This window comes from Panicum virgatum, chromosome 9N (assembly GCF_016808335.1).
Source record: "Panicum virgatum strain AP13 chromosome 9N, P.virgatum_v5, whole genome shotgun sequence".
Taxonomy (NCBI): domain Eukaryota; kingdom Viridiplantae; phylum Streptophyta; class Magnoliopsida; order Poales; family Poaceae; genus Panicum; species Panicum virgatum.
In genome coordinates this window covers 7,651,842-7,788,719 of record NC_053153.1, presented here as the reverse complement: position 1 = coordinate 7,788,719, position 136,878 = coordinate 7,651,842, and the positions used below count along the sequence as shown (strand labels likewise).

The following is a 136,878-nucleotide window of genomic DNA, read 5'->3' as shown; positions in this document are numbered from 1 at the left end:
TATCCTTTATATATATCCTTTGGGTTGCATTTTGGTTAGTTGTGCTAGGTTGCAGCGCTATAACACACTCTGGTCCTTTTTAATTAATTTGAATAATGGTTTACTTGAACTTATTTCTGGGAGTGGCCCTCTGTGCTTCGTGCTTGGGTGGCTCACGTCTCATTAAAATATGGTTTTGTAGAAACATGGTTTAGGGGGCCAGCATGGTGCTTAGTGCTTGGTTGGCCACTCTCCATAAGGACCGGTTCATAGAGCGACAACCTGAGACAACAGCGCTACCACAAGGCTAGAATGGGATAGACTTGGCGTAATAATTAGATCTTTTTGGTTTGGAGTAACTTACCTGCGGGGCAGGGGCGGTAAGCTTCTATGGCCCTCGTGCTGAGTGGCCTCGTATGTGCTTCGTGTCTTGACGCCCACTAGACCTGCTCCATAGTCGCCGATCCACCCTCGCGGTTACTCCCTACCAACGAGATTCTTTGTAAAGGCCTCGTAGTGAGTCGCTAGTCATCTCACCTAAGGAAGTGTGATGAACCTCTAGCGTAGCTCACGACTTGTGGGTAAAGATGTGCAACATCTGCAGAGTGTAAAACTGGTATACTAGCCGTGCTCACGGTTATGAGTGGCCCAGATCCTCCTTTTGATTAGTGGGGTTGTCTCCTTCCGACGAGGGAGTTGTCTCTCGGGGTTACCTTGGTTTGGTTTGGTTTGGTTCTCAGTAGTATCATGATTAAATTTGACTAATTACTATGTAACCAGGTTAATGGTAATTCATCAACTCGTAGTAAATAGCTTTAATAAAATCTTGCCAACGCTTAAAAGCTAATGCAGTTGAGTCAGCCAACCTTAGAGCCTCATAGTTTGTGTTATACTTGTTGAGTACAAGTTGTGTACTCACTCTTGCCTCTTCTCTACTTTTTCCTCTTGGATACGCTACTGCTGCTCAGTTCCTGCCGACACGAGGGAGTTCGTCCAGCGCTACCAGGACTACGAGGACTTCTAGGCGTTCGTCTCCCAGTCGACGTCCCTGTGGCGCCCTGCTTCAGCTTCGGAGAGCTTTATTCGTATTTGTACTTCGCTTCCGCTGTATCAGACATTCTCGTTATTATTGTAATAAATAACATTCGTATTCACTTTATTATATCTTTTTACGTGATATGTGCTATGATATACTGTTCATTCTGTTGTATATACGTGTGACTTGATCCTGGCACGTATATGATTGCTCGGTTTATGTTCTTTTATAAACCGGGTGTTACATAGGTGTAGTTGGGCACCGCCATGAACTTGGCGTAAGCGGGGCGCCCGAGGAGGGCGTGGTACACTCCCTTCCAGTCTACCACCTCGAACGTGAGGGTCTCGGTGTGGAAGTTGGTCTTGTTGTCGAAAGTGACCAGCAAGTCGATGTTGCCGACCGGGTATGCCTTCATGCCCAGCAAGATGCCGTAGAAGGGGAAGGGGGAATCCCGCAGGCAGCCTCGCGGGTTCCCCATGGCTTCCAAGGTATCCAAGTAGAGGATGTTGAGGCTGCTGCCCCCGTCCATCAGCACCTTGGACAGACGCATGTTGCTGACGACGGGGTCGACGACGAGGGGATAGCTTCCAGGACGAGGGATGCTGGCCGGAAGGTCATCTTGATCGAAAATGATGGGCATGGACGCCCACTTCAACTTTCTAGGAATAGAACTTGCGGCAGCACATACCTTGCGGAGTCACACTTTTTGCAGCCGCCTAGAGCACTCGTCCTCCAGGCAGCCAATGATCACCAGGCACCGATCCACGTCCGGGAACTCTCCTTCCACCGGCTTATCCTTGTCCTGGCCGGCATCAGGCCACTTGTGGCGGTCGTCACCGTCGGTCTTGGCTGTCCTGCAGAGGAGGCGCTTCATCATATCACAGTCTTTGAACCTGTGGTTCACCGGATAGCAATGGTTGGTGCATGGCTTATCCAGGAGCTGGTAGAAGTGGTCGTTTCTCGGAGGACGCTTGTCCTGACGCTCGGTCACCGCGACCTCACCGGAGGCGGGAGGTCGGCGGTTCTTCTTGTTCTTCTTGTCCTCGCGGCTTGAGGAAGGCCTGTCGCGGTCGCGCCGCTTCTCTTTTGCCGAGCACTGGTCGCGCTCGAAGACGGCCCCGACCGCCTCCTCGCCGGAGGTGTGGTTGGTGGCAATCTCCAGGAGCTCGTGCATGGTACGCGGCTTCTACCACCCCAGTTTGTGGACCAGGGTCTTGCAGTGCGTCCCGCTGAGGAACGCACCAATGACGTCGGCATCGACGACGCCCTGCAGCGAGCTGCACTGCTTGGAGAAGCATCAGATGTAGTCGCGCAGGGACTCACCGGGCTCCTATTTGCAGTTCTTGAGGTCCCAAGAGTTGCCAGGGGGCACGTATGTGCCTTGAAAGTTGCCGATGAAGACCTTGCAGAGGTCTGCCCAACAGCCGATGGAGTCGGCGGGCAAGAAGTCCAGCCAGGCGCGGACGTTTTCTCCCAAGCATATAGGGAGGTACTGGATGATGAAGCGTTCGTCGGTCGCTCCTCCGGCTCGGCATGCAAGCCGGTAGTCCTCTAGCCACACGTCGGGGTTCGTATCCCTAGTGTACTTCGCGACGTTCGCCGGCGGTCGAAAGCGTTGGGGGAAAGGTGCCCCCCAGATTGCTCTGGAGAAGGCGTTTGGCCCGGTGGGATCCGGACTTGGACTCCGGTCATGATCCATGTTGGGGTCGCAGGGACGTCCTCCGCGGCGGAGCGGTGAGCGTTCCTGGTTGGGGGCATATGCCCGCACATCTTCTGCCCGAGTGGCCATGCGATCAACATCGGTGTGGTGCCTCGCTTGCTGTCGGCCTCGGATCACGCTGCGCGCATTGTAGTCTGAACCGACGCGGTCGTGGATCGGTGGCCTCGACGGGAGAGGAGCGGATGCCGCCGCTGGGGCTGGCGCGCCGCCCACATCGGGCTGCCGTGGAGGCGGGGTATATTGTTCTTGGGATGGTTCCCGCCCACCATGGCCTGCGCCGCCAACCGGGCATGAGGCAGCAGCCTGCCGGCGGTGGAACGAGGAGCTCTCCGCCTGTTGGACGGCGGCAAGTTCGACCAGATTCCTCACCTGACGGTGAAGGTCTCTTTGGGCCGGATCTTGCGGCTCTGGCAGTGTTTGCAGCAGGATCGCGGCTGTTACGATGCTCTGACCCGCACGGAACTCCTGCAGGAGCTGCATGCGAACGTTGTTGATGATGTCGTGGTTGACCGCACGTGCGCGCCGGCGTGCGGAACTTGTGGGGTTCACCCCCTTTGACCCGGAAGGGGCCCGTGGAGGCTGTTCCACGGGCGGAGGCGCCTGCTCACGATGATGAAGTTCGTCACCGTGGGCCAGCGCATTGGCGAGCGCGTGCTCGCGTTGGTCCGCTGGGGTGTGCGTCTGCTCGGATGGCACCACCTCCAGTGGCAGGTCGCCGTCGGCCATGGCGCACATGCGCGGTGGCACGGATGTCCCTTCCAGGTGGTTATCCCCTATGCTGGAGGAATCGCTCAGGGGATCCTCGTAGCACAGGAGGTCGTGGACGGAGTTAGGGTAGCTCTCCGTCATGCCCACAAATTGTGACACGGGCTGGAACCTTTGGGTGGCCTTGCGCGCCTCCCGAGCGTAGACGCTCGCGGCATTGCGAAGACCGAATGGGAGCCGCTCCGAGAACAAGCGAGGTGGGGTGAGCTGAGGTCCGCCCACGAGCTGCCGAGAGACGTTGGCCAAAGAGAAGAGGACCAAGTTGACGTCCTCGACGGCGGGATTGGAGGCCATCATGTGCGAGATGCGGCGGAGCACCGCACGGGTTGGCTGTGATGGCCTGTGCTTCTTGACGCGCCAACGAACTGATCTCCGACGCCTCAGGTTGCGAGGCTTGGGAGGAGGAGCTGGCTCCTCCGTGTCCGCCGGAGCGGATTCCTCCTCATGGAGGCGCAGTGCACCGAGCTGGTTGGTGATGAACTCCAGGCTTCCGAACTGGAAGGTCTGGGAAGGCGAGAACGGTGGAGGCGCCCACAATCCGTCGCGAGGGATCGCGGGGAACTCCAGCGAGCCGAAGCGGATCGTCTCGCCGTTGCCGGCCGCCGGAGCGGCGAATGGAGTGATCGAAACCATCCGATCGCCAAAGCAATGAACGCACAAAGCGCTCCCCACGAACGGCGCCAAAACTGTCGTTGCGGGAAATGGGCGACTACAAAATTACTCGATTGCTTGATTGTTGTGCGCTTGATCGGATATGGTCTAGCACGCAAAGACTCGAGGATTTAGACTGGTTCGGGCCTGAAATGCCCTACGTCCAGTATGGGGGTGGTGTTCTTGCTCTATTGCTCTCGAGCCCGGGTGCTCAAAGTTCATATGGGAGCTTACAAGCTGGACTAGTAGTGTCGAATCCGTGGGAGCCCAACCCTTTCCTACGTGGGGGGCCTTCCCTTTTATAGTCCAAGGTGGGGCCACATTTACAGTTATCTAGCGTTGTGCCTTTGAACCGTCGGGGCGCAAGTCGTCCTCGTCAGTCGTCGGGGCCCACTCAGTCAGTCGGGAGTGGGCGAGCTTGATCCTGGCGATCTTCTGGTGCAAGGAATGATCCCGGCGATCTCCTTGAGCGGTGTGTCCCCCTGGCGCTGTCCCATCTTGGCTCAGTCGGAGCGGCGCGACCACCCGGTCGGTCACTCGAGGGTCTCCTTCGGTCTTGTCTGCTGGAGCCTGGGTTTCTTACCTGCGAGGCTATCTCACGTAGCTCTGTCACCAGACGGCGTGCCTGGTGAGGGGTGTCTTACCGAGGCCTGGTCGGGAGCGTCCGGTCACGGTCGCTGGCGTAATGGAGTGGCGCGCAGAGGCGACCATCATTACGGCGAGAGGAGGCAGCGTCTGTGGATGCCCCCTCCAGTTGTGTCAAGGGGCCCGCACGAGCGGCACTGTCCCCTTGTTAGTGAGGCCTGCTGGCTTGGCCCTTGGCGCAAGATAAGGAGATCCGGCGCCTTGGGGCTTGCACGGAGGCTGTCTTGGCCGGCACGCCTGTCAGGGGACGCGGCGCCCTTGGAGCGCACGTCTCGGGCCACCAGTCTGGCCTTGACCCGGGCCGCTAGGTCGGGGGGCTGCCACGTGTCTGGGAGGTCGGGCTCCCAGACCCGTTCGCTTAGCAGCGAAGGCAGTCCCCCGCGTGATTTATCAGGCCGTCCCATCCTTGGCCCAATAAATCTGCTGGGCCTTGCGTCACGCAAGTCGGGCCCGCTAAGGACTCCTGGTTTATTCCCCCGTCAGCAAATCTTTCACACATAATACAACATACAAGGGCATCGTTATATGGAACTCCTGAGCCAAACTCCGGGCACTCTAAATTTAATTTGGTTATTTCTTCTTTGACCTTATAATTTGTTCTCAAGGTCACAACTTTATTTGGCTTATTAAGAGCCAGTGACATGGTCACCTGGCAATACATCGTGATAAAAATCAGGATTGGATCTACTACATATGTGCAAATATGTTGTTCTGTTGATCATGTTCTAGGCAAAGTGAATATCCACTGATTGAATGAATTGTGCAACGCCAGCCATGATTGTGAAACAACGATGCTTAGCCACCAAAATTATATAAGGGAGCGTTTCAAGTGGTTTTTTTTTTATTTTTTTACTTTCATTTTTTTACAAAAACCTATTTTCATTTTCGAAATTTAGTAGAATATACCCCGGCCGCCCAGCTGCCGGGCGGCCGGCACCTTGTCGCCCCGCTGCCGGGCGCAGGGGCTTATCTGTAAAAAATTTTATAAAAAAATTGTGTTCCGGTTCCTGAAGGACCGGTCGCCCGGCAGCGGGGTGGGCGCCCCCTCAAGCCGCGCGGCAGCTGGGCGGCCGGTACGTAGGTCCACCTCCGGAACGCGTCGTACGCATGCGGCGCCGCGCGGACTGCGGAGCCGCCGGCGTAGAACCACAGCGAGAGCGCCCTCACCCTGGAACCCGAGAGCGCGTTCCGGACGACCTGGGGCAGCAGGACCAGGCCCGCGTAGGCCGCGAGGTCGTCCACCAGCCGCGGCCTCGGCGGCGCCGAAAGACCGTGGTGGCCGTCGCTCGTGTGGACGATCCAGACCACGGCGGCGCCGAGGGCGTACAGCGGCAGGCATACCCAGAGCGTGCTCCTCTCGGCGTCGGCATCGGATGACGATGACGACGGCGACGAGCCCTCGCGCTTGCTTCCCGCTTGATCCGCCGACGACCGCCGCGACGACAGGGCGAGCTGGAGGAGGCGCAGCTGCAGGACGAGGGCCAGCATGGTGCTTGCCCGCAGCACGAGCGCGTTCAGCTCCAGCAGCCCGCCGCCGGTCAGCTTGACGAAGTACTGCCTGCGGCTGCGGCTGTCCCTGTTGTAGGTGTCCTCGAGGTTGAGCACGAGCGGGATCACGTAGCCAATCGCCAGGACGACGAGCGCGATGACCGACATGGCCGGCAGCGCCTCCGGGTGCTTCTTCACGTGGCGCAGCTGCAGGGCCGTGAACACGCAGGACAGCGCCATGGAGGCCACCTGCATGATGCTCTCCATGTCCATCCTGGACACCGACTCCGCCAACCGCTCCACGTACATCCCGTCGCCGGCGAACTCCAGCGCCTCGAAGAAGAGAGGGTCATTGCCCGGCTTTCTCAGGCTGCTAATCGTCCCCACGTCGCGCTCCCTCGCCACGGCGTCCATCGGAACGAACTGGACGGTGACGAGCACCTCGCAGTCCGACTCCGGCGACGAGACGTTGATCGCTTGGCAGGCCACCATGCACAGGGATCCTGCCCTGGTGTCGTAGACGCCTTCGGCCGAGATGCGCCGCGTCCCCGACCAAGAAGCCGCGCTCACGCCCCCACCGTGCCGTGTCGTTGGATGGGAAGGCGGCCGGTTGGTCGGCAGAGAACACCATGTACGCGCGCACGGCGCCGTCGACGGCGGCGCAGCTCATCTGGTTGATGTACATGCTCCGGTGGCGCAGCTGCAGCGGGAAGCCGCTCGCCCCGCGCCCACCAGGCTGCTTGTACCAGTCGCCCGGCTGCCGGGCGGCCTGGGGTGCCGGCCGCCCGGCTGCCGGGCGACCGGTCCCGGTCCCTGAAGGATCGGAACACAATTTTTTTACGAAAATTTTTACAGATAAGTCCCTGCCGCCCGACAGCGGGGCGACCAGGTGCCGGCCGCCCGGCAGCTGGGCGGCCGGGTATATTTCTATAAATTTCGAAAATGAAAATATATTTTTGTAAAAAATGAAAATAAAAAATAAAAAAATAAAAAAAACCGCAGCGTTTCAAAGTTTCGAACCGTGGGGATCCAGCGCCAACCACGCCAATTCATCGTCCCCGTTTCACTGAGACTGGCCCGGCCCAGTCGAGGGCCGTTGAAGGCTTTTGGAAGGTTACTGGGCCGTACTTCCTAATCGGCCCACTTAGCAGTAGTCACGCACGAAACTGACGCACGCGAAAGGACTGGACTGCCGGCGACCAGCGCGACGACCGACGCCGGAGGAGGAGAGAGCAGGAGCAAGCCAAGGATCCCAACCGAAGAAGAGGATGGTGGCGCCGACGGATCCGATGCTGTGGCACAAGGTGGCCGCCGTCTCCGGTAATCCGTCCTGCTCTTCTCCCTCTTCCCCCCCTCTCCTTTTCCTGTCTCCTTAGTCAGACCACCGGGATGAGCGATTGAGTTGAGCAGGGGTCGCTGCTCTTGGACTCGGCACCTACGGCGCGCACATGTTCCGCCCCAAGAACCCTGCGTACAAGGAGGTGAGAACGTGAGACGACGTTCTGCCGCATCCGCATTCCTTTCATCCTTTGCTCTTTCCGATTCGTGCCTCCTGACTTAACTGGTCCGCCTTTTGCAATTTGGGGGACGGATGATCTTGGCAGGTTTGGCACACCGCGTCCCTGTACCATCTCGTCCACACCGCCGCGCTGCTCGGGGCTCCCATCACAAAACATCCCACTGTTGTGAGTACCAGTGCCGTCCCTCCGCACTTAGCTGTTAACTCTACCCCTGGTTAATTCACATGGCATGTGCCATTCTTGCCGTGTTTGCAGTTCGGAGGGCTACTCACTGCTGGAATCGTGCTATTCTCTGGAACGTAAGCATATGTTCCTCCCTAACCAAATTGTAAATTGTCAGGAAAAGGCAATGGCATGGACAGGAATATGTTATTGGGTTATGTTTCATTATTTTGGAACTGCGAATTGTAAAATCATTATTGACAGAGGATGAATAATTTCATTTAGGTGCTACACCGTGGCTTATCTTGAAGACAGGAAGTTCTCTTCACCGGCACCACTGGGTGGCTTTGCATTCATCGCCGCTTGGGCCAGCCTTCTCTTCTGATGAAACTGTGCTTTAGCCAATAAAACAAAAAATCTTAAAGCTCTGTATTTGGTGCTTTATTAGGTTATGAAAACTGTACTTGTACATTGTACGGTATGCACCCTGGGTTAAATAATTCAATATGTGGTTTTGTGTTACTACCAAAGTGTGATAGGCTGCTTGTGATCTGTCTTCGACTGGTCGTGCCAATGAAATTGCATCTCCTGTTTCGTCAATTTAGCATGGCTTCATGGTTGTCTTCTTCTAAGCTTGGAGTCGCTTCAGCTTTGGCATTTCAACCTTTTTATTGGCTTCTCAACTATGATCACTTAGGCCTGCATGATTGTGGCTGGTCTTCTTGCTTCCATCCATAATGAGTCCTTTTTTTTCTATAGCTCACCAGTGGCTCCATAACTTTTTTTTTTCTAAAAAAATGTTTAACACTATTGACGGTAGAAGGATTACCATATTCTGGATGAATGTGTCATGTTAACATCTTCCTCACGTGTCACTGACCCCAACTCAATACTGTACAAAATAGTTAATGATTTGTGTTTGGAAATCTTCCAACTATTCACATTTACATAAATCCAGATACATGGTACTACATCAAAACAGGTTCATGTTAAAGTTCATGTGAAAAATTGGAACATCTGGAGTATAGAACAGCATGTCGGCAAAAGTGCATAACCATGTTTCCAAAACTCCAACCTTCTTGTTTAATGCAATGATATGCAGTTCTATCGTGTGCTTATTTTCTGAGTCCATGGAAGATAGCCCCTGGAATGCAGGAAACAGTTCCTTATCTTGTGATTTGTTTATCAGTATACTAGGCTGCTGACTCAAAATGACAAGAATTATGACCTGCAAGATGGGATTAAGTGGATGGTATAAGAGTAAGACTTGGAATGGTTCAGAATTTCGGAAGCCAGATTAGACATATACTTGGATCTAGATCGGTGACTACTGCAGCTGCATTGAAATAGCAATAGCAAGTACCACCATGTTTCTTGAACTTTTTCCAGTAGCTGTTGAAGGCATAGATGCATCGTGCATGGTCCCTGACAGTATTGGGAAGATGCCAAGATTTGTTTGGCTGAATCATGGTGCAATATGCACCACCAGGACTGCGTTCCCAGTCAAGAGCTTTCTTTAAGACATCATCTGTTGTTTTTTCATCTGCTATGCGCCATTTCTTCTCCCAATTTCAGTCATCTGGTTGCGTGGAAAGGCAAAATGGTTTCTCAAATGATTGCAACTATTTTCTCTACGAGGCTTTAATTTGTTTCAGTTATTCTATCCTTTCTTTCCCATGTTCATATGTGATTTGCATCTACTTGAGAATTAAGACAAAACATTGGTAACATATTTGTGATGCATCAGTGTGATGTTAGTGATTATACTGCTTCTACCATATGCTCTAATAACAAAGTTGGAGTTGGATATATCTTGTTAGCATACCATGAATATGGATAGGAAAGGGGATAGTCTACTGATGCTGAAATATTTAGGCTTGTTCTAGAATCTGGAATCAATGATTGTAACAACTTGATACTGTGATAGAAAAATCATGCTATGATACTTTGTGCAGCAGATCTCAATGCATGGTAGAGTAACCTCTCCGTTTTTTTTTGTGGGTACAGCTAGAATTTTGCATATCTTCTTAAACGCTTAAAATAAATCAGTATATATTGTTCCATATTTGCATGCATCTTCTATTACGTCATCTGGTATCAAAGTCGATAAACATGTTTTATGTTTATATATTTTATTTTAGCATTTACCATCAGCTTTTAACTTTGGCGGTTTTCATGGTTGCTCAGATTTAACTTATCACATTTTGCAGACTGATACTAAGTCTTGCAGTTGAGTTTTATGTTACTTTCAAATTTTCCGATAAAAAGCACAGCATAATTATAGAGTATTGGGAAAAGAGCAGATGATCCTTCTGGAAACAGAATCAAGCATTTATCCTCTTACCTTGCTGAGCTGATGCTGCAAGGAAGTGGAGGATCAAGTAAAGGAGTCGTTCATCCTTGCTGCAGCACGCTTCTTTAGATCCCAACTCTTCACTCTGCCTGCATTTGGTGGTAAGGAAGTATGCATTCTGGTTCCTTTCAACTATTATGTGCTAGCACTCAAATTCTTGTACAATATTGTATTTGGAACTGAATAACTCTACAAGTAGATTGCCCAACTTGTGTGATGTTCACATATTGGCCAATAACCATGTATAATAAAGGAAAACGACAGTTCCTTGCTTTCCTAAAAGTTAGGCCATCTATCCCTTACTTCATGTACAAATATGAGAATCTCTAGTCCGTTTGAATGAAACATGCGATGCTTGTGCAATGAAATACAAAGCTACTCTGGAAATCATAATTGCATTATATCATCACTTTTAGTAATAATTTAAATTCGACTGAATTTAAGATCTTTTTTGTTTTTTGAATGATACTAATGAAACCAAAAGGTTAAATAGCACAAAGTTAATTTGTTTGAGTAATGCGTGAGCTGATGTTGCGCCTAGGTAGTATGGGTCATACATATGGTGTGCATAAGGTCAGAGCATTTACAAAAAGGACAACTGGCAACATTCAGATCCTGGTATATAGTATTATATGAAAGAAATTAATAAATTCTGGGTCTGCTTAGAGCTGATGTTATTCCTTTCTTACGATTTTTGTATTCAGATTTAGATGATTGTATGGTAACTTTATTTGTCTCGCTTACCATTTTTCTCTCTCCATGTCAGCAAAGCAAGTTAAAGGTTGTTCCTTTCGTTATGATGCTCCCTTGACAAGTCAGGAATCTGATGCTCTCCACATGTTGTCTCTTTCCACCCCACCTTCAGTATTGGAATGTGTGACGTCTGACTGCAAAAAAGCATATTGTTCCATAACAATACACATCTGAATTCTCCTTGCATGGTAAAGACAGCCTTTGTCTTTGCTTCCTCACCCTTATTCATCTATCTATCCTCATTCCTCCACCATCTCCTCCTAAGCATGGGTGACAAGATGATCACGATAGTGTCACCTTCTGAGAGGGAGCATACCAGAGATATTCTAGATATTGATTTGCGTGCCTCCAAGGATGTGGAGAACATCGTGTTCTATCAGGTTCCAGCAAACTTGGGATCAGGCTCATAGTCACAGGATTCGGGGTCGATGCCTCGTCCCTCGACCCGGGAACGTCGTTCCGATTTGAGGGTCGGGGTCGAAGAGGGTCAGTGTCCCATTCAAGGTTGGATCGTGTCCCGGTTTGAAATGGGTCGCAGCCCCATTGCTACCAGATTTAATGGGATAAGGAGGTTAAGGACAGTGGATTGGTTAGACAATGAGCTGAGTACGTGTAGCATGGTCTAAATGTACTCTTTTATATGTTTCTTATATGCTTGTGCAGATTAGTTTCTTCATTAGTAGCACATATATAATTTTTGTCTTTATCGACCCGAAGATATCGACCCCGATGAATCAGGGTCGCGTCCCACATAATAATTTATCGTTCCATAGATGTATACCCCCTTCGTACCACAATTTTATTAAATGACGACCCTCGACCCTCTACCCCGTTCCTCGACCCGGTCGACCCAGGAACTTTGTGACTATGATCAGGCTTGTCCATGGAAAGTGAGAGATCACTAAGAGTTCATGTCTGCACAGACAACAGTGAGGTCAACTTCCTGCACACTTTTCTTCGTCACCTTGTGGAGTATAAAGACAAGTACAGAAATTTGATGGACCTCCTATTCCATGGTATAGAATGGCAGATTGAAGGTTTGCAACTTCTCTGTTCATTTTTAGGCCCTGGCTCGGGTGTGAAGCAGGTGGAATTCAAGAAGAATGTTTTCAGCAAAAATTCAGCATGTGCTATTGTTCCACTCTCTGAAATGCTTCACAAGAACAACAGCATCAAAGCAGTTGTTTTCTCTGAATGTAAAATTGGATCCACTGGAGCCATGTTACTTGCTTCAGCTTTGGCAAACAACAGAAGCATGGAAGAGTTCCAAATATGGGAGGACTCCATAGGCTCCAAGGGGGCTGAGGCACTCTCCATGATGATTGAAGTGAATTATATGCTGAGGAAGTTGATTATACTTGACAACAGCCCCATTACAGTGGCTCCGCTTATCTCTGCTGTGCTGGCACGCAACCGCAGAGTGGAGGTTCACATATGGGGATACAGTCATGGCACTAAAGGTGGCATGGAAAGCTGTAAAATTGTTGAGTTCCTGCCGGAGACTGGGTGCATGAGGATCTACAACAACATTAACTCCACAGGGTTGCAACGAATTGCTTGTGCTCTGGCATGGAATACTACAGTGACGACACTTGACATGTCTAGTATCCCGCTGAAGTCCAAATGGACCAAAGAGCTTAGAGCGGTCCTTGAACGGAACAGGAGCCTGAAAACTGTCAAGCTTAGCAAGTGTTCCCTTGGGAACAAAGCAGTGGTGTATATAGCTGCAGGGCTCTTCAAGAACAGCTATTTAGAGAGCTTGAGTTTGGATGGAAATAGATTTGGTGGACTAGGATTGGAGCATTTGCTATGCCCTCTTAGCACCTTTTCTCCACTTCAGAGGCAAGCCAATACCACATTGAAGGTTTTGAGTTTTGGAGGACAGCAAGCGAATATAGGCAGGTATGGTGTAACTGCAATCTTGCAGATGTTGGAGACAAACCAGAGCCTAATTCAGCTGGCAATATGCAATGATGCAAGCTTGAAGCCGAATGATATAGTCAAAATCTTTACTAGTTTAGAGAGGAATGCCACTCTTCGAAGCTTGTCTTTGAGAGGCTGCAAGGGAGTTGAAGGTGAGGTAATCCTGCAGACCATTATGGCAACTTTAGAGGTTAATCCTTGGATTGAAGAAATTGACCTGCACGGAACTCCTTTGCACGTTGCTGGTAAAACAGACAGAATCTATGAGAAGCTCTGTCAGAACGGGGATCATGTTCTGCCAAACGATTTTCTCGATTTGCCACTGAGTGCTCCTACTTGCTGTCGAGTTTTTCTATGTGGCCAGGAATCAGCAGGTACCATCAACATTGCCAATCTCTCATTATTGACTATAAGCAGAAATGAAGCAGCTAGATCGTTTAGTATTCTTTTAGCATTCCTTTTCTATTAATTTGGGGAATTGCTAATTAAATAATGTAAAATCTTATTTTTCCTAGTATCTAAATAACATTCACTTGTGTACGAGCCTGCTATCTTAACCTAGATTTTGTTAGCTGTTGACATGATGATATAATGTCTATAGCTCACACATAAAAAGAAAATGTGATATTTTCAATTTTTCATTGCAACTGTTAATCCAATTTGTGTGTCCATGCAGGTAAAAGCACGCTATATAACTCCATAAATGAGTGCATGAACCCATTAAAGTCGCCTCGTACGGATGTAATAAGTACTTTGAAGACTCCGGATGAGAAAATGGCATGCTCCAACGAGAATAAAACTAATGCTTTCTTTGATGGGAACACAAAATTGACAATGTGTAGTCTTGGTGGGAATGAGGAGAGTTTTGCCTTGAATGATTTTATGTTTTTGGTGCATGGCGGTCCATGTTTCTTCATGATTGTATCTAGCTTGGTCGTAAAGCCTGCTAATAGGCATCCCAAAAGCATAGATCAAATTGAATTGGAGCTGATATACTGGCTGAAGTTTTTGGTTTCATATGCTAAGAGAGTCTCACCGCTGTTTCTTCCCAATGTAACTATAGTTTTGACTCATTATGACAAGGTAGCTCATCTACCAGAAGGGCTAGAGCCAATTGCTGCACTTGTACAAAGGCTCAGAGAGGATTTCCATTCATATGCAGAGATTTACCCCACTGTTTTTGCTGTGGATGCAAGATCATTGGTTTCAGTAAGTAGACTCACTCATCACTTGTGGATGACAGCTAAGACAATTCTCCAGCAAGTACCTCGAGTTTATGAAGTATGCAATGATTTGGTTAGAATTTTGCATGATTGGAGGTTGAAGAATAATAAAGCTGTCATCAAATGGTCTGAGTTTCGTGACATATGTCAGCTCAATGTTCCAGTGCTAAGATTGAGATCAAGGCGTGATAATGTGGATAAAGTGGACACAAGAAGACGTGCTGTTGCGAAATCACTGCATAACTTGGGTGAAATCATATTTTTTGAGGAGCTTGGAGTGCTGATCATGGATTGCGACTGGTTCTGTCGAGATGTTCTTAACCAACTAGTTACATTGAAATCAATCAAGACAGAAAGAAGTGGATTTGTCCGCAAACAAGAGCTGGAGAGGATTCTAGAAGAGAAGCTGTCCAACCAGCTTCAAGGGTCAAACTGGAGAGCTGGTGCATCCTTCCAGGGCAGTGATGTCATAAATTTGCTGTTGAAACTCGAATTGTGTTATGAACAGGATCCTGGGAACCCAAACACGTTACTTCTAGTACCAGCTATTCTTGAGGGAAGCAAAGAAGGGACTCAGCAGTGGCACTTAAACATGCCAGAATGCAGATATGTAGGAAGGCGCCTTGAATGCAAAGATACGCACATGTTTTTGACAAGTGATTTCTTTCCAAGGCTTCAGGTAAAAATTATGTTTTTCTAACTTCTAGTATAGCTGTCTTTCGAGGAAAAAAAAACTTCTAGTATATCTGCCAAAAGTGGTATGCATGGTGTTCGGATATATGTACTGACCACCAGAATTAGTTTCTATATATGTTCTTATTCCTGAAAGAATGCCTTTTTTCCAGGTTCGTCTGCACAACAAAATCATGTGCCTGGGACAACAACAGGGTGCACTCTACGACTTGGAGAAAAACCTTATCTATACAGTGATCAATGGTGTCCATGTAAGAGTGGAGCTGGGAAAGAAAGACTCATCCATAGGTGTGCTTGCGTGCTCCTGCAAAAGTGTTACTGACATGATCAGGATATTCCACAAGTTAATAATCCCTACCATACTAAACTTGTCGTCCAGTTTGATGTTTGAGGAAAGCATTATCAGGCCGGACTGTGTGAAGTATCTCATACCACATAGGTTCCTCAAAACACAGCAGCTGCCTCTGAAAATAATAAAGCAAATTCTATTGTCGTTGCCAGCAGAAAGCATGTATGAATATGAGCAAACATGGAGTGCAATTGAAAGCAATAAAAGGATCATTTTACGATCAGGATCAGACCATGCCAGAGATATGCTATCAGATGATGACTTCCATGAAGTTCTTCACCGAAGGTACTATGATCTACAGCACCTCGCAGCTGAACTTGCTGTCACCCCAGACAATCAGCAGCAACCCGAAATCATCCCTGAAACAGATGTGGTTGATCCTTCCATATTAGGCATTGCAAAAGGTGTTGAAATGGTTCTCCAAAGACTGAAGAGAGTGGAACAAGGAATAAGGGACCTCAAGGAGGAAATCGCAAGCTTAAGGTATTACGAGTATCACCTTGTGACTGAACTCCACAGGAAAATGGACTACATGATGAATTACAATATCCAGTTGGAAGAAAGGAAAGTGCCTCAGATGTTCTATCTTGTAAGCCTGGACAACCAGTCCAAACAGCTGGTCACAAGAATACTGCCTGGGATGCGGTCCCTACGGGTGCACATGCTATGTGAGTTCCGAAGAGAAATGCATGTGGTGGAAGACCAGCTCGGTTGCGACCTGATTCAAGTGGACAACCAGACAGTGAAATCCTTGCTGCCTTACATGAGCAAGTTCATGAAGCTGCTAACCTTCGCTCTCAAGATTGGCGCACATTTCATTGTCGGGATGGGGGAGATGATACCTGACCTGAGCAGGGAAGTGGTGCACTTGCTAGACTCCTCAGTCATGTATGGCACGGCTGCATCGGCTGCGTCAGTGGGGGCTTTAGGTGCAGCAGCACTGTATGGAAGAGGGAGGAACAGCAGCAACCAAGGTGGCGCAAGCGACATGGGTGAGGATATGAAGACAGCCAGACAATGGCTTGTGGATTTCTTGAAAGGGCAGGGGATTTTGACAGGGATGGACATAGCACAGAGATTTGGCCTGTGGAGGGTTCGGTACAGAGATGATGGCCACATTGCATGGATCTGCAGGAAGCACATGGCCGCAAGGGAAGAGGAGATCTTCGAGCTGCCACTTTAAAGCATCCAGAGCCCCAGTGGTTTCCTTTTTTTTACAGAAGCAATGTAAGGACCTTGTGCTTTCACTTTCAGGTGTGTGCAATTCTGGGATGAACTAATGAATTGCGATACCGCGAAACCAGGTGTTCATAGAGCAACTTGTTCATGTCATTGGCAACTTTGTGATGAAGAAATTGTTACATTCACGGGTGACAAAACGCTGCATCGCTTAATCGATGCGTCTGAAATCCATGCTTCTGAAAAGCAGGTGCAGCGTTACGCCGCGCCCTGACATAGTGACATGATTACCACGGACGTACTACGGTCAGTTTAGAAAGAACGCAGCTAGAACACCGGGCAGCCCTTGACGGCGATGCCCGGCGCGGTGGGGCAGGAGGCGAGCGGGCAGTGATCCACCTCCGTGCCCCACCACTTGAGCTCGTGGTGCGCGTTCTGCAGCGCGAAGAAGATGAGCACCCCCATGAAGGCGGTGCCGGCGTCGAGCGCCGCCGAGAGCACGTAGTTGTACTTCTGCCACCACCCCTTGCGGTACCGGAAGACGAAGTAGTTGAAGATGGTGCCGGTCACGAGCCAGGTGGCGATGTTGGTGGGCGTCGCCGGCGGCATGCCGGCGAACCCGTACGAGATGACGGGGATGTTGACGAGCGCAATCCACTTCTTCTCCGGGAACGCCCTGCTCAGCAGCCACACCGGCACCGGGAGCACGGCGCCGGCGAGGAACAGCCACACCAGGTTGCGGTACAGCCCGTGCCGGCCGAAGAGCCGCCCCGGGCCGATGAGGCCCCAGATCACCGACGCGTCGAACGTGACGCGGTACTTGGGGCACGTCCAGGGGCTGTCCGGGTGCAGCGCCTCCACGTCGCAGATGTTCTCGATGTTGTCCAGCATCCACCACGCCACCGCCAGGTTCACCACGCCGGCGACCACCGTGCCGACCAGCTGCATACACAGATGTGCGGCGGCGCATTGCGATTGCAATTGCATGTTTAATACGTACAAATTATTATCAGGATCGTCGATCAGTTTCATTCATGGATAGGATAGATACCTGGGCGGTGTACATGCACCGTGGGGGGATCTTCATGTAGTGGCCGAGCTTGAGGTCGGCGAGGAACGAGAGCGCGTGCACGGTGCTGATCCGGCCGTAGATCTTGAAGAGCAGGTTGGCGATGGGCTTGCCGGGCAGCGCGTAGCCGATCATGAACTGCGCGATGATGTCGTACCCCGGTTGCTGTAAGGATTTCACGGCACATATATTGGTCGGACGGCGAGAGGGCAATAGATCTCAGAGGCCAGAGCTCAATGCAACCAAAGGTCAGCTGCGTGCCTGGTTGGTGGTGGCCTGGATGACGCCGATGGGGAGCGTGACGACGAAGGCGAGCGCGAAGGCGAAGAGCATCCCCCACCACGGCAGCTGCACCTCCTCCTTCCAGACCAAGGACATGAGCAGCGACACCACCACGCTGCCCAGCAGCAGCACGAGGAACCACCACTGCGGCACCTGCTTGTACCTCTGCATCAGCTTCGCGTGCACGTCCAGCTTCGCCGCGTTCATGGCCGACCTGCTCTGCTTCCACATGTCACTGCGCATCATCGGAACACCACAACAATTCAGCAGGGCCGAAACGAGAACTAGCTAGCAAGGTCATCAATGCAATGCGATGCAATGCACGGATGCATGGATGGACCTGCCGTGGAAGAGCAGGACGTGGACGATGGTGGCGGTGAAGCGCAGGAAGCCGGAGCCGATGGAGATGGCGAAGAGCGGGCTGAGGTAGAGCTTGCCGTAGCTGTCGTAGGCGGCGACGTTGAGGTCCAGGTCCTTGGTGAGCACTTTGGTGGTGTCGTACTTCTGCCCCGCCGCCGTGAACAGCTGGTTGGAGAAGATGGGGAACCTGCGGGCGTCGAACGTGTTGAACTGCCAGTAGCAGAGCGGCACGATGACGTAGATGAACATGACAAAGCCGACGGCCGTGTTGGCGATGGACGCCCACGGCGCCACCAGCGGGCTCCCGTGGTACGCCGAGATGCCCGCCCAGTCCAGCGTGAAGGCGCCGACGCCGAGGCCGTGGTACCCCGACCCGACCTGCTGCGCCGTGATGCTGTGCGGCCACACCCAGCACGCCCGCCCACGAGAAGAAGGTCAGGATCGGCAGCAGGTACCCCGGCAGCGCGTAGTAGGCGAAGCTCGCGAAGAAGACGATGAGGAAGAAGCGCATCCGCGACGGGCCCCGGGACTTCTCGTCGCCCTCCTCCTTCTCGTGCAGCGCCCTGCGTCATCGACGACCGCCGCCAGAGATCATATCATCATTCATATATAGACAGGGTCAGCTACTAGCTGGTGCTACTGCTAATCAAGGTAATTAACAAAGTGATTAGTTACCTGAAGAGGGAGACCTGGGCAAGGTTAGAAGGCCACCACATCTCGGCAGGGTCGACCAGGTACCTCCTCAGCATGCCGGCCCAGCCGTACCCCAGTATCTGCAGCGTGCAGGCACCAAGTACAGATTGTTAGAATTCCTCCAGTCAAAACTCAAAACGTCAGCAGGTTCTGCACTGCACTACTGAATCAGCATCTCCTGCCACTCTAGTTTGCCCTTGTCCAGATGGATGCGAATTGCGAAACTAATAAATTGAAGAACCAGATCTTTTCTTTTGGATTAGTTAATCGAGGACTGATCATTAGTTAATCCAAAAGAACTAGAAAGCAATGTGTCCTGCTTTCGCTTTTAGTACCTTTAGTAGTGTTTATACTTAACGGAAACCCATGTCTTTCAACTAGTACTAGTAGTTTTCTCCATAAAAAATGTTCTATCAACTGGACTTTTCTTTTTTCAGAGAAGTGTTTTCTCAACTAGTGCCAGCACCTAGCAATCAGACATGATGGATTCTGAAGTTGACCACTGTATAAAAAAAATGTATGTACAACGCATGTGCACAAACAAACAAAATTGCTGCCAATTATTTGTAGGCCATCCTAGTACATGCATGCATGGTCTCATGATGACATAGGCATGAGATTTTTCAGACCCCTTTTTCGCTTTCAGCCCTGGGGGCTGGGGCCATGACCATGATTGGTGGCAACTGGCAAGGATATTGATTTGTTGGCACATCTTGCCAACTACTTGAGCCGCACCTTTTTGGCTGGATTCTTGACCAAACGTGCCAGAGATAGGTTAAGCTAAAATGACATACTAGAAGAAAGTAGCAAAGCATGTCTGATGCTTACTTGACAACCATATTATACTAGAATTTCGAAAGCAACGGAACTGAAGAACTAATTTGATTAACTGCGGCGTTCTTGATTAATTGAACTGCGTGCCAATCTTGCCACAACAGTTGAGTGAACTAGTGAAGTGTTGATTCACATGCAGCTAGCTGTTAGCAAGCTAAGGTGCCAGGCAGGTTGTACCGTACCTGCGTTGTGAGGACGATGAGCAGGGCGAGGACGAAGCTGAGCGTCTGCTTGTAGTAGGCCTTCATGACGGTGATGGCGCCGATGGAGTAGGCGTCGCCGCCGCCGTAGGAGACGCCGCAGTTGGCGAAGATGGTGATGATGACGTGCTCCTTGACGTTGAAGGGCCCCGGGTTGAGGTTGAAGCTGCCGAGCCGCCCGCCGAGGATCCTGACCTCGCGGTCGGGCAGCACGGCGGCCATGAAGCGCCCCGCGGGGAGCACGAGGATCTGGGCGAGGATCCCCGAGATGGTGAGCGGCTGCGTGCGGTACGTGAAGAAGGTGTTGAGGAAGATGAGGACGACGCAGGAGCCCAGCCCCAGCGTCCACGCCCGGAATGTCATCACCGGCAGCGACGGGTCGTCCGTCTCCGGCACCACCAGCGCCACCTCCTCCACCGGGCACCGCTCCCCCTGCTCCCCCTCCTCCCCCTGCTTCCCCGCCGCCACCGCCGGCTGCTTCCGCGACGCCATCCTCGTCCGCCCCCCGCCTCCTCACTCCCTCTGCTCTCCACTAGCTAGCTAGCTCCCAAGTCCCAACCCGCCGCGGTCTCCGCCCTCCGCAGCCGATGCCTCGCCGCTGCCCGCCAGCCTTGCCTTGAAGATTCCGAGCTCTTGGATGGTAGCGCTCGACCCCTGCCCGCCCCGTATTTATATTCCGATCCCCACTCCGCGCGCCCCCGTCCCGGTGCGCCCGCACTCTTCCTCCTCGTACGGGCCCGGTTCATTCCCGTGGAACTCCGGCGGCGACTGACTCGCGAGGGGAGGGATCGCGGCCGGGATCGGGCGGCGGGGGGAGCAGCCACCTGGGCACGCGCCGGCTTCACCCGGGGCGCGCGTGGGCACGCGCGCGGCGCGCAGGGGCACATGATTTTACTCTAGTCGAGCGCGCCTCGCCGCTTTACCCGGCGATTGGCGAGACCCATCCATCATCATCGCTGGTGCTGTGGCCTGTGGTGGAAACTTTGCCAAGCCGCGGTGGCCGCCGACCCGCTGCCTTTTGATCCCCTCGCTGCGACGTGCGAAGCTGACCTCACTGACCCCGGCGCCTGTGCATTTTGCAAGTCTTTTTTTCTGGAGTCATTTTGGTCTGGTTTTCCTTGCAGAGCCAGGCAGGGCATTTGCACTGCCTTGCACTAGCAGTCTAGCAAGCACTGCGTGACGGGCATGAGAGGACATCAGTTTCAGTTCCTGTGGTAGCTTTTGCGAGTTGTTAATTTGGATCCTCCCGTTCCGGGCAATAACATGTCTGCTGAACATCTAGGATGACATCGACCATCGACGGCCGAGTAGAAAATTTGGGGATGGAACCTTGGACCTTGGCCGGGAATCTGGTGCCGGCACGGTGTCGACTGCCCGACTGATTTACTCATATATTCCCCGCCCAGCGCTTTGCTGAAAAAAGATGAGACTTCCCCCTGTCACGCACAAATTCGGCAATCCTCATCCGGGCGACCCGCTAAGATGATGATTCTGTACTCCAACACTGGCTTGAGAGGGGAACTTGGCCGCTGAAAATGAGCGAGTGTTTTTTTAAAAAAATGGGCAAGGAAATGAGCAAGTTGCCACCAATGCGCATGGGCATGGAGTGTCCTGCGGGACTCCTGCGGAGCCACAGGCGAGTGATGCGGGGGAAGGGGCGGGGGCATCAGGTTCTGCGGGTACACATGGGTTTGGGTGGTGGCGCTGGCGCCGGCGCCGGGCGGCGCCAGAGTGCCGTGCATGGCCGGCGCCCGGCGGCCTGGAGCCCCGTACCAATCACTTTTGCCTTGCGGGGATTGGGGATCGATTAAAGGTTGGCAGCTTTTGTGGCCTTGTCCTGTCGCGTGGAGCGGAGCAGCATGTCGCAGTTTGCGCTGGGATCAGAGCTTGGAGGTCAGCAAACAGCTTTTCGACTTTTCGAATGTGGAAGAGCTCGGGGGAATTTTAGTCACTCTAGGTATTTTCTTCTGGTATTTTTCGACGCCTCATTTACCAAGAGCCGATTACTGATCATTTGATCACTAGTAAAACACTTACTTTCTTCTGCAAGCAGCCAAGCACCGCGTCCATAGGGCATGCTGCATGCAATGCACCCTTTTGGAGGTCCATTGATTTGATACCATTCGACTCTGCGCCCAGTGGTGACAGCCAATCCAATCCAAGCACTCCTGCTCGGTCGTTAGGAAGATCTGCCCCTAAAATAGCAAATCAGCCTTGGATGGCAGCTTGCCAATTTCTGCAAATCATCATGCCGTCGGTTGAGTGTCGAGTGGAGTACTAGTGTGCAGTGGAGCTGAAGCTGCCCCGGGGCAAACAGGACCATCAGACGTGCCCCGGAACACGCCAGCCGCACACGTCCCGCCTCCAGCTCCACCATCATCGACCTCTCCACCGCGAGGAGCGGCGTCGCTGGCTCGCTGGAGAAAAGGGCCGGGGCCAGCTCGTGTACATAGCCTGCCAAAATGATCTCTCGCTTTCCGCTATGCCGCCTCCTGTGCCAGTGCGCTCGCCGGAGAAAAGGCCGAAAGCGAAACGGAGCGGCCGATCCGCCATTGGTAGGTTGTGGCGATAGGCCCATGGTGGCCGTGGTGCGCGCGCACCCCTGCATATATAATGGCCGCGAGCGCGGCCGTGTGCAAGGCGCGAGGCGCGCGCGCGCGCGCCACCGCGGCGCCGACGAGGAGCCAGCCGGGACGGGACGCGCTGCTCTGTGCTCGAGCGGCCGCGGCCGTGCTTGGAACGCAACGCGCGCTTCCACGTGTCGTCTGCGACGCGAGCGATTAGTCAGTGGAGCGCGAAGAGCTCCTAGTGGTAGGCACGCTCGCTCGTGAACGTGGTGGCGCCGCGTAGCCCAGCCCGGCCGGCGACGTGCCGTGGCATCGCGTACACAGCAGTACGCTCTCTAGTCCTGTGCCCTGTGGGTGGGTAGTGGGTACAGGTGCTCGACGGCCTACAGGGCATCTAGCTCTGCTCCACGCGTTGGGCCGGGACGGGTGGTGGTGCTGGTACTGTGGCCGCGGCGCAGGCGGACTGGCGGAGCAGCAGCGGCGTTGACGCCGGCGGGGTCGTGCCGTCGTGGGCGCTTTCGCGCCCTCGCTTTCTGCCTTTGTGCTGGGTCGCGGTCCGGTGCACAGTGCACGCAGCACGCTGGTGCAGGTCCCCCCATGGCATGGATGGAAGGAAGAAGGCGGGCGGCTGGATCCGCGCGGGATCGGATTCGTATTCGTCAAACCAAATCCACTCGGGCCGTCGGGCGGGCACGCGGATGCACGGCCACCCGTCGTCGCCGGCCGCCGGCCGCCGGCCGGGTAGATGCACACGTCACCATCAGCTCGAAGCGGGCCTCCGCCTCCGCCTCCGCCACCGTCGCCTCCCCGCCTGGTGTTTCATGCATGCTCTCGTGTCGGCGTCACGCTCACGCACGCTATGGCTCGGGGAGTTGGAGGCGACGGCCGCGGCACGCACTGGTTGGACGGTGGCCTGGCCTCTGCGGTTCTTCTGTGATGGACCATGGGTTGGCTGGGCTGCGGAGCGGGAGGCGCTTGGCGGGCTGCGCGGAGCGGAGGCAAAGGAGACTGGGCCGAGGAATGGATTCGGCCCGGCGTATGCCTTGCGATTTAATTTGGTTTGTTCCGAATTTCAAAGTGTGCGTACAAAACTACTCCCGCCCGTCAAGTTTATGTGACAATTTCCGACAGGAAAGTTTCACCTACATGTAGTTTTTTTAGATTTATTGCGTGAAAATTCATGTGAAAGTGAAATGAGGTATTATGATTTTCCGTGGGGCGAAACCGAGAGAAACAAGAAGAGGAGATGCCATCAAGTGACGAACTAAGGCATGAAAGATAAACCAATGTAGATACCATTTTTCTAGCCACCAGGCTTCACATCAGTTGGTGTCAAACGAACTGCTTACAAACAGTTTACACAGAAAGGCTTATCTATTGTATTTCAATGCAATAATATAGAACCGTATTTGACATCACATCGTAATGAGTGGAAATAGAACCGTATTTAACATCACATCTGCCATAATGAGTGGAAGTGTGGAACATGGCAAATGGTTTTATGCTCTAATAAATACTTGGAATGTTTCTATAAAAAAGTTAATTTACTAAACACGTGTTAGTCATGGGAATCTTATTGGTATGGTGCAAGTAGAAATATATTTTAAACCTAATAAATCTAAAAAACTTCAAAAATAGTCTAAGAAACATTTATATTATGTATAAAATTATCTTAGTAGGATAACAACATGTAGCTTAGTCTTTAATGCCTGCTTTTTACTACTTGAAAGCTGGCTTGGCTCTCAGACCAATTAACTTGACACCTGCTTAGTTCTTTTTCAAAAGATACCGCTCTAGGAGTAAGCAATGGAGCATGGCCGTGTGAAGCAGACAGCTCTCTCGAGAGTCGCCTATGATTGCTTACACACTCTACATTACACCATAATTGTACTCTCTCTCCAAACAAGCAACGGATTGAGCAACTAGCGCGAAAGCTGTTGAAAATCTATATAATGCCATAATAATAAAATAGCTCCGTAGGCAAATCTTTGATCGGTTGTTCGTCCGCCGTTTATGAAACTTAGGATGGTTTCAATGATTCTCAAGTGATCTCCTAACTCATGGCTTGTAGGTTTGCAATCTACGTGTGGCGCGAGTTGGTCAGCGACTCAGCTTGTATAGAGCTAGTGTGCTGAGTATATCCAGTCTGAAAAACTTAGGGTTTGATTGGTTTGCTGGTCCAACCTAGCCTAGCTCGTACCGGCCAACCAAGCCCCCATTAGGCTTTCTCCAACCATTCCCCCCATCCAACTCCCCCCAAACGTACTATTTACTATATTTTACTACCTCCCTCCAAAAGATTCCTCCCCCTATAACTCATTCTCTCCAACCATTCCCCTCATATCTATTCCCCCTATATACTATCACTCATTAACTAACTATTTATTTACGTTTTGAATTTAAAAAAATCATACAATATTTGTACTGTCATAATACGCATTATCATCGTGTTACGAGGCTCAAACGAGATTAATATCGCGAAGAAACGGTGTAATTAGAGACCGATCTCCTAACTCATGGCTTGTAGGTTTGCAATCTACGTGTGGCGCGAGTTGGTCAGCGACTCAGCTTGTATAGAGCTAGTGTGCTGAGTATATCCAGTCTGAAAACTTAGGGTTTGATTGGTTTGCTGGTCCAACCTAGCCTAGCTCGTACCGGCCAACCAAGCCCCCATTAGGCTTTCTCCAACCATTCCCCCCATCCAACTCCCCCCAAACGTACTATTTACTATATTTTACTACCTCCCTCCAAAAATTCCTCCCCTATAACTCTTCTCTCCAACCATTCCCCTCATATCTATTCCCCCTATATACTATCACTCATTAACTAACTATTTATTTAATGTTTTTGAATTTAAAAAAATCATACAATATTTGTACTGTCATAATACGCATTATCATCGTGTTACGAGGCTCAAACGAGATTAATATCGCGAAGAAACGGTGTGATTAGAGATATAGTAAGAGTTGAAACTCACCCTATATATAGGAGGAGTTTCAACTCCCCCTGTATATAGGGGGAGCTGTGGGGGAGCCGTTGGAAGGCTCGCTCCCCCCCCCCCCCCAAAGCCCCCCTACGCAAGGTGGGGGCAGGGATACGGGGTGCCGTTGGAGAACGCCTTAGCCAGGCTTGGTGAGTAGCTGATTGGTTACCTGTTTGTGCGTGGCCAAGATCTGTACAGAAATTGATTGTTTGGCTTGCTCTGTGTACTTCTCTGCACCACTGAGCCGAACGGCATGTGCTCTCGCGCCAGCCAGGCTCGCTGGAAACGCTCGTTTCGAGCGTATCCGCGGAGCCAGGCTGCGGCACTGATTCTGCATCCCACGAGCCAGGCCCCGTTGCTGGTTCAGTCATGTAATCAAGTGCAGCTCGCATCTCGGGAACCTGCCCAGCTTGCAACCACCCATCCAATCATCCCCTTGGTAAATGAGTACTCCGTCCAGTAAAATTTGCAATGGTAGAGTTCAAATTTGTCCAATTTTTTTTACAACTATAGCAGTAGTAGGTCCTACACAAGCTATCATATCAAGTGGGACCCACACAAGACCATGGCCTTGTTTGGTTTGGGAAGGATTGTAGCACTAGTGGTACAAACTTTGACCATTAATTATGGTGTCAAACAAAGTCAGTTTACAAAACCAACTTCAAAACCCCCGCGCTAGTGACCCTGAAGAATATAATTACCGTCATTAGATTCGTCGCGAAAAGTTACAACCATCCCTAAAAAGGTTTTGCAAATAGACTTCATTTAGTGTTTCATGCATGCGAGATTCTTTTTTCGGAATGTATGCGTGCTAGAATTCTAGCATTGCCGAACAAGGCCACGTGCCCTCCTCACGCTGGCCACTGCCCTTCCTCGCGGATGTCTCTCGAACAAAAAAAACAGAGACCGCAGACCATTTTGGTATGTTCCACAGTGTTCTGGCCAAAACATGTGCCAATTTGGATACTGACACGTGTAATACCTCCCTCCGAAACCAGCTGCAATGCAAAGTTCTGTGCAATGATTATGAACATGTCAAATCAATTTATAGGGGTATTATGGTAATTTGCCATGTTTCATTGGTACCCTCTTCGGTCTTACAATTACAAATTTTAGTGGACGGAGGGAGTAGCTAGATTTTAGAGCCATTAATGGCTGAGGAACCTCTAGGAGTATGGCTGGTCAGATTACCCGATACCCGAAGTCCGAACCTGATAAATCCAAACCCGAAACCGAAAAACCCGAATCCGATAAACCCGAACACTACTTCGGGTACCCGAAATTATTTCGGGTAAATCGGGTTTAGGAGCCCGGTACCCGAACACCCGAACAAACCCGAGATTCCAATCAGCTCAGATATTTACTCGGCTCTTTGTCCCGTCTCCGAGCCTTCCCCTCGCACGTCCCGCCCTCTCCCCCTTCTCTCTCTCGATCCCGATCGTGGCGCCGCCGCTCCCACCCCTGCCTCCGGCGCCGCACCCGGCGGCCGCGCTCCCGAGCGTTGTCCGCCCCGGCCCCCGCCACCCCCTTACCACCACCCGCACAGAGGTTGCGAGGCCGCCGCTGGTGACCGCGGCGCGCAGCCCTCTCTCGCCCCCTCCCCATGTCGGCGCAGCGGAGCGGAGCGGCCGCGGCGGGGCGGCCCGCGCGCGTGCGGGGGCACGACGGCTTCCCGCACGTGCGAGGCAGATTGAAGGCAGGGCCGCGACTTCCAACGGCGAGGCGGGAGTAGCCGCGTCCAGCCGGCTCCGGTGCGGCGAGCGGATCTCGGGCTCCGGTCATCCCCTCCCCTCCCCTCCTTGTGCCGACCCCTGCCGCGTAGCTCTGGCAGCAGCACGGCGGATCGAGGGAGTGTAACATCCTATTTTTCGCCACTAAATAAAAACTTATTTTATTTCGCAATCATCTAATTAATTTAACTACAACAAACAACAATATGATTTTACATGCATGACATTAGTAAAAAACGTGAGTAGGCAAATCATTTTCTTTGCCCTCGCTTACAAGTGTACTCTCTCCCACTAGCCAATAAGCTAATTCATTATCTTTACTGAGCACTCTCATAGCCCAAGTCCTAATACAAACACTTACAAAAGGGCCCATTCCTTTCTTAAATATCTGCACGTGCAGCCTCAAAAGCAAACCAACCCACGCGCTTCCCTCCCTGCACAAGTAAAGCTGTCTTCTTCCTCTCTCCAGAAGCAATGCACGCATGACCCTTTCCAGTAGCTAAAGCACACCATGCGGGAAGCAAGCTTGCCAAGTCTCTTCCCATGGACGCCTCTCGACCTCGCCGTACGTCACCATAACTCTCAGTCCACGGGTAGTAGCACCTACCCACCATCACTCGCATCACGACGGCGAGGCCAACCACCTCAGCTGTTGTGCCAGTCGAGTTGTTGTCGTCCGTCGACACGCCTCGTCGAGCAAGTTGACCTGTCCAGAGAAACGTCACAATGCCAGACTTGGACACCACGCCGCCGGACTAAGAAGACCTGAAACGACACCACGACGCGGTGAGCAGCAACTCCGGCAAGCCCGCGTGCGCGCGTCCGATTCGAGGACCAGACACTCGCCGCAATCAACGCCGGAAGGGTGCCTCACCATGGGTCGCGTCGTCCTGCCGAGCATCGGAAGCCGTGGACGCGCTGTGCGGTGGTGGTCGAGCACAGTACACCGCCGAGATTTTTGCCGTGCGAACCGCCTTTGCTGCCTATAAATCGAGCTGAGCCTCGCCGTTGCGTCCGCACAACTCCCAGCCACTGCCGTTGCAGCACACAGCCCGAGCCGAGCTCGTCTTCCTCCTCGCTCCAATTTCGTTTTCCCCTATTTTCGTACAGAGGACAAACCACCCATCGATCTCCTCGCCGAGGCCCGCACCCGTCGATTCGAGTAGCAGGTGAGCAAGCCGAGACCTCCAGCTACCTCCCGACACCGCCCTCTTGGCTTCTCCCTCCCTCCACCATGCTCACCCCGAGCTCCAGCCAGCCATGGCCGCCATGCCGGACGCAGCTGCCGCCCGCCGTCACCTCGACCCAAATCACCGCTCAAGACACTCTCCCTGTGGTCCGAGGAGCCTTTCCCCTCTCTCCCCAGTCACCCACTCCCCTCTCCCGTATGGATTTTGAACTCCAGTAGCTCCCATGGCGAGCGGAGGAGAGGAATGAGCTCTCTCGTCTGTTCTCCCCCTCGAGCCCCTTCCGTTCTGGACCGTGGCAGATGTCCACCGTAAGCCCAAGTGATAAGCCACTCATCAGCCTTATCCTCCACCTGACCTTGGGCTAATCAATTGATTTGGACCAGCCAATCCAGCGGCCCAATAGCACACGCAGAGCACCAAAACACCTCAGCCAATCACGTGAAGCTCCTTCTATTTATGTTAAGTCATTTTCAGGATTAATTAAACATCCAATATTTCAACTACAATATCTCACTCATGCCAACTCCGATTCCATTGATTCTTCTTCCTAAATTCATCTAAAATCAAACTCTATTTAATGCAACTATATTTGTGTATTATATTGATGAATATTTGTCTGGTATGTATGTTTGTTTTCACGTGACGACGAAATAGAACCGATTCCGGAGGAGAATCCGGAGGAACCAGGAGATCAGGAGACCGCCGCCACCGACGCGTACGAAAGCGAATGCAAGTCTCATCGATCCTTTACGTTGACCATGATTGATCCTAAGTGAGGTTAAATAAAACTTGATAGACATAGGGATGACATGAGATGAAACACTGAGAGACTGAGAGAAACCACTGAATGGAGCCATGTTGCATGTTGATTTACTGCCAGACCTGCATGTTATCAGATCTTGTTAAATGATGAAACTGGGTTGATAATGAGATCAGGGCAGTACGGGATGTGTTGGTGCATGCGCTACCGTGGTGGTAGACATGCGACCGAGCTCTGTCGTGGTGACATCTCGGGTTTGGATGGTTATGGTTGCGGCTGCCCTGATGAACCTTAAGGACCGTGTGTTGTGGTGCCATCTCACCTAACCTACTTTCAGTACGACCACATGAGTTTGTATGGGCAAGCCTTAGCCTAATCCCACTGGCTAACCTGGTAGTCGTCTGTGGTGGTTATGTTTGGGGTGAGACCTGGATTGGTCAAGACCCGGGGATTTGTGGGCGACTAGTCGGGGTTGAGTCACGGCTGGGTGTCGGCTATGACGGAGCCGTCTCTGGACGGTGAAGTGCGTGTGGGTAAAGCGTACAACCTCTGCAGAGTGTACAATCCATTCGAATGGTCCGTGTCCTCGGTTTGGACAGGTTATGGTGTGGACATCTCAACTAGTTGAGCCACCTAGCCTATGAGATGGATGACTGGTTGGGTTACCTTTAATACTACATTTGTTATTTATTCTGGTTGATTAATGGACCTTGGCATATTAATCTGTAACTCCCTCCCCGTAAGGGTGAGGTGGGACTTGCTGAGTACTTTTGTACTCACCCCTGTTGATTTTTCTCCAGAGGATCCTGACTTTGTGCCAGAAGACTACGAGTAGATCGTGTCCACACCCAAGCTGATCGAGTGGAGCCGTGATGGATGAAGAGCTAGTCCTACATGTCGCTATGCTAGTTGTTATCCTATGGTTGTTCTGTGTAGCTTTGTGTTGTCACTTTACTCCTCATGAACGTGTTAAATAAAGCTCTGTATGACTCTGGACTCCACTTGATGTAACATGTATTATGCCGGAGACCTTATTCGGTAATTAATACATGGTTTAGCCTTGATCTTCGGGTCGGGGCGCTTCAGGTGGTATCAGAGCCATGCTTGGCTGTAGGACGCGAACCGGTAGTAAACGATGACCGTAGGAGCCCTAGGATGGTCAATCCTTGAAAATATATTACTCTTTAAACTTTATCCTTGTTATGCTAACCCTACCCTTGAAAATCAGATGGCGGATGACTGGACCACCACCTACTGCATCAACGAAGATGGATTCCCCAGGGTGCTTTATGCTGCCACGGTGCGACTTGGTATTCCGGAACGACCGGAGTACGTGGGTCGCGAGTTCGTGGAGCATGGCACCGAAAGTTGTGAGGTCACTATCCATATTGGTGCCAGTGATAAGTACTTGGAGATGCAACCCTGGAGCATCACCAGCCACTGGAGCCCGTATGCCGTGACACCATTCAACTTGCAGCTCGCAAGGCGCTGCGGTACCTGTGCCAGATGTTTGAATGGCACTTGGGTTCCACCCCCATGAAGTACTTTCCACCACTGGACCGTAGCCGTCCTGCTTGGGCGGCGAGGATCCGCAACCTGGAGAGCCCCGCAGGGACAGAGAAGAACCCCACAGTTGTCGCTATGTCTGGCTATTTGCTTAGCCTCGACGATTTGTGCGACCAACTGCATCAGCATGTGAGAGATTTAATCCAGCGTGCTGAGGAAGCGGAGTCCCGTTAGCGTAGGGCTAAACTGGCCGTAGCCCAGGCAGAAGCCCGAGCAGCCGAAGCTGAAAGCCGCCTTGCCATGGCCGAAGAGAACCTTAGGGAGCAGGCAGATCGCCACAGTCAGCTCCTTAGGGGTGTCTACCTAGTGGACCGTGCCAAGCGCAAGGAACGCCATCCCAGGACTGCCGCGGAGCTGCCAATCCTAGAGGGAATTCCGCTATGTTCCTCGTCCCAACCACGCAGGAGGATTTCTGAATCAGTGCCACCCACGCCTCCCGCATCTCCCCGAGATCCCGGAAACAGTGACCCCGAAGACCGTGTTGTAGGGTTCAGTAGTCGAGTCGTCCCGGCCGACCCTTAAAAGTCGAGCCGCGTTATTGTAATCTGTCGTGTCATGTATCCCTGCTTGTTTGAATGAATGCTTGTGTGGTGCTTGAATGATTCGTTTGTGTTGTGTGCTATTATACAAATATACCCAGCATTATACTAGGGGAGTCACCTAATCTTGCCCTCCTTGACCGTAGATGTCTCGTCGTTCGAGCCGAGTCCAGGGACTCCATGCTCAGGAAGACGGTGACGAGGTCAACCCGAGAAACCAAGCCCCTCTGAATGTAGCCCCTGAAGCACCAGAAAATGAACAACTACCGCTGCTACCTCCCCGTGCCCCAGCACCCATTGATCTGGCAGCCATATTACAGCAGCAGAACCAACTCCTTCAAGTTCTTGTGACCACTCTCACAGCTCAAGCTCAAGGCAATCTTGGCAACAATAGACCTGCAATGCATCATAATGGCAATGGCAGCAGAATTGCAGATTTCAACCGCTTGCAGCCACCTAAGTTTGGAGGATCTGATAACCCTATTGAGGCAGATGATTGGCTGCGAGAAATTGAAATGAAGCTTGAAGTGGTCCATGCAGATGATAGAGACAAGGTTTTGCTCGCAGTACAGCAGTTAAAGGGACCAGCCCTTGCTTGGTGGCAGAGTTACCGGGAAATAAATGAAAACACTAATGAGATGGTATGGGCTGACTTTGTCAAGATCTTCAGAGAACATCACATTCCCAGCAGTGTTATGAAGCTCAAGAGGGATGAGTTCAGAAAGCTTCGTCAAGGTGGTATGACTGTGACAGAGTATCTTCATAAGTTCACAGAGCTATCTCGTTATGCCCCAGAAGATATCAATGATGACGAGAAGAAGCAAGAAGCTTTTCTTGGTGGGCTTAACCCTGAAATCAGGACCTTGGTTGAAGTCACCACCCACAGTGACTTTAATGCTATGGTCAACAGGGCCATCACCACTGAGAGAAACAGGAAGGCAGAGCTCAGTGAGCGCAAACGTCGGTTTGAAAGCAAGAAACCCCAGCAGTTGGAGAAGTTTCAGAGGACTCAGTATCCGGCTCACTCAGGCCCGAGGAGCCAGGGTGCCTTTTCATCCAAAACGCACCCCGGTTCTTTCCAGAAGCCAGCCCAATCGGCTCCTGTTATGAAGACCCAGAATACCCTCCGTAACCAACCGTCTGGTGGAAGTCAAGTGACCGATGCGAAGACCTGTTTCCACTGCCGCGAAGCCGGACACTACAAGGCCAACTGTCCGTATCTCAATCAGCCCGCCCCTTCTGTTTTCTCCAACTCTGTTCAAGGACCAAAGCAGCCGACTGGAGCCAACCGTGCAACACCAGCTAAGAGCCAGCAACAGTCCTTCGGCAAGGCAAAAGTGAATCATGTGAACGCTGAAGAAGCAGAGGATGCACCAGGAGTGATTCTCGGTGAGTTTCTGGTCCAATCAGCTCTAGCCTCAGTGCTTTTTGATTCTGGAGCGTCTCATTCCTTTATATCCTCCCACTTTGTAGAAAAGCATGACATACCTACTATAGCCCTTAAGAGGCCGCTAATAACACGTTCGCCTGGAGGCCATATACCTTGCCACTTAGGTGTCTTAGATATCCCTATAAACCTAAGTGGGGTAGTATTCCTTGCCGACCTAGTAGTCCTTGCTTCCAAAGGGATAGATGTCATACTCGGTATGGATTAGCTCACCAAGCACCGCGGAAACATAGCCTGTGCTGAGAGAGCGGTGACAGTCACCAACCGCCAAGGGTTAACAGTCACATGCCAAATCCAGCCTAGCCTGTCAGACTCCATGGTGAACCACATCCAAGCAGAATCCCCAGAAGATGTGCCAGTGGTTCGGGAGTTCGCAGATGTGTTTCCAGATGAATTACCCGGTATGCCTCCAGAAAGAGATGTTGAGTTCACTATTGACTTAGTCCCTGGAACCAATCCTATAGCAAAGAATGCTTATCGGTTAGCAGCCCCAGAGCTTGCCGAGTTGAAGAAGCAGCTTGAAGAGCTTCAACAAAAGGGATTTATTAGACCCGCTGCTTCTCCGTGGGGAGCCCCAGTGCTCTTTGTGAAGAAGAAAGATGGAAGCATGAGACTTTGTGTGGACTACCGCGACCTGAACGCAGTCACCATCAAGAACAAGTACCCTCTGCCTCGGATTGATGACCTGTTTGATCAGCTGAAGGGAGATAAGTTCTTCTCCAAGATAGATCTGAGGTCAGGTTATCATCAGCTCAGAGTGCGACAAGAGGACATATCTAAGACAGCCTTCAGGACCCGTTATGGCCAGTATGAGTTCACAGTGATGCCTTTTGGTCTGACTAATGCCCCGGCCTTTTTCATGACCCTCATGAATAAGGTGTTTATGGAAGAGTTAGATCGGTTTGTCGTGGTATTCATAGATGACATACTGGTCTACTCTAAGAGTGCTGAGGAGCATGGACAACATCTCAGAATTGTGCTGGGAAAGCTCAGAAAACATCAGTTGTATGCCAAGTTTAGTAAGTGTGAATTCTGGTTGCAAAGAGTCAGTTTTCTGGGTCATGTCTTAACAGCTGAAGGTGTTGAAGTGGACCCTAGAAAAGGTCAATGCAGTATCAGAATGGAAGCAACCAACCTCAGCCTCGGAGATCAGGAGTTTCTTGGGATTAGCCGGCTATTATCGGAGATTTATCGAAGGTTTCTCTAAGATAGCCCGGCCTATGACCGAGTTGCTCCGGAAGGACACAAAGTTTGTTTGGTCTGAAGCTTGCGAGAGAAGTTTTCAAGAGTTGAAGAGGCGACTAACTTCTGCCCCAGTGCTAGTCTTGCCAGATAATCAGAAGAGCTTTGTCGTTTATTGCGATGCATCCCGACAAGGATTGGGTTGTGTGCTTATGCAAGAAGGAAGAGTTGTAGCTTATGCCTCAAGACAGTTGAGAACACATGAGCAGAACTACCCCACCCATGACTTGGAGTTAGCCGCAGTGGTGCATTCTCTCAAGATTTGGAGACATTATCTGATTGAAAACAAGTGTGAAATCTACACGGATCACAAGAGTCTGAAGTACATTTTCACCCAGTCGGATCTCAACCTTAGGTAGAGAAGATGGTTGGAGTTGATCAAAGACTATGATTTGGAAATTCATTACCACCCTGGAAAGGCCAATGTGGTGGCTGATGCGCTCAGTCGTAAAGCATATTGCCATCACTTAGTCACACAAGCCCTAGAGCTGAGTGAAGAAATGAGGAAGTTGAACCTAAGGGTTGTACGCCGCTCTTGCAACTATAACCTTAGTGTCAATCCCGTCCTAGATGACCAGATAAAGGAAGCTCAGATGGAGGATAAAAGATTGGTATGGATTAAAGGTCGCAACAGTGAAGGCAAAGCCCCATATTTCAGAGTAGATAAAGATGGAGTCTTGTGGTTCAAGAAGAGATTATGTGTGCCTAAGAAAGGTCATTTCCGCAGGACCATCTTGGATGAAGCCCATAACTCAGCTTATTCCATTCACCCCGGCACTACGAAAATGTACCTGGACCTTAAGGAGAAGTATTGGTGGAATGGTATGAAGGGGGGTATCGCTCGATTTGTCGCTCATTGTGATGTGTGCAACAGGGTTAAGGCAGAGCATCAGAAGCCCAGTGGATTACTCCAGCCGTTGCTGATCCCAGTATGGAAGTGGGATGAAGTTAGTATGGATTTTATCACCGGTCTACCAAGAACCCAGAGCGGTCATGACTCAGTTTGGGTTATTGTTACCGACTTACTAAAGTAGCACACTTCATCCCAGTGCGTACCACTTATGGAGGTGATAGATTAGCCAAATTATATATTGAGCGTATTGTGAAGTTGCATGGAGTACCTAAGAGGATTGTGTCAGATAGAGGCACCCAGTTCACTTCGAGATTCTGGAGCAGGTTACATGAAGCACTTGGTACAAAGTTGGACTTCAGTTCAGCCTATCATCCTCAGACGGATGGCCAGACCGAAAGAGTTAATCAGATCCTTGAAGACATGCTAAGAGCCTGTGTTCTTACTTACGGTAAAAATTGGGAAGACAGTTTGCCATATGCAGAGTTCTCTTACAACAACAGCTACCAGTCAAGCTTAAAAATGTCGCCGTTTGAAGCCCTCTACGGGAGGAAGTGTCGCACACCTCTCATGTGGACCGAAGTCGGTGACCGCATTATTGAGGGCCCAGATTTTATTAAAGAAGCAGAAGACAAGATAGCAGAAATCAGAGAGAATCTAAAGGCAGCTCAATCCCGCCAGAAAAGTTATGCCGATAAAAGAAGACGTACTCTCAGCTTCGAAGTTGGAGACTATGTGTACCTTAAAGTTTCCCCAATTCGCGGCACACGCAGATTCCAGGTACGAGGAAAGTTGGCTCCACGTTACATTGGATCTTTCCCAATTATCAAGAAAGTGGGAGCGGTAGCCTATAAGCTTCAGTTGCCAGCAGAGATGTCAGATGTACACGATGTATTCCATGTGTCCCAACTCAGAAAGTGCCTGCGAGTACCAGAAGAACAAGTGGCCCCAGAAACAATCGACCTGCAAGATGATCTCAGATATCAAGAGGTACCAGTGAAAAATTTGGACACTGTGACGAGAAGAACCCGCAACTCAACAGTTAGAATTTGTCGAGTTCAGTGGAGCAGACATTCGGAAGCAGAAGCAACTTGGGAAAGAGAAGACGCACTCCGAGCCGAATTTCCTAGTCTCTAGTAGTTTAGCTGAATCTCGGGGACGAGATTCAACCTAAGTGGGGTAGGTTTGTAACATCCTATTTTTCGCCACTAAATAAAAACTTATTTTATTTCGCAATCATCTAATTAATTTAACTACAACAAACAACAATATAATTTTACATGCATGACATTAGTAAAAAACGTGAGTAGGCAAATCATTTTCTTTGCCCTAGCTTACAAGTGTACTCTCTCCCACTAGCCAATAAGCTAATTCATTATCTTTACTGAGCACTCTCATAGCCCAAGTCCTAATACAAACACTTACATAAGGGCCCATTCCTTTCTTAAATATCTGCACGTGCAGCCTCAAAAGCAAACCAACCCACGCGCTTCCCTCCCTGCACAAGTAAAGCTGTCTTCTTCCTCTCTCCAGAAGCAATGCACGCATGACCCTTTCCAGTAGCTAAAGCACACCATGCGGGAAGCAAGCTTGCCAAGTCTCTTCCCATGGACGCCTCTCGACCTCGCCGTACGTCGCCATAACTCTCAGTCCACGGGTAGTAGCACCTACCCACCATCACTCGCATCACGACGGCGAGGCCAACCACCTCAGCTGTTGTGCCAGTCGAGTTGTTGCCGTCCGTCGACACGCCTCGTTTTCCCCTGTTTTCGTACAGAGGACAAACCACCCATCGATCTCCTCGCCGAGGCCCGCACCCGTCGATTCGAGTAGCAGGTGAGCAAGCCGAGACCTCCAGCTACCTCCCGACACCGCCCTCTTGGCTTCTCCCTCCCTCCACCATGCTCACCCCGAGCTCCAGCCAGCCATGGCCGCCATGCCGGACGCAGCTGCCGCCCGCCGTCACCTCGACCCAAATCACCGCTCAAGACACTCTCCCTGTGGTCCGAGGAGCCTTTCCCCTCTCTCCCCAGTCACCCACTCCCCTCTCCCGTATGGATTTTGAACTCCAGTAGCTCCCATGGCGAGTGGAGGAGAGGAATGAGCTCTCTCGTCTGTTTTCCCCCTCGAGCCCCTTCCGTTCTGGACCGTGGCAGATGTCCACCGTAAGCCCAAGTGATAAGCCACTCATCAGCCTTATCCTCCACCTGACCTTGGGCTAATCAATTGATTTGGACCAGCCAATCCAGCGGCCCAATAGCACACGCAGAGCACCAAAACACCTCAGCCAATCACGTGAAGCTCCTTCTATTTATGTTAAGTCATTTTCAGGATTAATTAAACATCCAATATTTCAACTACAATATCTCACTCATGCCAACTCTGATTCCATTGATTCTTCTTCCTAAATTCATCTAAAATCAAACTCTATTCAATGCAACTATATTTGTGTATTATATTGATGAATATTTGCCTGGTATGTATGTTTGTTTTCACGTGACGACGAAATAGAACCGATTCCGGAGGAGAATCCGGAGGAACCAGGAGATCAGGAGACCGCCGCCACCGACGCGTACGAAAGCGAAGGCAGTCTCATCGATCCTTTACGTTGACCATGATTGATCCTAAGTGAGGTTAAATAAAACTTGATAGACATAGGGATGACATGAGATGAAACACTGAGAGACTGAGAGAAACCACTGAATGGAGCCATGTTGCATGTTGATTTACTGCCAGACCTGCATGTTATCAGATCTTGTTAAATGATGAAACTGGGTTGATAATGAGATCAGGGCAGTGCGGGATGTGTTGGTGCATGCGCTACCGTGGTGGTAGACATGCGACCGAGCTCTGTCGTGGTGACATCTCGGGTTTGGATGGTTATGGTTGCGGCTGCCCTGATGAACCTTAAGGACCGTGTGTTGTGGTGCCATCTCACCTAACCTACTTTCAGTACGACCACATGAGTTTGTATGGGCAAGCCTTAGCCTAATCCCACTGGCTAACCTAGTAGTCGTCTGTGGTGGTTATGTTTGGGGTGAGACCTGGATTGGTCAAGACCCGGGGATTTGTGGGCGACTAGTCGGGGTTGAGCCACGGCTGGGTGTCGGCTATGACGGAGCCGTCTCTGGACGGTGAAGTGCGTGTGGGTAAAGCGTACAACCTCTGCAGAGTGTACAATCCATTCGAATGGTCCGTGTCCTCGGTTTGGACAGGTTATGGTGTGGACATCTCAACTAGTTGAGCCACCTAGCCTATGAGATGGATGACTGGTTGGGTTACCTTTAATACTACATTTGTTATTTATTCTGGTTGATTAATGGACCTTGACATATTAATCTGTAACTCCCTCCCCGTAAGGGTGAGGTGGGACTTGCTGAGTACTTTTGTACTCACCCCTGTTGATTTTTCTCCAGAGGATCCTGACTTTGTGCCAGAAGACTACGAGTAGATCGTGTCCACACCCAAGCTGATCGAGTGGAGCCGTGATGGATGAAGAGCTAGTCCTACATGTCGCTATGCTAGTTGTTATCCTATGGTTGTTCTGTGTAGCTTTGTGTTGTCACTTTACTCCTCATGAACGTGTTAAATAAAGCTATGTATGACTCTGGACTCCACTTGATATAACATGTATTATGCCGGAGACCTTATTCGTTAATTAATACATGGTTTAGCCTTGATCTTCGGGTCGGGGCGCTTCAGGGAGGGAGCTCCTTCCGCGGGCAGATCCAGCGCCGCCAGCCTCCCTCCCCGCCTCGCTGTCGTCGTCGGGCCGCATCGGCGTCGTCGTCGGGCTTCCTCCCCTGCGCGGCCTCCTTCCCTCCCTCCGGCGTTCCCTCCACGCGGTCACGCGCCGGTTCCGAGCGCCACGGCGCCGCCCTCGCCGGCCGCCGCTACGCATCGACCTCGGGGGAGAGCAGAGGAGCACCGGCGGCCGCGCGGCTTGCAGATTGTAGGATTTCGGGCATATCGGGTAAACCCGAACCCGAACTTTCGGGTACCCGAAATGTCGGGTATTGATTTTTCATAACAAATTTCGGGTAGCATTTCTGAAAACCCGAATTTTAGAGAACCCGAAATACCGGACCTGAATTTTTCGGGTAACCCGAACGCCCAATCTAGGAGTAGCTTCTTCGGACCTGATTGCCCGTATCCCTCTCGGTCAGCCACTCAGCCCGCCGCCGCAGTCGATTCGACCCGACCGGGTGCGGAAAATATAAACGGCGCCTCCTGGTCCCAAAAATCCTCCCAATTCTCATTTCCCCCTTCGCCGCCGCCGTACACCGGAGGAGGTGGAGCTCGCCGTGTGGGAAGCCGTCCGTTTCTACCTCCTTGAAGCGTGCAAGCGCGCTCCCCCAGAGCTCCAGCTGCACGGGCACAAGGGGAGGCTCCCAAGTCCCAACGCATCCCCGGCTAGCACAACGCCACCGGCCCGTGCCTGTGTTGTCCGAACCCTCCACCGACCGGCCACCGTTCCCCTCCCGATCGGGCGGAGACCTTTCAAGGTGAGAGCTGGTTCCTGCTCATATTGGTTAGTGTGGACTCCGTCGTTCCGAGGGGGTCTGCCGTTTGTTTCTCGATCAACCCCAAATTCTTCAATTAGTAGTGGAATTCGTGTGCTGCCTGGCGGCCCACCCTAAGAATCCGCACCCTGGATTTTCAGCCACGCGCGGACAGCACCCCATCCGACTCTCCTCCAGTCCCCACGAACGCACGCGCACGAGACGAGAGCCAGGACCAGGCCGCCTGGGGTTTTGCTGGTTTGACGAAGATTGGCGACCTGCGTGGCGGCGGCTGGCAGCCGGTGACTTCGCGAGCGCAGGAGGCGCAGCCGCGCGGGTTCGAGCTGCGAGGACCCCGCGCAGGTGGATCCAGCGTTTGGACATGGCATGGCATAGCCACTAGAGCGAGCGTGCAGCAAGCCAGCGCGCCAGGCAGCCAGCAATTGCAAGCTCCTTCACTCCACGTCCACAGCACATTTCCATTGCATTGCAAGCACAATTGCAGGAAGCTAACAAGGTAACTTCACATTGTAATTTGGTACCTTCTTGATTGGTAGGCAATTAGGCATGTTAGGGATAAGGATTTATATCTGTAGGTTATGGTAGTGGTAGAAATCAGAATTGTACAGCTTCTTGTTCTCAAGGATTGTAGGCTTGTAGCCATGGTAGCATTGGTAGGATTCTATAATGCAATTTGTAGTTTGTTGCGTAATTGTACTGCAGAATTGTTGAAACACGAAGATAAATGGAGACTTTAAAAATTCCATACTTAAGTATGTATTTGAAGATGATTGTAAGACACATCATTAAAGCTTTTGCTTTTTATTGTAAGTTTGCACTTTACATTTGTGATATCAAAAAAATTGTCTCATTGGACCACCCTAGCTTCAAATCCTTGATACGCCACTGCATAATTGAACCCTCATAACTTGAGTGAAATCCAGCCATGCACTGGGCTTTCCTAATTTCGTGGCCATATATGCGTGTGAAGTGCATGATTGATAACAGTTCAACAGGGAATTATACATGCATTGCTCAAAGACTTGGGTAGTGCATTGTTATGAGTCTTAGTTTGGAAGGTTTTAGTTTGGGCAGGTAGTGGGAAGTTTGATGGCAGAAGGTAGATAGCTGATTTTGAGAGTTCAAAATGGCGGCTCACTGGAAATTTATGTTGTACCTAACTTGATTGATTCTGGAAACTAGTCAAGTTCTTTTATGTACATTTCAGCTGCTTTGGAGATGTGCAATCATGACTCTGTGATTCCTGTTCTTGAAGTGAGTTGAGAACTTGAGATGGGTTCTGTTTGCTGACGCACATTGTGTTTGTGTGTAGGAACTTTGGTGATGTGTCTCCAACACTTAAGGGCTCGATTGTCTCCAGATGAGCAACTCGCTGCAGAAAAAAGTTTTGCCTTGTATTGCAAGCCAGTTGAGCTGTACAATATTATCCAGCGGCGAGCTGTAAAAAATGTAAATTTCATCTTACAACAGGAATCCTGTCTTAACATCGTTCACATATTGTTCTTACAAGTAATTGTTATGTGTAAGTGCTGAGATACCAATGATGTTCTCTATATTTGGCAGCCTGCTTTTATTCAAAGATCCCTTCTATACAAGATACAGGCGAGGAGAAAAAAGAGGTTTGGCCCTTGAATACACAATAATATAAACGTTGTGCACCTCTGCATGTGCTGTTCCATTCCACAGCTTGATAAGTAAGGGCCAATATGGTAGTTATGGCCCTTTATTTAATTTCACGGGCTCATGGCATGGACCTGGCCATGCGTGATCAGCACCACCGGCACAGATTTCCAGTTCTGGGATTAGGTTCATAGTTTTTTTCCAGTTACTTTATTTTAGCTGTGGCTTTCAGTAAATTTGATGCTTATTGGACTTGCATTCCCATTTTCTCTCTCTTTTTTAATGGAAACTATGTACATATAGTAAATAATGTTATATACTAGTGTCATATAAGTACCTATGTAGTTCCGTTTTGACTGAGGTACAATCTCGTCTCAAAGATTGTAGAGTTGTTCTATTTTTTTAGAGTAACATGGTTGGAGCTACAGTCATGTATTTGCTGTTGTGGGAAATCTGGAGTCTTTTACTCCTCTGGATGCTCAAGCAGCTAAAGCGCATGAATTTCTCTCAATTTTGTCAGTTTTTTCTATTCGAAACTAAATACATCATAATGTCAGTTAGGTTTGGAGCAGATAAGCTAGAGCAATAACTGATAATTCAGCACTGATTGCTTTTGACTTTTTATTACTCCTGATTTTTCAACTTTTAGTTAGGATCTTTACTACATGTTTGCATCTTCTTCATAATAATAGTAGAAACCTGAACAGTAGCTTTGTCAGACTCAGACAATAATAACAAAAAAAGAACTTATCTGCATTTTATAAGTTACCTGCATTTTTTGTTCAAAAAAGGAACTTGTTTGTTGCCAATATTGGCCTGTGTTTGACTTTTTATATGTACCAATGCAGGATTCAGATAACTATATCACTTTCTGGAAGTACAAATACCCATGCACAGAATATCTTTCCTCTTTATGTACTTTTAACTAGACCTACTAGTAATATTACACTTGAAGGGGTAAGTGTAGCCCTATCTCTCGTTTGTGAAAACGGAGCGATGAGCTTTTGAGGTTGCCTACTATAGGATCTTTATTTCTGATTCATGATATGATTTTGCAGCATTCTCCAATATATCGATTCAGTCGGGTTTGTTTGCTCACTTCTTTTAGCGAATTTGGAAATAAAGACAAAACTGAAGCCACATTCATCATTCCTGATCTGAAGACTTTGTCAACCTCCCGTGCTTGCAACCTTAGCATTATACTTATTAGCTGTGGTACAGTGTGCATCCTATTTTAGTATCTGTTAGTTTCACTCATCCAATGGTCCTCAACTTCTTGTTTGTTTCAATAGGGCAAATAGGACAAATTGTTGATGAAGATAACTGCTCTGGAAACTATGTGGAAGGCTCTTCCCTCCAAAGTAAGTTCATGTTGGTATGGCCATAATCAGCACTTGCCGCGATATGTTACTTTCTTCCTTTTGCAAAATGGTGCAGTTGGGTAACACACATATCTTAAGTCATAGCAATAAATAGAACACAAGATCAAATCGCAGAAAATTCTCAAGAAATTATTTCACGTGTAGTTAATGTGACTTGAACCATGCCCTTAATGGCAGAAATACGACTTCCACGCAGGTGAAATTATCCATTTCTGCATTTCTTCTCTATGTAGTTGGTCTAATTGGATTCTCAAATACCTAGCTCCCACAGCCTGTATCCAAGAAGCAGAGGGCAAAGCTTCTTTCTGTTTAACACAAGATGCTTCTGGTCGCCTTCATCTCTGAACCTGATTGGGCTAAACTGTCCCATTGTGTTCTCACTCCAATTTACACTGCATATTTCAGGCAACAATTGTCTGAACCTGATTGGACCAAACTGTTTCGTTATGTTCTGAACCCAATTCATACTGCACATAATTGGGCAACTAGTCCACCCAACCTTGAAAGCTAGAGTCACCTAAAGCTTCTGTAAACTGCAGCCATCTGCAAAGCCTTCCTATTCATCTGGACTTCAGGGAAGAGATTAAACTGTTATGTGCTTACTCAATAATGGAAACCTTGAGAGTATTGGTTCCGTTTTACACAATGTTTCGATCTGTTAGCAAAAAAAATGTTATGTTTGCTCAGCTGTAAAATTGGAAGGATAAGATGAATAGAATATTCTGACACTATGTGATCACTTATCCAACATGGATAGCATGTTGATAGGCCCTTTTTTGTTAGGATTCGGATTAATCTTTCTTCTTGCCAAGTGGATCCTCATTATCATTATTGCTTTTTTTTAGAAAGTGTAAAATTCAAAACATTCGCAGTTCTAAACAATTTTAAGTGATAGAAGAAGGCTGGTGCCCATGTTAAAGCGCCACTTTTTTATGCAAGTCTTTGTTCATGCTATATCATATTCACTAGAATATGCTTGTATTGGTGTCTTAAGAGTCTAGTAGCTTATTCCCTAGAATATGCAGTTGGAGTCTATATATATATATATATATATGCAAGACTGCCCTTTGGGCCTTGCTTAATGAGAAAGTGATCCATATGGGCCAACATTAAGCATATAAGCCATTGAAAGTAAACAAACTGTAGACATGTATACCTATTAAATTGACTGACTACTATTTATGCATGCATTTTGACAGAGCTTGAAGGGAAATGTTCCTGGGGTAAAATAGGGACTAATTTACTTGCTTCCTCTTTGGAGAAATGTGTGACTCTAAGTGCGGGAGAAACTGTGGATTTGGTTTCTACAGTTACAATGAGCCCAAGCTTCTTAGAGGTATGTGAAATTGAATTTCTTCCTACTAGTCAGGTGTTTAAGATACAATGCTCTTAAGCATGTACTATAATATCACTTTTTTCTGAACACATTTTTTTGTTCAATTTATAATTATACATGTTAGGTGAACTACTAGTACGTGAACTTGTTTCAGAAAAAAAAAATTCACCACACCTTTAATTTGAATCTTGAAGATCAATCCTACATTCTCTCTTATCGCGGAATCCAAACGTCCCTAAAACTGTTTGGGCCTCTGCATTCCATATAATCTCCTTGTTCTTTCAAATTAGCATGATGAAAAAAATTACTGTTGATTTCTTTTCTCTAATTTATGTAAAGAAGATTTGACATGGTAATTTTGGACTGACTCAATAAAAAATGGAGCCAACTTATCAAATGTTAAGATAGCCAAAATTGACTGTACATGTTTGAATATACAGACCAGGAAAAATTCCATCAATTCTGTTTAATCGTCTTGTTTTGTTTCTTAATTATACATGTCGAAAGTTAGATATTGTTTTTATACATGCAGCCAAAATTTCTGGAAGACAATTGCCTGACATTTTGCTCTCATAAGGTTGATGCTACGGTAAGCTCTTCCCAGTTTCTTGATTCCATGTGTAATTTGATTAATTCTTTCAAATTTATGGGGGTAAAGGTAAATAGAGAAGTCTTCTCTGACCAAACTTTTAACTCAATTTGCATTTTCCAAATTAAATCATTCCAAACTTGTGATAAAATTTGAATTTTTTAATAGGAAAAAATTCAAATGCTAATGAACTTTCTATGCTTGAAATAAAGACAATGAGATCAGAATTCCTGCAACCTAGTTTGCTAATCACTGTGCAGCCACATACGTGGGGAGCTGAAACCAGTTGTTACTAATGAGTTTTAGTAAATATTGTATCGGTTGGCTAGCAACATCTTCAGTCTTGCTAAGATTGTTCTGTTGTTGCAGGGTTCATACCAATTAAAAGTATGCATATCTGCAGAAGAGGCTGGTGCAAGAGACTTGTCTTTGTCTCCTTATAGTAATTACTCATATAATGATGTCCCACTTTCGATTTTACCAGAAATTATAAGGTAACTATAATACATGCATATCCCCTTCCTAGAATTTGCTAGCTTTTATATCCCTGCTCATGTTCAATTTCTGTCTATATGCACACAGATATTTTGCAAACCAAGTTTCCTTTGGCCACCTAACAAGTAGTGATTATATGTGCAGCTTTCAATTGCTTGCTGTTATTAAAGAGCATTATGTGAAGCTTATAATTACCTTATTTGCATTTGATTGCCATATGTACATGATATAGATTTCATGATATGTGAACATTATCTAGTATCGTTGTATTTGATGGACCCGTTAACTTTCTGCTTTTCAAGTACATTATTTGATGTAACCAAGTTTATATTGGAGATTTCATGTTCCACAGGTTGAGAGCTGGCAATGTGATTTTTAATTACAAGTACTACAATAATACAATGCAAAAAACTGAAGGTTCTCCCTCCCTCCCTCCCATGATTGCAACATGTAATACCTTGACACTTTAGTTGCTGCCAGGTTGCATCATGTGTTGGATCTTGTTTCAAATTCTGTAAATTCTCTCCTCGCACTTTATTTGCTAAATCTTATGTACGATATAAGAACAAATGGTAGCAATGCCGTGTTGATGGTGATGTTTTTATTATTTTGTCAAATCACTTATTGTGTCTACATGCTAAGAACCACAAAGAGAAATAACTTATTTTATTATTCATTGTAGAATCATTAGGATGTATGAATCACACACATACGAAAAAAAAACTAGTACAACGTGACAATGTAACACCTTTCTGTTGAATGGTTAGTGAAATTTATTGGTTGTAAAAAAATCATTGCTTCTTGTTCCTTGCTCTTAGCCTCTTATGTTCCACCTCTGTTCGCCTAAACGGCCGTTTAGTCTGTTTAAACAGCGTTTAAACGGTAAACAGAGGTCAGTGTCGTTTAGGCCCTAAACGGTGAATTGAATGGTTGGACCGTTTAAACCCGTTTAAACCGTTAAAATCCGTCTAAATCGTCTAAACAGAGTCGAGTTAATCATGATTAAATGAGCTAGATGATCATTTAATTCATAATTTAGTCAATAGGAGGACTACAACTACCACAATCAATACCGAACCAAGTAGCACCGTAAGTATATGAAATGTTGTGGGATTTAAATTTCTTCCGGAAAGATTATTTGGCAGAATAGTTACTTTTTACATGTGCAAATATGTAGACTTTCTAGCATATTTGACATTTAAGTACATAAATATGCATATTTTAATGTTACTATGCCAAACCATTTATGCCGTTTAACTCTGTTTAAACACCGTTTAAACGGCCTAAACACTAAACAAAGGGTGACCGACTGTTTACCGTTTAACGTTTAGGAAAACATTGTGTTCCACTTTACTTATATGATGATGATCCATCGATTGTTCTTACCAGTTACTGAAGATTTTTCTTGCCCATTTTGCTTGGTACCATGCGGAAGCTTCAAGGTAAAAACTAAAGCAGAGTTTCTTTTTTGTATTATTTTCAATTCATTTATCCCTTATTGCTGCACTATGTGGTCAAGCAGGTGATGTCCTCACCTGCTACGCTTATGATAAAAGCACACATCCTTTTGTTGTTTAACTCCGCACAATTGATTTGTTCCCTTACATTCACTTTGTCTTTTCATCTGTTGTATCTAATATCATTGTTTTGGTGATTCTAGGGCCTGGGATGTCACTTAAACTCGTCACATGATCTGTTCCATTTTGAGTTCTGGGTTTGTAGACCTCTGAAATTTCCATTTCAAAAACTTCTTTAATCTCCATACGATTGATAATAATATTTTATGCCATACACAGGTATCTGAAGAGTGCCAGGCTGTCAATGTTAGTCTGAAGGCTAATGCCTGGAAAACTGAGGTAAATTAGTGATATAGGACTCAGTCTAAGCTGCTTTTCCTGTTACAGTGAAATTAATAGTGTTGGCATGCATTTGGAGACATCGCTGGTTAACTTAATTCTACTTTGCATGTGTTTAACATGCCCCTTAGTGTTCTTCTATCGGTTTCTTCAGCTGCTGCTGCTGCTGCTGCTGCTGCTGCGCTGTTCTAAAGCTGTAAGCTTTTGGTTTTCTTGCGCTCTTGAGTGCAGAGTCTGAAGGTGCAGGAACAATTATTGCTTCACATTAGAAAATCAATTTACATTTACCTAGGAAATTCATCGAATATTATCCAGTATGCCTTGCTGATTTTTCTGCGGATAAGGTTTTACTTTTACATTTACATGATTAGCATTAGGATATTCATGCAAGGTGAATACTGTTTAGTGCTTACTTCTTGGCACTGGAGCTTAATCGGTGGCGAAGCTAGAGCAAATTTGGGGGGGTGGGGGGTGGGGGGGGGGGGGTGCACTTGCCTTGTGGGTGCATAGAGTTGTGACATGGGGGTGCAAATATGGTGAAAATTTAGACATAATCACTGTTTTTCATTTTTAGGGGGTGCATTAGCACCCCCTAATCCATACATAGCTTCGCCACTGAGCTTAATTCATCAATATTTGTATTTCTAATAACTAATGGGCCACTTATATCCAGCTTTTGGCGGAGGGAGTTGATCCAAGGCACCAAACATTTTCCTACCGGTATGTTTGTTCTCTCCCCCCCACACAAAATGCTACTCTATGTGTTTATTTACCTAACTGTGTTCAATCAGCTCGAGGCTCAAGAAGCGTAGACGGTTGGTGACCAAAGATGAGAAATTCAGGCATGTCCATTCACATTGTATAGAACCGGGATCACATGAAGATGCTCATGCAGGGTCTGAAGATGACTATGTGCAAAGGGAGAATGGTATACTTTCATCTTGTGGTCTATTAGGGATATTTAGCAGTTGCTGTGTTGTGCTTGACGCTGCACTTCTTTTTAAGCTGCTGTAGAGAAATTGTCAAAAATAACAACAGCGGTGACAAGTTGGGGTAGGTTAGAGATGAAATCTCACACCAGTAAATATGATAAAATAAGTAACTAGCTAGTAATAGTAAATTTGATTTTTAAATCTCGTAGTTAAGTTTTCAAATCCTTGGACAAATTCTGTTATACAAGAACTCTTTCACCTCAGCATTTGATATGCGATTTTTGAACATGATATGTAATTTGAGGCACATAAAATATCTCTGCAACTTAGATCTACAGAAAGGCAGTTAGCTAAACACTGAAATTTCTTGAAGCCATTCTGTTAAACACTTTTATCATCAACTATGCTTCTTTCTACTTGGCTTTAAAATCTGTCATTCTCACTTATCTTATTGGTTGGGTTTAGTTGGCTATGATGGAAAACATGCAAATCCACCATTCTCCTTTTTTCCCCCCTTCAATTCAGGAATCCTTGGTTGGACAATTATACTACATTGTGCATAGAATCCTTCTTGACACACTTGACACACTGCATTCTAGGAAGTTTTACTAGACGAAAGGGGGTGCTGACTAACTACTGTCGGTTGAATTGGCTATTTCTATTTTTTATTCAATTACTGTATGTTGAAAAAAAAACTGCATTGTCTCTTCATGCCTGCTTTAGTATTTTGTGCATCTGATACCTATTCTTCCCTACTTTTCATTAACCTGATGTATTTTTTTCAGGGCTTTCTGTAGCAGATGCTTCAGTTGACCCTAGTCACACTGTACATGGTAGCAACCTTTCACCGCCAACAGTGCTACAGTTTGGGAAGTCAAGGAAGCTTTCTGTTGAGCAATCGGACCCCAGAAAGTAATATTTTATGTTTATACCATGTTATTTATCCATGTTAATATTGTTTCTTGAGGCACATCTATTAGAACCTGTTTAACTAACTGTTTGTTTTTGTATTATCTGGCAGTCGACAACTCCTGCAAAAATGTCAGTTTTTCCATTCCCACAGGGCACAGGTTAGTGAAAACAACTCACCTCATTCTTTCTTTTATTTGAAGGAACCTCACCACTTTCTATCTAGATTCATGTGTGTCAGCATGCGTGTGAATACTCCTGCAAAGTTCTAGCTTGATTGATTGTTGCACTTTGTTGTAGCCAATGGCAACGGAACAAGTCTTCTCAGATCACGATAGTGAAGACGAAGTTGATGATGATATTGCCGACTTTGAGGATAGAAGGGTAAGATGGGGACATTATTTTGCTCTGATCTTCAGAATAAAATATCTGTTTTCAATCATCACTGTTTTAACTATGCTGAAATGCAGATGCTTGACGATTTTGTTGATGTTACAAAAGATGAGAAACTCCTAATGCATATGTGGAATTCATTTGTTCGAAAACAAAGGTCAGTGTCCTTAGTTCTGACTATAATGGAAGATAGGATCTTTTGATCTGCTATTGTGATTTTTTGTTTAACTCCTATTACATGTGCTAGCCATGTTCTCTGTATGGAACAACTACCAGGGATTTCGGCCACTGAATGTTTCAAATGTAAATTTTTTTTAATAATGTTGTTGAAAACCTTGTTTTTAGAAATGCAACAAGATTTGCACAGTTATGAATAAGCCTCTGGTTTGTGCTTTGTACTATGTCAGTTACTTTATAATATTGTAATGATTTAGTTCGGTGAATTACACTGATCCTAGGCCCTCTATCCAAACAGGCTTAAAATAATCATTCTCGTCTCTCTTCCTCTGTTGCCAATCTATGCCGAAAACGGAGCCTGCTGTTCCTTTCCAGTTTACATCTCTACCTGATCTCCATTTTTACCTCCACTGGACGTGAGCCTTCAGCCTTCACTAATCCCACATATCTGCCCCATTGCTGCGTCCATGCTCACACATGCTTATGCTGTCCTATTACCGCACTGGCGGGCCTATCTTGTGCCTCCATCCCCAGTGCCACAAAAATTCTATTTGGAAAGGGTATAGCTTGTTGTTTTTGAAAGCAAGTATGGCTGGGGAAATTGACAGATTGATTAACAGGAGTACAAGGGAGTACATTATGTAGGCGAGGATCATCTAGGGTTTATAGAATACACCCAATCAACGGAGATCCTTGCCTAATCCCTATCAACTACCATAAACCCAAGAGGCAGCCCTAGCCCTCTAGGCTGGGCTCCAAGGCCCAAAGGGCCAGCCCACTAATGGCCTTGCTAACAATTTTGATTCTATCAAATCTAAATATATAATTGCACTTACTAGAGGTATTCCCATCCAAGATTGCACAACTGTTGAAACTTTTGCAGTTATAGTTCTGTGTTTTTTCTTTTGAGTTAATGAATTTTGGATACCGAAATGATATTACAATTTTTATCTCTATAGATTCTTTTGAATGTTTCAGAACATGTTACGATTGAGATGTTATGGAGCATATGGCTGTTTCTTTTCGCTCCTCGATTGGGTACAGCAGTAGTAGGCTAGTAGCTGAGTTTGCACCACACACGCACATGGAAAACCATGCACACACCTAGTAAATGCTTGGTTGCTCGCCACTACCCGCCATGCTGAATCGCGGCACCCAAATTCGGCGCCACACTTGCGGTGCTAAAATGAACTGGTAGCAGCAGCGGAGAGCTGTGGTCCCTGCAGACCTTTCACAAACCAAACACGCTGTCATTTTTGTTGTGCAGCCGCAGCTTTGCATTGGCGGGAATAAACACGCCCCAAGACCTACAGACTCCGCACAGTAAAATATTTGTGTCCTAGTGAGATTGATGGAATTGTTAGACTCCGCCGGTATCGCGTCACACATCCTGTTGTGGCTCCAGACATGAAAGCAGGACGCATGAAAATATTCTGGGGGCTAGCCCTGGTGACTGCGTCCCTTAGGGGTTGAATTCAGGTGATTGGAACCAGCAACTCGCTCCCGACCACTGTGCTACAAGCCTGTACTCAGCAGATGCCATTCTTCACAATTCTTTCCCACACCAGCCTTCTGATTTTCTTAAAAAAATTCCATCACAAAATGATTCATTTAACTGCTTCGTTGTTTCAGATTCATAGGCAGTATTTTATTGATTTTTTTCATTTTGTTGCTTTATTGCTATAGTAAGACCCAACAATGCATCTAGAAGCCATGCTATTTGATCTTTGCACTGGTTCTTACTGAAAGCGAATTTGCAGGGTGCTAGCTGATGGTCATATACCTTGGGCCTGTGAGGCCTTCTCCAGATGCCATGGCCAACAACTTGTGCAAAACCCTGCTCTGCTGCGGTGAGTAGTTGCTTTAGAAATATATAACTATATATTTAGTTATAACGCCTCTCTCCCACTATGCATGCTTGCTTAATCCAATTTTTAACTTCTTGCTTCATGAACAGGGGCTGGCGTTTTTTCATGATTAAACTCTGGAACCACAGCCTTCTTGATGCCCGTACCATGAATGCGTGCAACATAATTCTTCAAGGCTACCAAGACGGAAGTTCAGGCCCCAAGTAAATTCCATGCATAGAAACTGCTAGCCAACTTGTGTAAAATGGCATCGGTTGTAGGTCTGGTAGTTCCAGAAGTTTTCTGAACCCCGCCACCGCACCGCAACCCCCCCCCCCCCCCCCAAAAAAAAAAAACTTTCTGTGCAAGTAGTGGGTTGGAGGTAAGGTCCTGTCCTCCCCTGGGAATAAATTGAGGGATGACGAAGACAATCATTGTTTCATTCATGACTCTTATCTACTGTATTGGTTGATACTGGCCGATGTTTTGACTGGTGGAGTGGTATGGATGAGTGGATGACAAATCAATTTTTATTCACTTTGGCTTCTTATTTCCTGTATGCACTTGAGCTTCGTTGAACGTCTAGATTAGCCTGCGCGTGCGCGCACACTAGAACTATGCTGTTCTGTACTGTTCGTGAGGATTTGTGTACGCTAGAACTGGAAGTATTTTGCCTGAACTGTTCCTGAGGATTTTGTGGCTGCAACAACCGATCGGCTTTCCTTTTGCACAAGGCCATTTTGTTATGTCCTCTTTCCTTTCACCGGCAGCCGCATGGCAACCGATCGACGCATGCTTTGCTAGCTATTGCCTGGGGACTTTGCTTACTAGTAAATCATTTTGTGTCCTTCACGGTAATGTTGGTGTCTTGTACTTTGGGAGGAAGCTGGGACAGGAATCCGGTCCTGTTGGGAGTCTGACAACAAGGGAGCTCTGAGCTGCACTTTGATGGGTGTCCCCCCTGACGGACATCCTTAATTGCACTGCAATGAATCAGAAATTAGTCAAAGTACTCTCTTTGTTTCAAATTATTAGTCGTTTTGGGTTTTTTAGATTTATATATTTTGCTATGCATCTAGACATAATATATATATAATGGTTTCTCTAGCAATCAATCCGGTTTGGTTTGGTTCCACAAGAGAAATGATTTGCTTTGGTTTGAGTCATTACTACCACCAAGTGACTGCTCTTTTAACGTAGGGTCCATGTGTAGGTCTAGCTATACTGTTTTGCACAGAATAGCTACCAGTCATACTGAGTCGTCTCAAAAAAATTTCAGTAAATTTCGATAAAAATCAATAATGTGAACGCAAGGTTTTATTTCCGCCGTCAAGCTCTTAGTGTGGGGCCTATGTGTACGTCTAGCCATACCGTTTTGCACAGAGTAGCTACCAGTCATATAGAGTCGTCTCAAAAAAAATTCCAGTTAATTTCGATAAAATTTTATAGTGTGAACGCGAGGTTTTATTTCTGGATCCAACTCTTGACGTGGGGCCCACGTGTAGTTCTAACCACACTGATTTGCAGAGAGTAGCGGCCAGTCATGCTGAGTCATCTCCAACAAATCTTAATCAATTTCGAAAAAAATTTATAGTGTGAACGCGAGATTTTATTTCTAGAGTCCGGCTCTTGACATGGGACCCACATATATGTCTAGTTACACTGCTTTGCATAAAGTAGCTGTCAGTCATACGAATTCATCTTTAATAATTTCCAGTCAATTTTGACAAAAATTTATGGTGTGAACACAAGGTTTTATTTCCAGGATCAAGTTATCAATGGGCTTACATTTGTATATATAATTATATTGTTTTGCACAAAATATTTATTTCAATCTAACCTTCTAACAGGCTCAGATGGTGGTGTGGTTTGGTTTGGTTTTTACATGATATGGATTGATTTGGAGTGGTTTATGTTAATATATTTAATAAAAAATAGTTTGATGCAGTTTTGGTTTGGATCCTAAATCATTAGCACCTTGACCGGCAGTACTCGCACTATACCCCAGCCATAGCAATGTCGCCGTGCCTCACGCTTCAATCTGCTAGTAGTTTGGGCCAAAACCAGTCTTTGTGGTTCGGTTTTTTTGCGTTTGGGCCAACATGGTTTGGTGGTAACCAGGCTGAGATGGCTAGTGGGCTGGTTTGGTTCGGGTCAATCTGGTCTGGTTCCCACCGTCTCATCCCCAGCAGCCCCATGCATATGAATTGGCTTGTAGTCCAATGATAGGACAGTCCAGTGGGACGCTACCCACCAGGATTTAAATCCTGGTGTTCGCATCTTTTCCTGAGATTTTTCTAGGATTTACCGGTGTTACACGTTAAGTGGTAAGCGACGTTCTCGTCGATGACGAGGTGCCAGTAGTGACTTCGGGAATCTTCAGATCTGCCGATACTCAGTCCTTCGGATGTGCTCATAGGGGTAAGGTTTGCGTACGTGTATTCATAGGATGTGAGTATGCGTGCGTGTTGTGGGCGTCTTCGTTATACTGTGTGATTTTTTTTTAAAAAAAAGCAGCCCCATGCATCGATAAGAATACTGCTAGCCGTATGGGTTCCTAGCTCGATCTCTGGGTTGCCTGCATGTTTCCGATTGTGGTGCTTTTTTCTCCTTACTAGTGCTTGTTAGTTTGAAACCGTGGTTTGGGAACGTGGGGCAGTCCAATTTGGTTGATATGATGCATGCAGATTGGTCTGGTTTGATTTTAGAAGATACCGGATTGGGATGGTATGGAGGGGGATCAGATATTTTATCAAAATGGTTTGGTCTAGTTATGGTCCGTTTATTGAACCATTAGCAGCTTGAATAACGCTCCACCTCCTCGTGCTCGCCAAGCCACCGCGACACTGCCGACCGCGCACTCCCTGGGCGTCAACTACGGAGCGCGCTCTGAATTATCTGAAGAAAGACAGCAACACTTCCACAAGCCCACGACGTTGGGTGTTCATCACATCTTATCGGCCTCAACATGCCAACCCGCAGGCGCTGTCCGCGTTCGCCGAGCACGGGCATCGACCTCATCGTCACGATCTCAATCACGCTGATGAGCTTCACCTCAGGCCCGTATACGTGGCTGGCTCTCCACCATCCTCGAGTCTGAACCTAGATGCGAGGTAGAACGCTCTCTGCGCCACGATGGAACTCGCAGACGGTAGGAAGCCCGCGCTGGCGGCGGCGCCGGCGGCGAGGTACGACCGTACGAGCCGGCAGCTGTACGGACGCTTGCGCAGACCAGAGCTCGCGAGGACTGCCTTCGAAGGAAGCGGGCAAGCGGCGACGGCGCTCCGTGCGCCCTCGGCCGACGAACCCGCGGCGGTGCTCCACCACGTCCCAGAGGCGCGACGCGACGGACTGGGCCTCCTCCGGCCTCCGCCATGGCGCTGGCGGCATCCAGAGCTCCCGCACGGCCGCGCCTGCCTGACAAGTGACTAGGACTGCCGAGTCCTCGCCCGATCTGGGCCGAACGTGTCCGATCCAACGGCTAGAACAGTACACGGGCGGGACGGTATTTGAAATACCGTCCACCCCCGATCGGTATTTCTGAGTACCGTCCTCCCCGGTCGTTGCGGGGGCGCCGCCTGGGCTCGCCGGAGAGCCGCCGCGCGCCGGGGATTCGGTCACCTCCCTCTCCGCGAGCAACCTGAGGTCGTACAGCGCCGGAGTGGAAAGGCCGCAATCGGCGATGTGCCCGAGCAGGTACGCCGCGTCCTCGGCGCCGTCCGACGCGACCAGCTCGCCGCGGGGCATGGCGTGCGATCTGATGCCCCCGCAGCCGCGAGTCGGCGAGTGGGCCGGCGCCGGCGCTGGCGCGCCCAGGTGGAACCGCCAGTCCGCCAGACGCTTCTTCCCAGGAGAGCTCGCCGTCGCCGCGCTGGGGCAAGGGCCAGGCTGTTGGCGTCGCGCGCTCGACGCTGGCGCGGACGGGCTCGTAGCTTCTTGCAGTTTCCGACGCCTTGTATTCTTTTCTCTCTTTCTTTCTTCCAACTGGTGAGTTTGCTGTTGCTGGGTGACTAAGCCATGGCAGTGTCATCTCTTTCCTCCACTAGACTTGAAGTCTTGATTGAACCTTCGACCGCATCCATGCCCACGCATGCTTGATGCTTATGCTGTGCCATGCCTGCACAGGTGAGTCCATCTTGCGCCTCCATCTCCCTGATGCCACAAAATTCAGTTTTGGAAAGGGTGCAGCTTGTTATTTTGATTATATCGAATCCAAATATCTAGTTGACCTACTAGAGACAGACATTTGCATCCAAGATTGCACAAAACCGTTGAAACCATGCACTGAAATATGCTGTGTTTGTACTGTTCGTGAGCATTTGAGTACCCTAGAAGAATTCTGCCTGAACTGTTCCTGAGGATTTTGTGCCAGCAGCAAGAAAACACTCTGAACGGCGTGCCACTGCCCATGTACGCGGCTTGGGCCTCAATGCTACACACGGTTGATTCGGGCCCGTTGCCCCCTGGGCCGGCATCAACCATTATGAAGCGAATTTAATTTGGAACAAATTTTAGAGGTTCTGACCGCTACAACATGCTACCGTACATCGGAAATACTGCTGGGTGAAACACTGAGAGCAGCGAGATTAATAATAGAGTCGGCTGCTGGCTGTAATAATTTTTGCAATCAATTTCTTAATTCACTCGTATAATAGCTAACTCTCTACCATTGGTAGATCCATATCTCTCTCTCATAAAATTTTAATTTTTGTGTTGAAACTGGCCGTAAACTTACTCCCCACCTCAGCATTCAGCCTATATCTTCTCTCTTCTCCACCTCAGCATTCAATCTACTTACATCTATTATTTTATTATTTGGCCAATAAACGGAGCCTCTACATTCACTCTCAAGGCCTAGAAATTCCCAAGTTAATCGGAGAAAAATAAAAAAATAAAAAATACCCACCACTACCATTATGATAAAAATTAGCCTAAAATACCCCTGGGTCTAATTAAAAATCACCCACCAAAATCATTATGAAAATTAAATATAAAATATCATTTAGCTATATATCACTTACAAACATATACTATTAATAAAAACTAAAGCTAACAACAATCAATCAAAATAAAACGAAAATAAAAATAATCATATGCATAATATTATTAAAACTAAACAAATCAAATTGTTATTACAGGTAGATCATATTTGAATTGTTTTAACCAATAATAAAACATAATTTACGATAATGAATAGGGTGATGTATAATTAAAAAAATAGTATAAGAGCAACTCCAAAAGAATGTGCATCTCACCCCTAAAATCTTTTTTGGGAAGAAAAATAAAAAAACGGAGTCCAACGGACGGCGCAAACCTTCCCCAATATTTTCGCAACGCGAATACCCGATGCCTTGCCGTGCATATTTTCGCAAGTTCCGCTGCCCCCAATCGCCCCCGTATCCTCTGTTCCCGCGCGCTAGGCATCCATTCGCGTGCTTTATTTGTGCCGCCTGCGCCAGTTCTAGGTAGCCAAAAAGCTTTTGGCGGCATCGGCGTTGGAGGCTGCAGAGGTGGCGAGCGTTTGCGTTGGAGGAGGACTGGAGGAGGCGGCGGCGGCGGCGCAAGAAGCCTTCAGATGGGAGCGACGTGGACCATTGTTCCCCGTCGTCGGGGGCAAACTCGGCTCGGCGGCCACAGAATGCAGCAGGTCCTATCCTTCGGCGGCCACATCCCTTGATGGCCTGGCTGCGACGGGATTTTCCAGAGGTCCGGTGGTCAAGACCATGGCCTGGCCGGCGGCAGTGACATGCAAGGTCAACGCCAACGATAGACAAGGCCTAATTATAATGACGTGGCCTGTTTTGAAATATTGAGAACTAGTTATTAGTGATCTGCTGTTGGTTGGTATATTTTTGGAGGAAATTTTTTTTGAAAGAGCCCCCGATACATAGTTTTGGGGAAGAATTTTTTGAGAAACTCTTGGAGATGCTCTAATCTTTAAGTAAGGATATAGCAACATGCGAATTTTTTAATTTTCAATACTAGCCACGCAAATGTGCGAGCTATACGCCTAGTCTATTATCTTATTATTTGGCCAACAAACGGAACCTCCACGTTCCCTCTCAAGGCCTAAAAATTCTCAAGTTAATCGGAGAAAAATGAAAAAATAAAAATTACCCACAATTGCCATTATGATAAAAATTAGCCTAAAATACCCCTGTGACTAATTAAAAATCACCCACCATTGCTATTATAAAAAATTAAATATAAAATACCAATTAGCTATGTATCAGTTACAAATATATACTATTAATAAAAACTAAAGCTAACAACAATTAATAAAAATAAAACAAAAATAAGAATAGTTATATGCATAATAATATTATTAAAGCTCAACAAATCAAATTGTTATTACAAGTAGATTATATTTGAATTGTTTTAACCAATAATAAGACATAATTTACGATAATGAACAGGGTGATGTATGATAAAAAGTAGAGGTTTTTACCTGTGTACCATTGTTAAAGTTACAAATTACCTATGTACCATCAAAAATTTCAAAAATTCCTCTGTACCATCAAGTAAAATTTTCTTTCCCTACCTACCATTCCGTCCTCCTTCCGTCTCATTCTTGCCGTTTACCCATCCTAACGTGCGGGCCAGATTCACAGTGCCACCCCCTCCTTCGCACCTTGATTTGCAGCTCCTGCCGGCAGTGCCCCGGCCGTCGTGCCCTGCGTCCCCAAGCCGCCGGCAAGTGCTCTGCTCTTCTGCTCGCGTCCTGCACGCCGTCCTCCTCCGGCGTGCGAGCCGCCACAACCGCTGGTCCACGAGCCCGCGCCGTTAACGCGTCGGCCCACACGCGCACGCTTGCGCGCGTCCGCCGCCGCCGCGTCGGCTTGCTGCCCGCGTCCGCGCTCACGCCGGCCGGGGCGGAGCTCGCCCTCGCGCGCTAGCGCGCGCCAGGGAAAACCTCGACCCCACGCACGCCCACGGCGGCCGGAGGGATGGCTGCACGAGGCTGGGGCGTCGGAGCTCCGGCCACCTCCTCCTCCCGATGGATCCTCCGTGCCGGCGGCAGTCAGTCGAGGGGCGCGGCCTCAGTTCCGGCGCGGAGCTGCGAATCTAGGCGCCCGCGAGCTAGACCCGCTAGGCCCCACCGCCGGTGAACATCCCCCACCCGCGAGCTAGCCCCGCAGCCGGCCGAATCCACCCCTTGGGCCAGCCACACGCAGGATTGCAGGAAAGGGCTGATGGGTAAGCAACCAAGGAAGGTGGAGGCAGGAAGATGTGACACCGAGGCTGTTGCTGGTGTGTGCGCCGGGAACAGAGAGAGGGGTAGGAGGTGCCATGGGAGGAGCAAGAGGTGGAAGATATGAGTCTTGGCCACTTACAACATGGTCCCACTGAATAGTTGACACCGTTAGAGATGAAAGTGGACGGAATGGTATGGAGAGAGAAAAAATTTTTGGATGGTGCTGAAGAACTTTTATAATTTTCGATGGTACAGAAGTAACACGAAACTTTTACAATGGTACATAGGTAAAAGGCTCTAAAAAGTACTATAATCTTAAAGTACTATAATCTTAAAGTAAGAATACAATGACAACAAATTTTTAAATTTTTAATACTAGCCGCGCAAATGCGCGGGCTGTACACTTAGTTTTATTATAATTTAACGAGCCCAAAGACTTGCAAAAATTGATGAGCCTGAGAAGTCGGGTACGTGCACACGTGGTCCTCCGTCCCCTGATTCGCAGTCGCCGGCCGACGCCGCGGCGAAAGCGACCGCCGGATACCGCCGAGCCCGTCGCCCGGACCGGACGCAATGCTGACCGGCGAGGCGGTCGACGGAAACACACCATTCTTAATGCGAGCCCGTGCACTGACGAAAAGAAGGAAGGATCGCACGCCCCTTTACAGCTCAGCCCGAGCCGGCAAAGCCGGAGTTGTTGATCGCTGAAGAATCAGCTGCTTCCGCCCGTACCCATGCCGAGGCAGAAGCTTCTGGCAGTTTCTACGCCTCGAATTCTCTCTCTTCTTCCCTGCTTTCATTCTTTCAACTGGTGAGTTACTCCTGCTGGGTGCTCACTCGCCTGGATGGCCGGCTGGGCCGATCGATCCGCCATTCGTCCCGTACGGTGGTGGCAGGGGTGGGCAAGTTGCGAACGGGGCACCTAACCTACCCCTCCCCATCGAGTATTCTGAGCTTGGATCGTGCGACGGTGCGAGGCCGCAGCCAGGAGCCAACCGCTCCAACAGTGGCTCGCCTCCGCCGCCACTGACCCACTGTTCGATTTCGATCGACCGGCAGGTCCCTTTTGCCATGTCCCCTCTCCTTCCGGCGGCAGCCGCATGGCCTGGCCGCCGCTCGACGGATGATGATGCTTCGCAAGCCTCGATGGTTTCCCGCTTTGTGCGAGCCTCGATGCGGCAGGGCGGTGGCCGACCGGGTCCGGCTACTTTTTACCTCTACGGCTACTTGTAGTTTTAACAGCGACTGGGATTCCTCTGGTAGGAACTCGGCAACTCGCCTCTGTCAGAGCTGACACGGCGAGGGAGGTTCTGGTAGGAGCTGCTGCTCTAACGAACCTAAAAGGCAAAAGCAAAGAAAGGCACAGGGAACAATCGGCTCCCGCCGGAATCGAAACAAAGGCGCTTTCGACGGATCCGGCAAGCGAGCTGGATATCCCTACCAGCTACAGCTTCCTTTGCTCCTAATCTCACTCAAACGGAGGCCACGCCGGCGCGCTTTCGGCGTCAACCGGGCTCACCCCCACACCCCACCCTCCCCGACTCCCCGTCGCTCTCTGCGTGTAGGCGGGGGCTCAGCTGCCGGTACACGCGTCTACACAGACGCTCACGCCGCCTGGCTTGTCTGGGGTGAAAAAGATTGAAAGTTCGGTGCGCGCCGGCGTGGGATTGTTCACGCGGTCTGCAGTGGCGAGGAGCAGAGCGGCGACCACCGACACCGCCGGCCCTGCCGGGCGCTCCTCGTGGAATGTCCGGGTTCGCGACGCCGGGTGGTGGTGGTGGGTGCGTGCGCGCGCGTGGCTGATGAGGCGATCGACAGCGACCGGAGGAGGAGGAAGCGGCGGCAGTGATGGTGGGGCGGCCGGCCGTTCCGCTACTCCGGTTGCGGCGCGAGATGGGGGCGCGCGGGGGCGGCACAGGGTCGCGCGCGTCGCTGGCTCGCCAACTAGGGTGGCGGGTGCCGGGTGGAGAGGAGAGGCGGCCAGCGGCACGCCACGCCGGCACCTAGGCCGGGCGGGCGCGAGGACGCGTGTGGGGCTGGGAGTGGCCGACGTGTAGCCGAACCTCGCTGGTGCAAGGTACGACGAGATGGGCCGGCCGGCTTGTTGGTCGCGTTGGCCTTGGAGAACAGAGAACGGATGGATGGACAGGGCGCGAGGCAGCCAGCTTCGGGTTGTTGCGGAGGCTGCGGCCTGCGGACGCCACCGTTTGTTTGCAACCACCAAGGAAAGGACGGCGGCCGCCTGGCCAGGGCCCGGGAAACGCCACCGAGGAAAGTCTCTGCAGTCTGCACATCGCCTAGGCATGTGCGTCGCGGGCCGGACGGGTCCCTTCCCGTCCTCGGCTTGCGTCGCCTCTCCCTTCCCGTGTACGTAGGAGTACACTAGTAGCATGCACTCCCTGGTCTCGGATTTCTCTCGTGTCTGCCGGATCGAGAGCTGACCGTCGAGGCGCCTCCTGTTTGTGGCAGCGTTGTTCTTGGGAGGGAGTGTGGTTTGTTGACCTGAAGCGTCGCCTTTTTTTTTTGTCGAGGCACGCCCATCCTTTTCACATTAGCTGAAGATTTCGTAAAAGGAAATTTACATTAAAATAAGATAGAAATGGAACATATATATGTGAGTATATTGAATGGATACAAGATGGACATAGCAACATGTTATTAGATTATTTCACACATGAATGGTATTTAGTACATGGATTGTGAAAACCATTTACATTCTAATATGGACGGTAAGTGCGTAGAGCACATGCAAACTATGATTTGGGCTCCTGATACTTGCCGAGGTACATCACTATTGCTGCGGCGATGACCATGAGTTTCCTGCAATGATAAAGAAGATAGTTGTATGGTAATAGAAGGCATGCAATTAAGGGTGTGTAGTTTTTTTTAAAAAAAAATCTATTTGGCATTCGCAGTATCTAAATCAATTGAATTGAAATGAGTAGTAGAGCATAAGTAAGAAGAGTAATATATGACAAGAATAGAAGAGAAGAGATGAGAAGAATAGAAATGTAAAAAAAATGTCAGCCAGTTGGCCATCCTGATTTATCATAGGTAGCTTGTAGTATTTTAGTAGATAATAATAATTTAACTTCTCAGTGGTCGCATTGTTGGAATTTGAATAAGACAAAGCGTAGCTATATTCAAAGCAGAATGTATACTAAGCTGAACTTATACACAATAGCATATAATATACGAAAGTTTCTCAGGCACAAAACTAATAAATTGCAGCTATTATTATCAGCAATATCATAGATAACTAAAAGTAAGGAGGAAAAGTAACTTACCAAGATGCAAGCTTGTATATACATCGTTGTTACTTTCAAAGCTTATATTATAAACTTATAAAGTACTTTGGTATAATAGTAGCAGTAAAACGATATACTCTTCAAATCATAGACTTCAACAAAAGCACATTGTTATAATAAGAGTATTCTAAGAAGCAATCACAATTACAAACAGAATGTTGAGAATACCCAAGTTTTTATGGCCAAGCAAATATAATCGCAAATTTAGCTTACTGTTTAAAATTAGATTCCAAATTGAATTGTTGTACACAAATATAATGTTGAAACAAATTTATTCACTGAATCATGGGAAAGCTACATTTGCTTTTCCAAATTGCCATACCATTTAGACTATAATCTAGCTCTATTTCCAATTTTCCAACCATTTATTTAATGATAACCTAACCAATTTACAGGCCATGAAGAAGCAAGGTGGTCTCCTCCAGCTTTGTACAGACATTGTTTGCCTTGTTGGATTGCAATAACATGTAACCGAGATTCGGGTGTCTTATTGCATCAGTAGAAGGTTGCAAGTTTGAATTATATTAAAAAACAAATCAGTGAAAACTAAAATATTTACCACAGAACAAACACATTGTCTGTAGATTTATTAAAAAAATGTTGGGATGTACTCAGATCATTGCATACACCAACTCACAAACCTAACAAAAAAAACAGACATGACAAAGCCTTAAACTGCCTCAAGATCAGGGAACAATGACAAACCGAATTCAAAGTTGGCAAACATCATCGCCTCCGCACATATTAATCTAGCCTTTGGTGTTTCCCTTTCTGTCAGATCTTTATTAACATCTATCATCTGCAAGTAAATTTGGTAAGATAAAAAATTGTAGATGTTTACTATATCATCTGCAAGCCCACCTAAATCCCGTGTGGCAACATGTTGGCTCACACATGACACCTTTGAGCACCTTTAAAAAAAGGAAGAAAAGATCAGTTTCTTTCAGAGTTTCAGATCAAATCATGATCTATCATGATAGATCATAGAGCATTATATCTTGCCTGCGAGAATGACAACTTAACTCATGGTTACTTTGTCATCTTCAAGTTGATGGACAATAAGAGCTAAAAAATGTTGCATTGCCAAATTAAAATATTCCATAAATCACAAAATTATGGATCTGAGAAACATCATGAATAAGACAAGCAGACAACAGAGAATTAGAGAACTTACTTTCAGACTATCCGTCAAGGTTGGGTCCTCCCAACTTCACCTAGCTGCCTGCCTTCTTTCTTACTTTTCTTTTTTGAAAGAATTCTTTGTTAGTTCAACCTTCTTGTCGTTCCCACTATCTGCAATAGCAGACTTAACAGTAGCTAGAGCCTCAGGAGTGATTATCTTTGAGTCCTTCCGGAACAACTGCTATGCCTGGAAGACACCATAAAAGATTCGTTGCTAAAAGTTGCACTGAATAAAGAGCAAACCTTCACTATAGAAGTGTTGAAAATATTAGTTATAGTTTGGCATCTTGCATCGGCAAGGTGAAAAAAAATCTAATGTTGCTAACTTGACTATAGTAGTTGAAACTTTTAGCAGGACAGAGTTCTAATTTTCTGTTTATGTATATAAAATTAAGCCAATAATGAGCACCTCCGGAGATTAAGTGTACTGCTAAGCAGATTGATTATTTATTCAGCAATTGGTCAGTTTCCAATGGAATAGCAATTAGATCTTACAAGGGCATAAAAGCTCAATGGATATGTTTGTATGTTAAGCTGAATCATGCATTTTTGTTCAACCATTTATTGTCAACAGCGTTCATACACCTAAATATATCTAGCCTATACAAAAAAATCCTGCAATTAGATCTTCCTAGATGCGGACACTCCCCATCTGAGGCTCCCGAACCACAGCGGTGGACGATGCATAATCCACCGGGAGCACAGATTAGTAGAGCAAGAGCAGAGCTGCGCCTTGAATTGAGAAGAGAGGAGCAGAGGCTAAAGAGGAACGGAGACAAGAAAAGAAGGTTGAAGAGCGGAAGGCAGAGGGCACCTAAGGGAAGGGAAGGCCAGCCCAGCAGCGGCGGCCAGATCGACGGATGCCGAGGTCGACACTGATGCCGCAACGGCCAGAGCAAGAAGAGCTCCAGTGCGAATTTGAACATGCCGGCGGTGGAGATGCTTGACAAGATGCAGGCGGCGGGGAACGGAATGTACGCGCCGGTGATTGGCACAGAATCGCATGCACTGCCGCATTGACCTCCACGGCGAGCTCGAGATCATGGCGAGCTGCAACTACGAAGAGGCAGGCCCGCCGGATCGCCGCCACCAGCGCGCGCGGCAGCTACCCCGCCACGAAGGCCGCCATGAGGAGGCCCAGGAACCGTATGTCTGCCGCCTCCTTCGCGGTGCACTAGGAGGAAGGGCAGCCAGCGCTAGCGGGAAGAATCAGAGAAGGGGAGCAGAGTCACCATCGCGCCCGGTCATTTGGCGAGGTGGAGATCCGTCCTCGCCGGAGAAAAAGCCGAAGGCGGACACGGAAATGGAGATGAACGGGCGGCGAGGGGGGAGCATCTGGAGAAGGATGAAAAGGTGGAGGATGAGGTGATGGAGGTGGGCAGGCGACCGTTGACGAGGTCACGGCGGAGGTGCTGCGCCTGCTCAGCCTCCATGGAGGGTCAGTTGTCAGGCAGCGGCCGATGAGCTCCTCCGCTGCGTCCTCACCGCAACGGTGTCCGGAGGCGGCTGGATCTGAGTTTGCTGTGCCCACGCCGAAACGAGAAGAAGGCTCTCGAAGCGGAACGGAGATATTTGCTGGTACAGTAATATGGTGGATGAGATGAATGTGAGTAGTTGATTTGTCATCCGACGGTGAAAATTATTTTGACCGACGTGGATAGTCTAGAAGGTCACCGAGCGGTGCACAAATAACATATAGAAATCAGACGGTAGGGTGAGGAGGAAGATACGTCACTTCGCCTTTGTCCCTTTCTTTTCCCCACGGAAAGGAGGGAATCTCCTTCTTTTCTTGACGCACGACTTGTAAAAAAAAGGTTCCTCGTTGGGTCGATGGCACGCAAATGCACCAGGATTAGGAGCTGAACTTGCAGGTCTCGCCTCAGCAACAATCACAAGCAGTGGCTGCGATTTGGGCCCAGGTTTCACTGACAGGGACGTCTATTCATCGTGCGCGTCGCAAAGGAGGCTCCGGCGGTGAGATCCGGCGGCCGGAGGCGGAGGCGGAGGCGGTCGGAGTAGGAGTAGGAGTAGGAGGGTCGACGGCGAGATGGAGGGCAGCGGCGAGACGGTTTGTGCGACGCAATCGCGGCCACCCGCACGTGCTGCAAACAGACGCCCCCACCGGACACATGCAGCTCGCTGGTCGCCGATAGGCCGCGTGCGTCCACTGTGCGGATGACGGGTTCCTGTTATCACCATCAATCCTAGCCGCTGCCGCTGGGATACGATACCCTCCCTCTTCATTGAACGCCGGCCGTTGCTGTGGGCCACGAACGGATCACGGGCTCCCAGCGTGCCGCCACCCGCCAACGACTCGAACAGATGGTGCTAGCGCAAGAGGGATGCATCAAGAGCAATTCCAGCCGCCTCGTGTGTGGCCTGTGGGTGTGGGCATGGCACCGTGCCACGGCCCGTCCAAAAGCGTCATCGGGCACGAGGAGGGGAGGGGTGGACCATGCCGGCAGCCCATCTCCTCGCCGTCCCGATTCCAGCCAGAGCAGCCGGGGCCATCAGAAGTTCAGAACAATCTCTGGTAGGGTGAATCCCTGAATCCGAAGTCCCTAGGACCCTAGCTTACGTCGCCCACCGTTGTTCCTGTCGTCCTCTGCTGGCATCCAGGGTCAAAGATCCATCAAGAGCTGAGGGAGGATGAGAGCGAGACACGGTGGCTGAAACCATCTGAAAAAGAAAAAGGCAGCGAAAACAACCACTCGGCTCGGCGCTCACCATCTGCCTCCAGGCCGGAGTTCATTTCCGCTAGCTTTTGTTCTTCCTCTTCACCGGTGCACGTATCTGCCACTGCCCACTGCCACTCTGGGAACGAATACGACCTGTTCCGGCCAGAACAAAAGGCGAACGGATACAGGCGCCGGCGGCGCCATCGGCGTCACGAAAATGAACCGTGCCCGTGCCAGTGCCAGTCATCAGGGAAGTAGCCCGGCACGCGGGCCCTTTGGTTAGTAGTACTAGTAGCACAAAAAATTTGATTAATAATTAGATGTACTAAATAAAGTCAATTTACAAAACTAACTTCACAGTCCTGTTCTACTTCGCGAGACGAACCTAATGAGGCCTTTGACTGCACGATTAGAGGATGGTTACTGTAGCATCACTGTAGTCAATCATCGATTAATTACTATCATTAGATTCGTCGTGAAAAGTTACACCCATCCGTGAAAAAATTTTACAAATAAACTTTGTTTAGTACTCCATGCATTGAAGATTCTTTTTTCAAGAATCGTGTGGCCGCGATCTGTTACCTGACGTGAAAGCTCCGTATCATGCCGTATTTCTTTTCTTTTTCACAAATGAATCAAGGAAAAGAAAGGAGCGAGCTTTTTTTTTTTGTTCTTGTGGGTGCAGGTGCAGCCGAGCCCAGCCGCCGTGCGGTGATCATCCTCGAGAGGAATGCCAAGTAACAGCCATGACGGCGACCTGTGGAGCTGGAGCTTTTGGTTTTGGGTGTGGTGGAGGTGGAGTGGTGGTGCGGGGGAGCTAGCCAAGTGTTGCTGCAGCTAGGGATGGGGCCGCCTTTCCAAGGACCCTTTTTCCATTCTCTAGTTGCTTCTCCATGGGCCATGGCTGCTGCTATTCAAGTCTTCTACTCTCTCACCCTGCTTTTGGCGTCGCCACGGCACCTCCGGGATGAGATCGAGTCAGATGACGTGGGAGGCGGGAGGGGGTGCTGGCTAGCTGCCTGTTGACGCCACACCTCCACCTCCTCTTCCTGTCCTCTCCCCCTGTTTCCACCACCTACCTCTTCTTCTTCTTTCCTCCTCCGCCGCCTGCCTGGCTCGCATTGGCGGGCGCCGGTCGGCGGAACCAAGGTGCTGGCTGGCTCTCACTCGCTCCATGTCCTCCTTCTTTACTCCTGGGCAATTCGAGGGTTTATTGTGTAACGATTGCGTGCTGATACGATCTTCTGCCAAACTTGTTGATGGCAAGAGTGGCCCGTCCTGTCCCTGGTTGATTAGTTTGTTTATTCTGGAGTGTGTTCCACGCTTCAGACGGGCCCTTTGCTTGCTTCTTGCTGTTCTTGTTCTTGATTGTTTTCTTCTTTAAATCAGTTGCCATCACACAGGTGGCTGGTCGCATCTGTGTTTAATTCTATGTGTGCATGAAGTTGCTGCATCTCGCCTGTTCGTTTCAAAAAAAAAGTTGTTGCATTTTCTCTGTGTTTGTCTGCATAATCTTGTGTGCAAACACGGATAGGAAAAATAGCTAGAAGATTTTCTTTCTGATCGTGTTTTAGTGCAGATGCCGACCATCAAAATCAAGGTGGACCTGGAATGCTGCCGCTGCTACACCAAGATCCAGAAGGTGCTCACCAGGATCCAAGGTGCGTGCTTGCTTGCTTGCTTGCAACCACGGTTGCGAGTTCTCTCTGATAAAGAAAGCTCTGTTCTTTGTTTCTGTTTCTTTTCGAAAGGGTGACAGAAGCTTGCCGCAAATTTTCTTTTTTCGTCGTTTCTGTTCGAGCTCGCTGATAGCAACCAACTATTAGACTGACAATGAACTCTACTTGGGATTGCAGAAAAGGGTGAGTTCTGCATCGACGACATCGAGTACGACGAGAAGAACAACAAGGTGATCGTCACGGGGCCCTTCGACCCGGACAAGCTCGCCGACAAGCTCTGCTGCAAGGCCTGCAAGATCATCAAGGAGATCGAGATCGTGGAGCCCCCGCCCCCTCCGCCGCCCAAGAAGGAGGAGCCGAAGCCCCCGCCGCCGAAGCCGAAAGAGGAGCCGGCCCCGCCGCCGCCAGCGAAGGTCGACCCCCCACCGCCCCCGCCGCCCAAGGAGAAGCCGCCGCCGCCAAAGGTGGTGGAGGTCCCCTACCCTTGGCCGTACCCGTACCCGTTCCCGGCGTGGCCGTCCGAGTGCTGCTGCCACCACGGGCACGGCGGGTGCCACTGCTGCTCCTGCGGCAAGGCCCCCGAGGCCCCGCCGCCGCCGCCGCCGCCGCCGCAGCCGCAGTACATCCCGATGCCGCAGTACGTGCCGCAGCCGTACCCGTGCAACCCCTGCGGCGGCGGCGGCTACCGGATCGTCTGCGAGGAGGACCCCTCCTACGCCTGCGCCATCATGTGATCATCAACATCCCAATTCCCAACCAGAGCATTACTGATTAGCGTCGCGTGCCCTTAATTACCACCCTACCCCCACCACCACCACCAGTGCCGTCCCACCAATCATGCATGCCTCCGTCCTGTACAAGCCATCCATCACCGTACAGATTCATACTCCGTATACCGTATACTATACATACTATACTAGCACCGTGTATACCGTATCCTTGTCATCTATACTGCAAATATACTATATATTCTGCTTCGTTTCATGTTAGGGCAAGTGAGAGAATAAAATCAAGCAATGCTGTTGATTCTGTGTAAAAAGAACAAGGGTGGGAACGAAAGAGAGTTCATCTGTTCAAGGCAGGAGAAGTGTCTACCTGCAGCCTCACTTTTTTCTCCTCTTTATGTTGCAGTCAAGAAAACAAGAAAAGGGTTTCTTTTCCCTACCAAAAAGCTTTCCAGCTTCGCTTTGCCCCCTCCCCTCCCCTCCTCTTCCCATTTGTCACCACAAACGCTGTAATGCGGCGTGTTTTTCCATTGTGCAACCATGCCAATCGAGGTCAGTGCTTGCCAGTAGTGGTAGGTAGAGTGTCAAGTGTGTCGCCGCGGACGGGAAAGTGAGAAGAAGCGTAGTGGTGAGGTGTCCCTAGTGGAGGCGCGTGACAGCGAGGTGGGCGGCGAGAGGCTGACGCGCCGGGGCCTTCAGGCCGGCGGGCGCCGTAGCCGGATGGAGCCATACGGACGTAGTCACACGTAGCCGCGCGCGACACCGCCGCGACCTACGTGGATGCGCCGGGCGCGGATGGTGAACCTTGGCTTGCTTTGGGATGGGTCAGGGTCACGGCGATGGCGGCCGGCTCGCCCACCGGGAGCGGAGGGGGCGCGAGGCGAGGAGGGGGGGCACTGAGGAAGGGAGAGGAGCGATGGGGGACCGGCGGTTTCCTATCGCGCTCGTGCTGGTGGGCGCGTTTCCGTTTCCGCTCCCGTGCTCGCGTGGGCCTCGCTTTGGTTGGACTCGCCTTTGACGACAATGAATCGGAGCCGTGTACGCTTGTTGTCTTCTCTCTCGTGCTTCTCATGGGCCTCTAAATTCTTCTCACGGTTCAGGTTAAACATTATTGATTGTGAATTCAGTCAGGGAAACACAGTTTACGTGCCATCCATTTTCACTCCGTTCTGGCTTGATCAGCTTCAGCCGAGAGCAGCCTAAAATTTATCAGCTGCCCCCAGAGATTGTCTAAGGAACATGTAGCTTATAATTATGTTCCAACACATTTCTCTACTTTTCTCTCTCTTTAGGTCGATCAGGCTTGTGATCACCCAACGCCATGCATACCAGACACACAATTCTTCAGATTACACTAGTACTGTCGATCAACCAAATGCGATTTCATAGCGTTGTTAGACGATCCTAGCTACATGGAAGCGATCGCACGAAGCTCAACGGCCAGCCCTATTGTAATGTAACCGGTCACATCTGTCCTCCAAGGACCTGAAGCCAGCACCCTACATTCCTACCATATCTTTTGGTGTTGTTTGGCTCCAGGATTTTTTTTAAAAGTCCCTATCACATCAAAAAGAATCTTACTATTTTATAGTATTAAATAAAATCTGTTTATAAATGTTTTTTGACAGCTGAGTGCTTTTTTGCGAGACGAATCTAATGAGCCTAATTAATTCATAATCTGCTACAGTGATGCTACAGTAAACATTCGCTAATCATAGATTAAGATACCTCATTAGATTCGTCTCGCAGTTTAGTCCCAGAATTCTGCAGTTAGTTTTATAATTAACATTTATTTAATACTTCTAAATACTAAAAAGTTCCAGCGTTCTGCAGATTTGAAACGATTCCTACCGTGTCTTTCCCCAGCAGCGGCGGGCGAGGCCGGCGACGACATCCGGCAGGACGCAGGAGGCCTCACCCGGTTGGTTGTTCGAGCGTCCCGTCAGGTGGCCTGATACGCCGGCGCTTACGTGTGGAGCACTGCGGCCTCGCGGGCGCCATGGTCCAGCACCAGCAGCCTCTCATGAAGGAATCCTTCGTCTTTTAGCTCCGTTCCTGCAACTTGCGGCGCCCCTGATCCTGACCCGTCCAATCATGCGTTGCCCTCCCCCCTAATCCCATCGTTTTCTTTATCATTCTGCCAGGATCCTGCCTGCTTTTGATCGGATTTTGGATGACAATGTCAGGGTAGGGGTTAGTTCAGGTAGAGAGAAAGAGAACCTTCCATCCACCAACTCCCCACTGAGTGAGGAGATGTAGGAGAAAGCAAGCAAACAATATAATAGGACGACATTAACGCGCGACGGGTCGCTTTTGCCTTCCACGTGTAGTACTCGCAGTACTGTGCTACCAAATTCTTGTCTAACTTTCCACTCAGATTTAGGGGATGTCGTTTTCATACTACAGTAAACTTTTTAGTATAAGATAGTTTTCTAAAAAATATCTTATCTTCTTTGTACGAGCTCCATTTTGAATACCGATTGCACCTTTGTATTCTATGTGATGTGATGATTAAAACTAAATCCCACTTGCATATATTTTGAAGATATTTTGAACTAGTAGAAAGTTGCTATATGTTATACACATAAGTTGCCATAAAATAGAAGATTTCAGACAAATGAGTTGCCACACATATAATATATAAGTTGTCACACATATAAAATAAGAGCTTTCATAAAAATATTTATAAAATATTATAAATATAAATTGCCACAAAAAGTTAATCTATTATGAACATAAGTTGCCATAAATAAACTCTGTCGTATACTAATAAGCATAAGTTGTCACAAACACAAAATATCATAATATAAGTAGTAAATATTGTGTGTTGCCACACATATAAGATATAAATTACCACACATATAATATAATATAATAGTTATAAAAATATTTATAAGTTGTTACAGAAACAAAGTTGACACAAAATCATAATTTGTTATGAACATAAGTTGTCATAAAAAATAAAATCGGTCATATGCACAAATTGTCACAAACATAACATGTCATACGCATGAGTAGTAAAAAGAGTAAGTTGTCGTACACATAAGTTTATATACAAATTGCTACGGAAATAATTTTTTCACACATGCAAAACAAAAGTTGCCACAAAAACAACATCTATTATACACGAGTTGCTCCCACATATAAGATACAAGTTATTGCAAATAAAATCAATCATACACTCATATACATAAGTTGATACAAAACAATAGTTGATATACCCATAAGTTGTTACTACAGTAATGTGATATACATATAAGTTGCTACAAAAAAGAAAGTAAGTCATTATATAAGTTGCTACTAGCGTAAAATATCGTTAAAACATATGCAAGTGAGATCTAGTTTTGTTCATCTCGTCGCGTATAACACATTGGTGCAATCGGTTCTCAAACTGAAGGTAATATGAAGTAGATAAAATATTTTTTAGGATATCTTCATACAAAAAGAGTCTATTTTCTCTTCAGTGTGGGCATGCAAATCTGTCAGCACACAACAACACGTAGGGGCACGTGGAGTCGCTGGGCTGTAAGCACAAGGCAGATTAAACACACACAAGTAAATTGCTGGGCCGTGGATGACGCAATATAGGCCAGAGATGGGCCGGCGCGTGGTCGCGCACTCATGCTGACGCGCGACCTATTGTAGGTTAGATTTTTCCAATATAATAGTCTGCTAAAGAGATCTGAGCCCATTTAGATTTCTTTTGAAAAAAGCCCATATAGATTTTGAGCCCACGGGGCATCATGGAGGGTCGTGTAGACGATATTTCTTTTACCTTTTTAGAAGTCGAAGAAGATTTTGATGGTGAGGATGTCCTGCTGGGGGCTTCTATTTATCTATCATCTTATTATTTGGCCAACAAACGAAGCTTCTAGAAATTTCCACGTTAATCGGAGAAAAAAAAATTTACCTACCACTGCCATTACGAAAAAATTAGCCTAAAATACCCCTGTGCCTAATTAAAAATCACACACCAATGCTATTATGAAAAATTAAATATGAAATATCATTTAGCTATGTATCAGTATAGACATATACTATTAGTAAAACTAAAGCTAACAACAATCAGTCAAAATAAAACGAAAATAAGAATAATTATATGCATAATATTATTAAAGCTCAACAAATCAAATTGTTATTATATGTAGATCATATTTGAATTGTTTTAACCAACAATAAGATATAATTTACGATAATGAATAAGGTGATGTATTATAAAAAAATAGTATAATCTTTAAGTAAGGATATAACGACATGTGAATTTTTGAATTTTCAATACTAGCCGCGCAAATGCGCGGGCTATACGTCTAGTTCCTTGCATATACGTTTCCAATCAATCACATCGCAGCTGCGTGTCTCCTTCTACCTCTGTCCCCACCCTTTCATTCTCCACCCGACCGGCTTAGGTAGCCGATTAACAACTCGAGCAATAACGGATCGAATCGAACCAATGAGTCCAGCTTAATCGCGTCACTCAATGATAGAACATAACCGAGATAGTCTGAGATGAGAAACTAAACCAAACGAATCAGCCGATAAAATTGACTATGGCAAGATACATAATTTGATGAATTATAAAAAATAAAGATACATAATTTCTTTTAAGCTCCTGCAAGAAAAGTATTAGATAACAGCCGACAGATTTCTGATCAACGTTGGATATAGATTGTGATATCTAGTAACAACATATAGAAGATCAGACCTAATTGATAATTTGCAGATAAACTAAACAAAATTATAGCGATGCACCGGTAATTAAAGCTTTGCGAATATAATAAAGATGGTACTTATGAGCAAATCGGAGGCCGGACCTAACCGATGCAGACATGCAGCCCTGTTCACCGAGGAATACGTCGAGTTCTACTCTACTCCTACTCCTAGGATTTTAGCACGACGCTTATAAGAAGTTGTATTGATAATGTAATTGTCTTACAAAACTCTAAGGTCTGCTATTTATAACCTGACGTGATTGTCAGACACGCTGAGAAGCATCGCCCTGTTCCAGCAGATAGAATTCAGATAAGGGGTGGCGTCGCTGCACACAACTTTTCCGTCCTTACCTCAAAGCAAGGAGGACAGATTCTACATGAAAAAAAAAGCCTGAAGGCAAGCACCGGTCCTGTCGTGCCTGGGGCTTTATACGCTATTACCCGTCAACGTCCAACAGCTTTGTTACACGATAAGGTGACCAGTTGGGCAGTTACTGGTCGCACCCATCGGAGCACGAACAAGTCGTTGAGATCAACACACAGGGCGGCGGTGCAGTGGCTGTGGACGCAGCGAGACGACGCTCAACCTGTTGCCACTTGCCGCCGATGCAGTGCTAATGTGCTATACCCTGCTCCTGGTCGTAGCGCCGATTACGGTTCACTCGACGGATTTTTTTAACACGGGGAGCATGTAGGTCCACGCCCCGGAATGGCGAGGGATGGGGTGGCGATCCAGATTGTTCAGGCAAGTTGCTTATCTCGATCTAGGAAGAGCTCGAGTGTCAGGACAAGTTGCTCCTTTCTCTAACCACCTGCTCAATTCCAGCTAAGTTTCTCCTAACTGGTGCTCTCTCACGAAAAGAAGACCGGAGTTTAACCCCCTAAACTAGTAGGAAGGGTTCGCGATTCCAATCCTCCCGGCGTGACCCGACACTAACGACTACGGTACTTTTTCATTATAATCCAAATGCTAATAGGTAAAAATATTAAATTTTAGTATTAACTTCTTCGGACGGAACTTTAGCATGCATATAAATATTAATATATATTAAAATTTAGCACCCAACTTTAGCTCGCACGGGCAAAACTATAATATAAATAGAGGGTGCTAATACATCCTTAAAAAAACAGTAATTATATTTAAAATTTCATCATATTTACATCTTAGTAACTCAATTTTATGCATCCATAAGGCAAGCTCACTTCCCTCCAATTTGCACTAGTTTCGCCACTGTTAGCTCATATCTTAATCATCATGTCTCAGCTACATCTTTAATCTAATTTTAGCTCCTTATTCAAACATGTGGCACTGTGGCAGCCACATCTTTAATCTAATTTAATTTATCTAATCTGCTGCTGATCACTTGCCCACCGCGATTCGCGGTTACCGGAGATGGAAAGGGCGTCGACCGCTGCGGGGAAGAAGACCCCCGAATGACGCCACAAGGCTTTCTACTCTTGGAGCCCTGACCGCCCGCCCACTCGTCTTCAGCTGCGGCGGCGGGTCTTAGCACTCTAGCCCCGCGCGTCCTCCGGTTTCCGCCGCTCCGATCCCCCCCTTCGTCCGCGGGCTACTCGCCGGCGTCCTCTCCCCGCGGTCAGTCACCCAGTCGCGCATCGCTGTTGCTGTTGCTCCTTTCCTGTTCCCCTTTGCAGCAGGGCAGAGCAGCGTGGAGGAGAGGAGATATTATCGCTGCCGCCGCCGCCGCTGCCGCCGCTGTCCCACTCGCGCGCCACGAAGCCTCGGCCTCGGAGGCGTATTCCCTTCCGCCCCCGTGCTTATCCGCGGCGGAATCCAATCCCCTCCCTCGCGTCCTTCTCCCCAGCAAAGGCCACCCACCCGCTTTTGGCAAATTACCCCCGCTGCCGCGCCCATGATTCCCGGCGATTCCTCAGCCCATTTGCTCCTGCTCCCCTCCTCGCCGCAGCTGCAATCCGGCCGCGGCTGCTAGTTCGGTAGCGGGGAAGGGGGTGGAGGAGGAGGAGGAGGAGGAGGAAGGGGGGCTTTTGATTGGCGGCGGAGATGTCGTCGTCGCGATCCAACAACCGGGCCCGGAGCAGCTCGGCGCGGTCCAAGCACAGCGCGCGGGTGGTGGCGCAGACGCCCGTGGACGCGCAGCTGCACACCGAGTTCGAGGGCTCCCAGCGCCACTTCGACTACTCCTCCTCGGTGAGCGCGGCCAACCGCCCGTCCGCCAGCACCAGCACCAGCACCGTCTCCACCTACCTCCAGAACATGCAGCGGGGCCGCTTCATCCAGCCCTTCGGCTGCCTGCTCGCCGTCCACCCGGACACCTTCGCGCTGCTCGCCTACAGCGGGAACGCGCCCGAGATGCTCGACCTCACGCCGCACGCAGTCCCCACCATCGACCAGCGGGATGCGCTCGCCATCGGCGCCGACGTGCGCATGCTCTTCCGCTCGCAGAGCTCCGTCGCGCTGCACAAGGCTGCCTCCTTCGGGGAGGTCAACCTGCTCAACCCCATCCTCGTGCATGCCAGGACGTCGGGGAAGCCCTTCTACGCCATTATGCACCGCATCGACGTTGGCCTCGTCATCGATCTCGAGCCGGTCAATCCCGCCGAGGTGCCAGTCACCGCCGCGGGATCGCTCAAGTCGTACAAGCTCGCCGCCAAGGCTATCTCCAGGCTGCAGTCGCTGCCCAGCGGGAACCTTTCGCTGCTGTGCGATGTGCTTGTCCGTGAGGTGAGCGAGCTCACGGGCTATGACAGGGTCATGGCGTACAAGTTCCATGAGGATGAGCATGGCGAGGTTATCGCCGAGTGCAGGAGATCTGATCTAGAACCATATCTTGGCCTGCACTACCCAGCCACGGACATCCCGCAGGCGTCCAGATTTATGTTTATGAAGAACAAAGTGCGGATGATATACGATTGCTCTGCCACTCCAGTTAAGATCATTCAGGATGATAGCCTAGCACAGCCTCTCAGCCTATGTGGTTCCACGCTTCGGGCTCCCCATGGTTGCCATACGCAATACATGGCAAACATGGGCTCTGTTGCGTCGCTTGTGATGTCAATAACTATAAACGAGGATGCAGAGGAGGATGGGGATACTGGGAGTGACCAGCAGCCGAAAGGCAGGAAGCTGTGGGGGCTGGTGGTCTGCCATCACATGACTCCGAGGTTCGTTCCTTTCCCACTAAGGTACGCTTGCGAGTTTCTCTTGCAAGTGTTTGGCATACAGCTCAACAAGGAGGTAGAATTGGCTGCTCAGGCAAAGGAGAGGCACATCCTCCGAACGCAAACACTTCTGTGTGATATGCTTGTGCGGGATGCTCCTGTTGGGATATTTACCCAGTTGCCTAATGTAATGGATCTAGTAAAGTGTGATGGAGCGGCACTGTACTACCAAAACCAGCTTTGGGTGCTCGGATCAACACCCTCCAAGGCAGAGATAAAGAGCATTGTCACGTGGCTTCAGGAGAACCATGATGGTTCAACTGGGCTGAGTACCGACAGCTTAGTGGAAGCGGGTTATCCTGGTGCTGCTGCACTTCGTGAGGTTGTGTGTGGCATGGCAGCCATAAAGATCTCTTCCAAAGATTTCATCTTCTGGTTCCGAGCCCACACAGCAAAGGAGATCAAGTGGGGTGGAAGTAAGCATGAAACGGTCGATGCAGATGAGAACGGCCGGCAGATGCATCCACGATCTTCATTCAAGGCATTCTTGGAGGTGGTTAAATGGAGAAGTGTTCCCTGGGAGGATGTTGAAATGGACGCTATCCATTCTTTGCAGTTAATATTACGCGGCTCCCTGCAAGATAAAGATGCCAACAAAAACAATGTAATGTCCATTGTAGAAGCTCCATCTGAGGATACAAAGAATATACAGGGGCTACTTGAGCTAAGAACAGTTACAAACGAGATGGTCCGCTTAATTGAGACAGCAACTGCCCCTATCTTTGCTGTTGACATTGACGGTAACATAAATGGGTGGAATAATAAAGTCGCAGAACTCACTGGATTACCTGTTATGGAAGCCATAGGGAGGCCCCTTGTAGATCTTGTCATGTCTGATTCTGTTGAAGTGGTTAAACTGATTTTGGACTCAGCTTTACCAGGTTTGTCACTATGCCTTCAAATGATCTTCTGTTCTCTCCAGCATTGTCTGAATTGTCCATTGTTCTGTATGACATCTTAGTGCCTCCTTTCTTGTATTTCAGGAATCGAAGAGCAAAATCTGGAGATCAAGCTTAAAACATTCAATCAACAGGAATGCAATGGCCCCGTAATTTTGATGGTCAACTCCTGCTGCAATCGGGACCTTTCAGACAAAGTTGTTGGAGTTTGCTTTGTAGCTCAAGATTTGACTGGGCAGAAGATGATAATGGATAAGTATACTAGGATACAAGGAGACTATGTTACCATAGTGAAGAACCCCAGTGAGCTTATCCCTCCCATATTTATGATCAATGATCTTGGTTCCTGCTTAGAGTGGAATGAAGCTATGCAGAGGATTACCGGTATGAAAAGGGAAGATGCAATAGATAAGTTGTTAATTGGGGAGGTTTTCACCCTTCATGATTATGGCTGTAGGGTGAAAGATCATGCTACTCTAACAAAACTTAGCATACTGATGAACACAGTGATTTCTGGTCAGGATCCTGGGAAACTCCTTTTTGGTTTCTTCGATACATATGGCAAGTATGTGGAATCCCTGCTCACAGCAAATAAGAGGACAAATGTTGAGGGCAAGATCACCGGTGCTCTTTGCTTTCTGCATGTGGCCAGCCCAGAGCTTCAGCATGCTCTCAAGGTGCAGAAAATGTCTGAACAAGCTGCTGCAAACAGCTTTAAGGAATTAACCTACATTCGCCAAGAATTAAGAAACCCACTCAATGGCATGCAATTTACACATAGTTTATTGGAACCTTCTGAGTTGACAGAGGAACAGAGGCGGCTTGTTGCATCTAATGTTCTCTGTCAGGATCAGCTGAAAAAGATTTTACACGACACTGATCTTGAAAGCATTGAACAGTGGTAAGTACCAAATTGTCCAAATCCTCCATAGTACTCTTAGTTTAATTGTTTCCATATTTTCTATAATGCTAGAATGTATATATGGAGCATCATACAGCATACACATGAAAAACATACTTTGCTATTTGTATTTAAATGGTGGTCAGAATTGCTGAGACATGAAATTTTTAATCAATGTATAATGTTTGAAATGCTAAAAGATGTATGCATAAAACAAGGCTTCCCTGTTCACTTGTAATCATTTTTTATTGATAACAAATGCTTGCTGTTACAGCTATATGGAGATGAACATGGAAGAATTCAAACTTGAGGAGGCTCTGAATACGGTCCTAATGCAAGGCATGTCTCTGGGCAAGGAAAAATGGATTTCTATTGAACGTGATTGGCCTGTGGAAGTATCAAGCATGTACCTCTATGGAGACAATTTAAGGCTTCAGCAGGTCCTAGCAGACTATCTGGCATGCACTCTTCAATTTACCCAACCAGCCAAAGGACCTATTGTGCTCCAAGTCATTCCCAAGAAGGAAAATATTGGGTCTGGCATGCAGATTGCACATTTAGAGTTCAGGTAACACACCAATCATCTTATAATTCTTGTTCTTGAACTGAAATGTGGCTTTTGATTCTTGTTCTGGAACTGAAAGGTGACCTCACAAATAAGCAAACCTCTGGATTTTGCATCAGTTTTCACTACTATAGCACAACTACACATTTGTCTCATCAAGCTGGATGCTCTTGTAAATAAATTTGGCACCGCTCCTAATTGTGCTATTTGTAACCCGCGAACTAAAATGACTATGTTGACAAGCAACAGATAAGCCCTAATGTTAGCAAATTCACATCTGAGCGTCTTACTTTCCACATCTTTTGGATCTTATCACTGCATCAATCAAGATGCAGGTGATACATGTCACCCTCCAGCATATGGCTACGCTGCAGTTTTTTTAATAAATAAACTACTCTGCAGTTTGAAACAGTGCAAATGACACATGTGTAAAGTGATTCCTTTCCATACTATCCATTCCTATAAACATCATGGTGGTATAACGCCTGTCACCTTGTGGGGAACGTGAAGCCCATACCCCCCCCCCCCCTGGATAGCAGCTGTTGAACTTTCTGAGTGAATGCAGGATCGTCCATCCAGCACCGGGCGTCCCAGAGGCCCTGATACAGGAGATGTTCCGGCACAGCTCAGAGGTGTCTAGGGAGGGCCTTGGTCTGTACATTAGCCAGAAGCTGGTGAAGACGATGAGCGGCACAGTACAGTACCTCCGGGAAGCCGACAGCTCGTCGTTCATCGTCCTGGTAGAATTCCCTGTCGCCCAACTCAGCAGCAAGCGGTCCAAGCCTTCAACAAGTAAATTCTGACGCCGTTGCACCTGGAACTGTAAACAGCAGTCCCTTCAGTGAGCGCTCGGCTGTTTAAATTAGTCAAATGCAGGTAATATGAAGTTTGTATTTGGCACGGTCTGTGTAATGTGGGTCGATTTGGTCGTTTGGGGAGTTGGCTAGGTGTAGCGTAAGCGTAATTTTAACCGACAACTGTATGTGTATGTTGAGTTGTGAGAATGAATAAAAATTTCACCTGTGTTCTTTTCTTCTGAGTTCTGAACGAGCTTCGCTGTGCTTTCCCTGGGAGAATATCTCACAAACCATTTCGTTAAAAAAAGAATCTCACCAACCATGTTCTGCTGACTGCTGGTGAAGGAAGATTCATGTCCCGCTTAGAATGCTCAACTCCGTCCCGCTTAGAATGCTCAACTCCGTCCCGCTTAGAATATCTCCAGGAAAAGGTTTTCTTTCTTGTGCTGTTGGGAGTTATGCTGTACGTAGTAGTAGGTTAAGTCTAATCGTTCCCTTCTCATGCAGAAAAGGAAAGTAACTTTGTTGGAGATATTTCTATTTTCTTCAGAAAAATTGGTATGAATTTCCTGAAGCTAATCCCCCCTGCACATTTTTGTTCTCCATAGCATTATTTCTCTTGTTCGTACATAATATTTAGCTGTTTACTCTGTTTCTTTGTCCATGTACACAACTTCCTGCCATTAGTTGCACAGCTGATATGCGGGCACATTTGGATATTCGATTGCAGGACATATTTTGCTGGCCTACAAATCTGAGCTGGGTTATGGGACCTGCAGCCCTTTTCTGCATGCTTCAGAAACAGCAGCTGTTAGCATCAAACCCGTTGTTAGGGGAGCAGAACAGCTGGTTATCTTGATAGTGCTGAAATTAAATAAAAATCGCTCCAGTACTGTATAACTATCCTTAAGATCAAGTTTCAGAGAGACATTCAGAGGAATCCGAATTCTCGTTTCAAGTTAAGAGTCTTTTGTGTTATCAAGGTCAAACGACAGATTAGCCAAGTCAAGGTTGTTCCCAAGTTCCTGGAAAGTACTTCGAGTATGCTGCTGTCAAGGGTGAAGGGTCCTGAGGGATAAGGGTCAGCTGAAGCTGGAACTCCCAAATCGCAGGAAAATCATGAAGCACGAAATGTGTGGAAGATACATCTGTTCAAATGACATCTGAAAAAAACTAAAGTTTGATGCTAGGGTTTTACTTGTCTATTTATTACGACGAATGATTGTGTTGGTAAATAAAATGGGCATGCATGATGAATATATCCACCAAGCAAGCTACGCTTCGCGTTGGAAAACAAGGCTGTGCTGATGAATACATCCATTTTAGGGGTTTTGTGAAAATAATTAGGAGTTATCCGTAATATTTGCAGGGGTGTGGGTAGGGTGGTAAAAGCTCCAAAATTAAGTCTATCTAGATAATCGACTCTCTAATCTAAATTCTAAACTAAAATATATCAGAGCTCTAGAGTCACGATCCGTTACCACTCGCTTGGCGTGGGCAGCGGCGAGAGGAGGCGGAAGGACGCCGCCCTACTAGGTCGCCACCGCATTCGACTCGCGCCATGGCGAGGAGGGAGAAGAGGAGGGGTGCACCGCCGCTAGAAGGCGACGAGCAGCGGCTGCGGCGGAGGCAGGAGGAGGCGGGGCTCCTCCTCCTCAGGATCAGAGGTTCCGTTACCATCTCTTCTCCTCGATCGCACCCCCCGGCTGTAGCATCCGGAGCTGACGCGCGGTGGGCGGGACGGCGCAGGGCTCGTGCGCTGGGTCGTCGAGGGGGTCGCCACCGGCCGCTCCCCGTCCATCGTGCTCCACCGGTACCGGAACTACTGCTCGGCCGCCGACGCTGCGTCCCCATCCCATTGGTTCGCTCCCGCTCCGCTCCCTCCACACATTCTCCTTCCTCATCATCACATCTCTCGAGCAATTTCACCCGAATGCGTGACGTCCCGGGCCGTGCGCTCCTGCGTGATTGCAGTGACTGCAGCTACGACGCCCCCGTCGGCACAGACGTCCTCTCCCTGCTCCACAAGGACTGCCACACCTCTCGCCTCAGTATGCATCCGCTCGGCCAAGCGCGCACATACATCTCAATGTGTAGGTGTAATGATCAGGCTAATTGGTTTGGAGTTTGTTGTTGATACCCAGATGTGCTCCTGAGGGTGCTTCTCGTGGTGCAGCAGCTCCTGCAGCAGAACAAGCACTGCTCCAAGAGGGACATCTACTACATGTACCCCTCCATTTTCGTAGGTCTGTGCTGACTAGCTGCAATGTTTGCTCCTTGTCCTGTTATCAATGACTAAAATAGATATCTCTTTGCTCACTGCAGAAGTAGCTGTTGTTGACCGTGCCATCAATGATATCTGCATACTCTTCAAGTGCAGTCGGCACAATCTCAATGTGGTAGGTACCATTAGTATGCCTATTTTCAGGTGCTTTAACTATGCATGTAGAGAAGACCTCTCCGTTAGCAAAGAAGTTTCTCCTTGCTCCTTTACGGTGAAGCACCATGAGTTACATGATGCATAAAGTCTTAATTTGATAAGGTTTTCAATTATTCTTCTTAGCTGACTGAATATTGTGATCCTTTGGCTGCCTGCAGGTTCCTGTAGTGAAAGGGTATGAACTCTGTCTCCGAAGATACGCTTGATCTCTATTCTTCTATGATTTTATGATCCTTCATTTTGATATCTTCAACCAATAATCTTTTCTTTCTGTTTCGTAGTCATCCCAAGCACTTCGCTCCTCTATGTAAAAAGATGATCTGGGTGTATTCGATGAACTAGTAGGGTTGGGAGTTGGGATACTGTTCTTTCAACGTAGTATTAGTCTAACGTTTTCTTGTGCTATGAGTTGATCAATCTGCTAGCGAAGGATACCACTATCTGCCCAAAAGTTGCCTAGGTTTATGCATGTGAAGAGGGGAAGAAATGAAAGCCATGATAGATCTGAATATTTGATGCCCTTCCTAGTGTTAATTCCCAAATTTGTGATATTTTCTGACATAAGACATGTCTGAATATGTGAAGAGTTGTCTTTGATTTATCTGGATACAAAATACTTCAGTGTAGTATAAGTGCTTAGTAAAGTCATGTTAGGAGTTTGGAAATCCAAGATCATTTTCACATAACATTTTTTGCTGTTTCTTCCACAGTTTTAGTATGTTTACAATGCTATTTTCATATGATTATTCAGTTATTTGTTCTCATTTTTACTCTGTGCACTTGTACATGCCTTCATTATCCCAGTTTGGTGATGGGCTGGATAAGATTTGAGGAGGGTGAAAAAAAAGTGTATTGCATAACAAACGTCAATGCTGTAAGCTTCTATGTTCTCCTCACTTGCTGAGTGGTTTATTTTAAGATTCCATTTAATTGGTTTGCTTTTACCTTCTGTATATACAGGCTTTCTCCATCCCTGTTAGCATTGAGGCAATCAAAGGTCTTTACAGCAACTTTAAGAAACAATTCCCTTTTGTGCTATTGTTAAATGTGTAGAAGGGGATACTGAAAACATAATTCTTTTTATTATATTTATATGTTAGAGCATACAGGGAAAGTGAGTCTGATCAATTTTGACTTAATTTACCATAGATCTTCAATTTCATATTTTTCTTTTTTCAAACAAATTCAGATTCATACATTCCATGCCCTCGAAGAGAAAGACTCATGCATTCTGAACTTTGATCTTCTGCAAATTGTTCCAATTAAATTTTGTAATAAAGTTATCGTGTGGCTGCTTAGCAAGTTAGATTTAGACATTCCTACACGCCTATAAGCAAAACTTGGCTTCAAGATAATTAACAATTTATATCATGTTTTATCCTGAAAAATGATGGAATTGAGTATCCTTATTATTCAAAGTAATTATGTACATGCTGCCTTTCATGTTGCTCTAACTTTAATTTCATCCAATGATACCGTGAATTACGTTGCAGTGAGCTGGTGTCTTTTTCGTTCTTTTCCTCTTGCAGATGTTATTAGTGTTGCTCAGTACATACTTGTAGTTGAGAAGGAAACAGGTATGAGCTTTAAATTTCTATTTACATTTAATAGTTTCCACTCTTCGTACAATATGCTTCAGTAGTTCCTTTGCAGTGTTCCAGCGTTTGGCCAATGACAAGTTCTGTGAAAGAAATCGCTGCATTGTTATTACAGTAAGTGGCAAATCACATATAGTGTTATTGGCTTACTGCTCCTTGTAAATTCATTTATCTAGTTTCATGATATCCCATTGTCTCCTCAGGGAAGAGGCTACCCAGATATTCCAACAAGGAGGTATGGGCTCTTTATATTCTCTAAGTTCCTCTTGTAATTTCTGAACACAGAATTCCAGTTTTGATTTTTTTTCTTCCCATCCTAGATTCCTGCGATACCTTGTTGAACAGCTGCATCTACCTGCTTATTGCTTAGTGGACTCAGACCCTCATGGTTTCGACATTCTGGCCACATATAAATTTGGTTCCTTGGTAAGCATGATTTATCTGATGCTATTCTTCTTGTCTGTTGCTATTTTGAACTAACCTTTCTTGCAGATTCGCATAATAAAATTGCACTTAATAGATTCAAGGATACAATCACGTAGTGCACCTTTCTTCATAATTTACCTTCCACAGATGGCCTGGTCTCTTTGCATTTGAATATATTGCTTTATGAAGTTCTGTTAGGCGTTAGCAGAGGTTGTCTATAAATCATATATTATGGTTCCAGTTTTTCTTTTAAAAATGAAACGTGATTATGCTCATTTTACTCATCATACTCACAAAATTTTGTCCTATTTTATTGTACAAGGTGGCCTTAATATATTTTTTCACTAAGAAACCCAAGACTATGGCATGTTTACTTGTATTAACTGACCACCCTTTGCTTATTTAATCTTAAGCAATTGGCATATGATGCAAACTTGCTGCGTGTACCTGATATACGGTGGCTTGGGGTTTTCACATCTGACTTTGAGGATTTTTGCCTTCCAGACTGCTGCCTGCTTCATTTGTCACCTGAAGGTGAACAAACTGGAGTGACACAAATGTCACCCTTACTTTACTGTTATATGTCAAATGCCAACTTGTGAAGCCATTTTTTCTTCTGCGCAGATAGGAGGAAAGCTGAAGGTATTCTTGCCAGGTGCTATTTACACAAGGAAGCCCCAGAATTGAGGTAAATGAGCAGAAACTTCTTGGAGTTGCACTAGTTGTATTACAAGCATTTCCTCCATGATTTTGATGTGATCTCCAGTTCATGCTCTAGATCTACTATTAGAACTGGCTTTTGATTAGTGGTTATTATGATTTAATACCTAGCCTCAGATCTTTAGCTTCAATAACTGTATAGCTTACTGCTATTTAGAAGTCATTAAACGAAGCATTTAGCTAACAAGAATTTTTAGTTATTTTTTCGTTGCTTTCTTGGAATTTTTCCCTGAAATTCACTTGTATATTCTCTCATTTGGCAGGTCAGAGTTGGAAGCGATGTTACAAAAGGGTGTCAAGTTTGAGATTGAGGCACTATCCGCAAGCTCCATTTCATTTTTATCCGACAAATACATCCCTGAGAAGATCAAACAAGGAAGGCATTTATAAGATTGGATGGACATACTCTGTACCCGTCCAGAATGTGCCAGTTTTACAAAATAGGATATTCCTTCGTTTGACTATAGTTATGTACTTGTGTTACCGGACTGTAGTTTTGTATAGTAGTTACATGTCTTACCATGTAAATAAACATATCTTTTAAGTTGAATAAAATTGTATAAATAGATGTGATTAAATTTCTCACAAAAAAGTTGACAGTTTATACGATTTCTAGGCACCAGATACATCAGATTTGTTGTCGCTGACAGCTCTGGCGCCAATAGTAACAGGCCCAAAAGTCTGCACCGATCCAGGTTAGCATACACTGGAAGCACGGCAGCTACAGACTACAGGGATAGAGCTAAAAAGTTCATCATATATGTGCAGAATGTGCTGCGTATCTTTGCAAGTATTTGTTTCTTGTAAGTTCGGTTCAATTAAGGTTCTTTGTATCTTTGCAAGATTACAGTGTACATATGGACAACAGAAATGTTAATAACATCAACCACAACCATTCAAGCAGCAAAATCAAATACATATGCATCCAACAGTCACTGGTTTGTTTGTGCCTGAGTAAGGTCGTAAGCCGAGAGTGTGCCAGACTGGTCGACATCGAGCCTGTCAAACTCCTCAAGGAAATAAGATAAATCCTCTTGGCTAATCTTGCCTAACTCTTTTAGCTTGTAAAGTACAAATTCGGCAGCACTGAAAAGTGTAAACAGATCAAGGTTCAGACGTCAGCACTACTGACACCAGGCACTTCTGAAAATAGACTGATGGAAGAGGGGTGACGAAATGAGTTATTATAAGTAATGCACTTACCCAACTTGCCGGTCGCCATCCAGATCAGCTGCCTCAAGGTCCATAGTTGTTATCCTCCTGTTGAGCACCCATTTGGCGAGTCTTTTCTGCCGTCGCTCAGTATAGAGTTCGGCAAGGCACATTAAGAACTGAGCCATGAGGATAGTGCTCATGATTATCCAAAATATCGCAAAAACACGCCCCAATTCGGACGAGAAACTTTTATGCACATAACCCAGGGTAGTGATTGTGGCACAGACGGAGTAGAAGGAATCAACAATGCTCAGCTTCTCAACCTTCCACAAAAATAGAGTGCCAGCAGCAACAACCATCGCAAGAAGTAGAGCAACAGTGTAGAATTTGTACTTGATCCGATTTGTCTCCATTGCTCTGAGCATTTTGGCCTCGCCATGTAACACCCAGATGTTAATCCTCGGTAATTAAGTTAACGGTCATTAGTTCAACTCACACGACAAATCACTAACCCAAAATTTTTCCTGTCAGTTTAGGCCGGACCGGTCTGACCGGTCGGAGCTACCGGTCTGACCGATTGAACTGGGTTCAACTGGTTGGTCCCACAACATTTAGATCACTCTCTCTTTTCCTCCCCACCAACTCCCACACCCTCACCAGAGCCAGCTCGAGCCAGAGCTCCCTCTCCCTCCCCTCTCACCCAAACCCTAGAGACCCAAAACCCTTCCTCTACCCTTGATCCAAGGCCCAAGGGAGCTTCAATTGGGTGGTGAATCATCTATCCCGCGTGCCCCTTCCCTGGGCGGCTTGGGTTCGAGCTCTTGGTGCAAGGAAGAGCTCACCCCAAGGTAAATAAGTTAGGGTTTGGCAAGTCCCTTGTTCTAGGGGGTTTAAATCGATTTCCTCCTGTCAATCATCTTTATTTACATTTCTAAGCTAGAGCCTAGATAGGTTTGTGCAGTGGGTTCAAGTTCTTGTGGGGGAAAAACTCATTCTAGGTGTTTTAGCTTGTGTTTACTCAATCTCTTGTTCTAGATGGCTTTAAGCGATTCCCTTTGGTCAAACACATCCATTTGCATTCCAGAATTAGAGCCTAGATGGGTTTTGGAATTGGTGGGCGATTTTCGCCGCGCCAAGGAATCCTAGGTTTTGGTCTGGGTAGGACCGGTCTGACCGGTCGGAGGGACCGGTCTGACCGGTAGGGGTCCGGACAGTCCGGCCATTGGTTCGGATACTCCGGGTTTGTGGTGGTTTAGACATTCCGGGTTTAGGCCCGGAAACTCCGGACTTGGGAGTCCGGATACTCCGAGTAGGTGTCCGGATACTCCGGATTTTTGGTCTCGAGTCGCACACAGGCCAGACCGGTCTGACCAGTTTGGTATACCGATCTGACCGGTGCTAGCAGGGCTGAGAGGGTTAAATCAGGGTTTGTTTAGTGAAAATAGATAGAAATTGATTTGGTTATTGGTTACTTGTAATTTTTATAAATCATGCATGCATTCTCTCATTCTCTCATGGCATATGCATATACATACGTGTAGCAACCACGGCGGAGGAAATTGTGTACGAGGTGATTGTGGAGCCACAGGAGCCAAGGGGCAAGCCCTGCAGCAGGAGGATCGTGAGGAGCCGGCCCAAGGCCCAATTCATCCTAGGACTGAGCAGCAGATGTAAGGCAAGCCCCGGTGCACATCCTATTATTTGAAATTATGACACCTATATATATATTTATTACTTGTGCATTACGTTTCAGGAGTTGATTGAAACCCTAGTTGCATGATCCCTAGGTTTTTCCATGAGTTATACTAGAATGCATAGGACGATAGGAGTGCTATGCTTAATGGTTCTCGGTAGAAAAGACGAGTGATCTATTGTCACTCGCGAGATATAGGGTGTTTAGAAGTCGAGTAATTTCCGGTTACTTGCGAGATATAAGATATATTTATATTCCAGTACATGAGTTATTGAATTTGATACGGAAATTGAGACCGGACCGGGAAATGATGAGGATGTTTAGGGATGGCAGCAGGACAGGGTTTCTGGGTGCCTTAGCCCCGCCTATGTCGATTAAGGACCGGTCGTTGTCGGCAGTGCTGATCGGGGATTGAACTATACTAACCGCATGCCGGGAGTAGGAGGTAGTCGAAACCGGTAAGCCTAGTACTGCCTCGCTTCGAAAGTACAGAACTGCATCACCACCCCTTAGGGCGAGTCGAGTAGTCGCGGAGAAACGGGATGCATATGTTTACTTTTGGTGGTCTCACATTGAGCTCGGATGACTATATGAAGGTGGGGTGGTTCTGTAGTTCGAGGCGGGGAGGGGAAGGGTTGGTGCGTGTGGTCCGACGGGGCATACGCGTGCCGTGTTGGTTAGGTCCACCTTGCAAGGTTAAATCGAATCGATTCGCCGTGTCTCGCGGATATGAGGGCCTTGATCTCTTTGCTGCATCGTAGCAAAATGTTAGATGATGAATAATATATATATAATGTTGAACACTTTGAATTATTATGATTGCTTCACCTTGTGTGTGTAATAGTTGAATTGTGCAAATATTAGATTGATGTTAATCTATATAGAACCTGGAGCTGAAATATTGCTGAAATATTGAAAATAAGCATCCACTTTTAGATGCTTTTCTGCAAAATAAACCACCAGCCAAATGCCTTGCATGTCTAGATATGTGGGCTAAGTTATACCCACTGGTCGGGTAAGCCTTGCTGAGTATTAGTATACTCAGGGTTTGTTGCCACAATCATTTCAGGCTATCCGGATGTTGACTTCTGCCCCTGCTGTGTCAAGTTCATCCGCCGAGATGCGGAGGGGTAGGAAGTGGTGGAGCAAGACCCCTAGGCTAGGGAATTGTCGGGTTGCACACAAGTTGCACCCTTGAGGGCTGTGTGTGCAACCCCTCTGTTTTGCGAGGACCGGTCTGACCGGTCAGTGTGACCGGTCTGACCGGTGGTGTGGATCAGTTAGTGGCAACCGGACTGACCAGTTGAAGGAGCCGGTCTGACCGGTTGGGTGTAGGCAGTATAGGATGGAGTAAAGTTTAAGTGTAGAAATTGTTCCTTTGAACATTGGCTACCCGTGTAATATTTTGTAAAATTATTTCGTTTATGTAACCTTTATGTATATTTGGAACTCGGCTTGTAAAATAAGTGTTTCATATTGTTTTCATTCATGTATTTTCAAGTATTATGTCGTGCTTGTACCATCTGCGCCCACCCTCGCATGGGACTACCGGTGTTGTTTCGATCGGGCCGTGGGTTGAGAAAGGATCGCCAAATTAAACCATTAAGCTAATGCGCCCGATGTGTTCAAATAACAGCTATTACGCTTAATTAATATTTTAATTTGGCGGTTCCGTCACACGCCACCATTCATATTCATGTGCAGTGCTTTGAAGAACAACACCTCCTGCTTCTCAACAAGATAATCCGCCGCTTTGCTGATGAAGAGAGCAATTATCGCCATGCCTAATTGCCTATGAAGACGAAAGCACAAGCAAGCAGCTTTGTCGTGTCACTGTTTGGGACAAGATCCCCATAGCCAACCGAGGTCATTGTTACAACAACGAAGTACATGGCATCAAGCACTCTATTAGTCCTCTCCCCAGATATCTGATCCATGACAAGGTAAAAGATGATGACACCCACTAGTAGGTAGACAAGGAGGAGGAGGCCTACAAGTCTGAAGCTTGGCCATATATCCTTGAACAACTCTTTAGCTTGAAGCGCAGAGCCACGTTCTTCAGGTTTTTGATCTGTGGGCTCTGCGGGAGTTGATCTGCATCGTCGAAACCTTTTAGCTCCTTCAGATGGCTTATTTTTCAGCACATTGGGAGGATTGTCGTCCAGCAACACTTGCCGAATGCTGTTGTCAGCCATTAGCTTGGCCTGGATCTGCTGCGATCGTGTTCAAGGACCTGGAATTCAGATAATCGAGCTCATAATCATATTGACATATACATATAAATAATGAGATAGGTAACTGAGAAGGAATATATTTGGGGACAAGCAGACTGTTGACACAGAATTGCGCCAACGCACTCGAATGCGCTAGAACGCGCGACGATCGTCAAAACGATCAATACAGCGAAAACCCTGGGCGGACCGGTCTGACCGGTTTCGCCGACCGGTCTGACCGGTGTAGGCAGGGAACTCGCGAAGACCTAGAACAGCGAGCTCGGGAGGGACCCCGTCGGAGCTCGTGATCGTAGGGTTGCTCTGAGATCGGCAAGCCCCTCAGAACGTCTTCAAACGCCGCCGGGACGAAGGAAGAAAGCAATCTAGGGTTCGAAAAGGCTATGGTTTGAGAGATAAAAGTAATGCGATTTTTTGTATTGATTCGATTGGGAATAACCTCAATCAGCCTTAGCCTTTATATTTATAGGCCGGGGAAGACGTACCCCTTCACGAGTAGGATTACATGAGGACTCTTTACAAAAACCCTAATTCTACTCGGACTGTACAGACCAGACCGGTCTGACCGGTCGGCCCGACCGGTCAGACCGGTTGACCTTAGCAGGTGCCAAATTTGGCTGTCAACATATGCCCCCCTGCTTTTTGGTGAGTTTCACAAGTCAAAAAGCAAGAACTATCTTGATATACATGTTTTACACAGAGCATACAACTCTAAAAATAAAACTAAGGGCGATATTCAATACCGGCCGTCTTCGTATTCACGCACTTTGCCAAACACTAGGATAGAATTTCTTCAAGTATCTCCCATTGATAGCCCTGAGTAGACGTTCACCTTGCACCGTCTCCACCATATACGAATTTCCGGAGATAACTTTGACAATCTTGTATGGACCCTCCCAACTTGGCGACCATTTGCCAAATTTGTTGTTTTTCATCCCAAGAGGCAAAATTGTCTTCCAAACCAGATCTCCAACCTGAAAAGATTTAAGTTTTACCTTTTTGTTGTAAGCTCTGGCCACCCGAAGCTTGTCTTTCTCAATCTCCTTCAAAGCCTTCAAACGCTTGTCGGTCACCTCATCAATATTATCCATCATCAAATCATGGTAATCAACAGCGGAGAGGTCATTTTGCTTTGCCAACCTATATGCGTCCAGATTTACCTTAACGGGTAAAACGACCTCTTGACCATACACAAGCTCAAAAGGAGTAACCTTAGTAGAACCATGTCTAGATATACGATGAGCCCACAATGCTTCGGATAACACCTCATGCCACCTCTTAGGATTTTCTTCTATCTTCTTGACAAGTTTGATCAAAATCCTATTACTAGACTCGGCCTGCCCATTGGCCTGAACATAGTATGGAGATGAATTGAGCAACTTAATCTTATAAGATTCGGCAAAGGCACGCACCTCTTTTGATATAAATGAAGGACCTTGATCCATTGTCAAAGTTTGTGGAATGCCGAATCTATGAATAATATGCCCAGTAATAAACTCAATTACCTCCCTATGTGTCATATTCTTCAAAGGAACTGCTTTGGTTCACTTAGTAAAATAATCTGTAACAACTAACACGAAGCGATGCCCCTTTGAAGATGGAGAATTAATTCGTCCAATAAAATCCAACCCCCAATCTCGGAACGGCCATGGTTTAATAATATGATGCATCAACGCAGCAGGCACCAATTGCAAATCACCAAATCGCTGACATTCTTCACACTCTAAAACAATCGGACAGCATGGTGGGCCAATAGAAACCAGCTCTTCTGAGTAACCACTTCATCTTGGGAGCCGATTGATGAGTACCACAAATACCTTCATGAACCTCACCCATAGCAACCCGAGCTTGATCCGAGTCTAAACATTTGAGGAGCAAATCTTCGGCAGTTCGATAATAAAATTCATCGTCAATTAAAACATATTTGAAAGCCAAACGCCGAATATTTCTCTCTGCGCCACGACCATGATCTCTCAAATACGACATAAGAGGAACCCTCCAATCCTGGGCTTCGGCCGAGACGATTGAATCATATTTTTTGGCCGAATCAGAACTAACAGCTGCATCACCGGTCAGACCGGTCTCTGGACCGTTTTGACCGGTTTGGACGGTCATACCGGTTGCGCTGACCGGTCGGACCGGTGCGTACAGAACCAGACACTCGGCTTTCGTTTGCATCGGCTTGTGAATGTTGAAATATTTTTTCGTAACATTATAGCCAGATGCTTGTTGCGCCAGAGTATTTGCCTTTCCATTCTCCTCCCTCGGAATATGCTTGATAATAAATTCATCGAAAGAGGAAATAATATCGAGGCATTTATCAAGATATGCATTTAGAGAACCATTATAACACTGGCATACCTTAGATACTTGCTGCACCACCAGAAGAGAATCTCCAAAGGCTTCAACATGCTTCACGCCCATGGATTGCAAGAATTCCAAGCCAAATAGAAGAGCCTCATATTCAACTTGGTTATTTGTGCACTCTTCTTCCAATCGGTTTGAAAATTAAAAAACAGCACCATTCGGAGAAATAAGAACAACACCAATCCCTTGACCATCATCACAAACCGACCCATCAAAGTACAACTTCCATGGTGTGCAAGTAATATAGCCGACTTCTAAATCATGCTTGTCATTAATCCGATGCTCAATAATAAAATCCGCTACAATTTGGCCTCTCATAGATTTTAAAAGTTCACAAGCCAAATCATACTCAACCAAAGCATAAGCCCACTTACCGATTCTACCACTCAAAATCGGTTTCTGTAACATATGTTTGATCACATCGGTTTGACATACTACTATGCAAGTACTAGATAATTGATAATGTCTCAATTTGGTACAAGCATAATAAAGAGACAAACATAACTTCTCAATAAATGTATACCTCGTCTCCGCATCAATAAGTTATCGGATTAAATATGTAATAATATATTCCTTCCATTCGGTCTCTTGAGTCAAAACAGCCCAATAACCTTGTCTTCAGCAGCCACATAAAGTCTGAAAGGTACTCCTCTCCTAGGTGCTTTGAGTATGGGTGGTGAAGACAAATAAATCTTGATCTTCTCAAATGCTTCTTGCTGTTTTGCCCCCCAAGTAAATTCGGTTTCATCTTTTAACCGAAGAATAGGAGTAATAGCATCGATCTTCCCGGACAAGTTAGATATAAATCTTCTCAAGAAATTTACCTTGCCCAAGAACTTCTGTAAATCCTTCTTGCACGTAGGGGCTTCAACCTTCTACATGGCTTGAACTCTCTTAGGATCAATCTCTATTCCCTTCTCATGAATAATGAAGTCAAGAAACTTTCCAGCCGATACACCAAAAGCACATTTGAGTGGATTCATCTTTAAACCATACCGGCGCATCCTTTCAAGAGCAATTCTTAAATCGGCTAAATGATGATCTAAACCGGCCGATTTAATGACAATATCATCAATGTACACTTCCAAGATGACACCAATCAAATCATGAAAGATTAAATTCATAGCTCTTTGATAAGTAGCACCCGCATTTTTCAAACCAAAAGTCATAACTACCCACTCAAATAAGCCGACAAATCCCGGACATCTAAAGGCCGTTTTAGATATATCTTCTTCGGCCATGAATATTTGATTGTAACCGGCGTTACCATCAAGAAAACTAATGACACGATGTCCGGAAGCCTCATTAATCAACATATCAGCTATAGGCATAGGATATTCATCCTTGGAAATAGCTTTATTAAGATCTCTAAAATCAATGCACACTCTAATTTTCCCCGAATTTTTTTTCTCAACAGGCACAATATTAGAGATCCAATCAGCATAACGACAAGACCGAATAAATCCAGCATCAAGTAAACGATTAATTTCAGTTTTAATTCAGTCATAAATAATGGGATTGAAACGCCTAACCGGTTGTTTATATGGTCTAAAACCGGCTTTAACAGGTAAACGATGCTCAACAAGATCACGACTCAAACCAGGCATCTCATGATACTCCCAAGCAAAATAATCGATGTATTCTTTTAATAAATTAACCAAATCGGCTTTATATTCAGCCGATAAATTTTTGTTTACAAAGGTCGGCCTAGGAATAGTTCCATCACCAATGTCTACCTTTTCTAAAGGATCGGCCGATGTAAACCCTTGTCCCAGCTTATCTAGATCACCAGAATCTTCAATGGCTTCACACATATCGTTCGTACGCGCCCGATATTGATCGAGCCTCTGTTGTAGCCATTCTGCGTTAGACCGGTCTGACCGGTCGGGGTGTCCGGTTTGACCGGTCGGCCCTGTGCGCCGAACGGGACAGGACCGGTCTGACCGGTCGGCACTGGCGGTCTGACCGGTCGCCTCTGGAATTTCTGTTGTACTCATCTGATTTACATTAAATGATTTAGCCGATTATTCATCGGCTTTAGCACAGCAGAAACAAAGCCATCTTTAGTGCAACTGATCAAATCATAATCGGACAGATCCATGCCTGATAAACACTTGACGTTGTCGTGTGCACTAATAGAATCCGAATCGGCCAAAGCAACAAAGGATGAAGTGTCCCCATGGACAATCTCAACCTCATCGCCGATCCACTGAACAAGAAACTGATGCAAGGTAGAAGGAACACACTGATTTGCATGAATCCAATCCCTCCCAAGAATCAAATTGTAGTTACCTTGCACTTCCGCGATGAAGAAAGCTGTAGCAAGCGTCTTACTTCCAATGGTGAGCTCCATGGAAGCAACTCCTTTGGCGCTATGGGGCTCGCTCCCTCCAACACCACTGACCGTCATGTTTGTCTTGATCAAGTCCTCGTCCTGGCCACCGAGCTTCTTGTACAGCGAGTAGGGCATAAGATTTACAATGGCCCCACCATCTATTAGCATGCGAGTCACCGGCTTCCCGTTGATGTGTCCCCTCATATAAAGAGCCCTCAGATGATTGTCTTTCTCGCTTGGCTTCTGGAACACAACTTCACGGGGCCTGAACTGAAGATGAGCCAAATCCTCCTCCGGAACCACGAAGTAATCCGAAGATAAGTGCACCACATTGATCTCCATATTGGTGCGCTCTGGAGACGCTTCGTAGTCTACCAACTCTTCGTCTTCTGATGTCGGAGGAACTGCTGGGGCTTCATCAATAGAAGAAACCGAAACGGGCGGCGCCGATTCGGCTGTTGCCTTTGTACTGGGCTCGACCGGTCTGACTGATTGGTCAGAGCAGTCTGACCGGTCTGTCTGACCGGTCGGTTGCGGCGGTCCGACCGGTCTGTCTGGCTGGTCAGCTGTCTTAGCCTTCCACACCTTGCCTTGAGGGAACATAGGCCTGTATCTGTTGAATTCCTCATCCCTCATCTTCTCCTTCTCATGTTCCTTCTTTTCTTTGTTGCGGAGGCGCTGCAATTTCCTTTTTTGCGTATGAGTTAATCCCGAAGGGCACCATCTAGGCTGATGGTACTTATCCGCTGCACCCCTGCTGCTACAAGCCTCATGATCATTGGCCATGACCGGCTTTTGTGAAGGAACATCAACCGATGTATCTATATCCATCGGTTTCTTGCCCGTATCTTTTATGGGCACTTTGATTTCACCGATTTGAACAACATCGGCTTTGGGCTTTTCTGAATTAACCACGGTCTTCTGCTCCTCCCTCTTTTCTTTGACACGATACTCAAACTTTGGAACAGGACCTTGGCCCGGCCTCTGATGAGACCGGTCTGACCGGTCGGAGGGGACCGGTCTGACCGGTGCAGCCTGCTGCACTAGACCAGATTGGCGTGGTCCCAATCGGTCATGTACTGGTACTCTGAAGCTTTCCCTATGATAATGTGGAGGATAAGGCATCGGAAAACACTGCATCCATATCCCTTCATGCTCCCACACCGGATTTGTTGCATTTGATGCCGGTGGCATCCATGGCATGGTAGCATACATCTTCTGAGGAGGATACAATGTGACAACATCACCTCTGCGCCTGCTGAACTCCCCCCTCGGGGACGCTGGACGATCTTGGCGCGGTGGTGATCGCGGTCTCGTTTTTAGCGGCCGATCGTTTTGAACGGCCTTTGTGTACTTGTTCAACAACTGGTTGAAGGTGAGCTTCTGATTAGTAGCTCTTCCCTGCACCTTCACCTCATTGGTCTTCCAAGTACCCACTTCTGGATGTTTTGGCTTGAAAGTCCGGGGACGGTCACCAGGGCGGTCTGACCGGTTTGAGGAACCGGTCTGACCGGTCGGAGACACCGGTCTGACCGGCCGTGCCTGATCAGCAGACCGATTTTCTGGTGGAGAGCTTCCTTGCCCCCCAAGTCTGGGATTTCTGATAATGATCTTTAGAGTATCCTTGCCATCATCAGTCTTCTCCTTGATAACTTCCCGGGCAAGAATTTTGTCACTTGTATTCATTGGTCTTGGATCACCGATGACAACCTGCTTCCCCTTAGCTCCTTCGGCTTGTTCCGGCCGAATGAGCACCTTCGTATTGTTCAATTCTAGTGTATGAACGGGGAAAGGAGCTTTATCAATTTGCATCTCAAAAAGTACCAATCGTCCTTCATTAATGGCCGATTGTACCTATCGACGAAAAACATTACAATCAATAGTAGCATGAGATGTAGAGTTATGCCACTTACAATATGCATGTCGCTTGAGCTCGTCGGGAGATGGAATATCATGTGACAATCGGATGTTACCATTTTTAAGTAATTCATCAAAAATCCGATCGCATTTAGAAACATCAAAAGTAAATTTCAGCTCCTCTTGCCGATTGTTTTGAATCGGTTTGAGAGACGGAACTGAACCGGGTTTGGCCTTCGATGGCCAAACAAATTCAGCAGCATATATTTCTTTATTCTCATCGTCCGAACTATCCGAATCACGATCGATAATGTGCGTGTTGGACCGATGAGGCTTGAAAGTATCTTTGGCGTTTTTAAGCTTAAACTCTAAACCCATGACTTTGACTTGCAAAAAATTCACAGTATGATATTCAAAGCCCTCGAGTTTATCTTTCAAATAAGAACGTAAACCATTAAACACCAAATCCGCCAAATCTTTTTCGGAAATCGTCAAACTAAAACACCGATTTTTAATTTCTTTAAATCTTTTGAAATAATCCGAAGAAGATTCATCACGTCCTTGCTTAATCGATGTTAAGTCTAACAATTTCGCTTCGGTTTCCCCACTAAAAAAGTGATCATGAAACTTATACTCCAACTGAGCCCAATTGCGAATAGAATTAGGAGCAAGCGAGGAAAACCAAGAGAAAGTCGTTCCAGTCAAAGATAAAGAAAATAAACGCACACGCAAAGCATCATTGAAACCGGCTTCTCCTAATTGCAAGACATATTGACTAACGTGTTCCCAAGTTGTACGAGAATCATCACCATTAAATTTAGTAAACTCAGGAATACGCCAACCAGCAGGAAAAGGAGTAAAATCAAACTCAGCGGGATAAGGTTTTTGATATAAACGTGTAGTACCCATATCCACCCCAAGCTTACTCTTAATCGCATTGGCCAGATCTTCTTTGAACTTAATAAGATCGGCCTGATAGTGCTGGCTGGTATAAAACTCAGAAAAACGATGTGCATTAGGGTTTCCATGCACCATCGTCTATGAAGAAGTTGGGATCGGTCCTTTGTTAGGTCCAGATCCTCGTGGCCCTCCCGCTACAGTAGTAGTGCGAGGCAGCGTATACAACGACAACTCATTAGTTCGGCTAGGGGCAGCCGAACCATGAATTGTCTCGAGAGGCGTCGGCGACGGCACTGAGTAACCGGTCTGACCGGTCGTACCGGTCTGACCGGTCTGTGGGACCGGTCCGACCGGTGCTGTGTGCACGGTCGACGGTGGCGGGGTTTGCCCTGAGAACGAATTTGGCGGCATACCATAAATTGGTTCAGATGAAAACCAAACCACGCCACCATGGCGGCGGCGTCGAGCGTGGACCCAAGGCTAGCGAACCTCGCGGCCATGCCGCTGATCTTCCCAGCGTGCTCGTCCAGAGAGTCGCCGTCCGCCATGTGCAGCTGGTCGAATTCCCCCTTGAGCGTGGCGAGGCGCGCCGTCCGCACCCGGTTCGTGCCGACGAACCGAGTCTTCCACACCTCCCACACCTCTTGCGTCGTTGGCTTGCACGAAACCTACATTAGAATGTCCTCCGGCAGGGCTTGAAGAAGATGCGCGCGCGCCGTCTTGCCACGCCGCACGTCCACCTCGGCGCCGCTCGACGAAGACACGACCTCCCAGAGGTCTTGCGCGTCGAGGATAGCCTCCACCTTGATCGCCCACGCCGTGTAATTGGTCTTGGTGAGCATCGGCCAATTCGGCGCTCCGCCGAACTCACTAACAACGCGCACAATCTCCCCCTTCCTGCTGCTCTCGGCGTCTTCACCGCCCTTGCCGCTGAACGGCTTCTTCGGAGAGCCTGGAGGAGTCTTCTCATCGCCGCTCGCCATGGTCGTCGCCGTCGCACTCCGCCGCGGGACCACACGCTTCTTGTTCGCCGGCTGTCGAGGTGGGCTCACCGATCCACTGTAGAACATGCACCAGCGCAACGCCCTAGCCTCGCCCTAGCCTAGCTCTGATGCCACTTGTTGGAGCGGCGCCGATGGCCGCCCCGCCCCGAAACAGAGTACCGCCGAGGGGGTCGACGGTGAAGTCCCTCCTCCGGCGATCCCCGGCCCAGAACTTGGTGCCCAATCAACACACCACCTCTCCCTCTAGCTCACCAACCGATTGGGTTCATGAATTGGCGCACGGACGCGACAAATTTCAGCCGACGAGAGGAGGAAGATGAACAGTAGCGCGGGAGAATTTCGCGCTCAAACGCCCGGCGACGAATGTCGTTCTTCAATTACTCGCCGTGTCATGATCACGAGGTAACAACGGGACTTTATAGCCCGGTGGACGCACCCACGACCCACCCACTGCCCTGGAACACAGGCACGAGCCGCCAGCTCCACCACGGCGCGCACGACGCGCTCAAACGCTTGCGCCACGCTTCGAGGATGCCGCGGCCAATGCGGGCGTTCCAACGGCCACCGTCCTCCGCGCGACCAACGCGGACAATCCCCTGATCACAACTCCACGATCGCACACACGATCAACGCGACGGCCGCGTGCACACACACGCTGCCGCACTCGACTCCAGCACGCACCACGGCCTGGCGTGCACACACCCTGCCAGGGCGATCACGAACGCGCGCACACACACACGCACACCTCCAGCCGCGATCACGAACACACGCTGGGTTTATTCTAACAGTTTCATCCGGAGTAGCAAATCATCGCTGATCGATGCAATAGAAGAAATTCTGATGCTTTTGCATCATCTTCATCTCTTGGCATGCTTGAGCAAGGAATCATTGAGGAAACTCTGATGGACTCTTTTGCACTTGAGCTCTGAAGAATTTGCTACGGCCGATTATTAATTTGTGGCGTCGGCTGCCCGTGCTTTATTTTGTGGCGTCGTCGGACTCCGGAGCCCGCCGTCGCCGGACAGCGGCGAAGCAGAGCGGCAGGACGACGGCAGTTAGCGCTGAACATAATCTAGGGCGAGATCGATGCTCGCCGGAGGCGGCGGAGAGGCCGGCGAAGCAGCGGAGCAGGACGACGAGATGGCGTCCGAGCGCTCGGCGCCTCGGTCCAGTCACTCAACGTCCCGTTTGTACTGGGGTGTCCCTTGCTTATTAATCTCATCCATCGATTAAAAATCGAACGGCTCACAGCCACCCAGGGTGGACGGTAAATGAAATACCGTCCACCCCCGGTCGGTGGATGAACCACCGTCCAGCCTTGGTCGCGGCGAGGCGAGGCGAGCGCCGCCGCCGCCCGCTGGCCAGCTGCGAGGCGGAGTGGGAAGCCATGGCGGGGAGCCGAGAGAGCCTCCCCACCCCTGCCAGTAGGCAGTAGCGGCGCCGGCGACAGGCACCTCGCAGCTCGGAAGCAGCGTCGCCGCGGTATTGGCGGGGGTGCGCGCCGCGGCGAGCGAGGTAGGGGGCGGTGCAGCGAACAGCGTCGTTGGCGTGGCGTCGCCGCGCTGGCGCATGGCCGGGATCTTTGTGCAAGCAGTGGTGGCCTCAGGTGAGCATCATGGATTGAAGCTGGTGTATGTGTCGCCGGCGGCCAGCGAAGGGGAGCCCAATGCCATTTCAGGGATTAGAAGTCGGGCATCAACGTGAGAGTAAAGCGGAGTTTCAGATAACATAGTTGATGTTGGGCCTGGGATTCCTGAAAAATGAGTACCCGACTCCCCTTACAAGCACACCAACTGAACAATTCCTGAAAACGGCCTGCTCTAACAGATTCAGACAACGCAAACTGCGGAGTTCATCAAGAAGCAAAGCTGTTTGCAAGAGCTCTTTTTTGAAACCAAAATCTGCAAATGTTTGTAGAAAACTAAACCCTGTCTTGATCACTAGAAACATGCCAACTGCGATCCATGGTCTTATTGAGCAGTAAACATATGCTTGCGACGACTACCGACTAGAAATAAGGCTGGAACCTTTAGTCAGTAGAGGTTGAAAGACATGTTCACTATGGGGCAAAGAATGTGATGGTAACCTTGCAGAATGTAGAAGAGTCAGTGCCCATCTAATTCATAGAAGAGAAGAATTTGCAGGAGCACAATCAGGGCCTGACGGAACCAGAAAACGCTGAATGACATGCGTTGGGATGTGAGAGATGCCTGTATATGTGTTCAGACTTCGATGCCTCCGTTCCATGGCTTTGTTCAGACTTCACAGCAAGTGGCCATCGGCATCGCGGTAGAGATGCATGCGTGACGACGAAACACCCGAAGATTAAATTCGTGCCCATCAAGGAGACAAGGACACGGACACGCGCAGCCATGGTTCGGTTTCCCGAGTTACAGCTTCCTTGAGCTCCTGTCCCTAGACCTGCCGACGTTAAGCCGGACGGCGGCCGGAGCGAAGCTGCTCGAGAGCTTCTCAATTGGTAATCGAGCGTGCGCGTTCATGAAAACCTCGTCCTCCTCGGCCCTACGGATCTCGCCGGCGGCGGACGACGGCGGATGGAGACGCCGGCGAAGCAGCGCGTGCGCGCGGCGTGACGACGAGAGGGCGTCTAAGCGCTCGGTCCAGTCAAAGTCCCACCTGGACTCGGCCTCCCTTGCTTAATCTCAGACGTTGGATGGAGATCGAACGGCCTACGGGTACCCGGGTGGACGGTAAATGAAATACCGTCCACCCCTGGTCGGTGGGCGAGACACCGTCCACCCCCTGGCCGTGCCGCCGTGGCGAGGGGAGGCCAGCGCCGCCTGCCGGCCAGCTGCGAGGCGGCGAGGGGAAGCCATGGAGAGGGATCGAGAGCCTCCCCACCCGTACCAGCAGCTGCGGCTCCAGGGGCAGCAGGCACATGCCCCTCCCAGCTCGAAGGCATCGCCGCCGCGGCATGCCAGGCGCGCCGCGAGCCGACAAGGCGGCGCGGCGCTGCCGTTGCTACTGCCGCGCCGCTGTGGGTATGGACATCGCATGGATTGGAGCTGGTGAGGACGCTGAGGCAGGCCAGTGAAGCGGAAGCCATTAGCGCTATGGTCACTGTGATGTCCTGGTGCGAGCCGTGTGGCTAGTTTTTTTTTTCTCTCTCCCTGAATTACACGTTGGGCATCCAACATGACAGTAAAAGAAGAGTTTCAGTCTTTCAGATAACATAGCTGTTGTTGGCCTAGTCTGAGATTCAAATTGCTGCAACTGACTGAGAGGCATCTGCAAGATGAGTCTGAACAATTCTTGAAAACTACCTGCTCTAAAGATTTAGACAACACAAGGACAGAGTTTATGAAGAAGCAAAGTTGTTCCAAGAGGCTTTTCTTTTAACCAGGATCTGTAACTTTGTATGGGAAATTATTTCGTGTCTGCAAATCAGAAACATGGCGCTGTGATGAGATGCATTTGTTATCTTTTCTTCTTCAGTTGCACTCTGGGTAATTTGACACAGACAAACCTGAAGATTAAGGCATGGTATATGCATACGAGAATTCTTTAGGACCCATCAAAGGTAGAGCGGAAGGCGGAGATGCGCAAATTGTGTGCTGTTGTTGGTACTTTAATTGCTACGCGTTACTGATGATTAAGAAGATGAGCATGACTAGTCAAGCAAACAGAAGGATGTGCATAGCAGCCGCTCGGTGCTACTAGTGTCCCAAACAAAGTCAAATCATTTCTCTTGTGATACCAAACCAAACTGGATTGATTGCTAGATTTCTAGTTCTACATCTCACAATAGTCTTAGTGTACAAATTTCGCATTTTTATGTGATTTGCTACATTTTATAAGTTATATGAGTTTTCAAAATAAATATGAAAATTATGTGTAAGGTCGGATGACCGCTATTGCCCGCTCCTATAAATGAGCTCCAGGCGGGTGATGGCGTCACCCGCTCCTATAAATTCTATTTTTAGAGGCGGGTGACGGTATCAACCGTCTCTAAAAATGGAGCTTAATTGTAAGGGTAGGTGATTATGTTTTGATCTGCTTCTGAAAAATAGAGCGTTGATACGAATCAGTTTCTAGTAGTGTTTAGTCACGCGACACGTTTTGGTACTTGACAGAGTCATGCCAATTACTAACTTGGCGTGTGAATAAGTCGACTCACTAAGCAACGGCGGAACCAGGGGGGGGGGCGAGCAGGGGCCACGGCCCCCCCTAAAATCAGTGAAAATTTTTAACTCCCACCTATATTCTAAAGCCCAACACAAAGGTCAATCAATGCAACGATGCTTTGTACTTAAGTTTTTCGGCTATCGTCCTTAACAAACCCAACAACACATATTGAACGGTGCACGTATACACATCTACCTAGGCAGCTAACTAAATACTAGTCAAATCCAACCCGAAGACTCCAATATTACTCCCTCCGTCACCAAATATAAGACATTCTGGAGTTTTTAGAATAAATTATGGCTATATAAAAGACTCTCCTACCCCTAATTACCATAATTATTAAGTATTGGGACTCTATTTGGTTAACTAAATATGTGCTAATAATTAAAGTAGCATGACATTTCTGTTCGCCGATGGCAAAGCGCCGACGGCAGCTACAGGGACGGCGAAGCCCTTGTTTGCTGTGTGTCAAAAGTCGCGCACACGGCGAACCTTTTCGCCGTGTGTATATATAGGCGCACGGCGAAAAAAAGCGAGAAGACGCCGTCCGGGCTAGCTGACGGCGTCGGCGTCTGTTCGCCGTGTGTCTGCACCGTGGACACACGGTGAACTTTCAGACTTCGCCGTGTGTCCTTGGTTCTGGCACACGGCGAAGAGCAAGGTTTGCCGTGTGATGGCCTTGGCACACGGCGAAGAGTAAGGTTTCCTGTGTGTTTTTGCTTTGCCGTGTGTTCTTCTGGCGACACACGGTAAAAAAGATCTTCGTCGTGTGCCCGAAATAATGCACACGGCGAAGATTCTAGCACACGGCAAAATACCGTTTTCCGGTAGTGAATACCCTACATTTCTAGAAAACCAAATAAATAATGCGGTTTTCAATCATAATTGGTAGAAATAATTAGGGGTAACAAAGTCATTTGTTTAGATAAGTAATGTGTCTGAAATTTCCTAAAACTACACTCTTTGTGGGACGGAGGGAGTATGTTATAATTTTTTTCAGAAAACATGGTCAAACTAAACAAACGAAGACATTTGATATTATTTTATGAAAGAAAGAGAATACAAATTCGCAATACGTCTGCGAAGTTGTAAAGTGCAAACAGAACATATGTAAAGTATTTTTTCTATCTAAAATATTAGGAACACGTATATATATCTTGATATGTTTCTCACGTATAGTATAAAGTATCTGCTCGGCCCCCCTTATTCAAAATTTCTGGTTCCGCCGCTGTCACTAAGTAGCTTTTTTATGCTTTTGGCATGCGTTTTTTTTAAAATTATAAAAATTACTAAGAAAGTTGCCCCGGACCATGCCAAGAGCATCACGCTCTTCCTCTTAAAGTCTGGAAGACTAGAACACATCACGATCCGGACGTGCTAGCAAATGCTGCCGAATCAGTCGAGGCGTCGAGCTCAGCTATGGGCCACAAACCAAATAAACCATCGCCATCGCCATTGCTCATCAGTCTCAAAGCCCAGCCCGTTAAAAATGGTCGAAATGCTCCCAATCCATGGGCTCCCGTAGGGCACGTCCCCTCCACTTGTTTTCTCCATCTATTGTTCTTTTTTTTCACTAGGCAAGGCCACAGAGGGACCAGCCGGTGCCACCAGAGGCGGTTTGGGAACACGCCACAGAGGGGCCGCGCCCCAGCGTGCAGGCGCCCGGGCTCGAACCCGGGCGGGTGCGCTCCCAGCTGGGAGTCGCACCAACCGAGCTACGCTCGGTCAGCAGAAAAGAAAAGCTTTCCGGCCGCCAAAAAACGAAGAGAGAAAATAAAAACAAAGGAGGAGCTTTCCCCGATGGCACACTCAGAAAGCTCCGCGACTGGTGTGGCCTCTGACGTCGGAGTGTCCTGCACACAAAGACCAGAGAGAGACCACGGTTGAAACTTGAAACGGAGACGCGAGCCAAGCCAATGGAAGAGGTAAGGCCGGTTCCGGAGGGCATGCGCGCGCGCGTGCGCCGGTGGATCGGAGCTCGTGCGGCTGCTCCACCGGGACCAAGCTAAGGCTGATTGCTGGTGGCGACCGGCGAGGAGAGCGCTGGAGCACAGGTAAAAGCGACGTCGTTTCTCACGTTTTTGCGTGGATGTAACTGGCTAGACTTTTTCAGAATTTTGACATTTATTGGTGAATCAGTAAGAGGGTGTTTAGTTGGTGAAAAAGTTTGTGTTTGGGTACTGTAGCACATTTCGTTGTTATTTGGTAATTAAGGTTCAATCATAGATTAATTAGGTTTAAAAGATGCATCTCGTTCTAATCAGTTAAACTGTGTAATTATTTATTTTTTTCAAGTGTATTTAATGCTTCGTGCATGTATGTGTCCGAAAATTTGATGTGATGGGTACTGTAGAATTTTTTTTGGGAAGTAAACACTCCCTAAGTTGCACATAAACAGTTTAATTTTGTCTTCGTCTGTTGTCGTGAATCTGGCCCGATTTAGGTATGTTCTCATTTTTTCCCCTGAAACTATTCAGTTATCAGCTGAATTTTATTTGGGACAATAATCCTAACTACTACAACGTATAGGATTGAAGAAGAAGAAAAAAAAGCAGAGCCAATCACGCATTTCTTATCTGAAACGGAGGCAGATACGGGTGAGAGGGCCAGTGTCAAAGATGAGTTGCGTCTGTGTCAAAGATGGATTCATGGAGACTGATGAATGAAAGAGTGGCACTGCAGCCTAGGCCTAGAGCAGCTGACAGGAACCCAACCGGAATCTCATCTTTAAGGGCTGGTAGTGGACACCGGGGAGCGAGGCCCCCACATGTTGACGATTCTCGCCCGGATTCAGTTGTTAAATGCATGCAGAGTCTCCACTCCAATCAAGCTGGACGTGCCTTCTTGCGTATGGAAACGGAGATACTGCGACGGCGACATGAGAGTATGAGACCTCATCAGCCGTTGGCAGCAGTTTCAAAATTGGGTGCAAGTGCAATCATGCGTGCATGGGAGACCTCATCAGCCGTTGGCAGCAGTTTTACAGCTAAAATTTTATGCATCTAAACAAGGGCTCAGTTGATGGAATAGACCTTTTCCCCAATTCTAGAGCCATTTTATCATCCTCTTTTGTTTAGTTCCCCTTCCTTACAACAAGCTATATATGTGGGTTGCAAATCTGAATTTCTAGTCGTGCTGTGTGTAAAACTAAACCAATAACGAACTGCAGTCGTAATTCAAAGAAATGGATGCGAATTCCCACGTCCCAAGCAATGACACCTGGGCGCTCTTTGTATCCACGCAATGGTTTTCCAAATCTCTCAGAGGATAAGAGGGCAAGAGGCCCCCCAATCTCCCAACCGCGAGCCAAGAGATTCCAAGGCTACCGTAGGATTCCGCAACACCCCTTGACCACAAGAACCTCAGGGATCGTTCATGGTGCGATCGAGGAGAGCCGCTGCCTCACGCCACCCCAGTCGGATTCCAAGCCTCCAAAGTCCAAACAGCAGAGGCTGCATGCGCCCGCCCGGCCTGCAGGGACCCATACCCAAGCAACTAACGGTAGCGCGAGGCATTTGCAGACTCATGTGGACTCCATGTTCTTGCCCGTCTCGCTCGGCCAAAAAAGACGGCAGGTAACATCATGTTCGTTACCTAATGAATGCTGGTGCCCGCTAGCTGCATCAGGTTTATTCGTCTGAATTTTGGACCCTTTCAGGAGAACAAGTGAATGGATGTGTGAGAGCAAAAACTGTCCATGTTGGAGCTTACTTCACGGCTCTTTTCTTCGTGTCAATCATCGTGGTTCCCTCCTCCTCCATGGATGATTTGTGTTGGGCTGCTAGCTCTCCTGTTAGCGCTAATCGAGTGACAGTTAACGATGCCTAACTTTTCTCTGTTCTTTCCTTCCCCGGACGACGTACGCGTTCTATATAAAGCCATCCCTGCATTGCAGATTTTGGCCAGGAAGAAGTAGCTGCTACTTGCACTGGGCCAAAACCAGTGGCTGCTGCACACAGCGCACACACCTAAGCTAGGCAGCTAGCTGTGCGTAGCACATTAGTACTTGAAAGTTCTTTGTTGCAAACAACACTATGTCCATGTCGCGGCTCATCCTCGCCGCTGTTCTCGTCGTGGCCACCACCGCTCCCCGCGCGCTCGCGGCGCGCGAGCTCGCCGCCGGGGAGGATGACGCCGCCGCGATGGCGCTGCGGCACGAGGCGTGGATGGCGGAGCACGGGCGCGCGTACACGGACGAGGCGGAGAAGGCGAGGCGGCTGGAGATATTCCGGGCCAACGCGAGGATGATCGACGCGTTCAACGCCGCGGGGACGCACGGCCACCGGCTGGCCACGAACAGGTTCGCCGACCTCACCGACGAGGAGTTCCGCGCCGCCAGGACCGGGTACCGGCCGGCCGCCGGGAGCCGCGCCGGCCGGTTCAGGTACGAGAACGTCAGCCTGGCGGACGCGCCGCCGAGCGTGGACTGGCGGGCGATGGGCGCCGTCACCGGCGTCAAGGACCAAGGAGATTGTGGTACGAAAGCACACACCACATGCATGATGCATGACGATTTGAGTATTTATATGTTCTGAATCTAGCTTTCACCAAAATCAATGGACGACGTACGTTAGGGTGAAAATAGCTGGTCAAAATCTACTGCGCACGGTATAAATTTGCAATTTTTGCGGTGCACGCGTGGACACGTCTCCATCTAGCTAGTCTTTTGCCCTTTTCGTAACGCACGCGTGCGGTCAAAAGGGAAAGGTTCCAGCACAACAGACACTGGACTAGATTTTGTACTGGTAGCTAGGAGACTAGAGTCTACTGATTATTAGTGCATGGACTCTTGGTCAAATGATCAAGAGGCATGCATGCATGAAGGTAAAAAATGACTTGATTTGAAAAGTTCAGTGTTTTTTAGCCGTGTCGACAGATCAAGCCAATCCAATCGTTGATTTGAGTCAACGAAGAAGCTTTTGACGGCGTGAATTATTGGAATCTCTGTCAGTCCAAGTCTCTAACATGGCAGCATACGTGCATGGTCGTCGCAGGCTGTTGCTGGGCGTTCTCGTCGGTGGCGGCGGTGGAAGGGCTGAACAAGATCCGGACGGGGCGGCTGGTGTCGCTGTCGGAGCAGGAGCTGGTGGACTGCGACGTCTACGGCGAGGACCAGGGCTGCGAGGGCGGCCTCATGGACGACGCCTTCCAGTTCATCGCGCGCCGCGGCGGCCTGGCCTCGGAGTCGGGCTACCCGTACGACGGCGAGGACGGGTCCTGCCGCTCGTCGGCCGCCGCCGCGGCGCGGGCCGCGTCCATCCGGGGCCACGAGGATGTCCCGCGCAACGACGAGGCGGCGCTCGCGGCGGCCGTGGCGCACCAGCCGGTGTCCGTGGCCATCAACGGCGCGGACCCCGCGTTCCGGTTCTACGCCGGCGGCGGCGACTGCGGCACGGAGCTGAACCACGCCGTCACGGCCGTCGGGTACGGCACGGCCGGCGACGGCACCCGGTACTGGGTGATGAAGAACTCGTGGGGCGCGTCGTGGGGCGAGGGCGGCTACGTCCGCCTCCGCCGCGGCGTCCGCGGCGAGGGCGTGTGCGGCCTCGCCAAGCTGCCGTCCTACCCCGTCTAGCTTGCTCGCCGGCTCGCCGCCGTCCTACCCCGCCGTGCTGCTCCGTCGGATCCAAGCGAAGCACGGCTGGTGGCGTTCGTTGGTTCGGGTGCTCGTAGCACGAAGGCCGCGCACGGCACACGTCAGACGTGCATGGCAGGTTCGACTAGTTTGCGATTGCGTTAGTGTCCTAAATTGCTCCAATTAAGACGCGTGTGCGTGTGTGTCTAAGCTATAGACTATAGTATAGTATGGCATGATGTGTCATGTGTGTAGATGGTCGTTGTCACGACCCAGAACCAGAAGTGCAATTGTGCAAGCCATTACTACTCCTGCAGCAGTAGGAGCGGTCGGGGTTGTCCCTTACCTGGAGGCGGCACGTGTATTGTACTACTGCGCAGATTGGCTGTCAGACAGACCAGTTAAATGTATAGTACATGAATGCATATAAAACGGTGTATAGTTTGAAGTAATATACTCTGTGACCATATTGGTGTGTGCTGTGTTGCAGTTGAGGTTTTTACGCTCACTTAGATCCTGTGTTGCAGTTATGGTTTTTACGCTCATGCATTTTCACTACGGAGTAAGTAGTCTCTTAAAAATTACATCAACAAATAAAGACTATTATATATCGTTTTGATTTTCCAAAATAATTTGGAAAGAAGAAGCACTTCAGAACATCATCGGTCACTATTGAAGTGTCCTTTACCACCAAATTATTTAAAGTTATCTGTTAAAAAAAGAACACTACTCCAGTTGATTAAATTTAGAATACTTCGACGACAAATTAAAATATCATACATTTTCAGGATGGAGTGAGCAGTCTCCTAAAAATTAAATCAACAAAAGACTAGCAGTGGTTGTGAGTGTTTGTTTTTTGAGAACCGGTTGTGAGTGTTTGTGCTCAAAACTCGCTGCGGAACTCGTCGTATCCACCTTCGCAGCCCAGCCCAGCCCAGCCCAGCCCATGTTCCGCGGGTGACGGGCGGACGGCGAAAAGAAAAAACTCGAAAACGACCGGAGCGGGGAAACTTCCGGAAGAAGCGTGATTGATTTCGCTCGCCTCGCTCGTGGCTCTGGCAACTTTTCCCTTCCCCCCCCTGCACTGCTCCCTCCCCCGCCGCCCATCCTCCCGTGCTCGTGCACCCGCGGTCTCCGCTTCCCACCCCGCCGCTTTTCCAAACAGAAACGGCTCCATCCAAAGTCCAAATCCGAAAAAAAGGAGGGTGGATTTCATCCAGTGCGGCTGGTGCCCATCGATCGATCGATCGATCCCCTTCCTCCCCGCCGCCGCCCGCAGACCAACCGACTCCGTCTCCGAACCCAATCCCCTCCCCCCTCTTTCCCAAATCGAGCAGGCGGCGGCCGACGGGGAGCGGGTCTCGCGGTCGACGGTCCCAGATTCAACTCCTTCCAAAGCCTCGCCGGCGGCGCCGATACACGGTGAGTTCCCTCCCCGGTTTCCCCTGGCGGCGGCCCCGCCCATTTCCTGCGGATTAGGGTTCCCGATTTCGCATGGACCCCGGTCGTGTCTGATGTCTGATTGAATCTGCGTAACCCCGCCGTCTTCCGCGCAGGTTCGACGCGGAATCCGGGGTTTTTCGTGGGTCTCGGGATGCGCTAGCCCCCGGCCTGCCGCGGCGATCGTCTCGTGGCCGGGCGACCCATGTCGTGGGGGCGGTTCAGCAGCTTCAGCCCCCACCAGGGGTCCACCCGGTCGTCGGCGCGGAGGTGCCCCACGCCGAAGCCCGCGCCTTGCACCGTGGTGGTCCTCGATGAGGAGGAGGACGACGGCGACGACTCCGACGCGGACGTTTTCATAATTGATGGCGCAGTGCCGCCGGCGCCTAGGTGTCGGGCCTGGAAAGGGAACGGCGCGTCTGGTAATGTGATCAACATAGATGACGATGAAGACGTGGATGAGGGTACTGGATGGGATAAGGCAGGCCCCAGCAGATCCCGTGCGTCGTCTGGGTCTCCGGCGTCGATGACACCAGGGCGAGTTTCTCCGGGGAACAGATACGGGCTGGACAGCGCATCGGACAGCTCCGAGAGCGATTTGTCTGATGGGTGGTACTCAGCCACTGATTATGGTGGCAGCTCGGATTGCGAGATTCTGGATGACACGGCTGGGACGGCCCGTGAGATGTGGGAGACGGCTGCTTCAAAGAAGAAGATGCCTCATGGTGTCCATGAGCGTGAGGATGGTAGGGCTACTGCATTCACATCACGTATGTGGTCGGAGGGTCTCTTTGGTGCACGATGCAATCTAGATGGCACTAAGTTTTGCGCTAGATGGAAGGATGGCTCACAAAGTAATAGTGGTGGTACAAAGGAAGGCCCTGAACATGCTCAAAGTAGTGCCAGAGGAGCGAGTGATGGCCATGGCTCTTATAGAAATAGCGGTGAAAATGATGTCCCTTCAGAATATGCTCGTAAGGGAGGTGTGCAAAATAATAATTGCAGCTCAAACGATCGTGGCCCTGCTTCACCCTCAAATGTCAAGGAACGTTCAAATGGAGAAGAAAGGGTTGTTCCTGAAAAAACTTCAGAAGGCTTTAAATCTCCTTGCCAGGATGGAACTTCCGTCCATAGTTTTGTCTCTGCAAATAGGGTGTTTCGGGGAAGCTCCTCAGCAGATCGGAAGGATGGAAGTCCTCCGATGTCTGTGAGTACTCCTGAAAAGATTGATGAGAAAATGCCTGAAGGTGTTGATCAGTCACCACTGGAAGCTTACAACAATACAGATTTGTATTCTGCACAAGTTGATGGCTCTGTTAGGGGTCAACAAAAGGTTCCAACTTTTACCAGCAGATGTGAGTGCTCAAAACAATTTGATGAAAACTGTCCGCAGGCACAAGCTAATTTGTGTGCATGTGCTGCAACCTCCATCAAGAGTACTTCTGTAAATGTTTCTGGAAGTTGCACTTTGCCTCGAAACGATTTGATACATGATCCTGAAGAACTAGGGCAGTTTGCTTACGTGATTGGTGATCGTGAAAAACACAAAGAATCTATTGAGTTCAAACGGGCAGCAGAGGAGGAGTGGGCATCCAGACAGCGGCAATTACAAATACAGGTTCAGTATTTTGCCACTATGAATTAATGCTTAACTATACTATGTGATGACATATGCATAGATTTGGGAACATAAAATCTAGCATTCTCAGTTCAATGTGGTTTTACTTGCTGCAGGAGCCTTGCTTTTTTGGCTCCCCAAGTTTTAAAAGGCTTCTGTAAAAGAAAACTGTAATGATCAAAATAGCTAGCAGGCTAATGGCACATTTGGATCTGTGACATGACTTGTGATGGTTCTTTGTTGGAAAACATTTTTTCAGGCTGAGGAAGCAAAGAAATTGCGGAAGAGAAAGAAAGCTGAAGCTCAACGGTTGCTTGACATGGAGAAGAGACAAAAGCAAAGATTGCAAGAAGTCCGTGAATCACAGAGAAAGGTCTCTTGTGGCACCAGTCTGATGCTGACACAATTCTTTTTGTTTATTGTCATATGTTTTGTGCCATTATATGATATTACTTTTTCTTGCTTCCTGTAGAATGAAGAATCTATACAGCTAAAGGAGCAGTATCGGGGCGTAGTAAGAAAGGAACTTGAAGATATGGAAAGGCGATATTGGGATATGACTTCAATATTACGTGCTCTAGGCGTCCCTGTTGAAGGTGGTGAGGTATGCCCTGTCTTATGGATACACCCAGCCTGTAGGTTGCTGGTGGTAAAAAGTATATTTGTTGCTAGCTTCTTTGTTGCTGTATTGATTTTGCACGATTTGCCTAGTGCAAACTGCAAACGCGGTTGGTTTGTCCTTTGGTTGACCATAAAAATGTAAAAACCCAATGTTCTCAGCTAAGGCTAGTTTCTGCAAATTGCAGGCAGATGTATGCCTAGATACAGACACATGAAAATTCCTTCAGACTGTCCCTTGTGCTTTCTGCTGTGGCCATAGATAATTAAGAATATCTATAATAGTTAATTTGATGAGACTAATTCTTTTTTCAGGTTAAAGCCTATAAGCAAGCACTTCTGAAATTCCATCCAGATAGGGTATCAAGAAATGATGTTTATCAACAGGTCAAAGCAGAGGAGACATTCAAGTTCATTTCACGCCTGAAGGAGAAGCTGCCGCGGTTCTCCTAATAACATATTCCAACACCCAGATCGCACAAAACATGTCACATCCTCCTTTCCGAGGCAGGAATCTCACCTGCAGGTCAAGACCTAGAGTTCAGAAGATATTTATTGTCGTCCTTAGAAGTTAGAATCAACTAGGGGCATTAGAATTCGTTAAATTTGACTTCTCTCATTCCTTGAAGTGGTAGGGATTCTTGTTAGCCGTGACCTGGGATGGTAAACTCTTTTCTTGGGTTGGGATCGGGATTTGGTTGTACAGGAGTGATAGCAGAAAGATCATTCTCTTGCAGACCAATATCTGACAGAGTATCGTGGTATTGTGCTTTGGTTGTTCAGCTCTGTTGTATATGTTTTCAGGTACCTGCAATTGTCGACATCAGAATAACACAATTAGATGCATTTCTTTTCCTTTATTTATGTTACAGCAGCAGCAATTTTGCTCTGTACCTTGAACAACCACGAAGATTTAGGTTCTTTTTATTCACTGCGTTCGGCTGGTGGCTCCAGCTCTAGCGCTACAGTATTTTCTTCTCACATCATTCCAGCTCCAGCCACCAGTCAGGTAATAGTGTTTTTCTCTCACAGCACTCCAGCTCCAGCCTGCCGAACGCAGTGATTCTTTCTTACATTTTCCCCTTCTCTAAAGTGATTACAGTAGTAATATACTTAGATTAGAGAATGTTAGATGCTCACCAGTTTGAGTGCTTTATCCGATCTGTTCAACCTCTGCACTGTTTGATCAGGTTGTTTATTCATCTCCCTAATATATGTTTATCTGTTACAAGGAGTTTACTGCTCAGTCTGTTTGAAATGAAAAACATGTTGTTTTCTAAGGTTCGTCAAATTGTTGAACTGTCGCGGGGCTCCCATGAATTCACGTCATTACACAACTCATGTTGGCCGGATGCTAGCTTGTCCGACTTTTTAAGACTATTGTTATTCACCATGTGCTGATGCGGGTCCAGATTTTAGTGCATACCTTCCATCCATTCTTCTCCTGCATGTTTTGTTGGTTAGTTGAATAAGATGAAATCAATGCACCGTTCATCCTGCTGTGTTTAAGCTTGCATCTGAATATTTCATATACTTTATTAATGCAAATATGAAATTACCACAATATTCCGTTCAGTAGGACTGACTGCATTTTATTTTTATGCATAACTATACTCTGTTTACTCGAGTCTAACGCACAGGATAATGTAGCTGTTTCTTTGATTTGTTTTCCCCTCTTTTCGTTTGTACGGGGACAGTGGTTTCAGTGTCACTGGTTGATCTGAGAAACTAATTATTTAGAAAAAAAAGATGTCTGCTGCTCTTTTTTCATCATTTGGCATCTGTATGTAATGTGCATAGTTAGGCCCCGTTTAGTTCCCAAAATTTTTCTACAGTACCCGTCACATCGAATCTTCAAACACATGCATGGAGCATTAAATGTTTTTTTTAAAAAAAACTAATTACGTAGTTCAACGGTAAATGATGAGACGAATCTTTTAAGTCTAATTAGTTTATGATTGGATATTAATTGCCAAATAACAACGAAAGTGCTACAGTAGCAAAATCTAAAAAATTTCGCGAACCAAACACAGCCTTAATATGAATGCATAACACAAATACGCAAGCAACACTGCAACAGATTTACTGATTTAAATTGATCTCCTGTCAAAATTCCGTTAGTCAAGAGTGCATTGAACCAATAAATTTATCCAACCATAGGTTAGGTTTCATTTAGACTGAATGTTCTACAGAAGCCATCTGATTCTGCCTTGATTTGACATTCATTTCTCTGTATATTATGCATGTATCCTGCTTATTAGAAAATGGGTCTTTATTTCCATGCACAGCTGAACTATGTGCTCAAGTCATTGCACAGAGATGTGCTTCCAAAGAATTGAGATGGTGTTTCCTACATTCTTTTTGCTGCTTAATTTTGGGAAGCTAATTCTATTTTCAAACTATACAGAATAATATAGCTAGAGGTGGTAAAGGGTCCAACATTTTGAACTAGAAAATCTAAGGATCGGACCTTAAAAGGGCCGGGCTCTAAACATATGTATTTTTGAACTAAAAATTTTAAGGGCTTTATTGGGCTGTGAAGAGGCCATTAGGGCCATGGCCCATTACCACCCCTAAATATAGCCTTGCCAATAGTGGGACAAGAGAGAAGTTAAAGCCCATAGGACAACCAAGGAAATTTTGAGAAGCCCACATGAGCGCGTCACCCGGCATTGGCCCTATTTATTTTCGCTTTTCTGAACTTTATTTTTTTTAGAATCAAGATTATGAGATAAGTCAGCTGTATGAAGATTCGGCTATCTGAATAAACAGGGTGTTTGGCAATTTTGATTATTTTGAGTTGATTCTCTGAGTTGAGTGATAAAATGTCTAAAATACCCTTAGGTTGATGATATCTTATTTTTTTGCTGAATACGAGCAAAATTCAATAATTTTTATGTTTTGTTAATATCTTGACTATATAATTATATTACAATTTGATCAAATATGACTAATATCACAAATATACTAAAAGATATACCAGCGTGAATTTTTAAATTCCTGAGTCCATAAACGATGGATAGAAGTAGATCACGAACAAGAGCTTCTGCAGTACGCACAAGAGCTGCTTTGCTTTCTTCTTCACTAGTAGTACCAAATAAAGTAACTTCTACCCGGCGTGTCCTGTGGTGACCCCGCGCTTCACCGGCAGCGACGGCAAGGAGGACCAGGACTTTTGCATCCTCTCCGACGCCAACCTGCACATCGACGACTTCATCGGCAAGCGCAACCCTGCCATGAGCCGCGACTGGCCCTCGGCGCCGGGTAAGGCAGGGGTGGCGGCGCAGATCCAGACCGGGGAGGCGGCAGGGGGCAGCGGGGCACATCAGGGATGGCAGGCGAGCGGCGTCGGGAGGGCAGGTGCGGCGGCGTAGGGAGAGAGGGCGACGGGGAGAGGCCGGGGAAGGCGAGGAAAAGCCCCCTCGATTATCAGAGACGCGCTCCCGACCCCGCGACCGAGAAAATCGCCCCTCACCTCACGTTGTTTCTCCGATTCGCTGGTAAGCCACTTCCCAGATAAACGGGAAATAATCAAAGCTTTTGGGTGAGATTCTCGCTTATTTTCACCGATAAGGGCACCTGCAATGGGAAGCAAGAAGGGGTAGTAAACCCTTGTTACTAGTAAGATACATTGCGGAGGGTGGAGTAAAAGTAGTATAATCCGATAATAGCACTATTATCAAGTAAGAAGAATACAAAAATCATATCATCTCTCTCCTCTATCATAGCACAGCATGCAATGGGTGGCTGGCCTTAGTACCTTAGATTTTTTTTGTTATGTGACCCCCACCTTACAACCTGCTCCATTGTGAAGCCTCTCTCAAAGAAATGATACTGGCTGACACATGACCCATGTGTATCGATATAGGTAAAATACATTGCTCATGCCCTAAGCGGATTATAAGCGTATCTAAACAGGGCCATTATAGAATGGCAGAAGATACATAAAAGAATCAAAGCCTACAGATAGGATTGAGTGCGGAGGCACAGGTGTCTTGTGAATACAACAAGCAATGATGCAACTTGTACAGGACTCAATTGACAAACCGCTCGATTGACATTCATGCTGCGCATATTATATATTACATGGGGGAAATTATTCATCGTACGGTCCCCTCAGCGGAAATGGTGATGAACAAAAGCAAAATATACACAGCGAAGATTGGAACTTATATGCTGCTCAAATTATGATAAACCCCTGCTTACTGCTTACTGCTGCTGCTGCTGGTAGCGATCACGACAAGATCGACGATAATGATGCATCAAGTGGAGCATTGGCGCAGCCGGGTGAGCATACTACCGTTGCGTTGCTGGATTTTGGGCTTGCACACCGAGACGGGCGAGAGGAAAGCCTTCAGTTCAGCTGCTGATGTGGCTAAGCATCCACGGTGGCAGCCCAATGCGAGCCTGCGGCTGCGCTGCTGGCCCCTCCACCCTCCCGCCTGCTGCCACGGGGTAGCTGCTGCACAAAACAGACACACACGGGCGGGTATTCTTTTGTCACTTGCTGCCTGGAATGGTCAGTAGCGCATTGCGTCCTGGGGAAAATAGGGAACTATTTTGGGATTAGAGTGTGATGTGATCCACCTGATATTTGTTGCTGGGGGAGCTTCTCTCATCATGAAGGACGAGGAAGACGAGCTGGTTTGTTGTTGAGTCTGGTCCCATTGCGCTTGCTGTCGCTGGGCTTTCTGCTTCTCTGCGAGCTGCAGGGAAGGAACAATGCTTTCAGTGAAAACAGTGGAAGAGCTAGAGCATGGACGAGGCAATGGGTTGAGCAGTCAGCAGTGCCTACCTCCTTCTGCAGAATCTTGTTCTCCTCCTGCAGGGACTTCTCCTGCGGAGCACGTGCCAGCAGTCAGTGCAGCACGGGACCAGAAATATTCGCGTAGATGTTACACTGCATTCACAGCATCCACATGGCTTGCTGCAAACCATGTCCATCTGACGGACAGCTAAAGAAATCACAGGTCTAACATGCAAGCTCGACAAATTACCTTCCGTTGAAGCTCTGAAATTGACTCCATCATAAGCTGGCTCTGCACATGCAACAAATACATAGTTGTCAGCTTTTCGAGCACATGATTGTCGCCGTGTAGGCACCACATAAGTAACTCACTGCAGTGTAGTATATATGGTTACACTACCTTTCTGGATCTGATATGTTTCAGTGAACTCTCTAGCTGCTGCTCTAGTTGCTGAAGCTCCTTGAGATTCAGAGTTTCAAGATCCTCTCCCATGAGGTGCCTGTAGGACACACAAATTGGCTCACATATTATTTTCCCACCGTGAGTAGTTTAATTAACTTGCTGCGACTTAAATCGCTACGAATTACTTTTGACATTTCTGTATTGTCTCAACCTTCGCCTTTAGCATTCTATATTCGTGGCACCAGTTGCCCTACACAAGTAAAGAAAATTTGCATTATTTAATATGGGTGGACATCATGAAAAAGGAATAGTATCACAATTCAGTATGTCACAGTTAAAGCCTTAAAGGGGGTAACTAACTGAACTAAGGACTGCTATGTGTTGTGTGATTGCTTTCTATTAGCTAGCTTAATATCAATTTTATTGCTGTTCATAACTAGGGACACTGGACCATCTACAGTCACAAATATGACAAATTGACAGCATATGGTTGAATTTAGTGTTTCTTGTGCTTCCAGAGCCTGTCCTATAAACATGGTATAACATATGGGTACTTGTTAGGATCTATATATGCTAAACCCCAATAACAATATGTATGACTTGATCCTACTAATGTCACACGAAAACAGATCCTGGAAACACATGTGAGTTATTAGTATACAATAAAGAGAATTTTTTATGAAGAGAATATCCAAATAATCATTGCTTTCTTGTAATTTTTTTATGCCTATGTATTCTCATAATTGTCGACAGTATATCAGTACTGACTCCGGTCTTGTGATTGCCACTTCCACCAAATATATAAAAAATCAAAGTAAATTCTGTTGAAAGTTAATGTAATGGTGGAACTAATTATTTTGACTAGTGATCAATGAATCATTTGACATGTGCATATTGAGCCTACGATCCCTGCTTTTACGAAACATTAAATTGCTAGCACTTGATAAATATTAGCATATGATCACAAAATAAAACTAAGCCATGGACTGCCCCCATAATGTCTGTTATGCCACAATGTGCACTGATAGGTTTAAGTGGATTTAGACTTAGTCCATCTAATTATAACATTCATATTTACTGCATCAATGGTACATCCATGCAAGGGAAAGCAGTTTTTCTGCTCCTAGGTACAAACTAATTTGGCAAAAGAAATAAAGAGTAGGTCCTATCAAGAGTTCAAGACAAGACCAACATGTTTATTTAGTACAATTAGTTCAATATAATATGAAAGATCATAGTTTTGGCCCAACTTGACACGAATTGAATGACATTTCTTTTTTTTCCTCGAACATGCAGGATAGCTGCGTATGTTTGTATTAAGAGAGAAAGAGTGGTCCAATTACAAAGGAAACACATACAGCAATGAATTAAGTGAAGACAAATTACTGAAGTTAGTACCTGAGTTTCAGATTCTGCTGAAATGAGAACCTTTTCTGCATAGGAGTAGCGTTCATACCGTTCAAGAATTTTGTCCATACTGTGAAAATGGTAAATATGAATATATAACTGAACAATACACACACCAATCTGTACGATAAAGAATGGGAAGAGTGTGTATTCAGTAATGTAAGCAATTATCATGGCACCTCTATGCCATGCCCTATAACATTTCAATCATAAATTCATAATGTGATATTTTATACACTATAATAAATTCATACATACATAAACTACCTAAATATTCTCCCTTTTTCTACAAGGATGTAATAACACTTGGTGCAACTGGTTAAGAAACCAATTTAGAAGCAGGACACAAAAATGGGGTCAGATTTTGACATCCCAGCTACTTACAGTACCAGCAACCTTGAGAACAACAATTACAGAGGACAACGACGTATATGAAGTAAATTAAGAACCGAAACAAAAATAAGGTGTGAACGTTGTTAACGGCATTATATTGTAGCTAGTTCTTTCAGTTAGTTTAAGTGTGGAAGTATATCTTTTAAGAATTCATAGTATTCTTTATATAGCCTGCACCAAATAATTGGTTATTATCAAAACTGAACTATTTTAATGAAGAACCTTGGTCCAACTGCAATGAACTATTCCTGTATATTTTCTTTTATGCTTCAAAACTCTATTTGTTTTTGCAGTAACTTAATTTCCATGGAGCAATGTTCATATTAAAGTATATGAATATCTAGCAAATCACATAAGCTTACAAATTTAAAACATTATGGTATTTTTGAAAGTTTCTCTTATCCTCCATCAGTTAATTTACAAAATACTTGTATAACAACAGAAGATAATATCTTGTAAAATATTTACAAGGGTATTACTATAAAATTACCTTTAGGAACTTGTGTTTTGAATAATATGTTGTTAAATTAATCCATAAAGCAAACAGATGAAAGTCTGTGTTATTTTGCGGTTCATGTTTCCTTGAGTGACTGTAAGAATTTGGTTACTGAATTTTGTCAAATCATGAAGCATATCAAGCACAATCTTTTACATTTTATACAAAAACTAATTTCTAGAATTTTACAGAAAGTGGAAGGATAATTTGCAATATGTAACCATCATAGGTGTTCTGAAAAAAAAAGTCTTGGATAAAAGCTGCTAAAATAAAACCAGCAAAAGCTTTTGAAGTTGTACTTCAAGAAAGTGGGCTGTAAGTCCAAGTTGGAGGGAACCATAGAACCTTGTCTCTTAATTAAACAAGGAAATAAAATTGCAACTGAAAATTCAGATCAATGGAGTCCACAACAGGGTGCCCCAATACACACATGGCATTAATGTGCTAGTAAGTGATATGTGGGAATGTTCTTACCCGTAAAGCTTGCATTGGTTCACAACCACAATCACGAAACAAAATAGCACATGTGATATTGATCGAGATGCATATAACATGCATTCAGAATCTACTCTGGTTGATTTTTCAATTCAAACTGCAACTATTTGCAATTCTACAAGACAAGTATGAAAAAAGTGAAAAGGAAGGGAGGAAATCTATATGAGCTACTATTCAGTTAAATGTTCTTTGGTAGAGAAGGCTACTATTCAGCCATCTATATGAGCTAGGAATCCATGCATATTATTGCAAAGGAACAGATTCTCAGATACAACTTCACCAAATTGAAAGGACAAACACCTGTGTTTTTTTTCTAAATTCTAGCAGCAATTCATTCCACTAATGCAAGTTCCCATTAGTTAACAAAGTGATCGTGTTTATGTCTTACATATGAGTTTTTACAGAATCTCTGGATGCCTGCTCACTGTGTATGTTACAGGAGCTTGAGAGAACTGCGAGAGGAGTGCCAGACTTGAATGGATATGATGTCAAAGGATTTATATCCTCCTATTCAGCCTTACTCATGCAGTACTCAGTATCATATCTTAAGACTTAGGTTCCATGCAAGCATCCCACATGCTGCTCATGTAAGGACCCGTAGCACATGCTGTTCAGTTAGGTCAAGTTAACAGTCTTTCCATCCCAAACTTCAGGCCTTGAAATTGAAACTTAATTAGTCTTCCCTTTTGCCCAAGAGTCCTCCCTCTCAGTCACATCACAATGACCGTACTTGCATGTGCCCCCTCCATCTCTACCCTTATTTGTTCTAACTCAATTAAACTGCAGAATGAGCTCGCAGAGGAAGAGACTTCAGTTATATCCAAATGAATGGTTCTTGGAGGATACAGATACACACGTCAAACCACGGTCATTGGAATTAGTGACTTTTTTTGGGGGCGGGGGGGGGGGGGGGGGGTGTCAAGAAAGTGGAGAAGAGGAAAGGGAGAACATACATAGTATTTTGATGCTCAAGAGAATATGTGTTTACTCGCATAAATGTTCAGCCCACTAATTTGGGACAAAAAATTAAGAACTGTATGGGCAGTAAGCACAACTTTAATCAATAAAAACTATGAACCCGATAAAATGCATAACTACTAACAAGATTTTGCCCATCCACAAACGTGCCTGGGTCTTCAGGGCTAAAGGTCATTCAGATGATATGACATACATGATGGCAAAAGGAATGATGATAAAACAAAAGGGGGAAACGAGAAGAAATTCACATCAGCTTGCAGCTGTTAAATGGGATCTATTTAGAAACCAGTCATATCCACACTAATTGTTCTGAAATATAAACTCAGAAATTAGATGGTAATAGATCCGGGATAAGAGGGGCTACTAGCCGCAATAGTAAGTACTGAAGAGGGTGGATCCACGTTAGTGTGTCTATCTATTCTTGCTTGACGAAAATCAAGGCAACTGGTAGCATGCATGTATCATAACAAAGTCAAATAAAGAGTCTACACGTACACAAACTAAAGTTTATGTTGATTTGGGGCTTGAGATACGAGCATGCTCTACTGGAGGAGTTAGGCTCAGCGTCATCGATCGATCATCAGTCAAGAGAGTAAGAGACAAGCTAGCAGCTTAGATGCTTAGCTGTAGCAGTGAGCAAAACTCCATGTATGAAACCGTGTGTATACCATGAGGTCGACGGCAAGCAGCCCTAATCATCGGGGGGAAAGAATAGAAGAATAAAGAAATAATCACGACCAAACTTCTTTTCCCCGATAACGGAAGCTTTATATTCACGGCCAAACTAAGCGGTGTGGAAATGCGAAGAAAGGAGCAGACTGCAAGCAGCAAGCGAGGTAGCACATGTGGCTAGAAATTAATGATTTAATGGTACCAGCTGGATGAGCAAAATCCAAATTACAGAAACCATAATCCACCATGTAATCCTCAAAATCATCCCAGCATGGCAAGGATGTACGTACATATACAAATTAAGAGTAGGAGCTGAGTATAGCATAGTATCCTTCCTCTTCTGGTACTAAGCTTTGTACTTAAGAGTCAACTCAGTCGAGCAATTAACACATGCAGCATATGGCAACAAAAATTTCCCCAAATAGAGCAGTACGAACGCCATCCCAAGCGAAAGCGGAACATAAAATTACCTCATATATAGCGCAGGAGCGACGCACGCTACACGCTAAAATTCATCTAGATCACCCGAGCACCGAGAATTATCATCAAAATTCAGACAGATAATAACCGAACACCCGAGCACCGAGAATTCTCATCGAAATTCAGACAGATAATAACCGAACACCGCAATTCAAAGTTGAAACAGCTCGGAAATGGAGCAGTCTAGCTCAGGGAACGCGGTCCGTTGAAACGTAAGCGGCGGAGTCAGCGAAGCGCGTACCTTGTGTCGGTGGCGTACTCGTAGAGCTTCCCCTTCGTGGAGAAGATGATGAGCGCGACCTCGGCGTCGCAGAGCACGGAGATCTCGTGCGCCTTCTTGAGCAGCCCCGCGCGGCGCTTGGAGAAGGTCACCTGGCGGTTGATCTTGTTCTCGATCCGCTTCAGCTGCACCTTCCCGCGCCCCATCGCCGCCGCCGCCGCCGCCTCCTCTCAACCAAATCCTGGTTCCCTCTCTAACCAATCCTCACGTCGCCTCAGCCGCGACGACAACGACGGCAGCAGCTATAAAACAGGCCACCTACGAGGGCTGATTGGCTAGATACAAGCCTACGGCTGGCTGGTTGTGGATGGTAGGCGGCAGCGCCGGCGAGCGCATGACGTCACGGCCGCGGCGGCGGAGAGAGAGAGAGGCAGGCGGGGGGACCGGCCGGGGCGGGGAGGAGGAGGGAGGCGGCGAGGCGCCGGATTTAAAGCGGCGCTGCCGCGCGACGGATCGGCGGGGAGAAGAGCGGTATCGCGAAACCGGGATGGTTTCGTGCCGGCCGCTGTCGAACTGCCATTGGCCGAGGCCCTCGTGACCGGACCGGCCGGCCCCACCGTGCCCCCGCCGCCGGGGCCCGCCAGCCCGCGGGGTGATGTGTCCCCTCCTCGTACGGTCGAAACCGCCTCCTCCCAGCCATTGATGACCAGAAAATGCTCGCCTTTGCTTTTTTGGGAACGAATCTTGGCTGCTTTTCTTCTGCCAGCTGATTGGCTGTTTCGATTTTGTATGCATCCGCGGGTTGCTTGTGTCCGCAAGATCCAATCGATTGGGTTGATAATCGTCTCCTGCTGGTTGCCAAATCCACAAAAGGAAATCATAAATGACCGGGATGTGCTAAAGGTATTTGCAATAAGCTGGTAGTTTAATCGTTTTTAATTGCTTTTTTTTACGTGCACGTGAAACGTGATGAAAGCAGCGGGGCGGGGGGTGGGGGTCGTCGGGACGAAATGTCTGGGCAAAACGGGAAGGGGAGCAACGGGTCGGCGGTCGCCGCCTGGCTCGGCACCTTAATGCTCGGTGCGGTCCAGCGGATGGGAGAGGACAGGGCTTCTGTAGCGAGGGGGCCGCCCGTTTTGGGCCGGTCCAGGCGTCCGCGGCCAGGCCACGGCCACGACGGGCCCGTAGGTGCTCGCAGCGACCCTGGCTAAGTAGCTAGCTACAGCTAGAGGTCTGCAGCAACAGTGGCGCTCGGCCGGGCAACCCACGCCGGAGGACCGTGATTGGCAACGGCTCGCCGTGGACAGCGGCGGCGAGGCCACCGACCGAGGTGAGTGAGCAGGTCGTGGGTCGATCTGGGTGTGTGGTGGTTGAGGACTTGAGGTGAGGGCCTGTTTTCCGTGTGCTACTCACGCTAAAAAAAATTTCATGCATGGAGTATTAAATAAAGTTTATTTGCAATTTTTTTACATATGGGTATAATTTTGCACGATGAATCTAATGCCGGTAATGAATCGACGATCGGCTACAGTAATGCTAGTACCATCCTCTAATCATAAGTCAAAAATCTCATTAGATTCGTCTCGCGAAGTAGCGCAGGGGTTGTGAAATTAATTTTGTAAACTAATTTTATTTAGTATTTTTAATTATTAGTCAAACTTTGTGCTATTTGTGCTACGGAGAAAACCAAACAGGACGAGGTGACTCGGGTCTATCGGCCGGGTGAGTGGTGACTGACTCTGGACGATCGAGGAGGTCTGGAGTTGAGCGCAGGGATGCACGCCTGCACATGCACCACGGGGTATTTTTGCCACTTCTGCTCGTGTTGATTTTTTTGGGAAAAAGGGAGAGGCAGGGCGGTATCTGTAGCAAAATTGGGGGAGTATCTAGGAGTAGTGTAGCACCACAGGTTACTACTGTAGTATTGACGAGATGCTACTACGTAGCCATATTTATTGCACTGTAGCATCGTTATGTCCATTGATTGATGCTTGATAGCATAGGGGCGTTCAAGCGTGGTCCTTGGATTCCATTTGTGAACGTACTGTACTCAGTGTAAGAGCAACGATAATGATTTCGTCCATGCGCCGGCGACTCACAATCCAGGTCACGCAGCTTGCAGCGGTCCCACAAGGAAGGCATTCGCCTGCATTTCGTCGACGACTCGGGACTCGGGAGACGCCAGCTGAGAGAATTTTTCCACCCTCTCTCCTCCATCTCAACTTTTTGGCTGACAAGACAGACGAATCGTCCATCATTATATTTACTCTAACTGTAACCGTGTAGTAAAACGTGCGCATATACTCTTAGTTTATTAGCAAAAGGCATGGAAAACATGTACCCTGCCCGTCTATATATCATGTTGATACCTATTTCTAAAATCTAGAAGAAATTCTTTGTGCGTCTACTTATCTAGTTTAATTTTGAGTTATTTGGATTGGTATCATTACAACTTTCACAAGTTAAAATATGCTACTACAATTCACCATATTAGAGATATGCTATCATCATACCTCTTTCCCCTCCTTGGACCCACCCGCAGGGTATATATCCTCCAAACTTTTCCGTATAGATGAAATTGCCCCTCAATCCATCTAACTCCAGTTTCATCCTGGCCGCCGCCCGCTTCCTAGCCGCCGGCTCCGTGGTTCCCTGGCGCTGCCGCCGCCGCCGACTCTGGCCGCCCAGCCCATCGGCGTCACGCTCATCGGCCGCTCCTACCTCCCCGTCCGGGACCTCCTCGCCGGCCAGGAGGTCAACCGCTGGCTCGGCATGCTCGACGCCGCCCGGAAGCCGCTCCGCGCGCCACGGGCCCAAGATATGGGTGCGCCTCCGATTCTCCAGGACGTTGCATGTGTTTCTGGCCGCATTGACCGACATTGCAAGTTTGCAGGGAGAGGTCCTTCCAGCCGAGCTTGAGGCACGCGTCCTCCTCCATCAGCGTGTACCCCTTCCATGGGTACATGCCGAGGAGCAGCCTGGCCTGCGCGGCGGGGCTCCCGGCCAGGGACTGAGGGACACCGGCCGTAACCCGGCACGCCGCAGCTCGTCGCCCCACCGCTCCACGCGCACCTCCCCGGTCCGCTTGGGTCCGCCCACGGCCACGATGTTCCGTATCTCCGCGCCCAGGAGCTGCCGCTCCACGGCGTGGCGCTCGGCGAACTCCGCCGGCGCTGTCGCCCAGCGCGTCGAACACTCGAACAACGCCGAGTAGTAGTGCAGCGCGTCCCCGAACCGGCCGAGGAAGTCGCTGCTGTGGCCCAGGTCCTGCCACGATGGTGATCAGCGCGCAGGCTCCTGAGCAGCCGCACCGTGCCCACGTCCAACCCCGTCACGTCGTAGAGGCAGTGGTGCATCCAGAGTGGTGCATCCAGTGCACGACGGTGGCCTCGTCCTGCTGCTGCCGCTGGCGCGGGCCGAGGAGGGCCGCGGCGTCCGCGACATGCCCGATCTTCCCTTCGATGGGTTGGAACTTTGTTCGTCTACACGGCTGTTTAGCCCGTGTACACCGTACACGCCGTGTAAACGCTACACATTGACCAGCCATGTCCGTTTAAGTAGCCATTTACACCATTTAATGACCATTTAGTTTGAATAAAATATCTAAACGGTAGACGACCGACTATTTAGTATTTACCATTTAGACTAACACTCACCAAAGTTGGTTGCCGTTGTCACCTCTCGATCCTCAAAAACTCGATGGTGGGCAGCACACTTTGGTGAAGAGCGCGGCTACTACGGTAGATTAATTTGATTTGGCATTGATTTTGATTGTACTACTGGAAATTGATGGAACAAATGGGGCCGATGAATCAATGGTAGTGTGGGTGAGCTGCTGCTACTTGTGGGTTTGGCAATTCGAGGAAGGGAGAAAAGACGTAGAGTTGTGCGGGTCAAATTAAGAAAAGCGGAGGGTTAGAAAGAGCTAGCCCCAGTGCTTTGGCTCACTGAGGGAGATGAGAGATGGATATGTGGTGTTGTACTGGTGATTTGGTCCACCATGACTATGTTGTTCATCGTTTCTCGGTGGTAGTTCGTAATTCTGGTGGAGCAAGATCTTTGCACGGAGGAAGGCGCCTGGGTTGATAGCAAGAACTCGGCGCACGGTTGGGAAGAGGGAGAATCCTGACTTGTGGGAAAGCCGCGAAGGAGGCTGTGCCATACTGCCATGGGGAAGCTGTATTTACGTGAAGATAATGTTGTAACATCATCTCAAGTTGTGAAGATAATGTTGTAAAAATATCATCTCAAGTTGTGAAATATTTTGATTCCAACAAACTTGAATAAAGAAAATTTCAATAATTATAAAATGAGCTAATCAGTTAGATATTGTCAGTAACTTGATATGTCAAAACAATATCCGTGCAACAACACTTGGAGATAATAGACTATATATTATCATCAAACATCAAATTCTGGAACTAGAACACTTACTTTTTCATGCTCCAAGTCTTGTACAAAAAAATGAACACTTTTGGAATCTTTAATTGATAGAAACAATATTAATAAGAAGATCCATGAAATTATATGATGTAATTATAATAAAAACATCAGCAGCAACGCACAGGCACTTTTACTAGTATGCATATGTTGTGGGAATATGGGGTAGCAAAACAAAAAATTTCTACCGCATAAATCAGGATTACTGCAGTTATTGATCACGGGATTACCACTAGACGCGCGGTTGAGGAACTTTTGTAGCGTGTCGGTGTAGTGCAGATGGAAGCCGGTAGTACAGTTGCGTGAACCACCTCACGAGCGGTTTGTCCTTGTGCAGCAAGCGCAACACCTCCACGAAGTCCACACATACGGGAAGAAGTTTCGCACTCCGAATTGCTAGTTCCGCGAGAACGAACTAGGGCTTGATGCACGAGGAGATGGCAGCAAGGAGGCGGCGGCCTCCTTGGGATGGGCGCCAAAGTGGGGAGGGGCGGCTAGGGTTTCAAGGGGATGGCCCCCCTCCCCACCCCTGCTTTTATAGGCCTGGAGGCGCCCCTTTGGTGGGCTCCCATGGGCCCCACCTTGGGCGCCATGGGCCCCACCTTGGGCGTCCCCTAATGGGCCAACTGAAGCTCATTAGTGCATCTAAGCCCAGTCTAATTTGAATTTTATCATCATTAGGCTTCTGGCCCTTAAGTGTGTGACTCTATGGGCTCACACGTGAATAGACATGGCCGAGTACTCCTACTCGCCAATAGTTGATAGCGGTCTCTAGCAAGACGTGTCAACTCCTATGCGCGCACGAATCATATCTGTCGAGCCGTCACAATCTTATACATGCTGTTCCCTTTGCCTCACGATATTTAGTCTAGCTTCAAGCCGACTACTCTTTCTCGATCATGTGATTCGGAACCCTTGGTTAACTCTTAACCCCAGCATGGCCATGCATTTCCTGATCCGAATCACTCGAGGGGCTCAGAGATATCTCTCTCTTGCAGAGAGGGGCAAATCCCATCTTGACCGACTATGTCTCACAACATGCTTTTTGACAGACTCGAAAACCACATTTATAACTACCAAGTTACGGTGTCGCGTTTGATGGCTTCTAAGTAAGTTAGTTCACATCTTGAGTACGTACGATGATCTCAGGTCTTAGAACACAGCGTACATATTGTGTAATGAGAAGTCATCATCTCGTGTTGGGTCAGTTCGATCTCATATCTCATATGAGCCCACATTATTAGTTTGACATCCCCATGTCCATAACTTGTGAAACGTAGTCAATCAACTAATACATGTGCTAGTCTAATATTCATGTGTGTCCTCACATGAACTCCAACTAGGAACATTTTAGAATATCCATACAAATAAAGAGTTTCACAAATACTTCACATAAGCATTAATCAATACAAGTTGTCATCCATGGATATTCAAGGAACACTTAATTAATCATGAATACAGGGAAATATGATTGCCTCTGGGGGAATATTTCCAATATATGTATTTATGGTACTTCTAGCTACTTTTTAGACAAGAGCCTTGGATATTATTAAGAGTCTCGTGAGTCAAACAAGCAATTCTAGGTAGTGGTGTAAATTGGTGACCTTTAGCTTTAGGTACACTTTTGATCCTCTGTCACACCCAGTTTTAAGGACAAAACCGAATGCATAGCTATATATATATATATATATATATATATATATATATATATATGCCAAGATCAAATTTCATACATATAGAGACATTATAAGTGAATAATCAGTAACAATTTCACGAATAAGAGAATTAAAACAATTATAGACTACCAGAGTTATACAGCTTATTCTGGAAACGAAGGCTTCAAACTTCACAGGCAATCGACCGGTGGTTGCGTACGCCTAGAACTCAGCATCATCTTCAAAAGACGTCACAACAACATTCTCTTTTGAGCAGCAGTAAGCAAGGATGAGTACACTTATGATTGGTACTCAGCAGGCCACAAGAAATAACCAAAATATGATTTCAATCCATCTTTAAGTTTATTAATCATGTGAGGGTCCAAACCACTTATGGCCGTAAGCACGGCTGATATATCAGTTTTACACTCTGCAGAGGTTGTACACTTTCACCATAATTTGCGTAAAAGTTCCAAAGAACTTTAAACCCAACCACGCATGTGCTGATCAGGCACAATACCACACTTCCGAGGTGTGTTGCATAGGGATGCTACGAGGCCTTTACAAAGATTCCCTAACAAATGACAATCCGCTAAGGTTTCAAGCCAAATCAGAGCATAAACCTCCCTAATGGTCAGCACCTTAGCAAAGGCTGCTACCCCAAGAGGACCGGGCTATACCCCATTAATGCATCCCCTCTTGCCCTTTCAGTAAGATTGTCATAAGCTAGAGTTTCTAATTAATCAACCAAGGCCAGAGCCATATAGTATTGTGGTTGTACTGTTTTCTTGAATGGTTCTCCATGTTCCAATTAAAACATATAATCTCATAAATAAGCACAAATAGAAGTATGGTTAGGGTCACTTGCCTTTCACCAACGAAAAGCTACTCTTACTGCTCTTCACTGCTTTTCAGCTCTTGCTCACTTGATTCTTGATTCTTCAAGCTTCAAACAACAATCCTTCTACTTGATAATCATCGGGGAACCATAAAAAGCAAACAACTAGAATAACTAAGAACAGAACACCAAAACAAAAAGAAAGGCTTAAAAGAGCATACGAAAAGATAGGGCTCGTTGCTACGGTTACGACAGCGCAAGAAACGCGGAAACAGAGCTACAGTTGAAAAGATACAATTATCGAAAGATTTGTTGTTATAAAAGAAACAAAAGAACTATAAACTTCATTTATTTTAGTTGTAAAGCACATATAAAGGATAATTTATAATTAACTCATATTATATTTGCATGTATAAAATCGAAGTAAAACTTAATCAAATTTTACTTAATTACCTATGTACGAATTACTATATTTACAATTAATTAGAAAGAAACTCGTGAGAACATCTAAACGCATAACTTTATATGAGTCGTGTCAAACTAAACAAATTAAATTATAAACACATTTGAGTTGATATTAATCAAGTTAACATTAATTACGAAAGACTAGAGTAGAATTCTAATTTGCTTTTAATTAGAAAAGCTAATCGAAATAAACATTAATCAAATTAAATCTATATTTAATTTAAAAAATGGTAACTAGAACACCATGACACTACTAAACGATAGCTTACACTAAAACAAAACTAACGTAACAAGAATGAACTGAAACGGAGCAAAAACGTGGAAATTATGGATAAAACAAGGCTGTAGGGACCTATTTGTCATTATCTATAGATTTCAGGGGCTAGCAAAGAAGATTTGCAAGACACAAGCAATAGTGCTTGCAAAAAGGTTAAAGGTTGGGGTTAGATCTGCAAAACTAGGGTCCTTGGACGGCGAGTTCGATTTTGTAAAAAGACAGGGGCTAAAACAAAAATAACATGGCTGTTTTGTAATCATTTTTCAACTGGATTGGACTGCGGGTTTCTTTCATAAAAACTGGGGGGTTCTTTTGAAAAACTACTAGGGTTGACCGGTACCTAGGGAATTGACTCGGTTAGATCTGTTCTGGACCGCTGGATGAGGATCGAACGGCAAGGAGGGGTCCGGGCGGTGTAGCAGCGGTGCTGCGCGCTGCAGACAGCGGCGCTCGTCGGCGAGCGGCGGCAGTTCGCCGGAGAATCGCGTAAACGCGGTTCCGGCCACGGTTTTGGATGCAGGTTGGCCTGGGAGAGAGAGGGAGCGACGAGGAACGTGCATAGGGGCTCTGGACGGGAGGAAGATGCAGCGGAGTGCAGGTTTGGCTGTAAGAGGTGGAACAGCAATGCCGCGAGCAATCCTGCATGGATTGAAAGGGGAAAAGAAGGGGAAAACGGTCGGCGGCGGTCCTTACCATAAGGCGGAGCTCTGGCGGTGCTCGGTCGACGTCGAGAAGCAGTGGGGCGGCGGGTTCGCGGCGGCACCGAAGCTCCTGGGCTCAAATGGCGGCGCGGGCTAGGGTTTGAGCAAGGCGGCGGCTGCAGCTTATCTAGGGTTTGGGAATAGGGCGGCACACTATATAAGGCGGCTGCGGGCCTCGGCGTGCGGGCCCAAGATGGCACCAGGAGGCGCGCCACGGCAGGACTCGGTTTGAGTCCGAGTTCGGCACAAGGAAGGGGAAAGGCATGACAGGCGGGGCCCGCACTGCAAAGAGAGGGGAGAGGGGTGCCAGATCGGGCCGGAAAGAAGGTGGGCCGGGAAAGAGAAAAAAATGGTCTGGTGGTGGGATCCGGGAAAAGAAGAGAGAGAGGGAAAGGGAGAAAGAGAAGAGACTGGGCCAGTTTCTGGGTTGGGCTGAAAGCAAGGGAAAGGGGAGAGAGAAGAAGAGAAAAGATTTTTTGAAATAAGGAAACAAGCACATTTCAATTGAATTCAAATTTGAATAATTTAAATTCAAAAGAAACTCAAACAAATAAATAACGCAACACAGCTTGAATGCGAGACGACAAACAACCTCATTTAATTTTAGAAAAACAACCAATTATTTTTTTTCTTATACTAAATTTCTTGTAATAGAAATAAATGTTGGGGAAAATTTTAAAATTATGTGAAAATCATTGATTTACTTTTATTTTTAATCATATCCTGAAATCCCACAATTCCAGGGTCTGACATCCTCTTTAGTTCAAATATTTGTATTGCTTTTTCAAAATGATTTGCTATTTTATAAAAAGTAGGATAAATATTTAAACTAAAGGAGGTGGAGTTGCACCTAAGGGTGACCAATTTGCACCCTCTAATAATCCATGTTTGATTGAGTAGTTATTTGAAATCGATGCCTGCTTCAAAGGAGTTATCCAGGCGAGTTTGGGCTGATCTATTGTTGACACAAGAAAAGACACAGAGCTACTAGAAGAGTACTTTTTTTTGGAAAAGGAAAATTTTATTAATTTCAAGTCGTTACATCGAGGGGATACAACCCCTTGAAATATTCCCGACCTCTGCCAGAAGACACACAGCCTTACAAGAGTTTTAGATAACCGACACACTAGTGACTATCAATCCTCAGACTATATCGCCACCCATGTGCCAAGGTAAAAACATCCTTAGCCACCTGCTCCAATAATTGAGAACCCGCAACAAGCAACTCCCTGGAAGTAGGCTGTTGTAGGGTAGCCCAAGTACGTAGCCAATGTGTAGTCATATAGAGTACCTGCAAAAAGAAAGATTGTTTGTTGTTGGTGGAGAGTGTCTCCGGAACGGAGGGACACTACAACAGTAATGAATGAACACGCAAAACAAGAAGGAAAGGTTCTCTCTCTATTCCATGTGTCCCATCAATAAATATTACACGGGGTATTTATAGGTGGCGTTGTGCCTTCTATGTATAATTACTCTTTTACCCCCTTACAACGGTCATATTCCCGGACGTACACGTGATTTCCCTATTACAGTGTGGGTGCGGTACAGCTCAGAAAGGCCCACAACCCCAGGCGGTCCTCTTCACCCTGGTCGACGAAGACCACGGGGCCAACTGACCACTCCCTACCATGATGCTGGCGTCGCCCGATCTTCGCCTGTCTTCGCGTTCCGACCCGAAGAATAGCGAAGACGGGCCACCTCCGCGCTTGCTCCTGTAGTCGGCTTCAGTGCTCTTGGTGTCTTGTCTTCGCCTTCCGACCCGAAGACAAGCGAAGACGGGCCACCTCCGTGCTTGCTGTTGGCATCGGCTTCAGTCCTTGACTTTCGGTCTTCGCGCACCTTCGGCGACCGGACCGAAGGTGGTGTCCCCAACAGTAGCCCCTCGGAGCCTCAGTCTGATCTTCGGGAGGGGCGGGGCTTCGACTCTGTGGGCGCCGTGGGCGTCCCGAAGTGCCACCCAAGGCTGGGCGCTGCGATGGTGGCCAGTGAAGCACAGTCCGTGTTCACCTGCAAAAAAGTTGTAGTCTGGTGGAGGAAGCAAAATTTTCATGTTCATAACTGTTAGCTTGCGCCCAAATTATCGGATTCAAACTTTTGGCGGGAAACCTTGCATTGTTTTGTAAACTTGAAAAGATAGAGTTGCCCCTCGGTCTCTTAATCTTACGCGTGCAGCGCGGGGTTCTTTCGTCTTTCCACTCGCTCGCCCCCTACCTATAAATACTGGCGACGCGACTGTGTTTTACTTTTCATTGCCCTTGCTTCCCAGCCTCCTCCCTTTTCCTTTGGTGAAGGTTCTTTTCCCTTGGCGAAGGTTCTTTCTGAGCTCGTTTTTCTTCGAACTATTCTGGTGCTGAACTTCAAGGGTGGCGATCTCAGAACATTCTGCATCTTCGGAGATGGCTCCGAAGAGGGATCAATCAAAAGGGCTGACGACAACTGTGCTCGGCTTGTCGAAGATGACTCCGTCCCTCCTCGATGACCTGGCTCGTCGGGGCTTCATCTCTGTGGATGGTGTCAGGGCTCCACCAACGGGTGAGACCGTCGCTCATCCTCGCGCAGACGAAGTGATCGTGTTCCGCGATCTGTTCACCGCCGATCTTCGGATGCCGTTCGACTCCGTGGTAGTGGACATCTTTCGGCTATTTAAGGTATATCTGCATCAAATGACTCCCACTTCGATCGTGCGGCTCAACCTGTACATGTGGCTGGCGAAGTCCTGCCGCCTTTCTCCAAGCGCCGAATGCTTTGCTCGTGCCTTCAGGGTACACTATCAACCGAAGAAGATTTTCGTACAATCGACCGGAGGTGCGGAGATATCGGCCATTCCCCAATATGGCTGATATACCTTCGCCTTCCACAAGAACCTCCCGTGCCCAGTCGCTGCGAGCAAGAACAAGTGGGCCAACGACTGGTCATCCTACTGGTTCTATCACAAGGTGACACTGGATCCCATCACGAAGACCCATCACCTCGTCATCGACCACGTTCTTGCCCATGGCGAGGTGCCGAAGGTCGCCTGCCATGTCCGCGCCGAAGATGAGCCTTTGCTCGCCCTGTTGAGGAAATTGTCCAAGACTTTCAGCACGCGCGATGTCATCAAAGAGATCGTCGCGTGCGGTTGTTTCCCCGTCAGGGTTGGGTGGGACATCTCTAGCTGGCTAGCCGAGGACCACTGGATCGAAAGTATTCAAGTGCCTGATTTCGCGGCTGTCTTCAGCCTTCGGGCCGATCGTAAGTTCTAGTGCTTGGATTCTTGTTAAGATGTGCTGCGTTACTGATGGTTTGTGCCTCTTCGGCAATGCAGGGGTAGATCCTGCCGTTATCGAGAGCGGGGCCGACGAGATGGTCAGATCGGTTTTGAGGGACGAATACAAGGCCTTGGTGGCTCACCTCAGCGGAGTCCGCCGGAATCGGGTATTTCATGCCTTGGGCCTCTCCGCTCCTCAGCGGGCGGCCGAGGTAAAAATTGCGGAGGGCCAGGACGCCGCCCCTGCACACACCTCGGGGAAAGCGAAGGCCTTGGAAAAGACAAAAAGGAAGCGGGCGTCCTCTTCGGCGGCCCCGACGAAGAAAAGCCGGATCCTGGATGACATCCTGCATCAGTCACCCCTGCGGAGCAAAGGGGAATTCGAGGATGGCGGGAGCGAAGACATCAACCGTCCTCCGACCGAGGCAACGCCTTTCAGCATTCCACAGGTCCATCCCGGCCTAGACTTTGAGTTCAGCACCGCCCTGGAGAGCGAAGATGAGGGCGACGTCGAGGAGGTCAATGTCGTGGTCGACTCCCCCCGCCGCTCGTCTCTCCCGCTCGGAGCCCCTACCTCCGGCAAAGAAGCCGAAGTACCTTCTGGGAAAGACACCGAAGCATCACCCTCGGCCGAGAATTCCACCTCCTCCTCCGGGACGAAAGGGAGTGGCGGCGAAGGGTCAAACAGTTCGTCGGATAGTAGTAGCTTCTTCGTTCGTGACGCTAATCCTGAAGCTGCTGCTGTGGAACTCGGTGCGAAGCCCACTGCTGTGCGCCTTGGCGGGAACATCATCAAATCTCTTTGTTTTGAGAGCCGGGACCGCGAACGTGAGCTTTTATCAGCGGCGGGGGACTCCTTCTGCTTCCCCCTCATGGAAAAAGACTTGATGGGGAGCGGGCTAAGTAACATCCTAGAGAGCGCCCAAGACTTGTCGCTGAAGGCCTTCGTGGCTGCGCGCTGTGCTGCCCGGCAGTTGGCGGCTGAGGACAGCTCAAAAGTTATTGTTGCTGACCTGGAGGCGAAGGTGGCCACCCTGGAAAAGGAGAAAGCAGAGCTGCAAAAGCGCTTCGACAGATCTGCTGAGGAGAAGGCGACTCTTACCATAGAGCTGCTTGCGTCTGCTGATCAGGCGGTGAAGGCGGAGGACGCCGTGAAGGCCGCCAAGTTGCTTGCTGAAGACGCTGAGAAACGTCGAGATGTGATGCAAAAATGGCTCCACACCATTAAAGAGGCTATAAAGACCGGCTCGGAGAAGTTGCAGGAAGAGCTTCCTGACCTCCTCGCCAGGTATGGGCTTGTGGCTCCGGATATATTTCCGGAGGGCACCGACACAGTTGGCCTGGGCTCCTTTTTCCAGTGGCTTCGCGCTTGTGTCGCCATGCTGGACGCCGGGGCGCATTTCCATGAAGATATCAATGCCATAGTCGCCGTCCATACTCTCAGTGCCACAATGTACGGCCTTTTTCCCTCCGAAGCTGTACAGACTAGCGGGGTGATGAAGGCTCAACTTCATTCCCTTCGTGACTCATCCTTCCGCTGGCCAGGCGAGGAAATTGTTTGTCCGGAGATGCTACCGGCTTTGGCGAAAAACATCGATGTTAACTTCATGGAGCGCTTCTTCAAGGGCGAAGGTCGTGCCCTTGTACGACGTGAAGTCGAGCGGATGAAGCCCCAGGTGATTGTCTGCGCTTTTTTTTACCAACCTTCTTTATTACGAAAGACCTGCTGACTTCTGGTTGGCATCGTTTAGCTCCAGGCCAAGGCTGATGCCATCGCGGAGCCCATCCTCAAAGAAGTTGTGACTGCCGAAGAAGGACCTGGTGGCGAGGGTGCGAATGGCGAAAGCGGCCATGACGCTACTGACGGAGCCCTGGCGCCCGAAGACCGGACAAGGGCGTCCTCTTCTCGTCCTTCGGCTGGCGAGGTGTGAGGGTCGTTGTAGACTGTTGTATAGGGGTCTTCTGGTTGTAATTATTACTTTTGTAAGCTAACACCTTCGGTGCCTGCGCAGGACCCTGCGTTGGCCCCTACGCAGGTGACCGAAGGCGTGCTTCCTCACAAGCTCAATCGAGGGGATTTCTATGTCGCTGGTGCATCCTGGGCGAAGTTCCATATTCGTTACCATTCGGTTTCATTTGAAGAATTTTGGCCGGATAGGGTGCGTGTTTACGACCTTCGGAACGCCGATACAAAGCATTTTTTTGCCGAATTTCAGCGTGATCCGGAAAAACACGCGAAGAATCTTGCTAATAGCGCACTTCGTTGTGAAATAAAATGGATTCTCGATACTGATATGCCGTACAGTGCTCCCGCCGGTTTCCGTGAGCCGAAGCCGGAGCCGGTGGACGAAGAGCCCCTGTCGCCTCATGAATTTATGTACCGACGCAAATTCATCTTCAACGAGAGCTCTAGTTAATTTGCGTTGCCCTCGGTTTCAGGGGACGACTTCGAAGCATTTCTTCGATGGACATCCGAAGAAATAATAGATGTGGCAGTCCGGGAAATCATATCTGAGGTGGACCGCTTAGTCTTCGAGGAAGAGGCCTCGGATGTAACTATGTAATTTATTTCTTCATGCCTTCGTACGAAGTGTATCTTCGCGGTGTAATAAACCCATACTTTGTGTGTAATAAATTATGTAATTTTTTGGAATTTATCCTTCAACTGTGCACAAATATATTCTGCGAAGCGCCACCCCCCTTTGCGCGGGCGAGGTTACAAACGCCTTTGTATTCGTTCATTTTCACCGGCGTCGTGCATGTTTCTTGTTTTGTAAAGTGCCACCCCCCCATTCGCTCAACTGGCGGGGATGATGACTGTGAAACGTGTTTTAGCCCCTCCGGCCTCTTGTTTTAATTATGCACGCCTTTGCCTTCGGCTTTGCTCGTGAGGACTTGCAGAGGTTCGCGCCTAGCCTTTGGCTTTCGCGCGACAGGACTTTCCACCCTTCGCTTTCATGCGATGGGATTTTGTTAGGGGACCTTTGGCTCTTTAGCCGGAAGGGTTCACGCCTAGCCTTCGGCTTTCGCGCGACATGACTTTCCACCCATCTCTTTCATGCGACGGGATTTTGTTAGGGGACCTTCGGCTCTTTAGCCGGAAAGGTTCGCGTCTAGCCTTCGGCTTTCGCGCGACAGGACTTTCCACCCTTCGCTTTCATGCGACGGGATTTTATTAGGGGACCTTTGGCTCTTTAGCCCGAAAGGTTCGCGTCTAGCCTTCGGCTTTCGCGCGACAGGACTTTCCACCCTTCGCTTTCATGAGACGGGATTTTGTTAATTTCTTCGGAAGTGAAGCTAAGAGGAGCGAAGCCCTTAATCGGGGTTGCGCCTCGTGCTTACTTCTTTCAAGCGTTATGGCTTGTACTTCGCACGGATGACTCCCCTCTTCGCTTTGACGAAGACGGATAGACGCTTCGGCGCCTTTGCAGCGTGCCAGTTCCTTCGAGACTCTTTTGTGGGGGCCTTGTTTATATTTCACAAGGGGTTACATAGGGTTCCGCCTCGTTAAAAACCTCACACCTCCGGCGCCCGAGTGGACACTCGAAAGCTTCCCCCATGAGGAAAAGAGTACGGGCCCTTCGGTATACTGTGCGGATTTACACATGAGAAAAAGGAAAAATGCAAAAAGAAAAAGAATTTGCCCTACAAGCCCCTTCGGTTATTTTCCTCCGGTGGCTTTTACACATTTCCTACACGTAGTACTTCTGTAGCATGTCCTTGTTCCATGAATATGGGTCTTCGGTGCCTTCTAGCGTGCGGAGCCTGCAGGCCTCTGGCCTTGCCATAGATGCGACGATAAATGGGCCTTCCCACTTGCTGTGCATCTTGCCCTTTTGCTTGGCCTTTGGTATTCTTCGATGCACCAAGTCGCCCTCTTTGATGTTTCTGGGCTTCACTTTCATATTCTTCCACCTTCGTGTTTCCTCTTGATATTTTCCCAAGTTAATTGCTGCTTGTATCTTGCCAGCTTCGATTGTGTCAATTGAGGGCTTGATGTCTTCTTCGATGTTTTCTGCCCCTTCGCCTGTTCTCCAGGATTTAAGTTTGATTTCCTCGGGTGTTACGGCTTCTTCACCATATAAAAGCTTGAAAGGGGTGAACTTCGTGGTCCTGGACTCTGTTGTGTTATGAGACCATATGACCCTCGGCAGCTCATCCGCCCATTTTCCCTTCGGCAGGTCAGTGATGT

The 136,878-nt window shown here is 47.8% G+C and overlaps 10 protein-coding genes, 1 long non-coding RNA gene and 3 pseudogenes across 18 annotated transcripts; 9 read left to right on the top strand and 5 right to left on the bottom strand.

Annotated features, from left to right (window-relative positions):
• Nucleotides 1-7,436: 7,436 nt before the first annotated feature.
• Nucleotides 7,437-8,488, top strand: LOC120690087 (transmembrane protein 256 homolog). Its single transcript, XM_039972604.1, has 5 exons — nt 7,437-7,604; nt 7,695-7,765; nt 7,889-7,969; nt 8,060-8,103; nt 8,252-8,488. The coding sequence occupies exons 1-5, from the start codon at nt 7,553-7,555 to the stop codon at nt 8,349-8,351; spliced, it is 348 nt and encodes a 115-aa protein (XP_039828538.1). The 5' UTR covers nt 7,437-7,552; the 3' UTR covers nt 8,352-8,488.
• Nucleotides 8,489-9,538: 1,050 nt separating this feature from the next.
• LOC120690085 (protein TORNADO 1-like) lies at nt 9,539-16,639 on the top strand. Its single transcript, XM_039972603.1, has 5 exons — nt 9,539-10,420; nt 11,086-11,474; nt 11,948-13,369; nt 13,672-14,897; nt 15,064-16,639. Exons 2-5 carry the CDS (start codon nt 11,258-11,260, stop codon nt 16,441-16,443), a joined length of 4,245 nt encoding a protein of 1,414 aa, XP_039828537.1. The 5' UTR covers nt 9,539-10,420; nt 11,086-11,257; the 3' UTR covers nt 16,444-16,639.
• Nucleotides 16,541-20,739, bottom strand: LOC120690086 (annotated as a pseudogene). Its single transcript, XR_005681567.1, has 6 exons — nt 19,860-20,739; nt 18,826-18,923; nt 18,131-18,713; nt 17,770-18,025; nt 17,491-17,673; nt 16,541-17,381 (listed from the first exon to the last, which is right to left on the bottom strand). The product of XR_005681567.1 is annotated as an oligopeptide transporter 3-like (transcript).
• Nucleotides 20,740-28,142: 7,403 nt separating this feature from the next.
• On the top strand, nt 28,143-32,867 carry LOC120688665. The gene is made up of 2 exons (XM_039971060.1): nt 28,143-28,326; nt 29,002-32,867. The coding sequence occupies exon 2, from the start codon at nt 31,359-31,361 to the stop codon at nt 32,865-32,867; it is 1,509 nt and encodes a 502-aa protein (XP_039826994.1). The 5' UTR covers nt 28,143-28,326; nt 29,002-31,358.
• A 6,065-nt stretch (nt 32,868-38,932) lies between these two features.
• Nucleotides 38,933-51,360, top strand: LOC120690084 (polycomb group protein EMF2B-like). 2 transcript variants are annotated; one of them, XM_039972600.1, is made up of 23 exons: nt 38,933-39,256; nt 39,415-39,770; nt 40,587-40,723; nt 40,838-40,893; nt 41,743-41,851; nt 41,953-42,109; nt 42,187-42,255; nt 43,476-43,612; nt 44,145-44,201; nt 44,571-44,695; nt 45,049-45,113; nt 46,086-46,138; nt 46,357-46,410; nt 46,493-46,552; nt 47,226-47,272; nt 47,344-47,480; nt 48,270-48,396; nt 48,506-48,554; nt 48,694-48,777; nt 48,864-48,943; nt 50,724-50,813; nt 50,921-51,131; nt 51,171-51,360. In XM_039972600.1, exons 3-22 carry the CDS (start codon nt 40,598-40,600, stop codon nt 51,036-51,038), a joined length of 1,800 nt encoding a protein of 599 aa, XP_039828534.1. In that variant the 5' UTR covers nt 38,933-39,256; nt 39,415-39,770; nt 40,587-40,597; the 3' UTR covers nt 51,039-51,131; nt 51,171-51,360. The 2 variants fall into 2 exon arrangements, with proteins under 2 accessions (XP_039828534.1, XP_039828535.1); XM_039972601.1 differs by lacking the exon at nt 39,415-39,770.
• Nucleotides 51,361-60,113: 8,753 nt separating this feature from the next.
• On the bottom strand, nt 60,114-64,436 carry LOC120690083. The gene is made up of 2 exons (XR_005681566.1): nt 60,720-64,436; nt 60,114-60,560 (listed from the first exon to the last, which is right to left on the bottom strand). It is a non-coding gene; the product is annotated as an uncharacterized LOC120690083 (long non-coding RNA).
• Nucleotides 64,437-66,066: 1,630 nt separating this feature from the next.
• On the top strand, nt 66,067-67,958 carry LOC120690082 (protein PYRICULARIA ORYZAE RESISTANCE 21-like). Its single transcript, XM_039972599.1, has 3 exons — nt 66,067-66,322; nt 66,753-66,834; nt 67,030-67,958. Exons 2-3 carry the CDS (start codon nt 66,753-66,755, stop codon nt 67,584-67,586), a joined length of 639 nt encoding a protein of 212 aa, XP_039828533.1. The 5' UTR covers nt 66,067-66,322; the 3' UTR covers nt 67,587-67,958.
• Nucleotides 67,959-73,686: 5,728 nt separating this feature from the next.
• On the top strand, nt 73,687-78,891 carry LOC120690078 (phytochrome C-like). Its single transcript, XM_039972594.1, has 4 exons — nt 73,687-76,368; nt 76,471-77,287; nt 77,562-77,855; nt 78,418-78,891. The coding sequence occupies exons 1-4, from the start codon at nt 74,310-74,312 to the stop codon at nt 78,653-78,655; spliced, it is 3,408 nt and encodes a 1,135-aa protein (XP_039828528.1). The 5' UTR covers nt 73,687-74,309; the 3' UTR covers nt 78,656-78,891.
• Nucleotides 78,892-80,091: 1,200 nt separating this feature from the next.
• On the top strand, nt 80,092-84,442 carry LOC120690079 (meiotic recombination protein SPO11-1-like). 3 transcript variants are annotated; one of them, XM_039972596.1, is made up of 15 exons: nt 80,100-80,316; nt 80,399-80,510; nt 80,624-80,700; nt 80,794-80,895; nt 80,975-81,048; nt 81,248-81,264; nt 81,894-81,963; nt 82,050-82,086; nt 82,583-82,666; nt 82,743-82,801; nt 82,891-82,922; nt 83,008-83,113; nt 83,527-83,647; nt 83,738-83,801; nt 84,097-84,442. In XM_039972596.1, exons 1-15 carry the CDS (start codon nt 80,211-80,213, stop codon nt 84,221-84,223), a joined length of 1,188 nt encoding a protein of 395 aa, XP_039828530.1. In that variant the 5' UTR covers nt 80,100-80,210; the 3' UTR covers nt 84,224-84,442. The 3 variants fall into 3 exon arrangements, with proteins under 3 accessions (XP_039828532.1, XP_039828530.1, XP_039828531.1); XM_039972597.1 differs by having other exon boundaries at nt 80,101-80,316; nt 82,619-82,666; XM_039972598.1 differs by lacking the exon at nt 83,008-83,113 and having other exon boundaries at nt 80,092-80,316.
• Nucleotides 84,443-84,765: 323 nt separating this feature from the next.
• LOC120690080 lies at nt 84,766-89,006 on the bottom strand (annotated as a pseudogene).
• Nucleotides 89,007-105,218: 16,212 nt separating this feature from the next.
• On the top strand, nt 105,219-107,563 carry LOC120690077 (senescence-specific cysteine protease SAG39-like). Its single transcript, XM_039972593.1, has 3 exons — nt 105,219-105,493; nt 105,525-105,997; nt 106,516-107,563. The coding sequence occupies exons 2-3, from the start codon at nt 105,556-105,558 to the stop codon at nt 107,094-107,096; spliced, it is 1,023 nt and encodes a 340-aa protein (XP_039828527.1). The 5' UTR covers nt 105,219-105,493; nt 105,525-105,555; the 3' UTR covers nt 107,097-107,563.
• A 583-nt stretch (nt 107,564-108,146) lies between these two features.
• Nucleotides 108,147-111,632, top strand: LOC120690076. Its single transcript, XM_039972592.1, has 5 exons — nt 108,147-108,518; nt 108,653-110,154; nt 110,414-110,527; nt 110,627-110,758; nt 111,088-111,632. The coding sequence occupies exons 2-5, from the start codon at nt 108,742-108,744 to the stop codon at nt 111,223-111,225; spliced, it is 1,797 nt and encodes a 598-aa protein (XP_039828526.1). The 5' UTR covers nt 108,147-108,518; nt 108,653-108,741; the 3' UTR covers nt 111,226-111,632.
• Nucleotides 111,633-114,683: 3,051 nt separating this feature from the next.
• Nucleotides 114,684-121,592, bottom strand: LOC120690074 (MADS-box transcription factor 14). 4 transcript variants are annotated; one of them, XR_005681564.1, is made up of 9 exons: nt 121,085-121,592; nt 117,321-117,399; nt 116,108-116,172; nt 115,920-116,019; nt 115,770-115,811; nt 115,568-115,609; nt 115,360-115,478; nt 115,057-115,234; nt 114,684-115,001 (listed from the first exon to the last, which is right to left on the bottom strand). XR_005681564.1 is itself a non-coding variant. In XM_039972590.1 (8 exons), the coding sequence occupies exons 1-8, from the start codon at nt 121,267-121,269 to the stop codon at nt 115,132-115,134; spliced, it is 735 nt and encodes a 244-aa protein (XP_039828524.1). In that variant the 5' UTR covers nt 121,270-121,573; the 3' UTR covers nt 114,684-115,131. The 4 variants fall into 4 exon arrangements, 2 of the variants coding, with proteins under 2 accessions (XP_039828524.1, XP_039828525.1); XR_005681565.1 differs by having other exon boundaries at nt 114,684-115,234; nt 115,568-115,672; XM_039972590.1 differs by having other exon boundaries at nt 114,684-115,234; nt 121,085-121,573.
• Nucleotides 121,593-123,818: 2,226 nt separating this feature from the next.
• On the bottom strand, nt 123,819-124,419 carry LOC120688664 (annotated as a pseudogene).
• Nucleotides 124,420-136,878: the final 12,459 nt, after the last annotated feature.

What these genes read in the sequence shown, in the direction of transcription:
- LOC120690079 (XM_039972596.1), top strand. Translation starts at nt 80,211, where the DNA reads ATGGCGAGGAGGGAGAAGAGGAGGGGTGCACCGCCGCTAGAAGGCGAC. An exon ending in CCTCCTCCTCAGGATCAGAG is followed by an intron (nt 80,317 to 80,398) that starts GTTCCGTTACCA and finishes GGGACGGCGCAG; the next exon opens with GGCTCGTGCGCTGGGTCGTC. An exon ending in TGTAGTTGAGAAGGAAACAG is followed by an intron (nt 82,667 to 82,742) that starts GTATGAGCTTTA and finishes GTTCCTTTGCAG; the next exon opens with TGTTCCAGCGTTTGGCCAAT.
- LOC120690087 (XM_039972604.1), top strand. Translation starts at nt 7,553, where the DNA reads ATGGTGGCGCCGACGGATCCGATGCTGTGGCACAAGGTGGCCGCCGTC. An exon ending in CAAGGTGGCCGCCGTCTCCG is followed by an intron (nt 7,605 to 7,694) that starts GTAATCCGTCCT and finishes TGAGTTGAGCAG; the next exon opens with GGGTCGCTGCTCTTGGACTC. An exon ending in TCACAAAACATCCCACTGTT is followed by an intron (nt 7,970 to 8,059) that starts GTGAGTACCAGT and finishes CCGTGTTTGCAG; the next exon opens with TTCGGAGGGCTACTCACTGC.
- LOC120690074 (XM_039972590.1), bottom strand. Translation starts at nt 121,269, where the DNA reads ATGGGGCGCGGGAAGGTGCAGCTGAAGCGGATCGAGAACAAGATCAAC. An exon ending in GAGTACGCCACCGACACAAG is followed by an intron (nt 117,400 to 121,084) that starts GTACGCGCTTCG and finishes CCATTTTCACAG; the next exon opens with TATGGACAAAATTCTTGAAC. An exon ending in CAGCAGAATCTGAAACTCAG is followed by an intron (nt 116,173 to 117,320) that starts GTACTAACTTCA and finishes TTACTTGTGTAG; the next exon opens with GGCAACTGGTGCCACGAATA.
- LOC120690077 (XM_039972593.1), top strand. Translation starts at nt 105,556, where the DNA reads ATGTCCATGTCGCGGCTCATCCTCGCCGCTGTTCTCGTCGTGGCCACC. An exon ending in CAAGGACCAAGGAGATTGTG is followed by an intron (nt 105,998 to 106,515) that starts GTACGAAAGCAC and finishes TGGTCGTCGCAG; the next exon opens with GCTGTTGCTGGGCGTTCTCG.
- LOC120690078 (XM_039972594.1), top strand. Translation starts at nt 74,310, where the DNA reads ATGTCGTCGTCGCGATCCAACAACCGGGCCCGGAGCAGCTCGGCGCGG. An exon ending in CTTGAAAGCATTGAACAGTG is followed by an intron (nt 77,288 to 77,561) that starts GTAAGTACCAAA and finishes TTGCTGTTACAG; the next exon opens with CTATATGGAGATGAACATGG. An exon ending in ATTGCACATTTAGAGTTCAG is followed by an intron (nt 77,856 to 78,417) that starts GTAACACACCAA and finishes GAGTGAATGCAG; the next exon opens with GATCGTCCATCCAGCACCGG.
- LOC120690082 (XM_039972599.1), top strand. Translation starts at nt 66,753, where the DNA reads ATGCCGACCATCAAAATCAAGGTGGACCTGGAATGCTGCCGCTGCTAC. An exon ending in GGTGCTCACCAGGATCCAAG is followed by an intron (nt 66,835 to 67,029) that starts GTGCGTGCTTGC and finishes TTGGGATTGCAG; the next exon opens with AAAAGGGTGAGTTCTGCATC.
- LOC120690084 (XM_039972601.1), top strand. Translation starts at nt 40,598, where the DNA reads ATGTGTCTCCAACACTTAAGGGCTCGATTGTCTCCAGATGAGCAACTC. An exon ending in GAGCAATCGGACCCCAGAAA is followed by an intron (nt 48,397 to 48,505) that starts GTAATATTTTAT and finishes ATTATCTGGCAG; the next exon opens with TCGACAACTCCTGCAAAAAT. An exon ending in CAAAACCCTGCTCTGCTGCG is followed by an intron (nt 50,814 to 50,920) that starts GTGAGTAGTTGC and finishes CTTCATGAACAG; the next exon opens with GGGCTGGCGTTTTTTCATGA.
- LOC120688665 (XM_039971060.1), top strand. Translation starts at nt 31,359, where the DNA reads ATGTCTCGTCGTTCGAGCCGAGTCCAGGGACTCCATGCTCAGGAAGAC.
- LOC120690085 (XM_039972603.1), top strand. Translation starts at nt 11,258, where the DNA reads ATGGTAAAGACAGCCTTTGTCTTTGCTTCCTCACCCTTATTCATCTAT. An exon ending in TCCAGCAAACTTGGGATCAG is followed by an intron (nt 11,475 to 11,947) that starts GCTCATAGTCAC and finishes GACTATGATCAG; the next exon opens with GCTTGTCCATGGAAAGTGAG. An exon ending in ATGTGGCCAGGAATCAGCAG is followed by an intron (nt 13,370 to 13,671) that starts GTACCATCAACA and finishes GTGTCCATGCAG; the next exon opens with GTAAAAGCACGCTATATAAC.
- LOC120690076 (XM_039972592.1), top strand. Translation starts at nt 108,742, where the DNA reads ATGTCGTGGGGGCGGTTCAGCAGCTTCAGCCCCCACCAGGGGTCCACC. An exon ending in TCCGTGAATCACAGAGAAAG is followed by an intron (nt 110,528 to 110,626) that starts GTCTCTTGTGGC and finishes TGCTTCCTGTAG; the next exon opens with AATGAAGAATCTATACAGCT. An exon ending in TCCCTGTTGAAGGTGGTGAG is followed by an intron (nt 110,759 to 111,087) that starts GTATGCCCTGTC and finishes TTCTTTTTTCAG; the next exon opens with GTTAAAGCCTATAAGCAAGC.